Raw genomic sequence first — 144,179 nt, forward strand, 5'->3', positions numbered from 1 at the left:
AGTGTTCTGAAGTGGTATGAACCCTATGTTATTTGTTGAAAGTCCTTTTTTACCAGTGAAATATATGTGTTGCAGTTTGAGTTTGGATAGTGTATGGGAGTTGTCTTGACTGTTACGAGGGTGAATGCAAGAATTGCAGATAATTTGAAACACTAGATTGTTTGTGTTGCATGAACTTATGAAGGATTTAGTTGAATCTCACTATGGTATTATGGCAGTAATAAAGTATGGGCGTTGTGAGTTTTGTGTGTTTTGACCTATGGCTTTGAGCCAAGTGGGGGGAGTTTGCTATTGATTAGTTGATTGCACAGTTATGTGTTGTATTGGTTCAGTTTGAGGTATATTAGCGAATCAGTTGTGGCTTGCAGAGGTTGAGATCGAGGATGACTTGAGTAAAGGAAAATTTATGCTTTGTAGTCATATCAGAAATGTTGGACGAATTAGTTGTTATTGTAAGGGATGTAATGGGTATGGAGTAAGATATCACTCGATTGCTTAGAAGGATGGGTTACTTCTTTAGGTGTTGCTGATGGGGCACATGTCGTTCGGTTTATTTGATCAGTGTAATTGAAACCTAAGTAGAGTGGATAACTCCCAAGAATGATTTTAATGGATTCGAGACTTATATGTAATAATTGGAGATCTTCAGGGGTTGCATTTGACCAGAAACTGAGGTTTACATTGGAGAGTATTAAGACTTGAGGCATTTCTATATCATTATGGATTCTACACACCAGTATCAGGAAGGTGAAGGTAATGGCATTAGATTTACAGGAAGTCTCTTTAAGGTAAGTATTTTGAATATGGTACTTTTAGGAATATTTAAGAGAGTATTCAACGGCTTTAAGAGCTTTAGACGGTGTAGTTTCATGCTTGAGTCTCGTATGGTGAGTCTGAGTTGAGGATTGCGGTATTATGGCAAGGGAAAATATCAATTTGAAAGAAATTTAGGAGTAACTTGGATAAATAGGACATCTTGGTAGTAGGCCGGATCGACATAGTAAGGGATATGATTAGTTCTTTGGGTACTTATGAGGTAATGAGTTTCTACAGGTGTATCGTGGCAATGCTGTTGGGTTTTCGATGGCTTGCGTGGCTTGGTTGAGTTAGTAGGATTCAATTCTGACGGTTTGGTTTTGTGAAAATGGGATTCGGGGAATTCTTGATGGTTTCTACCACAGTTAGAGATGTATAATTTCTAATGGCTTGAGGAGCATGTGATGTATAGCAATTTTCTTCTAGATTTGATCAAATGTAAAGTTCTTGGCTAGTGGACTACGTAGTTGCTTGTGGCTCGGAAGGGATATGAAGTTCTTATGGTTACCCTAGGATAGTATGGTATATGCGGTATGTTGTGTAGGATTGAGATTTGCATGTGTAAGGTCACGGTTCAGATTTGAAAGGAAGGTCATAAATTCTTAGGTAGCACGGGGCAGTTTCAGATGATTAGGCAAATGATATTACAAATTGTGCGGCTTGATGAGGGTATACATTTTAGGAAGGGAAGTGTGTTTGAATTAAAAGTATTTCATTGGTATTGCGGCACTCTCTTGTTGGATAGACTGTTGATATTCAAGTTGTTTGGTGGCACAGAAGAGTTATAAAAGTATCCCTTATGGAATGATTGAGTATTAGAGGTATGTTATATATTCGAGCGGTGGAGTTGGGATCAGATATAGTGATTCATATGCTTTATGGATTTGGGGATTGGGAGTTCTCATAAACAGGTTATGTTGTGGTTGTGGACCGCGTATATCGATCTTGTGTGGCGACTATCGGGGGTTCGGAGATCCGGGTGGATCCTTTGTTGCTTAGTATGTTAGATTTTGATGTGATATTGGATATAGACTGGTTGTCTCCGCGTCGTGTTATTCTGGACTGTTGCGCTAACACGACGACATTGGCTATGCCGGGACTACCACGGATTGAGTGGCGAGGTTCGACGGATTATGTTCCCAGTAGGGTGATTTTTCATTTTTGAAGACCCAGCGGATGGTTAGGAAGGATTGTCTTCTTATTTGATCTTCGTGAGGGATATCGGTGCAGAGACTCCTACCATTGATTCAGTTCCAGCGGTGAGGGATTATTTCGGATGTGTTTCCTACTGCTGGGCATGTCACCGGACATGATTGTTGATTTCGATATTGATTTGGTGGTCGGGCGCCGTATCATATGGCACTGGCGGGGTTAAAGAAGCTGAAAGAGCAACTTCAGGAACTCCTTGATAAAGGGTTCATTGGTAGGTCAATATGGATGTGCGTTCTGCATCGAGTCGGCCTTGTTGACTCCGAGTTGCTATTATTGAGGGATGTGTTGATTCGATTGTTATTGAGCTTATTAGTGTTCTGGGGAGATCTATGAGTTACCTTTCCATGTTGCAGGGCATTATGATTTGTTGGTTATAGGCACATATGGTGCGGTTCTATTGGGGTCTCATAGTGGAATTCGATAGTAATTGATGTTAAAATACATATATCAATCAGGGAAAATGTGCTTTTAGTCCTTAGATATTGACAAATTGTGGCTAATTATCACATTAACCTTTAATTATTTAAAACATTTTTTTTATTTCTCTATTTGTGTATCCTTACAAATTTAACAAACTACTCCCCCCATTACATCATTTAATTACCTATAGTGAGAACCTTGAAAATATATAAAATAATTAAAACCTTGAAAATATATAAAATAATTAAAACCTTGAAAATATACCAAGTAATAAAAACCCTAGTCCGTGCTTGTTTTGTTAATTTCGATACATATGCAAATTCTGTTAAACCTAAAATCGTAGTAGTTGTCCTCGAGATTTTTGGACTGATCTGTTGACGTAAAACCCGTATAATCGTTTGTTCTCTATCACTTTTCTTTTCCTTTATTGCCTTTTCATTTTTTTGGAGAGAACAAAATTACCTCAATTTTTTTACCAAATATATTAACTTATAACTTTTACAAGTTTACTCGTCCACTACACTAAAAAAATACATTTTTACTTTTACTTATCCAATTTTAGCAAATTAAGAGAAAGACAATTTTTTCTTCTTATTTTACCCTTAATATTAATTACTCATTTCCTAAATTTATTTCCCAATACTCTTTGAAATGTTATCATTATAAGGAGTTAAGATAAAATATATACTATAATTATTATTATTTAATGGGCGTGAAAAGTCGAAAGGGGACGACTAAAAGTGAACTGAGGTGTTACTTATTAAGTGATAAGTGATGTTAAAATCATATCTATCTATCTCTCTATATATAAAAGAGAACATTTGAAAAGTGAGGTGACACATTTTTTTGGCCAAGAAACCTATTTATCTTTTTCTTCATTTTTTGCTTTTTCCCTTCATTCTTTGTATTTATGTTAAAAAGCCTAAAAATCTCTATTAAAGTCACTAAGCAAAGTCATAACGGCCAATAGATCCTTAATTTACTTTAGATATTCATTTCTCAGTCCATTATAAAATAATGCTTCTTTTGTATAATCATGTGGCATTCGGCATACACAATATTTTGTATTGTTAACAACTTGAATATCATGATTGCGTGAACATATAAATTCTTGCAGAGTAAAGTAATGGGACTTACAATTCCTTATGTTGTTGTTCACCCAGACACAAATTAATTACCTTTTCCTTTCATTTCAAATACCCAATGATAGTATTAGAATAATATTGCTAAGTGGCATGCTGAAAGTGAACGGTGGCATCTCTCATATGTCAAGAAATATATTTATCTCTTCTCTTATTTTTTTTTACCCCTTATCTTTCTATTTGTTTTCTGATTAGATAATTAATCACGTTCCACCTTACATATTGAATTTAAAACATTTCTAAGTTTTAACATGAATAAGAGGAATAAATAATAATAAGATATTAGATAAAGACTAATTGAGTGAAAGGGGGTTACACTAATTTGGAATATTAAAAGGTACATTAAGGAGAAATTTTATAAAGTATAACAACAAATTCGCATAAGTGTACACTAATGTAGATTTAATTAGTGTAACTCTTCCAATCATTGTTAAGAAATTAGTTTTCCATCCCGCCAGTCTAGATTTAAAATTATCAAGTAAGAACTGAAAGTCACTCTTTTTTGTCTTGCCTGAAATATTGGAAAATTCAAATATTTACCAAAATTAATACCTTCTTTGAGTTGAAAGAATGCCATAGCCAGATTCTTATCATTAGTTGTAGAGTTTTTTTAGAAGAATAATCTTCCAAATCATGTCATGCAATATATTCAAATCCCTTCGAACATAGTTACTAAAATGGATCAATATCAACGTAACTTTTTTGTGGGGAACAACTGCCACCAAAAAGAAAATGCACCTTATAAAATGGAAGCAAATTACTACACCACGAGAAATAGGGGGTACTCTAGGAATCCAAAATTTACGACAAAAGAATAATGCTTTACTAGCCAGTCTTATATGGAGAGTATTCCATTCTCCTCAACAACTCTGGGCTAATCTATTAATTAATAAATTCATTCATCGGACACCATCTTCGTATTACTCAACAACTTGGCGTAGTATATTACGAGGTTGGACAAGTTGCCAGATTGGACTACAATGGAAAATTGAAACTGGTGGAAATATTAATTTCTGGCACGACTACTTGATTAAAAATGGATTAACTCTTTGTTCGATAATTAGTGGAACATTACCTTACCAACATCAACTAATGAACATTGACGCTATTTATGATGATGGTTGGAAATGAGACCTTTTACCATTTGAAATCCCCCAGGACATCCAAAACCTTACAAGAAATCAATGCATTTCTAAGTATAGTAAAAAGAGTGATAGCATCTACTGGGCACTAACTCCCAATGGTAAATTTACAGTACATTCTATGTATAAAGCCCTAGAAGATAGTTCCAACAATAATTACAGTATAATACAAACATTTCATTGGATCTGGAAACTACTAATACATCCAAAAATTAGATATTTCATTTGGCTTCTTAATCATAATAGACTGCCCACTTTTCAATTTCTTCATTATCTCAACATTATCTCAAATGCAGAATGCCATTATTGTCACAAGGATGAGGAATCATCAACTCATATTTTCATAAAGTGTGAAAATGCTATAACATATTGGAATGAACTAGGAATGGGAGGATATGTCAACACACTTACTAGCTTGAATATGCCACATGAATGGCTTACTCAATTGATGAACTACAAACAGAAAAAATTTCCTCATAACATCAATCCACATTTATGCACCTTTACGCCTTTGAAATATTTGGACAACTAGAAATAAAAATATTTATGAGCACTTGCATAAATCTGTTAGTGTCCACTTCACTACTCAGCATGCCACTGAATTTTGCTATCTCACTGCTTCTAATCATAAAATACAATGGCACGAAAGAACTCCTTTAAAATGGATACCTCCAAACCCTAACATTTACAAAATAAACACGGATGGAGCACATTCATCATCTCATCATAAAAATGGTATTGGCGGAGTAGTTCGAAATCATAATGGAGACTGGATTCTAGAGTTTTCAGGCAATATTCCATCACAATCTATTATTACAACTGAGCTATATGCATTGTTACAGGGACTTACTTTAGCTAAGCTTCATAATATTATACCAATTCAAGTGGAAATTGATGCCAAAGAGGTAATTGCAATACTATGTACTAATAATTTAACATTTGCTAATCTATCACATGACTGCAGGCACCTCCTAGGGATGCTCCATGATCCGCAACTTACACATGCGTACAGGGAACAAACTAGATTAGCAGATAAATTAGCAAGTTTGGGAAGTCTTTTGGAAGGAACTTATGAAATAGAAGTCTTGCACCGGCCACCACTTTTTACTGAACAAATTTTGGAAGATGACAAGCTAGGACTGCAAAGGATCCGCTCAATACCACAAAATTTAGATGTTGTTCAAGATCAACCACCTACAGTGCAAGGAACCCTTATAGTCTTAGTCCAAGCTATACTGGCGGCTTAAATAGAGATAGATCTACTACTGATATTTATAATATAAGATCTGCTACTACTACTAACTTAATTGGCTCTACGCCTAGTGCTACTACAAGTAACTTGGTTTATAATATGGTGCAATATAAGCACCAACCACTCTGTACGCATGTTTAGTTATATGTAATATTTACCTTTAGTACCAAAAAAAAATTCGCATAAGTGAGGCTATTATCTGGACAATGAAAGAGTGAAATATTTATTCAATTGTGAAAAAGGGAGACAAAGACTGTGGTAGGATAGATGAATTCGAGCTCTTTAAAAGAGAAATTATTGGTAGAAAGATTCTATCCCATATGAAAGAGTACATTTAAAATATTTTTCTTTTTTCATTTCTATTTTTTGTTTCCCGTCTTTTTACCATTTTCTTAATAAAAAAATAGAGAAAAAAAATCAATCTTATGAAATATAAGTGTCAATAATTTATATTAAGAAAATTCTAAGAGGAACTCCCTGAGAGGAAGAATAAAAAAGCGGGTGGCATATATCAGATCTATATCTCCAAAATTACAGCATTAGCATTTTTCTCATTATAGTTTTATTTTTATGTTTTTCTCATATTTAACCTAAAATGTATCTCATGTATTCTTTCTATCAAAGCAACTTTATATAATATTTAAATAATCATGAAATTATGATAGAATAATAAAAGATGACTCAGTTGTAAAAATTAATTTTTTTATTAAAATTATTTTAGTATTGTTAAACTATATTTAATGGCAATTACACTAGTACAATTATCAATCAGGGAAAATGTGCTTTTAGTGCTTAAATATTGACAAAATTATGATTTTAGGCTTTGTGATATGTGACTAATCACATTTAACCTTTAATTTAAAATGTGTTATTTTATTCCTCTTTTTGTGTATCTTCACAAATTTAACGAACTACACCCCATTACATCATTTAGTTACCCATATTTTATGTATCCTCCTTGTATTCCCCCACTGGGGATTGTATTTATGATTCTACCTTATTCTAAAACTTTTGCTCATGTTCCGATCCATTGCTCAACTTATCTCAATCTTTGCATCAATCACTCCTATGTCCTAATGTCTTCAATAGTTCTTATTTTTCGACCTAACACTTTCAATAATTCACAATCTACACAAAATATATTCAATTTATATTAATATTTGTCCATTTAAGCTCAATAAAGACTTAACCATTGACTTGTTGCCGGACTACGTTCAACCTACCAAACACTAACGCCAATTACATCATTATCTGCGCTAACTTGTTCCACCTCAAATCTTCTAAGCTCAAGGTTTCTTGTTATTAATGCCAACAAAACAGGTTGGCCCGGAGAAAAGATCACCCAAAGGTAAAATACATAAGTTAGTCACCTGACCTATTGCCCAAATCCTCTTTACACACTTTCTATGGACGATAATACTATTACACACACAACCTTTTTAAACTGTATCTAGTACACATCTCTTTTGACCAGGTCCCGTAAAAAGTTCATTCGTGTATTTCACGTGTTTGACTTTTGTTTATAAACTTAAAAATAAAAATATAAAATATAAAATTACAAATATGCCCTCATCTTCTTCAACTCATACTTGCAACACCATTATAGAGCAAGTTTTAAAATGGAGACAACCAAGAACATTCTGCCAAAATATTCCTTCCCATCAAATATGGTCATTAAGCTATAAGACAACTTTTTGAAATCATTACCCATTTGATTTAAAATTACAGATGCAAAACCAAATCGAGGAGGAAATTCAATCAAAAGTTGACGGAATTGCGTTACTAGTTAGGTTTCTTCAATGAAGTCAACACGGCCAGCTCAACCTGACCCACCAACTCTTTAGGTTCGCTTTCTTCAAAGAACATCATCGGTTCACCTCGCCGGTCACTCGAAACGCCGACACTAGTGTAATTTCCTCGCTCGATATCCCTTTTCCCTCGCATCCAGTTCCTTCCTCCCTGTTGTTGAGCTAGAACTCGAACTACCTGTTCTCTTGTGTGACTACCAGAATTTATCCGACGATGTCGAGTCCAATGTATCATTTTGGCTTCCGTTATTCCATAGAGTCGTCGGCGGCAGAGTTGAACATGGAGTACATTGCTTATATGCTCTTGATGCTTTCAATGCCACGTCCTTTATCTACACCACAAATTGGGGGAGTGAGTTCAGAGGATGAAGATGGAGAAGAAGGGGTTGTGACCCAATTAAATAAAATTTGAACACGTGGCACTTTAATAAATAATATAATAGCAAAAAATTAAATTTCACTCGCTTCTTTTGTGTGTAAACACGCGAGTCAAAAATGGTATGTACTAGATACACTTTAGAAAGGTTGCGTGTGTAATATTATTATCGTCCACAGAAAGTGTGTAAAAGGGATTTGGATCATTGGTCAGGTGGGTACTTATGTATTTAACCATCACCCAAAAAAAAACTGCTGGAAGTCTAATTTTCTAAGTTCTAATGCTGATCTTTTTTTTTTTTGGATGATCATGATGTCCGTGTTAACTTGCGTACAACTCAACTAATTATACAGGATATCTGTCACCTCTCGATCACCAACAACAAGTATTACCAAGTAACCTGTCCACCATGCCGGAAGTCTAATTTTCTAAGTTCCCAAGCTGATCTTCTTTAAAAAAAAAATAATTGTGGTGTCCGGGCTAGCTTGCGTGCAGCTCCGATTCGACTAATTCATGTACCTTTCCATCACCAACAACAGGTACCAAGTGTCTCTGTCCACCATGGTGATCCTTTTTTAACCAAAAAAATATATCGATAGAGAGAGAAAAGGGACAGAGAGAGTGGATAAAAAAAATGTTGAATTTATTAAGCACGCCAAATGAAAAACAAGATGAAGAGATAGTAGGCACGAGCATGATTTTAAGTGAAAACGTAAATCCTCGAAATTACTAAAACAAAGAACCTTTACCCTGGAACCTCTTTAAATTTGTTTGAATCATTTGATTCACTCAAAGGATTGAGTACAGCACCAACGAAAAGCACCAATCTTGAAACCTCTTTCCCTTATCATGAACAAGAAAGGGTGATCTGCTACAAACGTTGGACGAGGTGGTGGTGTTAAATCATACAATGAACATCCCAACTCATCATCTGACTCCTCAGTAACAGCTGCTGCCTCACTACCCTTCTCATGTCCTAAAGCTAGACTGCTGAAGCAAGGCCTTTATTACCTCATAGGCCATGCTTTTCAAGCGTGCCTCCTAAAGCTACACTTCTGAAGCGTGGTCTTTATTACTAAAAAGGGCAGTCCGGTGTACACGTGTTCATGCAGGGTCGGGAGAAGGACCGCACCCCAAGGGGCAGCCCGGTCTTTGATACTATGCTTCAAAAAAATTATATTTTTTTTGTATACACCCTATCGTATATTTGAGGATATTACTTAAGTATAAAGATCTGAAGCACTTCATTAATTAATAAACAAGAGAGATTGTTTCAAACACATACATGCAATAAACTTTGAAAATCATGTACTACATCAACTAAACTAATAAAGCAAATTGCTTCAAATTGTGCACTAAATATGAACTTTACAAAATCAAATGTATTGTCCAAAAGTCTTTATCATTAACTTCAAATGGATCAAACTGACTTTGGCCACCACTTTCAATTGCATCACAAGAATTTTCCTTGATCTAGAACTGATATTCAATACAACAAAGGCCTGCAAAACAACATGTGCGCGTTATTTACTTAACTATAGTTCACACACCAGGTGCACTTGCCAAAAATGCTGCATTGGTGGTAACATAACATCATAAAAATACAATAAGATGAAAACATACAATCAGATCAAAAGCTATGCTACGTTTCTATTTTTTATGGACTATGGTGACTCAAAAACAGAACCCTTTGGCCAGAAAGTGAACCAGTCTAAGGAAAGGCTATATCAGGGTGGTCAACAAAGAAAAAAGTTGTGATCATCCGAAATATCAATGACTTGCATTCTTAAAGCAAGTCTACGTACTCACCCAACTGAGAGAACATAATTATTTGGGGAAGCAAGTTAAGGGAAGAAGAGCAAGCAGCGATGCTTTTGATGGCTCTTTCTTGTGGATATGTCTACGTTTAGGACATTATTACTCCTCTTCCCAATAAAACAAACCATCTCTAGCTCTATGTCCTAGCAGTAGCACCGAGTGGAAACCCCTTATAGTCATTAAAAAGAGATCCAAAAGGTGATAATAATGCATAAAAGAGAAGTCCGCATCCCAAGAATAGTACTAACATCTTGCTTTAGCAGGTATAAACAATATAAAAAAGTACCTTTTCAAGAATTATTCTATGAGTTTGATCCAGATAAATCTGAAAGATTTTTGGTCTCTCGCAACCTATGCATTACTTGAATCAACCTAGAAGGATAAGGTATCTAACACGCATCTAAATGACATATGATGAAGTTATAAATTATAAGTACCTTGACTGATTCTATTATTCCTTCAGCTTGAGTAATACTAGCGAAAAGTAAACCCCTTTGCTGTCGCGGTCACCATTCTTCATTTTCATTGGCACAACATACCTATAAAAGAAAAGAATAATGTCAAATCTTTAGTTAGAAACGTTATTGGAAGCATGTTTGTGCAGAAACGGGGAAAAGAAAACATTTCAGCACATGTAATTTTTCATTCTCTCTCACATGATATGAGAATTTTTTAACAAACACTAATGAACAATTACATTAGCACAAGCCTGGCTTTAGATTTCAATCAATACATACTTTCATAAAGGAGACTTGCAAGTTGAATCACATCTTCTTGTTGGTAACCACTGCAAAGTTTGATAGAAGACAAGAAATTCTTGGATCATCCATTCTCAAAAGAAGTTGCGATAGACACAAGATAACAGTGTCTAGTAATGGCTCCCCTAAGCTCGATACTACAAAAAGCAAGAGTAACGGTTAGGCACGAAAGAGTTAGTCTACAATTGTATCAAACCAGTGAGGTCAGTAATTACGTAGATGTCTTATCATTTACAAAAAGTAGCAGCACCAGAGAAACAGGGACAATATCCATGTGCAGTGAAACATTTTCTTTGAGAGGCAAAATCACTTAAGACGCATATAGAATAATTTATACTTAAAGAGAGGCAAATCATAGAGTTCCAACAGTGAAGGTTTTTGTTTTTCAGGGGAGGGGGAGGCCAATAATTTCTTCACTCTGTCCGATAATTTCTTCACTCTGTTAACGAGACATGAGAGCAAGAGCCACTATGCTACAATAGAAACTAATAATTGTATATAGTTTCTTTTCTTACTAAAAAAAAGGGTAGCCCCGTGTCGGATCCTTCAAAAATGCACTACTTTTGGAGGATCCGACACGTATCCTCCCACATTTTCGGAGAGTCTACGCAACACAACATAGGGTCAATCAAGTTGAGTTCCATAAAAGAACTGTGGTGCAGCTAAATTCCTGAGTTTTGTAGCATTTTATCATTCAAGAGGAAAGTTCAAATACCTTTGGCAATTCCCTACTTCTTTCGTTTCCCAGAACAAACAAAACAAAATTTTAAAAAAAGAATTGAAAGAAATAAAAGTATTTATATGTAGGTGAAACATTTTAGACGATAAAGCCAGTATTAAAAAAATTTAGTATAATGATTTCAAACCTCTCATGCTACATTATGGACTAGATAGGAACACAATTAGAAGGGTGAAGAAGGGGCATAACAAACAACGATCAATCAAAAAGTGGCTGACTCTGTAGCAAATGGTAGGTGGGACACAGAGGCTTTGCTGCAAATGGTAGGGTGATGAAGTGTGGTAAGACATGTACTCATAATTAGGTACCTGGATATCCAATTAACCCAGGTATTTGGATGCTAATGGAATCTGCTATGGTTCTCAACTCACCAGCATGGGATCTGGTTAGGAGATGTAAAGAGGAAAATTACACATATAAGATGAGCTTTTTTGCTATGGAGGATATGGAATAGGAGCTAACTCTAGATGACATTTTGCAGCAAAGAGGAGTCTTCGAGATGTTGGTGCTGCACGACGCCTCAAAGGGAGACAATACAACATTTATGCCTTCACGCTCCAGCAGCTTTTGAGGTATGGCACTATTTCACAACAGCTTGTGGTTCCAACAAGAGAGGAAATACATCACAACAAGCTTGTTTACTTTGGTGGAAAAAAGAGGACATCACCTCTCATGCTGCTGTGGAGCTACCACCTCATGCGAGAAATTTATAAGATAGTAATGTTATGAACATCACCCAGATAAGAACTAAGGAAACTACTTGTAATTACAAGAGCTTGTTTTCCCTGGAGTGAAGGGAATGGTGCATGCAACAACACTCTGATCATGAAAGAACATTGCAGTTTTTTCTATGGGAGTGAAGCGCAATAATAGCATACTAACATGAAGTAGTGCAGTTTAAGTTTTAGATAAATCTTGTAATGGAATAAACTGTGATTTCCTTGGAAACTAAAGTTATAGCAGTTTGGTATGACAGATCATAAGCAGACTGATCCTATACACAACAACACAAGATAGTGAACAAGAATATTCTTTAAACAAGAAAAGGCCAAAACAGAACATCAAGAGAAAATGAAGAACCTAATTTAACACAGAAACACTATAGGAAGCAACAACAGAAGCAGCAAAATACTTTGGATAAAAGAGAATAGAAGTGCTGCAGATATTAATAATTGGAATTTTTTTCCATTTTGAGCTAAAAATAATTTCCCAAAGGATTGTTCAAAACTGTTCATTGGTATTGCGATTTTCTCTATAACGCTTTGCCCTCATACCTTGGTATAGTTGGGTTTATTGACTTCTGACTAAAGGCACAATCAGTCAAACTAATACTACTGCATAAATTCTCAGTCATCTACTTAAAAAAATTTATACAGCTTTCTGAAGAATGTCTACAAATACAGGTTAACATTAATATTAGCTGTCTCTGGCTCCAACATTTGGTGGACAACCAAAAATAGCTGGTCATCCTTTGCAGCACAACCTTATCGTCAGGTACATGTTGTTGTTGGTAAAATGTGTACTCATAATTAGGTATCATTTTTTTTTTTTGATAAGATAAAAGTTTATTAATAAAGGTACCAAGAAGGTACTCAAATTACAACCAAACAAGACAGACCCTATAACAATCTCTAGTTACATATTTCCAAGTGAGTCTAAAAATTACATATACTGATCAATACTCTCTAGAATACTCCTTTTACACCAAAAAAGCGGATTTTGCATACAAAGGTTCCTGACTCTAGAGATGTGGTTCCTTTTATTCTCGAAACAAGCATTATTCTTCTCTGTCCAAATAGTCCAGAAGACGCATAAAGGGATTGTTCTCCAGATCTGCTTTTGTATCCTTCCAATCCTCTGCCCGTTCCAGCTCTCCAACAAGCTCTTAACATCTGACGGCATAACCCAAGCTACACCACACGTATTTAGGACAAGCTCCCAGCATTGCTTAGCAAACTTACAATGAATAAAAAGATGATTGACTGATTCCAAATCCTCTTCACATAGATAACATCTGTTGCTTAAAGAAAAACCTCCCCTTTGCAAATTGTCTTGGGTTAAGCATGCTTTCCTATAGACAATCCACCCAAAACAGGCTACCTTAACAGGTGCTTTGGTCTTCCATAGTATTTTCCAAGGCCAATTTGACTCAAAGTGTTCAGATTGTTTCTGAAGAAGGTTATAGCAGCTTTTAACAGAGAACTTCAATTCATTGTTCGCTGTCCAGATCATAGAATCCTCTTTATCCTCTTCTACCATTGCTGTACCCAGTAGATGTAAAAATTGCCCCACCTCCTCCATCTCCCAATCATTAAAGTCTCTTCTGAATCTTAATTGCCACCCATTAGAGGAGTAGAAATCAGAAACACTACCATCTCTATTAAAAGAAATATTGAATAGAGTTGGGAATCTGTTTTTCAAGCTTACCTCCCCCAGCCAAACTTCAGACCAAAATTTTATTTTGGCACCATTTCCCAGTTTCAATTTTGTGTGCTGCTGAAACTCAGTCCACAATCTGCTTATGTTACTCCAAATACTACCTCTTGAAGCACTTTGGGCAATAGGAGGGCACCATATATCCTTCTTCACATACTTTGCATTTTTCAAATTCTTCCAAGTTTTTTTCCTTACCATCATTATACCTCCACAACCATTTAAATAATAAACTCTTATTATGTATTCTCAGATTTCTAACCCCCAAGCCTCCCCCTTTCTTATCAATCATTACCCTCTGCCATTTGACCAAATGAAACTTCTTTTTATCTGCCATGCCTTCCCATAGGAAATTACTTCTTAGGACATTTAATTTCTTCTCAACATACGCAGGCAATTGAAACATAGACATTAAGTATGTTGGAATTCCATCCAATACACTGCTTCCTAAAGTAAGTCTACCCCCAAAAGATAGATATTGCTTTTTCCATGGAGTCACCTTACTGTTACATCTATCCAGTACCCCTTGCCATATTCTTTGATTATTCTTCTTAGCACCCAACGGTAGCCCCAAATAAGTTGTAGACAATTGCTCCACCTTACATCCCAACACCTCCGCTAAATCTTCTATACAATTGTCTGCATTAATACTAAACAAGCTACTTTTTGACAGATTCACCCTCAATCCTGTCACTGCTTCAAAAATCAATAGAATCCCTCTCAGATAGAAGAATTGTTCTCTATTTGCTTCACAAATAATCAGTGTGTCATCTGCATACAATATATGAGAAATGTTACATTTTACCCCTCCTCTTCTTCCAACCTGCAACCCCCTGATTCACCCTAATTGCTCAGCTTTTTTTAGCATTCTGCTAAGTATTTCCATGATCAAAACAAATAGATACGGGGATAGAGGGCCCCCCTGCCTTAGCCCTTTGGAAGAACTAAAGAAAACTTGAGGACTTCCATTGATGAGCACTGAAAATCTTATAGTGGATATACAATATTCAATCCATTTCAACCATTTTTCACCAAAATTCATCTGTCTCATGATACATATTAAACAAGCCCAATTGACATGATCGTATGCCTTCTGAAGGTCCAATTTACAAAGTACCCCTTGCCTTTTATTTCTCACCAAGTATTCCACACATTCATTTGCAACCATAGAAGCATCAACTATTTGCCTCCCCCTAATAAATGCATTTTGATTATCGGAGATTAGCCTTCCTATCACCAATTTAAGTCTTTCTGCCATCAATTTAGCAATAATTTTATAGACACTCCCCAAAAGACTAATTGGCCTGTAATCTTTAATTTCCACTGCATCCTTTTTTTTTTTTTTTTGGAATTAAAGCTATAAAAGTGGCATTGAAACTTTTAGCAAAGTTTCCTTCTTGGAAAAATAGTTTCACCGTTTCCCAGACATCTCTCTTGACTGTATTCCAGCATTTCTGAAAAAAATGAAGATTGAATCTATCTGGACCTGGTGCCTTGTCTCCTTTAAAGAGTTTTATCACCCAGATTAGAACTAGGGAAACTACTTGTTTTCGCTGCTATCTACCTTTATGATCATTCACTATAAACCAAATACATAAGTACCAGGCTTGATGACTTGGTTTTTTTTCTTTAAAAAATGTTATAGAAATTAATGCTGCAAAGGAAGGAGTAAAAAAAGCAAATTAACTTGAGTGAAGAGAATGGTGCATCTGCAACAACACTCCAATCTTGCAAGTAAGTTGCAGTTATTTCAATGGGAGTGAAGCGCAATAGTAGCATACTAACACTGAAACAAAGCAAAGCTATAGTTTCAGTTTTAGATAAATCTTGTAATATAATAGTGTGTGATTTCCTAGGAAACTAAAGTTTTAGCAGTTTGATATGACAGATCATAAGCCGGCTGATCTTATACACAACAAGAAAACATAGTGAACAAGAATATTCTTTAAACAAGAAAAGGCCAAAACAGAACATCAAGAGAAAATGTCAAACAGATAAAAGAAACAGGACATCAACAAATGGGCAAAAGCAAAGTAGGGCATCTTTCATAATTGAACTCTTCATTATAAACAATAAGAATGAACTCTAAGAGTCACAGGGACCTTGAGAAAAAGACACCACCTACACTGAATATGTGCAGACCTTTGACTATTCCACTAGTATATGTTCTTGATAACCTGCCCATCAAAGTCAGGCAGATGAGATTTCTTCCCTTAATTCCCACCTTTTTGCTTACTTGCCTAACCACCAAATCAACCCCACCCCCCCAAAAAAAAGAGAAATAGATAAACGCAATCAAAAGTTGGAACTAACCCTGCCTCCAGGGATTTGATTCAGCGGTAAGGACGCAGAACTTAAAATGAAGGTCAGACATATGTCACGAGTTAAAACCCGGTAAATGATTGAAACTTGGTATGTAAGTGGGAGCAAGGTAGAGAGACGAGCCCATAGCCCTCAGAGTTCCGGACCTGTAAGCACATTAGAGTTAGGCCAGCTAACACACAGGGTATTCTCGGTTTTGAAAGAAAAAAGAAAAATTGGATTCTATCGCTCCTCTAAAGAAACAAGGCTTGTAACCTCCTAGTGTAACTCCTCGATGCAGTGCACTGCACTAAACAATCACTATGCCGACTACAAGAAACACGACCAAGCCAGTACAACATTTTCATCTTAATTCTCCACGAACAAAGTTATCCCACAGTACATCTTTCATATTGCACCTCCAATTTTGTAGATATAAGACCTTGCAAAGTACAAGAATAAAGTGAATGATAAAACACTCAAAAAAGAAGCAAATAAAAGTAATCAAGATATGCTCGGTTCAAGTTATCTGAAAACCAACTATCATGACCGTATTTGGCAGTGGCTTTCACAATAAAAGAGATGAGGAAACTGCTCAAGAAGTTACCTACACCAATTAAGCTGAGATACAGAGCAATACCTACACTTTTCAGCTCCTCGGGCACCTGATCATAGAAGAACTCCTGCAGACAAATCAAGGTGAATACATCAGATATGCCATAGAGTATATACTGAGGTACTAACCACCAGATGCTCATGGGAACAGTTACCATCGGATTGTTGAAAAGCCCATTCTCTAGAGCAGTTTGTATACGATACTCTCAACTATGGCTGCAGTTATAATGACAACTATAGACACGAAAATTCTCGTTCGAATTCTTTGAAGCATTGTGATGCCCGAAGGTTTCCTAGTCACAGCGAGGAGCCAAAATACAGTCATATATAGGAATAGGGAGCACTATAGAGATGGCAATGAAACATTGCAAAGAAGCTTGTAACACCTTGCTTGGTGAACAAAGTGGATGTCTGTAAAGACACTATGGCATATACTTCAGGTGCAAGCAATGCTGTAGAAAGACAACTAAAAGAGAATGTGTTAGTTCTGTCTTTGCTGTGTGAATCTTTGGTTGAAAGAATAGCATAACCCTATAGAAAAGACAGCTGATGAAAAGATCTCAATGTACTGAAATTAATACAACAAAAAGAAATTACCTGAAGTGAAGGCAATAGTGCCTTGGCAATAACTCTCCAAATAATCAAAGTAAACTGCAGTTGGTTCTATATGAGTGAAGAACAATATTAACATGAAATAATGCAAACTATAGTTTAAGTTTTAGATAAATCTTGTAACGTAATAAACTGTGATTTCTTGGAAACCTAAGCTTTTAGCAGTTTGATAGAAAGATCATTTGCAGACTAGTCCTATAAACAACAATAAAAAAAGTGAACAAAACTATTTAAAACAAGAAAAGGCCAAAACAGAACATGAACAACTGGGCAAAAGCAGAGTACAACTTTCATAATGAAGCTTTTCATTATAAACAACAAGAACTCTAAGAGTTAGAGAGACCTTGAGAAAATGACAACATCATCTACATTGCATAAACCGATGATGAAAAAATTTGTAGGTGTTCCTTGACCAACATACAGATACCTATTTTTTAACTCTTTCATTCCACTTCACCCAGATCACATACTGTATCTATTTTCTCCTCCACTTTAAACTGCTAAGATTTCCTCATCCTGTTTCTGAATTTGAATGTTCCATGTCGCTTTTCTGAATCTGTCTTTAAGTTTAATGCTAGAAGTTGGAGAAAGATTTAGAGAGTCCATCGAATAGAAGCTACTCCGGAGAGAATATGACTTTATAAAATTGTTGGTAAGAAGAGTATTAGGGAAGAGTAAAAGATGCTGAAAGAGCAAATACAGTGACAGCGAAGCAACTTAAGGTAAAATAGAGTGCACAAATGAAGTTTACAAGAGAACATTCCATAAGTTAGCCATTTAGCCAACAAGACATGCAAAAATGACAACTGTCGAAATCGATGTTGTTAATGGAGAGTGAACAATATTACTTTCAGATGCCAAAAATTGTATAGCTCAACATCAGCAGTCAATGCATTCTGTTTTCCTTACTTAAGAGTCATCTTCAAGCCTCCTCCACTCGTTGCTACAAATGGAACTTTTTGTTCAGGTACTAAATTAATTTGACTTCTCTTATTTGCTGCTGTTGTCTTACTTTTAGCAGCTTGATATTACAGATTATAAGAAGAGTGATCCTATACCAACAACGCAAAAATAGTGAAACAACAAAATTCTATAAACAGGAAAACACAAACAGAATATCAAGAGAAAAATGTCGTACAGATCAAAGAAACTGGACATCAACAAATGAGCAAAAGCAAAATAAAAAAGAGCATCTTTCATAATTGAACTTTTCATTATAAACAATAAGAATTGAACTCTAAGAGTCAGTGAGACCTTGAGAAAATGAAAACATCATCTACATTGCACAAAATCGATGATGAAAAAATGTGTCGGTTGTTATTTTAACACCAACATATCTAAATATCCCTAAGATTTCAGAGATATCCCAACTAAAAGTACCCTAATCTAAAAAAAGTTATCTTGGATTTCAAAGAAACTCGAGAATAAAACATACCCTTTCCAAATATTTACCAAGCTTCAATTTTCCAGAATTAGTAAAGCAAGTCACTTTGCACTAAACCATGACCCCCAAAATCCAATAGAGAATCCCAATCAACTTCCACCTCATCACCTTCCTGATAAGAGCATTCTTGATTTTCCATGTTCAGCATTCCAAAGAATCCATCAGAATCAGTTTGAACCAACATTCCATCCTTTGGTTCTAATTGTTCCACAGAAAAAGCATCAGACGAGGTACTCTCCAACATCATAGGATTGTTCTTAGAGAAAATCATAGTACTCTGTTGTGAGGGTTCTTGCAAGACACGGTCAATGAACCTCTTATATTCTACAACAGTAGCAATACTGTTTCCTCGGATTTCTGATCTGGGGTTCTTCTTAATTGCACAGATTACAAATTCTTTTGCTTCGTTAGATTTCAACTGCTGAAGAAGAGAGTCAGCCAAAAAATACTCCATCATCAACCAACGGCCATTCAAAGAAGAGTCTTTCTTGTTCTTGTAACTCAAGCTTCTTTTATACCCAATAATGAGACTCTCGTCCTCATCAAGAATCTCCTTGCCTTTATTCTGCTGTGTCCAAGTCCCATTAGAGGTAGTTCTGTTGAATCTGGCATCAGTGGGCTTCTTCTTCTTCAATTGAGTGAGGAAATAATGGGTTTTCTTGGTGTCTCCAATTAATTGCCATGGCTCTTTGCGGTAAACATCTGCAAAGTAAATTAATCCTTCAGTTGGCAAGCATTTTCCAGCCAAAAACTTCAGCAATTGCATTATCAATTCAGTATCACAGGGACGAAATTGACCATTCTTCTCCATGGATTCTTTCTTATGGATTCCCTTCTTTGTTGAAGACTGAAGAAAAATGGCACAAAACACTTTTTAGAATGCGAATGAACAAACACGAATAAGAAATAGCGTATCTTAAGTTTGAGGAGTTCAAGGTGGGTTTAGGAACATATAAAGACACATTCTTATTCCACTTTTGGAAACTAATTTTACAGCTGTGAGCGTGTGACTCAAGGGCGGCTCTAGGGTAAGGCAAGTGAACCCTTGCCTTCGGCCCAAAATAATTAAGGCCCCAAAAATAGAAAGTATTACTATATTATTATATAATATATACTTCATAATTTATATTCATATAATTATTAATAAAAGATTTTAAATTTTAATAATTTTTAATATTTGGTAGACGTAAAGATTGAGTGAGTTAATTGGAAAAAAAATTTCTCACTAAATTAAATAATATATTTATCTTCTCATCAATTTTATTTTTCTTTATGTATAATCTTTTTTCATGGTTCTTACGATTTTACTTTCTAATTTCAACTCCGATTCTCTAAATTAACTATTTCTTTTGGTCACATTTGATTGAATCACATATCAGAAAGCAAGTTCTTTTGTGTCTCATCATTTTTAACTAAGAATTCCCCGAGGCAAATGTCGCAAGGTTCAAAACATAATGAATAATGGGCTCACCCTTTACCATTTTCACTTAAGGAAAGAATTCAATTCCATATGACGCGCGCCTAACTTATACATCATGAATTGTGCTCTCACCACTGTATCAAAATCATGTAGGTTTTTTTTGTGTCTCAATATTATACAAATTTTATAAAGACGTTTCAGGGTCTTTTTAATATATTTTGATTTAGGCCACCAGTTTTGTTGAGCCGCCCCTCATTGACAATCAACAATTATTTACAGACTACTGCCCTACTATAAACGTACTGTTCAACCAGCTTCATTCACATTTGGTAACTGAATGACAAACTCGTTGTGTTTAATGCTCTTGTCATTGTTGCCTTATTTTAAGTGAGACTCTATAAATTTTATTGAGAATGTCATGGGCGGATAAGTGGCTTTAGTAGGAGACTAGTAAAGCCTTGATTTAGGTCCCCAAAATTTTTAATAATGGATTTTATAACTTTATTTCAAATTAGACAATATTAATGTTTGTAGAAAAAATAATAAAGTACATGTGATGACCCGGCCGGTCATCTTAAGAATTAAAGCCCCGATCCCCTATTAACTGCTTTCCCTAAGTTTATTTCTATTATTTTGATTTGCCGGGATGTTCGGTTTTGAGTTTCGGAGAGTTTTGGGACACTTAGTCCCTAAATGAGAGCTTAAATGTTGGAAAATTGACCGTAGTCGGAACAGTGTGAAGACGACCTCGGAATGGAAAACCGATGGTTATGTTAGCTTCGTTGGGTGATTTCGGGGTTAGGAGCGTGTTCAGATTGTGTTTTGGAGGTCCGTAGCTAATTTAGGCTTGAAATGCCGAAAGTTGAATTTTTGAAGTTTCCAGTCCGATAGTGAGATTTTGATCCAAGGGTCGGAATGGAATTCCGGAAGTTGGAGTAGCTCCATAGTGTTGAATGTGATGTGTGTGCAAAATTTCAGGTCATTCAGACGAGGTTGATAGACTTTTTGATCGAAAGCGTATTTTGAGGATTTTGGAGTTCTTAGGCTTAAATCCATGGTTAATTCGAGGTTTTGATGTTGTTTTAGGTGTTTTAAGGATTGAGACAAGCTTGAATAAGGTATTAGATGATATTTGTGCTTTTGGTTGAGGTCCCGAGGGCCTCAGGGTGATTTCGGATAGTTAACGAGAAGTTTGAGGAAATATTGCAGCTGCTATATTTTTTGCTGCTTCTGGTATTTTCGCATCTGCGGTTTGGGGACCGCAAGTGCGGCGCCGCAGAAGCAGATTTTGGTATTTTCTTTAGGAACCGCAGAAGCGGTGGAATTACCATAGAAGCGGTACCGCATCTGCGGATTGGGAGTCGCAGATGCGGAAGCTGGCTCTTTAAGTGAAAGTCGTAGATGCGACATTTGTTCCGCAGAAGCGGGACCGCAAATGCGGAAACTGCTGGGCATTATTTTAAAAGGGGTTCCGCGACTTGGGGGTTTATTTCCACCATTTCTAATCGTTTTTGGAGCTCTTTGAAGGGGATAGAAGAAGGATTCGAGGGGAATCGCTTGAAGGTAACATCTTCATAACTCGTTTTTATGTGATTAAAGACCTAATTAGTGATGAAAATTTTGGGGAAAATGGTTAATTAGGGCTTGAGTTTAAGAGACCTTTAAATGAGGATTTGAGGGGTCATTTGGACTCCGAATTTAGTGTTCTTGTTATGTACACACTCGTGAGAGTACGAGGTTTCTGAAAATATAAATTTCACCCGATTTCGAGACGTGATCCTGAGGGGCGTTTTGGTCATTTTGCGTATTAGCTTATAGTTTAATTGTAGAATCAGTTACTTGAAGTGTTATTTACATTATGCAATTAAATTGGATAGATTTGAGCTATTTGGAGTCAAGTACTCGTGGCAAGAACGTGGTCTCAGGTTGATTTTGAGCCGGTCCGAGGTAAGTGGCTTGTCTAACCTTGTGTGGGGGACCTTCCCCTTAGGATATGATATATTTGATAATTTAAATGCCTTGTATGTGAGGTGACGAGTGCGTACTTGAGCTAATTGTTGAAAATCTGGTTTTACTTTAAGTACTTCAATTGAGTTCCTTTTTTCTGTTTTATTCTACTTGCGAATTTAGCTTGTTGTTAGTTTAGAAAAGCATGTTTAGTTGACTTAATTGCCTATTTGCTTAAACTGCCTTAATTGCATTATGTGAAGCATGTTAGGCTAGAATTAACTGTTTGCCTTAGTACGAAATTAACATTTAATTGAATATTCGTGTGGTTGCTGCTGTGTGTTTTTAATTTGGGACTACGGGACGGAATCCCGGGAGATCCCCTGTGCGTATTTATGATTTGGACTGAGGTGCGGGATACCAAGAGATCCCTGGCACGTGTATTGAGGATACCAAGAGATCCCTAGCATATATTGAGGATACCAAAAGATCCTCGGGATACCAAGAGATCCCTTGTTTACAAGGAGGATACCAAGAGATCCTCGGGATACCAAGAGATCCCCCGGTTATCATCCCTGCTATGAGTGTTTTCTCCTTGTGGTTTGCCTTTATCTCTGTTTCCGTTATTGTACTCTTATCATCCTGTATAGATTTTTACTATAGATTCTCAATTTTACTACTTATCTTATCCGGTCATCTTATTATTTATTTAATCTTAGTAGGGCCCTGACCTTCCTCATCACTACTCGACCGAGGTTAGGCTTGACACTTACTGAGTACTGTTGTGGTGTACTCATGCCCCTTCTGTGCATGTTATTCATATGCAGATCTAACTGCCACTACTCAGGCCTACCATCCTTGAGGGAGGCAACTGCTTTAGAGACTCCGAGGTACATCTGCCACGTTCGCAGACCAAGGAGTCCCTTTCTATTCCTGCCTTTAGTATTTAGTCCTTCTGTATTTTTCTATTCTTATTAGACATTCCGGAGTTAGAGCTATGTAGTATTTATCTTAGCTTGTGATTCGTGGGTTTCCGGGTCTTGGATTAGATATTGGTTTTTGAGATTTATAAATGGTGTATGCCGAGCGGCACATTTAAACACTATTATTGCTTTATTTCTATTTTAAGTTATTTTACTTTCGCAAGTTTTGTTATCTTCCGCAATTTAGGCTTACCTAGTCGTAGAGACTAGGTGCCGTCACAATGGTTCACGGAAGGGCGAACCGGGATCGTGACAAGTTGGTATCAGAGCTCTAGGTTCATAGGAGTCATGGATCACAAGCCGATTTATTAGAGTCTCGCTAATCAGTACGGAGACGTCTGTACTAATCTACGAGAGGTTATGTAACTGTTAGGAAATTTTCTATTTCATTTGATTTCCTTGTCATGCGATATTTTGACATCATAATTCTAAACTCATGTTTTCTATTCTCTCACAGATGGTGAGGATACGTGCTACCTGAGATGATAAAGCATTCGCGCCCCCTACTACAGCCGTTAGAGGCCGGGGCCGGGGTAGAGGTCGGGAATGCGTATGTGAAGCAGCCAAAGCACCTATGCGAGCTGTCGCTGAGGTACCACCAGCGGATCTAGCGGGAGTCCAGGCACCTAACACGCCTACTGCTACTACTACTCCAGCCCTTTAGGAGACTTTGGCACAGTTCATGAGCATGTACACCACTTTGGCTCAGGCAGGGTTGCTTCCCCTTGCTGCAGCTACGTCCCAGGCTGGGGGAGGAGCACAGACTCCCGCCGCCCGCACTCTTGAGCAGTGATTGCATGTTGAGCAGGTCCTTGAGATTATTCTTGTGCCGCCTGCAGTGTCAGTTCAGCCCGAGGACAGGGCATCGGCTTCCGAGGATGAGCAGCTGAGGCTTGAGAGGTTCAAGAAGTACAAGCCTCCAGTATTTAGTGGTCTAGCATTAGAGGATGCTCTGGGATTTCTTGATGAGTGTTACCGCATTCTCCGTACCATGGGTATCTCAGGATCGAGCGGGGTCTCTTTCACTACCTTCCAGCTTCGAGGAGCCGCCTATAAGTGGCGATGCACCTATGAGTTAGACAGTCCAGATGAGGCTGCTTCACTGACTTGGGCTCAGTTTTCAGATCTGTTCCTGAGGGAGTATGTTCCTCAAAGCCTCAGGGACGCATGGCGCGCAAAGCATTTGCGCCAGGGTGCTATAACTATTTTAGAGTATGTTGTCCATTACACTAGCTTGGCTAGACATGCCCAAGCCTTGGTTTCTACTATCCGCGAGAGGGTTCATCGGTTTATTAAGGGGCTTATTCCCAGCATCAGATCTAGCATGATTCGTGAGTTAGAGATGGATATTTTTTATCAGCAGGTGGTGAGCATTGCTAGGAGGATTGAGGGTATTCATGCTAGGGAGAGAGAGGAGAGGGAGGCCAAGAGGTCTCGAGAGTCGGGTCATTTCTCTAGTGCTTGTGCCCCAGCTGCAGGTCGTCATGGTAGGGGTTATATGAGTCGCCCTATTCATTTAGCTCTTTCAGCAGCTAGTAGTGCTCCAGCTCCTCCTAGGCCTCATGAGCCTTATTATGCACCTCCGGTTTCTAGCGCGCAACCTGCACCGGGTGCTTTTAGAGGTCAGTCCAGCAAACCTGGCCCTAGCCAGTCACAGCCACCGCATTCTCCCAGAGCTTGTTTTGATTGTGGTGACACACACCACGTGGTGAGGGATTGCCCTAGACTTGGGAGGAGTGTACCTCCACATACCTTTCAGCCACAGCATGCCCCGCAGAGTTCCCAGGCTATAATTACAGCTCTAGTTGTTGCCCCACCTACTCAACCAGCTAGAGGTGGAGGTCGGGGAGGTAGGGGTCATCCTAGAGGGGGAGGCTAGGCCAGATATTATGCCCTTCCTGCCCGTACGGAGGCTGTTGCCTCCGATTATGTCATCATAGGTATTATACTGGTTTGTCACATAGATGCATCAGTTCTATTCGCTTCAGGCTCCACTTACTCTTATGTGTCTTCTTATTTTTCTCCACATTTGGGTGTATCTCGGGATTCTTTGAGTTCCCCTATTTATGTTTCTACTCCTATGGGAGATTCTCTTATTGTGGACCGCGTTTATTAATCGTGTTTGGTTGCTCTTAGTGGTTTTGAGACTAGAGTCGATCTATTGTTACTCAACATGGTTGATTTTAATATTATCTTGGACTGGTTGTTGCCCCATTATGTTATTCTTGATTGTCACGCCAAAACTGTGACGCTGGCTATGCCAGGTGTACCGCGTGTTGAGTGGAGGGGTACTTTAGATCACACTCCCATTAGAGTTATTTCTTTCCTTAAGGCTCAACGTATGGTTGAGAAGGGGTGTGACAAGTATTTAGCTTATGCGAGAGATGTCAGTATTGATACCCCTTCAGTTGATTCAGTCCCAGTAGTACGGGATTATCCCGATGTGTTCCCAACTGATCTTTTGGGCATGCTGCCTGATAGAGATATTGATTTTGGCATTGATCTATTTCCAGGCACTCAACCTATTTATATTCCTCCGTATTGTATGGCTCTTCCTGAGTTGAAGGAGTTGAAGGATCAGTTTCAAGAATTGCTTGATAAGGTTTTTATTCGGCCCAGTGTATCGCCTTGGGGTGCTCCTATCTTGTTTGTGAAGAAAAAGGATGGTTCTATGCGTATGTGTATTGATTATCGCAAGTTGAACAAGGTCACAGTGAAGAACCGCATTTCTTTTTGCCTCGTATTGATAATATGTTTGACCAGCTTCACGGCACACGGGTGTTTTCTAAGATTGATTTGCGCTCAGGTTACCATCAATTGAAAGATTCGGGAGCCAGATATCCCGAAGACTGCTTTCAGGACTTGGTATGGTCATTACGAGTTCCTTGTCATGTCATTTAGGCTGACCAATGCCCTAGCAGCCTTTATGCATTTGATGCACAGTGTGTTCCGGCCATATCTTGACTCATTCCTCATTATCTTTATTGATAATATTCTAGTGTATTCCCGGAATCAGGAAGATCATGAGTAGAACCTGAGGACTGTGCTTCAGACTTTGAGAGAGAAGAAGTTATATGCTAAGTTCTCAAAATGTGAGTTTTGGTTGGATTTAGTGGCATTCTTAGGTCACGTGGTATCGAGTGAGGGTATTTAGGTGGATCCGAAGAAGATAGAGGCTGTGCAGACTTGGCCCAGACCATCCTCAACTATAGAGATCCGCAGTTTCCTTGGTTTGGCGGGTTACTACCACCGTTTTGTGGAGGGGTTTTCATCGATTGCAGCCTCTATGACCAGCCTCAAGACAACTTTGACCACAACCCCAATTTTGATACTGCCTACAGGTTCGGGGTCTTATACGGTCTATTGTGATGCCTCGAGGATTGGCCTCGGAGCGGCGTTGATACAGGACAGTAGGGTGATTGCCTACGCGTCCAGAGAGTTGAAGATACATGAGAAGAATTACCCTGTTCACGACCTTGAGTTAGCTGCCATTGATCACCTCTTGAAGATTTGGCGCCATTATTTATACGGGGTTCCTTGTGAGATTTATATTGACCATAGGAGCTTGCAGCACTTGTTCAAGCAAAAGGATCTAAATTTGCGCCAGAGGAGGTGGTTAGAGTTGCTGAAGGACTATGATATCACTATTCTGTATCACTCGAGCAAGGCCAATGTAGTGGTTGATGCCTTGAGTCGTCGGACGGAGAGTTTGGGGAGTTTGGCTTATTTACCAGCATCAGAGAGGCCTATGGTGATGGATGATCAGGCCTTAGCCAGCCAGTTTGTGAGATTGGATATGTCGAAGCCCAGTCGGGTTCTTGCTTGTGTGGTTTCTCGGTCTTCCTTATTTGATCGTATCAGGGAATGGCAGTATGATGACCCTCATTTGTTTGTCCTTAAGGACAAGGTTCAGCACGATGATGCCAAAGATGTAACTACTGGTGATGATGGGGTATTGAAGATGTAGGGTCGGATTTGTGTATCCGGTGTTGATGTGCTTCGAGAGTTGATTCTGGAGGAGGCCCATAGTTCGCGGTATTCCATCCATCCAGGTGTCGTGAAGATGTATCATGATTTGAGGCAGCACTATTGGTGGAGGCGGATGAAGAAAGATATAGTTGGATTTGTAACTCGGTGCCTCAACTGTCAGTAGGTGAAGTATGAGTACCAGAGGCCGGGTGGGTTGCTTCAGCAGATAGAGATTCCAGAGTGGAAGTGGGAGCGGATCATCATGGACTTTTTAGTTGGACTCCCACGGACTTTGAAGAAGTTTGATGCTATTTGGGTGATTGTGGATCGGCTGACCAAGTCCGCTCATTCATTCCTATGTGTACTACTTATTCTTCGGAGCGGTTGGCGGAGATTTACATCTGGGAGATTGTTCGTCTGCATGGTATTCCAGTTTTGATTATTTTAGATAGAGGTACTAAGTTCACATCACGGTTCTGGAGGGTTGTCCAGCATGAGTTGGGAACTCGGGTAGAGTTGAGTACAACATTTCACTCTCAGATGGACGGACAATCTAAACACACTATTTATATCCTTGAGGATATTCTCAGTACGTGTATGATTGAGTTTGGATGGTCTTGGGATCAGTTCTTGCCATTAGCGGAGTTTGCTTACAACAACAGTTATCAGTAGTGTAGATCTCTGGTGGGTTGGTTTGAGCCGGGTGAGGCTAGACTATTGGGCACAGATTTGGTTCAGGATGCTTTGGAAAAGGTTAAGGTGATTCAGGATAGACTCCGTACAGCCTAGTCTAGACAGAAGAGTTACGCGAACCAGAAGGTTCATGATATTTCCTATATGGTTGGATAGCGGGTTCTGCTTTGGGTTTCGCTTATGAAGGGCGTCATGAGATTTAGGAAGAAAGGGAAGTTGAGTCCGAGGTTTATTGGACCTTTTGAGATATTGAGGCATGTTAGGGAGGTTGCTTATGAGCTTGCCTTACCTCCCAGCCTGGCCGGGGTTCATCCGGTATTTTATGTTTCGATGCTCAGAAGGTATCACGGTGATTCATTACACGTGTTGGATTTTAGTTCAGTCTAGTTGGATAAGGATCTATCCTATGTTGAGGAGCCGGTGACGATATTGGACAGGCAGGTTAGAAAGCTGAGGTCAAAGAACATTGCATTATTAAAGGTTCAGTGGTGGAGTCAGTCAGTCGAGGAGGCAACCTGGGAGACCGAGCAGGATATGTGCAGCCGTTACCCTCATTTTTTCACTACTTCAAGTATGTCTCTATGCTCGTTCGAGGACGAACGAATGTTTAAATATAGGAGGATGTGACAACTCGGCCAGTCGTCTTAAGAATTAACGCCCCGATCCCCTATTAACTACTTTCCCCAAGTGTATTTCTGCTATTTTAATTTGCCGGGATGTTCGGTTTTGAGTTACGGAGAGTTTTGGGACACTTAGTCCCTAAATAAGAGCTTAAGTGTTGGAAAGTTGATCGTAGTTGGAACGGTGTGAAGACGGCCTTAGAATGGAAAATGGATGGTTCCATTATCTTTGTTGGGTGATTTCGGGGTTAGGAGCGTGTTCGGATTGTGTTTTGGAGGTCTGTAGCTAATTAGGGCTTGAAATACCGAAAGTTGAATTTTTGAAGTTTCCGGTCCGATAGTGAGATTTTGATCCGAGGGTCGGAATGGAAGAAGTTGGAGTAGCTCTGTAATGTTGAATGTGACGTGTGTGCAAAATTTCAGGTCATTCAGACGAGGTTTGATAGTATTTTTGATCGAAAGCGCAATTTGAGGATTTTGGAGTTCTTAGGGTTAAATCCATGGTTAATTCGAGGTTTCGATGTTGTTTTAGGTGTTTTAAAGATTGGGACAATTTTGAATAAGGTATTAGGTGATGTTTGTGCTTTTGGTTTAGGTCCCGGGGTCCTCGGGGTGATTTCGAATGGTTAACGAGAAATTTGAGGAAATGTTGCAGCTGCTGTATTTTTTGCTGCTTCTAGTATTTTCGCATCTGCAGTTTGGGGACCGCATGTGCGGCGCCACAGAAGCGGCTAAGGGGCCGCAGAAGTGGATTTTGGTCTTTTCTTTAGGAACCGCAGAAGCGGTACTGCATCTGCGGATTGGGAGTCGCTGATGCGGAAGCTGGCTCTTTAAGTGAAAGTCGCAGATGCGACACTTGTTCTGCAAAAGCGGGATCGCAGATGCAGAAATTGCTGGGCATTATTTTAAAAGGGGTTCTGTGACTTGGGGTCTTATTTCTACCATTTCTAATCGTTTTTGGAGATTTTTGAAGGGGATAGAAGAATGATTCGAGGGGAAACCCTTGTAGGTAACATCCTTGACTTCATAACTAGTTTTTATGTGATTAAAGACCTAATTAGTGATGAAATTTTTTGAAAAAATGGGTAATTAGGGCTTGAGTTTAAGAGAACTTTAAATGAGGATTTGAGGGGTCATTTGGACTCCGAATTCAGTGCTCTTATTATGTACAGACTCGTGAGAGTACGAGGTTTCTTAAAATATAAATTTCACCCGATTCCGAGACGTGATCTTGAGGGGCGTTTTGGTCATTTTTCATAATTTTGCATATTAGCTTATAGTTTAATTGTAGAATCAGTTACTTGAAGTGTTATTTACATTATGCAATTGAATTGGATAGATTTGGGCCATCTGCAGTCGGGTACTCGTGGCAAGAACGTGGTCTTGGGTTAATTTTGAGCCGGTTCGAGGTAAGTGGCTTATCTTACCTTGTGGGGAGGGGACCTTCCCCTTAGGATATGATATATTTAATAATTGAAATGCCTTGTACGTGAGGTGACGAGTGCGTACTTGAGCTAATTGTGGAAAATATGATTTTACTTTAAGTACTTAAATTAAGTTCCTTTTTCCTGTTTTATTCTACTTGCTAATTTAGCCTGTTGTTAGTTTAGAAAAACATGTTTAATTGACTTAATTGCCTCTTTGCTTAAACTGCCTTAATTGAATTACGTGAAGCATGTTAGGCTAGAATTAACTATTTTACTTAGTATGAAATTAACATTTAATTGAATATTCTTGTGATTGCTGCTGTGTGTCTTTAATTTGGGACTACGGGACGGCATCCTGGGAGATCCCCTGTGCGTATTTATGATCTGGACTGAGGTGCGGGATACCAAGAGATCCCTGGCACGTGTATTGAGGATACCAAGAGATCCTCGGGATACCAAGAGATCCCTAGCATATATTGAGGATACCAAGAGATCCTCGGGATACCAAGAGATCCCCCGGTTATCATCCCTGCTATGAGTGATTTTTCCTTGTCGTTTGCCTTTATCTATGTTTCCGTTATTGTACTCTTATCATCCTGTATAGATTTTTACTGTAGATTCTCAATTGTACTGCTTATCCTTTCCGGTCATCGTATAATTTATTTAATCTCAGTAGGGCCCTGACCTCCCTCGTCACTACCCGACCGAGGTTAGGCTTGGCACTTACTGAGTACCGCTGTGGTGTACTCATGCCCCTTCTGTGCATGTTTTTCATGTGCAGATCTAGGTACTGCGACTTAGTCCTATCACCCTTAAGGCGAGGCTACTGCTTTAGAGAGTCCGAGGTACATCTGTCGCGTCCGCAGACCAAGCAGTCTCTTTCTATTCTTGCCTTTAGTATTTAGCCCTTCTGTATTTTTTTGTTCTTATTAGACATTCCGGAGTTAGAGCTATGTAGTATCTTAGCTTGTGATTCGTGGGTTTTCGGGTCTTGGATTAGATATTGGTTTTTGAGATTTATAAATGGTATATGTCGGGCGGCACATTTAAACACTATTATTGCTTTATTTCTGTTTTAAATTATTTTACTTCCGCAAGTTTGGTTATCTTCCACAATTTAGGCTTACCTAGTCGTAGAGACTAGGTGCCGTCATGATGGTTCGCGGAAGGGCGAACCGGGATCGTGACAGTACAAAAAAAATTGTAAAAAAGGAAAGAAAGGTGTCTACTCTTAAACAGTAAAAATATTTTTAAAACTTTGAATTAAACTACTTAAATCTTCATATTAGTAAATATATTTTCTACAACAATATCAAAGGTAACATATTGCAAATACATGTCTAATATCTCATTCATTTAAATTTTCCTTTTCTAATATAAATAATAATATTACTATGTGAAGTTAAAGACTATGTCATTTAAGAATATATGCTATAAACAACAAGTATGAAAAAATGGATTAGTTACCTCCTATAGCAAAGGTTGATACCTTATTTATTTTAAATAAATGCTCTTTTAAAAAAATTATATTCTATAGCTATCTTTTGATTTTTATAGCCAAATATCTATTTATGGTTACCTCCTACCCTTAAGCCATAAAATATTCTTTGTATTATTTCTCTCATTCTTTCAGATTTTTGCCGCTTTCTTCTTCGCTTTTTCTTCCTTGTTATTTCCTTGTACGCCACCAAAATTCCGATTCCAATCACAAACACCAGATTCAAAAAAATGGCTGAAGATTTAGTATTGGATACAACAATTAGAGACTGGGTATTAATCCCGCTCTCAGTTGTTATGGTCCTAATTGGAATCCTCCGTTACTTTGTCTCAAAGCTTATGCGTTCTTCTACTCAAGTACCTGATCCTAAAATCATCAAAGAAGGGTTCATTTCTAACACTATTTTTATTAGGTTATACTTTCTGAAAATCAGAAAAAGCCCCAAATTCAAAAAATGGCATCTTTCGCAGAGGCACTGGGGAACGAAGCAGTAGGGGCAAAGATCTTCAAGACCAAGTGTGCCCCAAATTTTGAGGGTTTCGAGTCAGAATCGCGGCTCTCTTGACGAGACGACATTTTCTGTTAATATATTTCAATGTATTTTCAATGTATCACGCTGTATTTTCACGTATTTCATTGTATTTTTTTTCATTGTAATTCAATGTATCTTGCTGTATTCTATGTATTTCATCGTATGCACTATCTTTTTTTCAATGTATCCCGTTGTATTCTATGTATTTCATTGTATTTCACTGTCTCGCTATATGCCATGAATGTATTCGTATATTTTTTTTAATTAATATAATTTATGTATTCAGATGTATTATATAATTTTCCGAAGATTGCTATATTTTTGGGGTATTTTTCGGTTGAGAATCTTTTTATAATTGGAAATACAAAATTTGTGTGTTATAATTGAGTTTGTTGAGTTATATTAGGAGTCTATTATGTTAATTGATTCACTTTCCATTTAAAGACAATGTAATCCCCTGTTTCACGCCGTGAATACAGTCGAATACAATAATTTGTCCAGCTGTAATACCATGTTTCACGCCATGAATACAGTCGAATACATTCGAATACAACAACTGATTAGCTGGACTTCCCTGATTTACGCCTATTTTTGCTACTGTTTTCATGAATACAGATACTTAAATACCTCTAATACATCTTATAACAACAGAAAACATATCTACAATTCGTAATATAACAAATAGTATCTATAAATAGCTAATTACCACTAAAATATAGTGCTTTATGAAAATTTCTCTTAATTTTTTTGCATATATGTGTGTATACGTACTAATAAAAAAAGTATAAGGCCTCTTATTAAAGTTTGGCTTTAGGCCACCAATTTTACGGAGCCGCCCTTAGTGTGACTCCGATCCGTTTAAGAAATTAAAAATCCTATTAACCAACATATACTCCGTCTCTTAGTTTCATTCCTTTTAATTACTATCCGTTTAAGAATTTTTGAAGTAATCTTTTTTCCAAATCGCTGGAATCTCCTGATTTTTATTTCATTCAAGAACTTAGTTGATTTTATTAAAGAAGTTATAATTACTATTATTAGGCCAATTCTAAATGAATTATTAGAAAGCTGTATAAATTTGTAGGGGAAGCTATATAAGTTAATATTTTTTCATTAATGAAAATTAAATCATCTTGCTGTTTTCAAAAGCAAACAATTTACACTTGGTACATGCAAAAAATTCGTGTTAACTTACCATGGTTTAGTGATGAATTGTGTTAAGAATACATATCAATTAACCATGTAAAAATAATAAAACTTATGTAAACAAAATATATGGCATACACTTATTGATTTAATAAATGCAACAGTGCGAGTAATTAAGTCTTTTTATTAATAAAAATTAATAAAAGAAAAAGATATTGATATAATGGTTTGATTTTATTTTTTACAATTATTAAAAATTAACTCAAACCGAACTACGAATACGAGCATAGAGAGAACTTGTAACGACCCGACTGGTCGTTTTGCCTTTTAGAACTCTGTTCCCTTAAATAAAACTCCACGTGCTTGCTTTAGCTAATTTACGACTTGCGAGGACGATTGGTTTGGGGATTTGGAAGAGTTTGGAGTGAAATATGCTCATTTGATTCCTTAGGATTTTCTTAAAAAGTTAAGTTTGACCTTGGTCAACATTTTGAGCAAACAGACCCGGAATCGTAATTTGACGGTCTCGAAGGGTCCGTAGGAAAATATGGGACCTGGGCGTATGCCCAAAATCGAATTCCTAGATTACTAGCCCCAGTAATAAATTTTTATTAAAAATTGTTAATCTGAAGTTTTAAGGATTTAAAGAAACTAATTAATGATTGATTTCATGGGTATCGGGCTCGTATGTTGGTTCCGAAGCCCGACACCGGTCCCATATGTCATTTAAGACTTGCCCGCAAAATTTGGTGTCAATCCGAGTAGTATAAGAGCGTTTTGGCCCATTAGAGGGAAATCAAGAACTTGAAGTTCATAAGTTTGATTCATTTGGTTTTAGGGAGTGATTCTTAGATTTAGCATTGTTTCGGGTGTTCCGAAGGTTCGAGTAGGTCCGTTTAGTGATTTCAGACTTGCCGGTATGTTCGGGCGGGGCCCGGGAGCCCCGAGCGTCAATCGGATGATGCTCGAGTGAAGTTGAAATTTTTGAGAAGAGCTGAAGCTGCTGCTTCTGTCATAACCGCACCTGCGGTTGGTGGACCGCAGGTGCGAGACCGCAGAAGCGGTTCTTTCATCGCAGGTGTGGTCCAGGGCAGGCCATGCCAGGAACCGTAGAAGCGGCTCCGCAGATGCGGCCTCAAGTCCGCAGTAGCCGTCCCAGCTCTTTTAGCCCATTTCACAGATGCGGTCCATTTTTCGCAGATGCGGGACCACAGATGCGCCCCCCTGACCGCAGATGCGGAAATCGCTGAAGCAGTGAGGTTCATTTAATACGGGTTCTAAGTCATTTTTATCATTTTTTCACTCTTCCATTGGCGATTTTAGAGCTTTTGAGAGAAGATCTTCACCTAACATCTTGAGGTAAGTGTGTTCTACCTATTTCTAGTTTAATAATTTTGTCTTGGGTAGATTAAACACTAGTATTAAGGTGAAATCATGGGGTTAGAGCAAAAACCTAGGGTTTTAGTAAAAGTTAGATTTAACCACGAAATTTGCTATGGAATAAATTAGAAATCATATATTATCGATCCTTAGGTTATAGAGAACAACTTCCTTAAAAAAAATTCGGAATCCGGGCACGTGGGCCCGAGGTCGGATTTTAGGAAACTTGTGTTAATCTCCGATGGTCAAGCCTACCAAGGACACGGAACCCAACATCACCTACCCGAGCCAAGGTACTCAACCTTTGGAAAGGGTCTTTAAGGTTGGGAAATTGCTTAAATATCTAGAATTCGATCTTGTGAACCTATATTGACTAGTTCTTACCTCATTTAGCTTGTTTGGGATCGTTCGGCTCCGAATTGAGGGCTTGGACTCGTTCTTGGTATTGGAAGTGCACTTTGGAGCGAGGTGAGTCTCCTTTCTAACCTTGTAAGAGGTAATTGTCCCGATAGGTGTAATAATTGAGTAATTTGCTACTAAATGCGGGGGTTACGTATGCACCAGATGACGAGAGTCCGTGCGTAACTACTATTATATTAATTGTCCGGGTAGTCTAGGACCCACATCATGCTATATTTGTGAATATCTCTATGCTTTCCTCCTAATGCGATCACTTAGGATATGCTAGAGGCTTGGAAAGGAATAAAAGTGAGTATATATACTTGTTGAACCCTTGCATGAATTTATTGAATATAAATGCGCCTTCGTGTGTTTTCTTGATATAAATAGATAATTGTGGATCGGGCCGGTCGCCTCGGTATAAATAGATGTATCTATGGTTCGCGCCATCCGACCCTCTGGCAGTGCATAGTTTATTTTTTGTTGGATCGGGCCGTCAACCTCGGTATAACTTACGCATGATATCTATGTGGAATTGTATCCATGACTTATCCTGTTAGATAGTTGAAATGTGATTTGGTTGACTGCTAAATTGTTCCGAACATGATCTATTACCTCTTGCTACAAACTGTTGACTAACATTGCTTTTTTCCCAAGTCCACTCCTCCGGTTTAAAGAAATCTTCTACATGTAACTTCAATGAGTTTAATAACTTTCTTAGGTGGCACAAAAATTTGAGACCAAGAGATTCGGATGAAAAATAGCACCGATTTGATCAATTGAACTCCCCCAGCATCTGATAAGACTTTTGTTGTCTATGAGTTGATTCTTCACAGCATCTTCTTCCCCTTTGATTTGGAATGCTACTTTTGTTGCTTATTTATGATTCTATTTTTCGAGCGAGGTCGAATAATTTATTCGAGCGAGGTTGAATGTTGGTTAATTCGAGCGAGGTCGAATGTTAGTAAATTCGAGCGGGATCGAATGTTGATTCGAGCGAGGTCGAATGTTTAACTCGAGCGAGGTTGAATGTGAATTCGAGCGAGGTCGAATGTAGATTCGAGCGAGTTCGAATGTAAATTCGAGCGAGGTCGAATGTTTATTCGAGCGAGTTCGAATGTTTAATTCGAGCAAGGTCGAATGTGAATTCGAGCAAGGTCGTATATAAATTCAAGCAAGGTCAAATGTAAATTCGAGCAAGGTCGAATGTAAATCTGATTGTATTTTTTGAGCAAGGTCGAATGTTTATTCGAGCGAGATCGAATGTTAATTCGAGTGAGGTCCAATATAAATTTGAGCGAGGTCGAATGTTGCTTAATTCGAGCGAGGTCGAATGTAAATTCGAGGGAGGTCGAATATAAATTCAAGTGCGGTCGAATATAAATTCGGTGAGGTCTAATGTTTAATTCGAGTGAGGTCGAATGTGAATTAGTGCGAGGTCGAATTCTTAACTCGAGCGAGGTTGAATGTGTATTCGAGCGAGGTCGAATGTGAATTTGAGCGAGGTTAATGTGAATTCGAGCGAGGTCGTATGTACATTCGAGCAAGGTCAAATGTGAATTTGAGCGAGGTCGAATGTCGATTCGAGCGAGTCAAATGTTTAATTCGAGCGAGGTCGAACGTTGATTCGAGGGAGGTCGAATGTTGATTCGAGCGAGGCCGAATGTGTATTCGAGCGAGACCGAATGTTGATTCGAGCGGGGTCGAATGTAAATTCGAGCGGAGTTGAATATAAATTTGAGCAAGGTTGAATTTAACTTCGAGCGAGGTCGAATGTTGATTCGAGTGAGGTCTAATGTTTAATTCGAGTGAGGTCGAATGTCGATTCAAGAAAGGTTGAATGTGAATTCAAGCGAGGTCGAATGTTGATTCGAGCGGGGTCGAATATGAATTCGAGCGAGATCGAATGTAAATTCGAGTGAGGTCGAATGTAAATTTCAGCGAGGTCGAATATAACTTGTTTAATTGATGCAGCGTCACTTTGGCGAAAATGCGGGTAAGCTTCATGCACTCATGCTTTGCCTACATATATCGGAGAGATGTACATGTTTTCTGGCTAGCAGTCCAGTCCCAGTCTATATGGTCTCTTGGCATCTTCGGATTTGCTTTGACGACGATCGTTCCTTATTCGCGCATCTGGGAGAATGCTCATGTTTCTATTCTACTTAGAAAAACAGTCAGTTAAAACCAAATGAAATCGTTCGTTACCTCGATTTGATCGATCAACGAGTGGAGAGGAGTGACCACGTTCCCTTCTCCGGTTATGCTTTTAGTGGCCGTTACCAATTTGGCAAGGCCGTCCGTTTTGATATTATGTGCTCGAGGGATTTGGTCGAGCTGGCATTTGTCAAGCTCGGGTTACATCTTGCACATCTCGGCATGGTATTTTTACAGTATTTTTCCATTGATTATGAAAGTCCACGTGACTTGATTGACAACGAGCTGGGAGTCACACCGTAGGACGACTCATTCTGCTCCGTACTCGAGTGCTAGCTTTAGACCTCCAATCATGGCCTCATGCTCGGCTTTGTTATTAGTCATATCTGGGCATCTTATGGACTGGAAAATTTCTTCGCTTGTTGGGACCTCGAGTTCGAGTCCCAGTCCCAATCCCGACGCATTTGTAACCCAATCCAATCTTGGGTGCACAAAACCAATCTTGAGTTTAGGAACTTGGTATAGTGCTGCATGACACTAACAGTATACCACAAACATCCTTATGAGATGAGTTACTTTTAATAAATTGTTTTTAACCTTTGCTTCCTTAATGACACTTATTGTAGGTAAAAAATGTGCCTATCAAAAAGGCCGAAACACCACAAGGACCAAAGGAGAGTGAGAAAGTTAAGCCACATATATCACAAAGGCACGCTTTAAAGCTTTTGCCTACAGATTTTCAAGTTTGCATTTGTGGCGATAGGGTGACGCTACAATGAACAGAAAGTGGAACTAGAATTGAATTTTAGATCTAGAAAGAAACAAAAATTTTAACTAAAAAATCTCCATAGACGGCGCCAAATTATTTTACCAAAAAAAATGTTACACCTTTTCTTAAAACGAATTAAATAAGAAGATAGAGGGTAAATCCTAGTTAAGGATAATTAATTCTAGATCTGAGATGGATAACATGAATAGAAAAATATAGTTGAGTATAAATGTTGGCAGTAGTTACGGCCGGATTTAATAGTATGAAAAAGACCATACATTAAATAACATTAAATGTCGATAAAACGTAAATAAAGGAGAAGATTTACCCAATCTTGAGTGAGACGGATCGTCTTTCATTTGATAAAGATGAATCATAGACAAACACAAGAATCTTAGTTCCCTTTTCGGATCTGATGGGGAGTGTGGCATAACAGATGATCTAATCTCTTTAGAGAGATGTGTTTTTATTTTTTCTAGAGACAGAGCCTTTTAGAAAATTTCTCTATTCCTATTTGTAAGGGATATCCCTATAAAACCGTAAAAAAGTACAATTAGAGGGAATATCCAGTAGAATATTTCCTTTGAAGATTCCAAAGCAAAACTAGTTGTTACATTTATCTATACTGCTCGACCTCGGCCTTATTGATGATCACTGCTCGACCTCGGGCTTATTGATCATTGCTCGACCTCAGCCTTATTGATCAATGCTCGACCTCGGCCTTATTGATCACTGCTTGACCTCAGCCAGATAGCTCAATTCGATTCGTATGTTGCTCATGACAATTGTCTCTACATGTCAAATTTCTCTAATTTGATTTTGACCCCTACATTTAGTCCCTCCCTTTATCGAGGTCGTCTTTTGGCTGATCTCGATGAGCGGACTTTATTAATCGTAGTTCAAGAAATTCGGATGGGGAGGTCAAATAGTGAGGATCACGGTTGAGGGTGTCGATCTTCAGGTCAAAGTGGTATCCCTGCGGGCTAAATTTGAGCAAGTTCAACTAGGGCCAATGACTCGAGTGATGAGTTGATCGAGAAGATGGTAGAGTTGGAGAAGGCCAATGAGGCTAGGACGGTAGCTTTGGCAAGTAGGGCAATATCAGAGAAGGTCATCCATGTCCTTAGATCTGGATAGGCGATTCGGCCCTTGTAAGATGCCTTATCAGGTACCGCCTTTGATTTGGAATGCTACTTTTGCTGCTTATTTTTTATTCTATTTTTCAAGAGATGTCGAATGTATATTCCAGCGAGGTCGAATAATGATTCGAGTGGGGTCGAATGTTTAATTCGAGCGAGGTCGAATGTTGATTCGAGCGAGGTCGAATGTGAATCAGAGTGAGGTCGTATGTGAATTCGAGCGAGATCTAATGTAAATTCCAGCGAGGTCGAATGTTAATTTAAGCGAGGTCGAATATAAATTCGAGCGATGTCGAATATAAATTCGAGCGAGGTCGAACGTGAATTCGGGTGAGGTCAAACGTGAATTCGGGCAAGGTCAAACGTAAATTCGAGCGATGTCGAATGTTTTATTCGAACGAGGTCGAATGTGAAATCGAGAAAGGTCGTATGTGAATTCGAGCAAGGTTGAATGTTGATTCGAGCAAGGTCAAATGTTTAATTCGAGCGAGGTTGAATGTTGATTCGAGCGAGGTCGAATGTTTAATTCGAGAAAGATTGAATGTTTAATTCAAGAGAAGTCGAGTGCTGATTCGAGCGAGGTCGAATGTTGATTCGAGCGGGGTCGAATGTTGTTTCGAGCGGGGTCGAATGTTGATTCCAGCGGGGTCGAACATAAATTCTAGTGAGGTCGAATGTTTAATTCGAGCGAGGTTGAATGTTTAATTCGAGTGAGGTCGAATGCAAATTCAAGCCAGGTCAAATATAAATTCGAGCGAGATCGAATGTGAATTCGAATGAGGTTGAATGGAATTCGAGCGAGGTCGAATGTTGATTCGAGCGAGGTCGAATGTTTAATTTGAGCGAGGTTGTATGTTGATTCAAGCGAGGTCGAATGTTTTATTTGAGCGAGGTCGAATGTGAATTCGAGCGAGGCGGATGCTTAATTTGAGTGAGGTCGAATTATAATTCGAGCAAGTCAAATGTAAATTCGAGCAAGGTCGAATATAACTTGTTTAATTGATGCAGCGTCGCTTTGGCAAAAATGCGGGTCATCTCCATGCACTAATTCTTTGCCTACTTATATAAGAGAGATTTACATGTTTTCTGGGCTGGCAGTCCAGTCCCAGTCTATATGGTCTCTTGGCATCTTCGGATTTTCTTTGACAATGATTGTTCTCTTTTCGCGTATTTGGGAGAATGCTCCTACTTCTGTTCCACTTAGAAAAACAGTCAGTTAAAACCAAATGAAATCATTCGTTACCTCAATTTGATTGGTCGACGAGTGGAGGGGAGTGACCACGTTCCCTTCTCCGGTTCGCTACTAATTTGGCAAGACCGTCCGCTTTGATATTCTATGCTCGAGGGACTTGGTCGAGCGGTCATTCGTCGAGCTAGTGTAACAGCTTGCAGATCTTGGCATGGTATTTTTACTGTCTTTGTTCCTTGATTTGGAAAGTCCAAGTGACTTTAATGACAATGAGCTCAGAGTCGCACTGTAGGACGACTCATTCTGCTCTGTACTCGAGTGCTAGCTTTAGACCTGCAATCATGGCCTCGTGCTCGGCTTCATTGTTAGTCATATCTGGACATCTTATGGAATGGAAAATTACTTCGCCTGTTGGAACCTCAAGTTCGAGCACCAGTCCCGATCCCGACGCGTTTGTAACCCAATCCAATCTTGGGTGCACAAAACCAATCTTGAGTTTAGGAACTTGGTATAGTGATGCCTGACACTGATAGTATACCACAAATATCCTTATGATATGAGTTACTTTTAATAAAATTGTTTTTAACCTTTGCTTCTTTAATGACACTTATTGTAGGTAAAAAATGTGCCTATTAGAAAGGACAAAACACCACAAGGACCAAAGGAGATTGAGAAAGTTAAGCCACAGATATCACAAAGGCATGCTTTAAAGCTTTTGCCTACATTTTTTCAAGTTTGCATTTGTAACGAAAGGGTGACGCTACAATGAACATAAAGTGGAACTAGAATTGAATTTTAGATTTAGAGAAAACTAAAATTTTAACAAAAAAATCCCACAGTCGGTGCTAAATTGTTTGACCAAAAAGTATGAGACCTTTTGTTAAACTAATTAAATAAGAAGATAGAAGGTAAATCCTAATTAAGGATAATCAATTCTAGATTTGAGATGGATACATGAATAGAAAAATATAGTTGAGTACAAATGTTGGCAGTAGTTATGGCAAGATCTAATAGTATGAAAAAACATACATTAAATAACATTAAATAGCAATAAAACATAAATAAAGGAGAAGATTCACCCAATCTCGAGGGAGGTGGATCCTCTTTCATTTGATAAAGATGAATGATAGACAAATACAAGAATCTTAGGAACCTTTTCGGATCTGATGGGGAGTGTGGGATAACAGATCATCTAATCTCTCTGTTTTTATTTTTTCTAGAGATATAGAGTCTCCCCCCCCGGATTAGAGAAGTCCTATCTTCCTATTTATAAGGGATATCCCTAAAAACCCTAAAAAAGTATAATTAGAGGGAATATCCAGTAGAAAATCCCCTTGAAGATTCCAAAGCAAAACTGGTTGTTACATCTATCTATACTGCTCGACCTCAGCCTTGTTGATGATCACTGCTCGACCTCGGCCTTATTAATCAATGCTCGACTTCGGTCTGATTGATCACTGCTCGACCTCGGCCTTATTGATCAATGCTCGACCTCGACCTTATTGATCAATGCTCGACCTCGGCCAGACAACTCAATTCGATTTGCATGTTACTCATGACAATTTTCTCTACATGTCGAATTTCTCTGATTTGATTTTGACCCATACAAGCAGTACATTTCTTTCCATTGACATGATTCTTAGCTACACTCTTTTATCAACAAATACTATTCTGTTCCTCAACTTTTCCTTCTCTTTTTGTCCATTTTTATTTTTGACAAAGGATGTGGGTGAATCTTATTCCTTCTCTTCGGTTACTGTCACTCATCAATTGTTGGCAGGGGACTGGTCTAAGAGTGTGTTTGGCTAAGCTTATAAGCTGGTCAAACTGGCTTATAAGCACTTTTTGGCTTATCTACGCATTTGGTAAAATTAAAAGTGCTTATAAGTTAAGTGCAAATAAGCCAAAAACCATAAGTTAGTCTCCCCCAACTTATCAAATTTCAGCTTATAAGCACTTTAAGTTTGACCAAAATATTTACTATTCTATCCCTAAAATACTTCTTTTTAAAACAAAACTCTTCATATACCCCGTTCTTCAGCTACATATTATTAATTTTAGCACATTTATCCAAACACGTAATTGCTTATTTTTTAAATTAGTTTCAGCACTTAAAAGTGCTTTTCAGCACCTAATGCTTATCAGCTACTCTAAATCAGCTAAGCCAAACAGGCTCTAAGTATGAAAAATTGAATCAACTACTACTATTTAGAAGAAAAAGAAAAGACTTTTGAACTGTTTTGTGCCTATAAGCTCCTCATTAAGTTATTATTTGTAATTTATGGATAAGAGCAGAAGTTGCCAATGTTCTGTAGCTTGCTTTACTGGAAAATTAAGCTGTAAAGGAGTTTTGAAAGATGTCAAACAGAACGTCTCCTATTTTTTCTTTCTTGTGAGAATATTTTGTTAAAGAATGCATAACCTGTAGATAGATAGCTAACATATCTTAATGGTACTGCTCCTCAACTATTTTTAGCTGTCGTACTTAAGCACAAACACAAGACAAATAGTGATTCTAATGGGTGAAACTTTATCATCAGGTAGCAATTGCTTCTTGTTTTGAACAGGTGAGAAAGTAGATTTTCATGTCAGAATGAAGTGAACAGAAGTGTACTGAGAACCTTATCAAAAGTTTTCACAGAGTACATACATAAACCCTAAATAATTATCATCTTTTACTCAACTAGCAGATGCAGGGGGGATACATTCTCCGAGATTCACCAAGCCTAATGTAAACAAGCAGTTTTCTTTGGTTAATAGTACACATAAACAGGTAGTTTAGAAATGCAATAAGAATGAAATTAGATATAAGTTCTAACCAATATTCAGTTCAAAACATCCAAGCACATAACCGTGGTATCCCGGCCGTCTTGCAAGCAGCTCGACTAATTTCACAAAATACCTGTATTGGGAAAAATTAAGTTCGTATATAGAACTGATTGTAAGGTGACACGTCATGACACATGGACTAGTTAAGGATGACAATTGGCAGAGAATAATTAAAGAGGCACGAGCTTCAACAGGCACAAGCAGATGTTCAAGAAAAAGGAGAAAGGATAGATGCTCGAACCTCTTGATGATCGAGGGTCGTATTAAGAGAATGAATTTGATAGCAAAAAAGGGTATAGATACATATAATTAATAGGCATTAATTACGGAAAATGTTAGGGAATCTATATTGAATCAAATATGATTACCAATTATAACGTTACATTAAATGCCATTAATTATCAATAATGGTTCTATTATGAGAGAAACAAAATGTATTACCTAGAGATAGCTATAAAAGGAGAAGACTGATCATTTGTAAAAGACACGAAATACTATTGGAATATATTGATTTACTTTGCTTTATACTCTGCTGTTATTTATCAATTATTCTAATTTCTATTTGATTATCAGTAACCCGAGTTCTTCTAAAATAAGCTTTGGCCGAAATCCCCATTTTTGGTTAAACAAATTGGTTCCGTTAATGGGAATATGATAATCGTTTGCTTTCTTAAATCAATTCTTTCATCAAAAACTTACCATGTCGAACCAACACAATTTACTACTCCAAGATCCACAACATCAAGTGAATGATGCGGATGACATAACCCTACCTCCCTCGCCACATGATTCACCGCGACAGTCTCAAGAGGGGACTCCAGATAGCTCTGAAGCAAATAATGGAGTTGCGAACCAAAACGGATCTAGGGCAAATCAAAATGACAGAGTTGCGAACGAACAAGCACTCGATGATGCTCTGACGAAACTAATTGCTCAACAAGTCAATAATGCTCACTGGGCTTTTACCAGCCAGTTGCCAGTTGCGCCACCAACACCAACTCCGAATCACAATACTTTGGAAAACCCGCATTTTGGGCTCATTAATTCAGGCATTGGTGGAACTCCCAGCGAGTCTCGTGATGGCAAACCAGATAACATAGTTAATTCTGATTTACAAAACTTAGTTTTAACCTTGCAGAAACAGCTCAAGGAGCAAAGCGATCGCATAGAGAAAATACTTGGAGAACCACCTATAATCAAAGGAATTGACATGGATAAATATTCACAACAACCATGGAAGCCCAGTGCTGCTCTTGTGTCGATTTCGAAGAAGTTCAAGATGCCTAATATTCCAAAATATGATGGCACAACTGATCCACGAGACCATGTGACTGCGTTCACAACTGGTGTGAAAGGCAACGATTTAACCAAACAAGAAATTGAATCAGTATTGGTCAAGAAATTCGGTCAAACACTCACTAAGGGAGCATTGACATGGTATTCTCTCTTACTCGAAAATTCTATAAATTCTTTTGCTGAGCTTGCAGATTGATTTATCAAAGTGCATTCAGGAGCTCAAAAAGTCGAAAAAAGAATGGAAGATATTTTCAAAATAAAGTAAGGAGATTCTGAGCTGCTTAGAAAATTCGTGGATAGATTCCAGCGTAAAAGGATGACGTTACCACGCGTACCTGATAACTGGGCAGCTATGGCTTTTGCAAGTATTTGAATGAGAAAAGCTCAGAAGCCACGAGACGACTCAAAGAAAGTATTCATGAATTTGCAACAACAACTTGGAATGATGTTTACAATAGATACAACACAAAACTAAGGATAGAAGAAGATACCATCTCCCGGTCCCAAAAAGAGGAGAAGGTGAGTTCGAGACGTGCAAAAATTGAAAAAAGGTCCGGAAAAAATAGATATGAACCCTACATAGGCCCAGCAGGAAAAGACTCACGTTCAAAGCAGGACAATTCAAAGTATGATCATAGATCGAGAAATAGAGAGTCGGGTTCATCATCGAGGTTTGGAAACAATCGAAACGTGCGAGAGACGCGAGATGATGATAGAAGCTTGAAGGCAAGATTTGGCGGTTACAATTTTAATGTCAGCACTTCAAAGTTAGTAGCAATATTAAGAAGCATGGGTGATAAGGTGAGGTGGCTAAAGAAAATGAGATCAAATACAAATAGGCATAATCCTGATCACTGGTGCGTGTTTCACAACGATCATGGTCATAAAATGACAGATTGTAGATTCCTACAAGGTGAAGTAGAGCATTTATTAAAGCAAGGGTATCTTACCGAACTATTTAGTGAAAAAGGTAAGCAAGCATACATGAAGAACAGGCAGGAGCCCCCTAAACCTCCTTCTCCGAAAAGTGTCGTTAACATTATAGGCGGGGGCGAAGAAATCAACGACGTGACATATACAGCGGCCAAGAAAATTTCTAAAGTTACAGTCACACACGGGAAGCGATTTCGACATGTTTTAGAGAAAGAAAGTATTACATTTGATGATGAAGATGCGGACGACGTGTTAACTCCACACAATGATGCTCTGGTAATATCTTTACTTGTACATGATACTAATGTTAAATGAGTTTTGATTGATCCAGGTAGTTCCGTGAACATCATTTTGCTAAGAGTATTAAACAAGATGCAAGCTAAAGATAAGCTAGTACCCAAGGCACACACTTTATATAGTTTTGACAATAAGCGTTGTAACAAGAGGGAAGTAATACTTACAACATTCGCAGAAGGGGTTATCAAAGATACGAAATTTCAGGTGGTTGAGATGGAAATGGCTTACAATATAATTTTCGAGAGACCATGGATTCATGTCACGACCCGGATTCCCAACCCTCGGGAGTCGTGATGGCACCTACTAATGGGAGCTAGGCAAGCCAATTATCAAACAATTACCTTTTTACCAATTTTATTTCTCTTTAACAAACATAAAGCAATAATGCATAAATAATGGAAGTTTAAATTTAAGCGGAAGAAAACAATGAAATATCTGAAATTTGCATTTATTACAACTACTTAAGCCTTAATCACCAAAAACATGGTGTCACAGTATCACAGACGGTCTAAGATTTGCTACATACAAAGTTTGAAGAAATAACAGTACATTGTTTCTGAAGTAAGGAGAATGAAACAGGGAATAAAGGATAGAGGGAGATGCCAGGGCCTGCGGACGCCTGCAGGTCTACCTTGGATCTCTGCGTGGACTAAAGGTAGCCTCCAAACTACGGTCCAAGAGCTGCTCCGGGGTCTGCACATAGTGCAGAGTGTAGTATCAGCACAACCAACCCCATGTGCTGGTAAGTGCCTAGCCTAACATCGGCAAAGTACTGGCGAGGCTAGGACCAAACTACCAAATAACTTGTGCAATTCAATATATACAATGGAAAAGAAGTACAGAAATAAATAGTCAAGTATGCGAGGGGGAGCATGCTGCGGGGAAGATTTCAATTCCGAATAGAAAGACATCAAGTAAACGAAAGAAACAATATAACTCAGGTATCAACAAAGAATCAAAAATCAATAAATGCACGGCATCACCCTTCGTGCTTTTACTCTCGTCCTCACTAAAGAAATCATATAATAAAAATGTGCACGACATCACTCTTCGTGCTTTTACTCTCTTTCCTCACCATATAATCAATATAATCGGCACGGAATGGTACATCGTGCGGCGCGACATCACACTTCGTGCTTTACACTCTTTCCTTACAATCATACACGGCATCACCCTTCGTGTTTTACACTCTTTCGTCACAAAAATAATGCACGGCATCACCCTTCGTGCTTTAACTCTCTTCCTCACCCAAACAACAATCACAACCAATAAGGCAAGGGAGATAAATGAAATTATAATAAGAATCCCGGCAAGGGAACAACAATCCAACAATTAAGTCCCGACAAGGGAACAACATCAATAATATCAACATCTCGGCAAGGGAGATAACACATAAAGAACCAAATTTCCTGGCAAGGGAGGCAATATAATGATCTCTTCTCTTTCTCACTTTTACTTCACAATTCAGTTCACAACTCGAGCCAATGATCTAAAGGTTCAATTATCACTTATACTTCCACAATTCGTATTACAACTTGAACCAACGCTCCTCAATGTTCATAAGTCACAATTCTTTCCACAAACTTTACACAACAAATAGAAACCACCACCAAGGCATGAAAGATACAACAAAGTCATGATAATCACATTATAAAGACTCACGGGCATGCTAAACACCAACGTATAGATACTCGTCACCATGCCTATATGTCGTACTGAACAATTACCACATAGCAAATAGGACTCGACTCCTAATCCCTCAAGTTAAGGTTAGACCAAACACTTACCTCGATGCCACGAACATAATTCATGTTTCAATTATAGCTTTACCCCTTGATTCCACCACCAATCCGCTCGTATCTAGTCATAAGTTACTTAGTTACATCAATAAACGCTAAATGAATCAACCCCAAAGCATGAAACTGAGTTTTTCAAATTTTACCTCAAAAGGTCAAAAATAACCCCCGGGCCCATATGGTCAAAACCCAAGGTTCGAACCAAAAACCGATTACCCATTCCAGCCACGAACCCAAATACATAATTTGTTTTGAAATCGGACCTCAAATCGAGGTCCAAATCCCCAATTTTTTGAAAACCTAGGTTCTACCCAAAATACCCAATTTTCCCTATGAAAATAATTGATTTTGAGTTGAAATCATGTTAAAAGATGTTAATGATTGAAGAAAATGAGTTAAAATTAACTTACAATCGATTTGGAAGAAGAGTTGTTCTTAAAATATTGCCCTAGGGAGTTTGTGTTTTGAAAAGATGTGAAAATGGGTTTAAAATTCGTCTAAGTATAAAAGTTGCAGGTCTCAGATGTGGGAATTGTGAACCCCAAACTCTACTAGCTTGGGAATTACGAAAAAGGGCTCGCATTTGCAAACCCTTCAGGAAAATTGGACTTTCGCATTTGCGAACAACATTTCGCATTTGCGACTTCAAGCATTACTAGTAGACATCGGATTTGCGATGGATTTCCTCGCATTTGCGAGAAGGATCTGGCCTGGGCTTCCTTCGCAATTGCGACAAGCCACTCTCATTTGCGATATCGCATTTGCGCCTGCAGGTCTGCTATGCACAACTGAAATTCTCCAATTTTTCTAAGTCCGAAATGCACTCCGTGGCCTATCTAAAACTCACTCAAGCCCTCGGGGCTCCAAACCCAAACATGCACACTACCTCAAATATCCTACGGACTTATTCGTATACTTAAATCACCAAAATAACATCATGAACATCGAATTAAACCTCCAGATCAATGAAATTTCTCAAAACTTCTTTAAACATCAAATTTTGCATTTAAGATCTGAATCACGTCAAATAGATTCCATTGCTTACCAAACTTCACCAACAACACATATAAATCATATTGAACCTGTACCAAGCTCCAGAACCATAATACGGGCCCGATACCACAGGTTTCAAATAACATTTCACTTTCAAAAACCTTTATATTTTTCAGAAAATAATTTCTTTCAAAAATTCATTTCTCTGGCTTGGGACCTCGGAATTCGATTCCAGGCATACGCCCAAGTCCCATATTTTCCTACGGACCCTCTGGGACTATCAAATCACAGGTCCGGGTCTGTTTACCCAAAACATTGACCAAAGTCAAATTAATTCATTTTATAGTCCAAATTTATCATTTTTCACAGATTTTCACATATCGGCTTTCCGGATACGCGTCCAGACTGCGCACATAAATCAAGGTGATGCTAAAATAGGTATTAAGGCCTCAAAATGCAGAATTTTCTTTTAAAACAAGTGATGACCTAAAGGTCATCACAATTCATGAGATGTATGTTGTGCCGTCTACCTTACATCAAGTTATTAAATTTCCATCACCATGGGGAATATGTCAAATACGTGGGGATCAACATACATCTAGGAGCATCAACTCTATAGCAGATTCAAGTCAAAAAATGAAAAAAAGTAGCAATTACAGAATCCAGTTGAGGATATTACGACATAAGCCTCAACTGAACATGGGCGAACAGATGTGGACTCAAGGCTCGATTCCATTCAAGAACCAGAAGAAAATGAAAATATCAAAACAACGATGGAAAAGTTGGAGGTTATAGAACTATTCACACGATGGCCTGAAAAGAAAGTCTACATTGGGGCCAACTTAAGCCACGAAATGAAAGGTAAATTGATTGAATTTTTGAAAACTAATATGGATAGCTTTCCTTGGTCTCATTCTAATATGACAGGAATACCCCCGGAAGTAATGACTCATAAGTTAAATAAAGATCTATCGTATCCACCTATCAAACAAAAGAAGAGAAATAAGAGGTCTTTCAAAAATCAGGTGATTCAAGATGAGTCCAAAAACTTTTAAAAATTGGGTCTATCCGCGAGGTAAAGTATCCTAATTGGTTAGCCAATACTATAGTAGTACCAAAAAAGAATGGCAAATGGCGAGTTTGTGTAGACTACACCGACCTTAACAAAGCTTATCCTAAAGATTCTTTTCCGTTACCACATATAGATCAATTGATTGATGCTACTGCAGGACATGAATTGTTAAGCTTTTTAGATGCATATTCAGGGTATAATCAGATCAAAATGGATCCCTAGATGAGAAAAAAACTTCATTTATAACAGACAGGGGGACTTACTGTTACAAAGTAATGCCCTTTGGCCTAAAAAACGATGGTGCCACGTATCAAAGGTTGGTGACAAAAATGTTCCAGGAACATTTAGGAATACTATGGAAGTCTACATAGATGATATGCTTGTCAAATCTCAACAATCAGGGGATCATATACCGCACTTGTCTGATACATTTCAGATCTTACGAAAATTTAATATGAAGCTAAATCCCGAGAAATGTGCATTTGGCATTTCACCAGGTAAGTTTTTGGGTTTTCTTATTTCTAACCGTGGTATTGAAGTAAATCGCACGCAGATTAAAGCTATTTAAGAAATTCCTGATATGCTTACAAGTAAAAAAGAGGTGCAGAGGCTAACGGGAAGAATCGCAGCCCTGTGAAGATTTATTTCCAAGTCATCAAAAAAATGCTTTAAATTCTTCTCATCTCTTAAAAAGCAAGATTAGTTCGGATGGTCTGGGGAGTGTCAACAAGCACTCAAAAACTTGAAGGCATACCTGTCAAATCCACTATTGCTCGCAAAACCAAAAGATGAGGAAATGTTGCTTATCTATCTAGCTGTTTCAGAAGTAGCGGTGAGTGCTATTTTGGTTCATGAAGACCAAGGTAAACAAACTCCAATTTATTATGTTAGCAAATTATTATTAGATGCAGAGACACGGTATCCTCAGCTAAAAGAACTTGCACTTGCATTAATCATGGCATCTAGAAAGCTAAGGCCTAATTTTCAATGCCACCCTATTTCCGTAGTAACTGCTTATCCACTCGTAATATGTTACACAAACATGAGTTATCGAGTAGGTTAGCCAAGTGGGCCATAGAATTGAGTGAATACAACATCACATATCAGCCTAGAACCGCAATAAAATCTCAGGTGTTAGCAGATTTTTTGGCTGATTTTAGCTAAGGGATGCAATTAGAAGCAAAAAAAGAACTACAGGTGTTCAACGGGTCTAATCAACTTGGACCTTATTTACTGATGGCTCATCAAATGTAAAGGGGGAGGGTATAGGAATTGTTTTGAGACCACCTACGGGTGAAAACATACGACAAGCCATAAAATGTCATCTTATAACTAACAATGATGCAGAGTATGAAGCTGTGATTGCAAGTTTAGAACTGGCACACGAACTTGGCATCGATCAGATCGTAATCAAAAGCAATTCCAGCTCATCGTTAATCAAATGCTGGGGACCTATACAGCCAGGGAAGCACGAATGAAACAATACTTAGAGAAAGCACATGATCTGGTTAGGCAATTCCAAACCTAGAAAGTTGTGCAGATACCAAGAGAGAAAAATGTCGAGGCAGACGCCCTAGCCAATCTTGCATCTGCGGCAGACGTGACTAGTAACAAAAATGCTTCTGTAATTCATTTGTTTCATTCAGCACTCGATCATGACAAAAATGAGGTAAATTTCAATAACTTAACCTGAGATTGGAGGAACAAGATTGTCACTTTTTTGCAGTATGGAACTGTCCATGAAGATAAGAAAGAGGCTCACGCGCTTCGTAAAAAAAGGCTGCTTGGTACTGTTTAAAGCAAAGCAATCTTTATCGTAAAATGTTCGTTGATCCCTTAGCAAGATGCCTCGGGCCTTCTCAAATAGAGTATGTAATGGGAGAAATACACAAGGGGCATTGTGGAAATCACGGAGGAGGAAGATCATTAGTAAAAACCATGATTAGAGCAGGCTATTATTGGCCCAAAATGGAAGAAGAAGCAGAAAATTTCTTGGCTAAATGTGATAAGTGCCAAAGATAGGTAACAATATGCATAGACCTGCAGAGTTGTTACATCCGATCGTTGCATCGTGGCCTTTTATAAAGTGGTGATGGATATTGCGGGTCCACTACCACAAACAAAAGGCAAGGTAAAATTTTTACTAGTACTCACTGATTACTTTACTAAATGGGTAGAAACAAGTGTTTTTAAATAGGTACGAGAAAAGGAGGTCAGAGATTTCATTTGGCGAAATATTATATGTCGATTCGGTATACCAAAGGAAATCGTATGTGATAATGGCCCGCAATTTATAGGTGCACAAATCACAGAATTTTTTCAAAGTTGGCAGATCAAAAGGATTACCTCAACGCCTCCGATGGGTAATGGACAAGCTGAATCAACAAATAAAGTCATTATCAACAATTTGAAGAAATGATTGGAAGAACCCAAAGGCAATTGGCTCAAGTTGTAACCCAATTACTCATCCCCCCACGAACCTAAATATATAATTTGTTTTGAAATCGGACCTCAAATCGAGGTCCAAATCCCCAATTTTTGAAAACCTAGGTTCTACCCAAAATACCCAATTTCCCCCATGAAAATCATTGATTTTGAGTTGAAATCATGTTAAAAGATGTTAATGATTGAAGGAAATGAGTTAAAATTAACTTACAATCAATTTGGAAGAAAAGGTATTCTTGAAAAATCGCCCTAGGGAGTTTGTGTTTTGAAAAGACGTGAAAATGGATTTAAAATTCATCTAAGTATAAAAGTTGCAGGTCTCAGATGTGGGAATTGTGAACCCCAACCTCTGCTAGCTTGGGAATTGCGAAACAGTGCTCGCATTTGCGAACCCTTCAGGAAAACTGGACTTTTGTATTTGCGAACAACATGTCGCATTTGCGACTTAAAGCATTACCAGCGGACATCGCATTTGCGATGGATTTCCTCGCATTTGCAAGAAGGAGTTGGTCTGGGCTTCCTTCGCAATTGCGACAAGCCACTCGCATTTGCGATATCACATTTGCGAGCCATGCGAAGCCTGCAGGCCTGCTATGCACAACTGAAATTTTGCAATTTTTCAAAGTCCGAAATGCACTTCATGGCCTATCCAGAACTCACCCGAGCCCTCGGGGCTCCAAACCCAAACATGCACACTACCTCAAAACATCCTATGAACTTATTTATGTACTTAAATCACCAAAATAACATCATGAACATCGAATTAAACCTCAAGATCAATGCAATTTCTCAAAACTTCTTTAAACATCAAATTTTGCATTTAAGGTCCAAATCACGTCAAATGGATTTTGTTTCTTACCAAACTTCACCAACAACACATATAAATCATATTGAACCTGTACTGCGCTTTGGAACCATAATACGGGCCCGATACCACAGGTTTCACATAACATTTCACTTTCAAAAACCTTTATATTTTTCAGAAAATAATTTCTTTCAAAAATTCATTTCTCAGGCTTGGGACCTCGGAATTCGATTCCTGGCATATGCCTAGGTCCCATATTTTCCTACGGACCTTCCGGGATCGTCAAATTACGGGTTTCTGTCCATTTACCCAAAATGTTGACCGAAATTAAATTAATTCATTTTATAGTCCAAATTTAGAATTTTTCACAGATTTTCACATTTAGGCTTTCTCCACCTCTAAAACAACCGTTCGTCCTCGAACGGACAGAAGATGGACGTACTTGAGTCGGGGAAAAGATGGGGATAATGGCTCCGCATATCGGACTCGGACTCCTAGGTCGATGCCTCAGCAGGCTGACCTATCCACTAAACACGAACAAAAGAAAAACTCTTTGATCTCAACTGACGAACTTGCCAATCTAAAATAGCTATCGTCTCCTCCTCATAAGACAAGTCCTTGTCCAACTGGACAATGGTGAAATCTAACACGTGGGATGGATCGCCGTGATACTTCCGAAGCATGGACACATGAAACACTGGATGCACAGCTGATAAGCTTGGCGGCAATGCAAGTCTATAAGCCACCTCTCCCACTCGATCAAGAATCTCAAATGGGCCAATGAACCTAGGTCTAAGCTTGCCCTTCTTCCCAAATCTCATCACGCCCTTCATAGGCGATACTCGAAGCAATAACCGCTCACCGACCATGAATGCCAAATCATGAACCTTGCGGTTAGCATAACTCTTTTTCCTGGACTGAGCTATACGTAGCCTATCCTGAATAATCCTAACCTTGTCCAAGGCATCTTGAACCAGATTTGTGCCCAACAACCGAGCCTCTCCCGGCTCAAACCATCCAACCGGCAACCGACACTGCCTACCATACAAAGCCTTATACGGAGCCATCTGAATACTCCACTGGTAGATGTTGTTGTAGGCAAACTCTGCTAAAGGCAAAACCTGATCCCACGAGCCTCCAAAGTCAATGACACAAGCTTAGAGCATATCCTCCAAAATCTGAATAGTTCGCTCGGACTGCCTGTCCGTCTGGGGATGAAATGTTGTGCTCAACTCAACTCGCGTGCCCAACTCTCGCTGAACTGCTCTCCAGAAACGTGATATAAATTGCGTACCTCGGTCCAAAATAATAGACTCGGGCGAAGACGAATAATCTCCCGGATATAGATCTCAGCTAACCTCTCAGAAGAATAGGAGACTGCCACAGGAATGAAATACGCTGACTTGGTCAGCCTAACAACAATAAACCACACTACATCGAACTTCCTCCGAGTCTGTGGGAGACCAACAACGAAATCCATAGTGATCCGCTCCCACTTCCACTCAGGAATCTCAATATTCTTGAACAAGTCACCAAGTCTCTAATGCTCATACTTAACTTGCTGACAATTCAAATACCGAGCCACATATGCAACGATGTCCTTCTTCATTCTTCTCCACCAATAATGCTGCCGCAAATCCTGATATATCTTCCCGGCGCCCGAATGAATAGAGTACCAGGAGCTATGGTCTTCCTTTAAAATCAACTCTCGAAGCCCATCCACATTAGGCACACAAACTCGACCCTGCAATCTCAAAACTCCATCATCACCCAAGGTAAACTGCTTGGCACCTCCGTGTTGCACCGTGTCTCTAAGGACATACAAATGGGGATCATCATACTGCTGACCACGGATACGCTCCAATAAAAAAGAACGAGCGATCGTGCAGGCCAATACACGACTAGGCTCAGAAATATCCAACCTCATGAACTGATTGGCCAAAGCCTGAATGTCCAAAGCAAGCGGTCTTTCACTGACCGGAATATAAGCAAGACTGCCCATACTGGCTGACTTCCTACTCAACGCATCAGCCACCACATTGGCCTTGCTCGGATGATACAAGATAGTGATATCATAATCCTTCAACAACTCCAACCACCTTCTCTACCTCAAATTCAACTCTTTTTGCTTGAACAAATACTGTATACTCTTATGATCCGTGAACACCTCACATGATACGCCATACAGATAATGCCTCCAAATCTTCAATGCGTGAACAATGGCTGCCAACTTCAAATCATGAACCAGATAGTTCTTCTCATAAATCTTCAAATACCGCGAAGCATAGGCAATGACCTTGCCATCCTGCATCAACACTGCACCAAGCCCAATACGAGATGCATCACAATAAACTGTATAAGGCCCTGAACCTGTGGGCAAAACCAACACCGGTGCCGTAGTCAGAGCTGTCTTGGAGCTTCTGAAAACTCGCCTCACACTCGTCCGACCATCTAAACTGGGCACCCTTCTGGGTCAACCTGGTCATCGGGGCTGCGATGGATGAAAACCCCTCCACGAACCGACGATAGTAGCCTGCCAACCCTAAGAAACTCCGAATCTCTGTAGCTGATGCTGGTCTAGGCCAGTTTTTGACTGCCTCAATCTTCTTCGGATCAACCTGAATGCCCTCTGCTGACACAATATGACCCAGAAACGCAACTGAACTCAACCAGAACTTACACTTCGAGATCTTAGCATATAACTGACTATCCCTCAAGGTCTGAAGAACCACTCTAAGATGTTGCTCGTGCTCCTCCCAACTGCGGGAATATATCAAAATATCATCAATGAAGACTATCACGAACGAATCCAAATAAGGCCTGAACATTCGGTTCATCAAATCCATAAAAGTTGCTGGGGCATTTGTCAACCCGAATGACATCACCAAGAACTCATAATACCCGTACTGAGTGCGAAAAGATATCTTAGGGACATCGGATGCCCTAATCCTCAACTGATGGTAACCAGATCTCAAGTCAATCTTCGAAAATACCTTGGCATCCTGAAGCTGATCAAACAAATCATCAATCCTCGGCAATGGATACTTATTCTTGATTGTAACCTTGTTCAACTGTCGATAATCAATACACATTCTCATCGATCCATTCTTCTTCTTAACAAACAACACCAGCGCACCTCAAGGCGAAACATTCGGCCTAATGAAACCCTTCTCAAGTAAGTCTTGCAACTACTCCTTCAACTCTTTCAACTCTGGCGGGGCCATAGGATATGGCGGGATAGAAATGGGCTGAGTGCCCGGAGTCAAATCAATGCAAAAGTCAATATCCCTGTCGGGTGGCATACCCGGCATGTCTGAAGGAAATACCTCAGGGAACTCACGAACAACAGGTGTAGACATGTGATTTTTGACCCTCCCCAAGATTTTTTATATTTTAGCATGTAAATATTTAATTTAGGCCTAATATAGCTATTTCAACTATTTTGACTTCTTTACTTTATTTTCGTCATAAAAATAAAAAATTACAAAAAAATATTTTAGTTTACATATCTTTCATAAATTTAAATAAAAACAAATATACAAAATAGTACCTTATCTTTATCTTTATATAATCTTGAAAACACAAAAGTAGTTTTATGTTTTATAGTTTAGTTCAATTAATTAAAATTAGTTTTATATTTTTATATTCTAATTGTATATAATTTTAGAAGGATGAATTAGTTTTAGGTTGGTTTATCTCGTCTTTATAAATCTTATAGTCCATTTTTCTAGTCATGGCCCAATTCCCTAGCCCATAATTCCTAGACCCATACCCCTAACCTAATCCCCACCCCTATATAATAGTACCTACACCTAAAATACACATAGAATCCACCGCAGAAGAGACAATGACCCCCTTCATCGTCTTCTTCAATGGAGACGGGTCTGTTCTCCTTCATCTCCTAAAGGCCCCAGCTCCTTTATCTTCTTTCTGATTCCACAGGAGAAGTTTCAGCCATTGATCCAAAACCAACAATCCTAACTTCATCTCCAAAAGCCATAAAAATAAACCATGAAACCCAGCAAAACCACGCCCCAAAACTGTCCAAACACAGCAGAAGCGCAGCAAAAGATCTAGCAAACTGCAGCAGCTGCGGCTTCCCCATTCCACTTGTGAAATTAGTTCTGAAGCCACGTAAATTTATCTCCACTAGGTCATTGCTTTTTCCGGCGTTTTGCCAGAGTTTCACCATCTCCGACCAGTTTGTTCTTACTATAAAACGTAGCAGCTTCAGCTTCTTTAACTGCTGCTGGTCTCTTAAGTCGAGCTCAGGTCGTTGAAGTTTCCGGCGAGGTTCCGGCTCTGCTACATTTTTGTTCGAGTCTGTGTCTATTATTCGAGCGTCAAAACAGTGTTGTGAATGAAGCTGTGTTTCATCGAAAGTTCAGGTTCATATTCTTAAATTCGTTTCTTCTCTCAACCTTGATTAATTTTGATTTAGTGTTCAGATGATATGGATTTGGTGTTTAAATGAAACACAAGCTATGCCCAAATTCTTATTTATGGTTTTTGAACAGCATCCAGTTGTGGCCTGGCTAGGTTATAACTTGATTACAATCATTTTGAAGTTGCACTGTATTTGCAACTATGATGTTAGTACTCATCACATATTATCATTTGGACGTTTGGATTATTTTGAAACTCTACTCTTTTGAGTCTAGTTACATGTTTGTTTGAAAATTTTCTATTATGAGGCCCATCGATATTGCTGCCATTGAGACGTGAAACCATAGCAGTCACTACATTTCTTTTTCTAATATTAATGTTTAAGTGCACAGTGATTAAAATTTGTTTATTTTACGAATCGTTAAGAATGATCCAAATATTGGAAAGTCAGTGAACTTACTAATTTAGTGCATGCACACCTAGTATTCAGTGCCTTCGGGGAATCTTTTGACTACATATGCTTATAGGTACATTCTTAATCAAATTAATCTACTATCGTGATTGTGGTTACTGTTACCGCGGCATGGTTACGATATGTGAATCTCAATTCGGGGGTGCATTTCATGTAACCCGATTATAACAACTTCGAATAATTAAGTCCTTTGAAATTAGAAATCGAGGCGTGCCATTTAGCGAATTTCTATGGCCCTCGCGAAGTTGCAGGTGCGTAGTTGCTTTAGGTGCGCTATTTAAATTAATTTCCTTAAACTCGGGTGTGTATTTCATGTGACCCAACTCCAATTCTCAACAACGTTAAATAAAATGTATCGTGGATCGCGGGTGCATTTTATGTGGCGTGGTTCAAGGCGTGTTTTAAATAACGTTGAATCTTCCTAAAAAATAATTAAAAGCAGTCTATACGTTAAAATGTACCATAGGCTAAAACATGTATTAAAATCAGATAATAAGGCAATTATAATAGTTTAAGCGACCGTGCTAGAACCACGGAACCCGGGAATGCCTAACACCTTCTCCCGGGTTAACAGAATTCCTTACTCAGAATTTCTGGTTCGCAGGTTTCAAAAGGAAAGTCGACATTTCCTCAATTTGGGATTTAAAATAAACCGGTGACTTGGAACACCAATTGAAATATTCCAAGTGGCGACTCTGATAATTAATTAATCCCTTTTCGAATACTATCACTTAAAGTGGAAAATCTCCCTTGTACCCTTCCGGGGGTTAAGGTAAAAAGGAGGTGTGACAGCTCTGGCAACTCTGCTGGGGATCGAACCTTGAATCTCTGGTTTCAGGGTTCAAGAATTCGAGCTTAGAATAATTGTTATAGTTGGCTTTATCCATTATCTGAATTTGTTACATGATTTGGGCCTAATATGCTAATTGATTGCTTTTACCGCTTTGATATTCCGTGAACTGTATATAAACTGTTGCGAAATCCCTCTTCTCTCCAAGTCTTCTAAATCATGAAGAAGTGTGCACTTCGTGTGACTTCTTTTCTGTTATAGTCATATCCCAAATTTAGAACGAAGTTCGGACAAGTTGCAAAGCCGGTGAAGCTTCTGTATTCCCGGCACGCTGCCCCCCCCTCCCCCCCCGCGGCTCGAGTTGTCCGCTCGGGTAAGCCAGCTCTAGAACAATAAACCCAGGTTTTGAACCTAGAATAACTCAGCCTCATACCGGATCCCTAAATAGGAACGTTTGTTTTCATCATGTGCATTTAACTTTGGAGACTTAACACAGGGGTTGGGTCCGTCTAGGACAGGTGTACCCAAAATAACCAACCATCTTGATGCATCCTATGTGCTACATATTGCATTTCTTCAAGGGTAAAAGGGTCATTTGGCGGACCAATGATAATTGAGGGCGAATGAAAAAAAAGAGAAAAAAAAAAGAGAGACTGAAGTGTGAGGATGAAGCGAGTAGGGCCCAATTATATTTTTGTTACATTTTATTAAGGAAAAAAAAGAGCATGGAAACTTCAAAAAGATTTTGCACTTTTTATCATTTTTCAAAAATCAAAAAAATTGAAAAAAAGAAAAGAAAATCCAAAAATATTTTATATGTTTCATCATTTTTCGAAAAAAAATAAAAAAAATGTGTTTTCTATATGTCAATTGTTTTTTTTATTATTCTCGCCCGTATCCAATCTGCCCGAACTACACATACCTGATTCTCGTCTTTCGGGGCGTGATACGTAGGCAACTCACATAGGGTCTGGTCTTCCTAGTAAATCTTAGGTTCTTGGCTTTGCAGGGTCATAGCCAAAATTTGCACTTATAGCCACCTTTTGGCCAAATAAGCCAGTTTGCAAAAATAGCCTCAACCATGTCTTCCATGTGTCAAGTAGGGAGTGTTATTGTCTCACATACTGTTGATTTATAGTTTTCTCATATAGGTGTGGATTTATTTACCGAAGTTTGAGCATGACAGACACCCCGTGACCATCCGGTCAGGATCGCTCAATCAGGAGTTGCTTGAGGAGATTTGTTTTACTTTTAAGTTTTGAGTCTGTTCTTCATTTTATGTCGTCTTTTACTTTCTAGTTTTGTACAGTAATGTCAAGCCTTTTGTTATTATATTTTCTGCTTTATATTTGGAAAATATGCTGTAACTCAAAAATCCAAAAAAAAAGATGTTGCATTTTATATTTCGTTATAAATTTTCTTTAGAATACTAATTCTAGAAATGAAAAGAATTTGAGGTTGTTTTTCCTTTAGGCAATTAATATCTAGGACTTAAAATGAATTGTTTTATGTTTCTTTTTGTATATTAGGACCAAAATTTTAAAAAAAAAAAGAATTTTCTTTTAGTACTTCTTTAAAAGCTTTCTTTAGGGTGTTAATTCCAAAATCCAAAAAGATTTTCTTTTGAGGTGTCTTTTTAGGAAATTAGTGAAAAATTAGAAAATAATTCTTTTATTTTCATTAGAACTTTAGGATATTGTACATAGAAAAAAATAGTTTATCTTTTGTTTATCATTAGAATTTCTTTTTTAGGTAATCAAATTGAAATCCAAAAGCATTTTGTTTTATCTTTTCCATTGCTCGTTTCGAAATATTGCGTCAGGTTATCAAATGAAAAATTCAAAATATGTTTCTGTGGTTTACTGTTTAGATTTCCTCCTTAAAAAAAATGAATCAAAAAATATTTTTTTCCCTTCTAGGGTTTTCTTTAATAATTTCCCACGTAGTATTTGTCTTGAAAAATATATATGAACGTTAAGCTTGAGTTTAGTATAGGTTATAGAACATTAAGTTTAGAAAATTCAAAAAGAGATTTGCTTCTTTTATTTCCATTTTCTCGTCAGAGTAGTCATTAAGGTAAAAAGAAAAAGAATGTTAGTTTGTTTTCTTTATTCCCGATAGTCCAAAACTACGCAAAGGTCTGATTCATGCGGCGTCATGATACGTAGGAAACCTACATAGGGTTCGATCGAATCCTTTTTATTATTAAAAGAAAAAAAAGAAATAAAAGGAAAAAAAAGAAGATAAAAAAAGGGTGAAATTATGGGACGTGAGAAATGAGAGGAAAGAAAAGAGTGATAATTAGAAAAAAAAGGAAGGAAAATGATCAAGAAGTGCTAGAAAGGAAAGAAAAGAGAAGATTGAAATGAACAAATTGGGATGATGCCAGCTGACCGTTGTACCCTCGAAGTCATTCTTGAACCGTTAATTGTTGCTAGGTGCATTGCACGAAATGTGATATTTTTAGCTGTTAAATGCCCTAACGCTAACATGATGACTTCATTTTGTTCCTCTTTGTTCTCCTCATTATAGCAGAAGGGTGGTTGGTTTGTGGTTCTTAAGGTAACTCGTCTATACAACACAAGGTCAAAGGGCAAGGTAGCCATGGCTAGCAAAAACTTGGGCACAAGAGTTGTTGACCCATCAAGGGAGTTTGTGGAGTCAGAGTCTGAATTAAAAGAAGAGGTCCAAAGGGTGAAACAACAGATGGCAGAAATGTATCAGTCTTGGATCAGGGGGCATCCTCCACCTTCATCCCCCACTAACTATACTGAAAACCCTGCAACTGTCCCATCACTATCACAAATCTAGATTCCCACTTCTGTGATATCACCCCACAACCTTTTCACACTCTACCCGCCAAAACCACCTCGTATCCCGCTCCTTTAGCCACTCATGCTCTTGTAGCTCCTCTCCCAGCTACTTTTCCTCGATCCTCTAACGAGGCTGTGTTCAAAGTCCCTAATGCCCAACACTATGCTCCAGAACTAACTTTTAAAGTCTCAGGTTTATACTCTCCCATTCCTCATTCTGAGCCTCCCGGTGAAACTGAAAAGCCTGCTAAGACAGTGGAGCAAGATGAGATATCCAGGAAGGTGAAAATCTTAGAGCAGTCTTTAAGAAACATGCAAGGGATAGGGAGCCAGATGAGTGTGGCTTACAAAAACTTGTGCTTGTTTCCTGACGTCAAACTGCCTGATGGGTTTAAGATGCCAAAGTTCAATTTATATGACGGACATGGAGATCCCGTGGCCCATTTGAGAGGCTACTGCAGTAAGATGAGAGGCGTTAGTGGGAAAGACAAATTATTGATGACGTATTTCAGTCAAAGTTTTAGTGGGGCAGCTCTGGAGTGGTACACCCGCCAAGATGTTAGCAAGTGGTACACGTGGGATGATATGGCTCAAGCCTTTGCCAGACACTTTCAGTACAATATAGAAATTGTCCCAGATCGCATGTCCCTCTACAAGATGGAAAAGAAGCCTAATGAAAGCTTTAGGGAATACAGCCTCAGATGGAGAGAGCAAGCTGCCAGAGTCCATCCTTTCATGGAAGAAAAAAGATGGTCGAGTACTTTCTTCAAGCTCAACAACCAACTTACTTTGGGCATTTGATCAAGGTTGTAGGTAGGTCTTTTAATGATGTGGTAAAAATGGGAGAAATGGTAGAAGATGGGTTGAATTCCAGCAAGATCATGAGTTATTCTGCTTTAAAAGCCACAACACAAGCAATTCAGAACGACACAAGAAGCTTGCTGGGTCAGAAGGAACATGATGATTTTGCCATGGTTGTTTCAGAGTCACGACGTGGACCAAAAGGTCCGCCTCACCAATATACTCAGCCTCAAGTCCAACCCTAAACTTGTCCCCGAGCTCCACATAATCCACCTCAGTATTATCCTCCGTACAATGTCCGGTCATATGTCCAACCACCAGGTCACCCCTTATGGCGAGCGCCAGCACCGCATAATGCATTCTTGACTTCACAACATTTTCAAGCACCCAACAACCCTAGAAAACAGGGGCAGAGAAGGGAACAAAGGCAAAGAAATAGTTTCACGCCGATTGAGGAGTCCTACACAAGCTTGTTTGAAAAGTTAAAGCATTATGGCCTGATTGAGACACTCCTCGGCTATACTCCAGACCCATATGCAAAAGGCTTTGATCCTATAGTACGATGCATGTACCACTCTATTGTCCAAGGGCATAGCATTGAAGATTGTCGTTCTTTGAAAAGGGAAATAGAAAGAATGATTCAAGAAGGGGTAATTGTGATCAATGACAGTGACAAGGAGCATGCGAACCCTCTTGGGAACTTGCTGACTGAAGTTAATGATATTGAAGTTGATAATGGTTTTGGCAATATTGATGTGGAACCCAGTGGCTAAGATGCCGTACTTGATAATTGGAAAGACGTTCCATCTCTTGGCTAGCTGGAGAGGAGTCTTAGTGGTTTATTTTGTTGTCATTTCTTTTATTCGGGTTATTTTTAGGGTTGTAATCCGGATATTATCTTGTGATTCAAACCGTTCTATCCTTTTATTTTGCCTAGTTTATTTTTTGTAGTAAATCGTTTAGTGTTGTCTAGGTTTGTTCCAGGGTTGTAGCCCAGTTTAGTTTGCTTGTTTTGTTGTTCAAACCCTTTCACCATCTGTCTAATGCAATTTTCTGTTTTCTATTATTTTTAGTCATTTTTTTTGTTCTCTTTTCCTTTTATAGTCCTTTTCATGTTGACTCTAGTGACATGACATGCACTCGTGATTCTCAGCCTGGTCTTAAAAAGTTAGTTTAGTCATGAAGCAATGAAATAATTTTGAAGATGATAGGGACATTTGAGGGAAAAAAGTAAAGGCATTTTGAGATCACTTCAAGCTCGAATCGTGAAACTGGGGCAGATAGAACAAAAAGAAATACTTTTGAAATGCATCCTGCCGTATCAGGTTGAAGCTAAAGGCAAGTTTGCCCCAAATTGGCAGGAGTCGTTCATCGTAATGAGAGTGTCGTCCAATGGTACTTCGTATTTAACAGATATAGAAGGCAAATGTGTAGATATGACTATCAATTCTGATGAGGTCAAAAGATATTATGTATGATTTTTTTGGTTTGTTTAATTGTGTTGTTTGTGTTTGTCATGCTTTGAAGATTGGAATGACGAAGGCATTTTATTCTGTTATCTAAATACTTTATCCTTTGTCCCCCCTTTGAGCCTTATTTATTTTCTTTCATATCCCTCTTTTGGAATCAGAAGCAGAGTTTAGAAATGTGATATAGAAAAAGGGAGAAAAAAGAGAAAAAAAAGAGAAAAAGAGAAGGAAAAATGGAAAAAGTGTAAAGAAAAGAAAAGAAAATGAAGAAAAGAGAGGAAAAAGAAAAGGAAAAAGGAAGATAAAACAAAACAAAAAGGAAAAACAAAAACAAAAGTTTCCATGAACTACATTCGACCTGATTCCTTTTAAGGATATGTTGGCAGCCTCACGGTTCGGTACCATCAAAATAAAAATTCAAAAGTCCCCAAGCAAAGAAACTGGGGCAGAAGTTGTGGTTGTTGTAAGAGATCTGATTCCAAAAGTTGTAAATTTGAGCCCTCTTAAGCTATTTTTGAGCCTTTATGATACCCTTCCTTTCTAACCCCATCCAAAAGCCCATATTACGTCCAAAGAAAAATCTTCCGATCAATCTTTGTGTAGTGCCAAGGCAAGCGCGTTAGAGGGATGATTCACATCAGGGGTAGCAATCTGTTCTACACAAGGAAAACAAAAATGAGAGAGTCTTATCGGTGAAAACCTCCACAGGTACCATAAGGCGACAGTAAGTTAAGAGAAAGAACAAAATGAGAGAGGTTTGATGGTGAAAACCCTTCGGGCACTACAAGTCGAGTAAGGATCGTGAATCAGATTGGAAAATCGGAGCATTGAAGCCTAGTTTCACGGCGAAGAGGTACAATAAGAGTTGAGCATCGGACTTGCTTGGCAAATTAGGCCATTTAATCCAAAGGTGCATGTCACGGTCATTAGAGTTGGTATCTACATCTGATAAGTGTTTAGTTTTCTTGTTAGGAATCATCTCTTTCCATTGTCCTTACTCTGTTCCTTTTGTTTTGTTTACTTCCCCTTCTTGAGTCTATTTGGTTAGAACAAGTGAGAAATGACTTCAAAATTTGCTACCAACTTTCCAATTGTACAAAACGAAATTTGGCTAGCACATCAAAGTGGCATAAGTGAAGAAAGAACAATGTGCGCACTGAGTTGTTAACAATCAACATGCTTTAGGATTCATGTGAAATACAAAGGTTTGGTATATATCAATTCATGAACAATGCAACAGATAGAGGATGTTGGGTGAACTAATCAAAGGTATTCTCTGTGATGAGGTTGACAGAGAAAGTGGTTAACCAACGACAAGCAAGGTCTTCCAAGCGGAAATCAAAGTTATCATGGCAAGTGAAGGAGCAATAGGCCTCAAGGCCAAGGCCAGTAGTTTAAGTCAAGAAAGAACAACATACGCTCTGAGTGGGTGGCAATTGACATGCGTTGGGATTCATGCGAGACACAAAGGTTTGGTAAATATCAGTTCATGAGCAATGCAACATATAGAGGGTATTGGGTCTGAACGGAGAAGAGGTATTCTCTGTGATGAGGTTGACAGAAAAAGTGGTTAACCAACGACAAGCAAGGTCTTCGAGTGGAAGTCAAAGTTATCATGGGAAGTGGAGGAGCAATCGCCCTCAAAGTCAAGGCCACAAACTAACCACCGCATTTTAAACTGACAAGATTTTTCTTTGATTGAAACAGGGGCAGAAAGTTTCAATTGTTTCGGAGAAACCCTCCGTAGGGGAAAAGCAAGCACCAGACAGGTTTGACTTTTGATTCTCAGTACCCTCCTGGATAATGGGACATAGTTTAAAATTCAAAACAATCATGAGTAGCATAATCTTGCATAAATTTAACCTCAAGGAATATAAGTTGGCTTCAAAGGCTGCATGTTTGAGATAGTATTCAATTAAGAGTTGTCAGGACCCTCCTGAATAATGGGACCTAGCTTTAAAATTTCCATTGGATAACAAAATTTAGCGTAAGTTCTGGTGTAAGGTAATATAATTTAGCCATAAAATAGTCACTCTTAAGATAAAACTTGACTTTTAGATTTTCAGGACCCTCCTGGATAATGGGATGTAGCTTTAATACTTTCTTAGATAACAAGATGTAGCATAAGTAATACCTTCAGAAGATATAACTTAGATTTAAAATTGTCGTTTAATTAAGAGTTGTCAGGACCCTCCTGGATAATGGGGTGTAGTTTAAAGATCGACTTAGATAACAAGATATAGCGAAAGTAATACCCTTAGGAGACGCACTTTCTAGTTTGGATCATATGAGTTTTAGTCACTGAAGTCTCACCCTTAGGAGACACACTTCCTAGTCTCGGTCATTTAAATTCATTCCTAGGAGACACACTTCCTAATTTAAGTCATTGATGCTCTACTCCTAGGAGACGCACTTCCTAGTCTTGGTATTTCAAGTTATATTTCGTAGTAGGAGACGCACTTCCTAAATTGAGATTTTACCACTAGGAGACGCACTTCCCATTTGGTTCATTTAAGTTCATTCCTAAGAGACACACTTCCTAGGTGGAGTCATTGATATTTCACCCCTAGGAGACGTACTTCCTAGTCCGGGTCTTTCGGGTTATATTTTTGCGTTAGGAGACGCACTTCCTAAATTGAGATTTCCCCCTAGGAGACGCACTTCCTAGTCTGGTTCATTTAAGTTCATTCATAGGAAATACACTTCCTAGTTTGAGTCATCGAAGTTTCGCCCATAGGAGACGCAATTCCTAAAATTAAGAGTTCATTCATAGGAGACACACTTCCTAGTTCGAGTCATTGAAGTTACACCTTTAGGAGACGCACTTCCTAAATTGAGAGTTCATTCATAGGAGACGCACTTCCTAGTTTGAATCATCAAAGTTTCACCCCTAGGAGACGCACTTCTTAGTCTGGGTCTTTCAGGATACACCTGTAGGAGACACACTTCCTAAATTGAGATTTCACCCCTAGGAGACGCACTTCCTGGTTTTGGTTCATACAAGTTTTACCCGTAGGAGACGCACTTCCTAGTTTGGTTCATTTAGGTTTTATTTTTAGTAGACGCATTTGGTAGTCAAAGTTTTGGTTTTACTCATAGGAGACGCACATCCTGGTCTAGTCATTAGTTTACTCTCATCATTGCGTCAATAGTATAAGTGGTTTATAATATTTCTAACAACTCACAAATCTTTCTAGTGCAAACTGGGGGAGAAAATTTCGTTTGTTTTGTTTGTTTTAATGACATCAGGCGCCCACCTGGAGAGAACAAGGGAATACAGTTCAAGTTGGCAATCAGGCGCCCACCTGGAGAACAATGGAATACAGTTCGAGTTTTGGCAATCAGGCGCCCACCTGGAGAACAAGGGAATGTAGTTCAAGTTTCGGCAATCAGGTGCCTACATGGAGAACAAGGGAATGCAATTCGAGTTTTGGCAATCAGGCGCCCACCTGGAGAACAAGGGAATGCAGTTCAAGTTTCGGCAATCAGGCACCTACATGGAGAACAAGGGAATACATTTCAAGTTCAGCAATCAGGCGCCCACCTGGAGAATAAGGGAATACATTTTAAGTTCAGCAATCAGGTGCCCACCTGGAGAACAAGGGAACACACTCAAGTTTTAGTAATCAGGCACCCACCTGAAGAACAAGGGAATACATTTTCAAGTTCAGTAATCAGGAACCCACCTGGAGAACAAGGGAGTACAATTCAAGTCTTAGCTTTCAAATTCTTATTGATATGTAGAAACATGATTTAGTTTACAATCACATATGTGCTCAGCCACCAAACTGGGGCAGAAAATTTGCTTTGTTTTCGTCTATTTTTGTTGAAATCAGGCGCCCACCTGAAGAACAAGGGAATACATTTCAAGTTCAGCAATCAGGCGCCTACCTGAAGAACAGGAAATACATTTCAAGTTTTGGTAATCAGGCTCCCACCTGGAGAACAAGGGAATACATTTCAAGTTCAGCAATCAGGCGCCCACCTGAAGAACAATGGCATACATTTCAAGTTCAGTAATCAGGCGCCCACCTGGAGAACAAGAGAATACATTTCAAGTTCAGCAATCAGGCACCCACCTGGAGAACAAGGGAATACATTTCAAGTTCAGCAATCAGGAGCCCACCTGGAGAACAAGGGAATACATTTCAATTTCAGCAATCAGACGCCCACCTGGAGAATAAGGGAGTATAGTTCAAGTTTCAGCTTTCAAGTTCTTACTAATATTTTGTAACATGATTCAGTTAACACTCACGTATGTACCCTGCTACCAAACTTGGGCAGAAGTTTTTCTTTGTTTTTGTCTATTTTGTTAAAATCAAGAACCCACCTGGAGAACAAGGGAATACATTTCAAGTTCAGCAATCAGGCGCCCACCTGGAGAACAAGGGAATACATTTCAAGTTCAGCAATCAGGAGCCCACCTGGAGAACAAGGGAATACATTCAAGTTCAGCAATCAGGTGCTCACCTGGAGAACAAGGGAATACATTTTCAAGTTCAGCAATCAGGCGCCCACCTGGAAAACAAGGGAATACATTTCAAGTTTCAGTAATCAGGCACCCACTTGGAGAACAAGAGAAGACAGTTCAAGTTTCAAGGGAAAGTAGTTCCGAAGGAAGACAGTTCAAGATTTGGCAATCAGGCACCCACCTGGAAAACAAGGGAATTCACTTTAGAATGCAATTCAAGTCAGCAACAAAAAAAGCTCGCGGCAGGAATGCGAGTCAACAGTCCGAAATGATCAACAGAAGTTAGTCACAATCCAGAATAATAAAAAAAAAAGAGAAAGGCAAGAAGTGAATCCAAATGCAGAAGTTGATGAAGGATGTGAGCTGCTCAAGACATGACCGAGGTCACAAGCACTGCATGTCCGACTTTGATCCGAAAAGTTGAAGAAGAATGAACTAGCAACTGCAACTAGTAAGCGTCAAGATTCAAATCCAAAGTCTGCATGAAGAACCATTCAAGACTCAATATCAAGCTTCAGAAGACTTATAGATAGGAATCTTGTAACTCGTAGTTGATAGGCTTAGCTAGTCTTTTTCATGTTTTGATTTTTGATGTAACATCAGGACCGGAACATCGGCGGAACGGCACCTCGATCGGCTCTCCACCTCGGCATACTCCATCATCTCACTCACCTTTGAACTACACATGGCCTGATTCCTTTATAGTCAAGGATATGTAGGCAGCTCAGATACCAGGGCTCGGTTACATTCCCCTTTTCTCAATTTTAGTCCCTCCCAAATACGGGTCGGGTCAAAAAACCTGTCTAGTCATTCTTTGTCCGAAAACTCTTCGTGTTTCTAGTCAAAGAGGGGCAGCTGTAGACATGTGATTTTTGACCCTCCCCAAGATTTTTTATATTTTAGCATGTAAATATTTAATTTAGGCCTAATATAGCTATTTCAACTATTTTTGACTTCTTTACTTTATTTTCGTCATAAAAATAAAAAATTACAAAAAATTATTTTAGTTTACATATCTTTCATAAATATAAATAAAAAAATATACAAAATAGTACCTTATCTTTATTTTTATATAATCTTGAAAACACAAAAATAGTTTTATGTTTTATAGTTTAGTTCAATTAATTAAAATTAGTTTTATATTTTTATATTATAATTGTACATAATTTTAGAAGTATGAACTATTTTAGGTTGGTTTATCCCGTCTTTATAAATCTTATAGTCCATTTTTCTAGTATTTGGCCCAATTCCCTAGCCCATAATTCCTAGGCCCATACCCCTAACCTAGTCCCTACCCCTATATAATAGTACCTACACCTAAAATACACATAGAATCCGCCGCAGAAGATACAACGACCCCCTTCATCGTCTTCTTCAATGAAGACGGGTATGTTCCCCTTCATCTCCTAAAGGCCCTAGCTCCTTTATCTCCTTTCCGATTCCACAGGAGAAGTTTCAGCCTTTGATCCAAAACCAACGACCCCAACTTCATCTCCAAAAGCCACAAAAATCAACCATGAAACCCAGCAAAACCACGCCCCAAAACTGTCCAAACACAGCAGAAGCGCAGCAAAAGATCTAGCAAATTGCAGCAGCTCCGGCTTCCCCATTCCAATTGTGAAATCGGTTTTGAAGCCACGTAAATTTATCTCTGCTAGGTCATTGCTTTTTCCAGCGTTTTGCCGGAGTTTCACCATCTCCGACCAGTTTGTTCTTACTATAAAACGTAGCAGCTTTAGCTTCTTTAACTGCTGCTGGTCTCTTAAGTCGAGCTCAGGTCGTCAAGGTCGTCGAAACAGTGTTGTGAATGAAGCTGTGTTTCATCGAAAGTTCAGGTTCATATTCTTAAATTTGTTTCTTCTCTCAACCTTGATTAATTTTAATTTGCTGTTCAGATGATATGGATTTAGTGTTTGAATGAAACACGAGCTATGTCCAGATTCTTATATATGGTTTTTGAACAACATTCAGTTGTGGCCTGGCTAGGTCATAACTTGATTACTATCATTTTGAAGTTGCACTGTATTTGCAACTATGGTGTTAGTACTCATCACATATTATTATTTGGACGTTTGGATTATTTTGAAACTCTACTCTTTTGAGTCTAGTTACATGTTTGTTTGAAAATTTTCTATTATGAGGCCTATCGATATTGCTGCTATTGAGACGTGAAACCATAGCAGTCACTACATTTCTTTTTCTAATACTAATGTCTAAGTGCATGGTGATTAAAATTTGTTTATTTTATGAATCGTTAAGAATGATCCAAATATTGGAAAGTTAGTGAACTTATTAATTTAGTGCATGCATACCTAGTATTCAGTGCCCTCGGGGTATCTTTTGACTACAGATGCTTATAGGTACACTCTTAATCAAATTAATCTACCATCGTAATTGTGGGTGTTGTTCCCGCGGCATGGTTACAATATGTGAATCTCAATTCGGGGGTGCATTTCATGTAACCCGATTATAACAACTTCGAATAATGAAATCCTTTGAAATTAGAAATTGAGGCGTTCCATTTAGCGAATTTTCATGGCCCTCGCGAAGTTGCAAGTGCGTAGTTTCTTTAGGCGCGCTATTTAAATTAATTTCCTTAAACTCGGGTGTGCCTTTCATGTGACCCAACTCCAATTCTCAACAACGTTAAATAAAATTTGTCGTGGATCGCGGGTGCATTTCATGTGGCGTGGTTCAAGGCGTGTTTTAAATAACGTTGAATCTTCCTAAAAAATAATTAAAGGTGGTTTAATAAGTTAAAATGTACCATAGGCTAAAACATGTATTAAAATCAGATAATAAGCCAATTATAATAGTTTAAGCGACCATGCTAGAACCACGGAACCCGGGAATGCCTAACACCTTCTACCAGGTTAACAAAATTCCTTACTCAAAATTTCTGGTTCGCAGATTTCAAAAGGAAAGTCGAAATTTCCTCAATTTGGGATTTAAAATAAACCGATGACTTGGAACACCAATTGAAATATTCCAAGTGGCGACTCTGATAAATAATTAATCCCATTTCGAATAATGTCACTTAAAGTGGAAAAACTCCCTTGTACCCTTCCGAGGGTATAGGAAAAAGGAGGTGTGACAACAGGCACATAATCAATAGAAGGAACCTCGGCACTAGAATCACGAACATATGCCAAATAGGCCAAACACCCCTTCTCGACCATACGCTAAGCCTTCACATACGAGATAACACTACGGGTAGAATGAGCAGGAGTCCCTCTCCACTCTAAACGAGGCAAACCTGGCAAGGCTAAGGTCACAGTCTTGGCATGACAGTCCAAGATTGAGTGGTAAGGTGATAACCAGTCCATCCCTAATATGACATCGAAATCGACCATGTCCAGAAGAAGTAAATCTACGCGAGTCTCAAGACCTCCAATCACAACTATACATGAATGATGGACTTGATCTACCACAATAGAATCACCCACCGGTGTAGACATATAAACAGGAGCACTCAAAGAATTACTAGGCATGACCAGATACGGTGCAAAATAAGATGACACATACGAAAATGTACCCCTAGATCAAATAACATTGAAGCATCTCTATCACAAACCAGAACTCTACATGTGATAACTACACAGCCTAGGGCCTGGCTGGAAGAGCATAACATCGAGGTTGGGCCCCACCACCCTGAACTACATCTCTGGGACGGCCTGCTGCTGGCTGGCCTCCACCTCTAGCGGCCTGAGCACCACCTCTAATACCTCTTCCTCCACCTCTAGCGCCTCTATCCCCACCTCTAGCTGGCTGGGCGGGCTGTGGAACACCTGGTGCCTGAACTATGGCACGAGAACCCTAATGCTGAGAGCTACTCGATGCTCGAGGGCAAAACCTAGCAATGTGATCCATATCATCACCAGTGTAACAAGCCCTTGGTTGCTGAGACTGCTGACCCTGACGACATGAATGACCACCCCGAAAACTTTGAAGCTACGGTGCACTAATAGGAGTAGGTGGGGCACTTTAGGACTGCTGATCAGAATACTGCTTCTGAGGACCATGGCCACCTGAAGCACCGTGAGAAACCTGAAGTGCTGACTGAAAAGCCCTAGGAGGATGGACTTTACCATATGAATCCTTACCTCCAAACGAGATACCACTGAATTGGCCTGAATAACGGGGCCTCTTGTCCGACCCATGACCACTTCCCTGCGACATAACCATCTCCACTCTTCGGGCCACATTGGCCGCCTCCTGGAAAGATATCTCACTCCTAGTCTCACTAGCCATATGAAGACGAATCGGCTAAATAAGTCCATCAATGAACCTCCTCACCCTCTCTCTCTCTCTCGATGGGAAGTATGATAAGAGCATGACAAGACAAGTCGATGAATCTAGTCTCATATTGGGTAACAGTCATAGAATCCTGCTGGAGACGCTCAAACTGCCTCCGATAGGCTTCTCTTTGAGTGATGGGGAGAAACTTCTCTAGAAATAGCTGAGTAAACTGCTCCCAAGTCAAAGCTAGTGATCCGGCTGGTCTAGCCAAATAGTAATCCCTCCACCAAGTCTTGGCGAATCCAGACAAGCGAAAAGTAGCAAAATCGACCCCATTGGTCTCAACTATCCCCATGTTCCTGAGAACCTCATGACAATTGTCTAGATAATCCTGGGGATCCTCAGTAGATGCACCGCTGAAAGTAGTAGTGAAGAGCTTGGTGAACCTATCCAACCTCCATAAAGCATTGGCAGACATAGCTACTCCATCACTAGTCTGAGCTACCACACCCAGCTGAACTGCTCCAACTAGCTAAACTGCTGGAGTCTGAAATTGGGGAGCTACCTACTCTGGAGTGCGAGTAGCAGGAGTCTGGGCTCCTCCTCCAGCCTGAGAGACGGCTGGTTCTACAGGAAGCAAGCCTGCCCGGGTGACACAGGCCCACTAGGCGGACTAGAGCATCCTGAAGAATTGGGGTAGCAATAAACCCTTTTGGGACCTAAGCTGGGCCCACCAGAAATACTGGGGCCGAAACCTCATCATCAAAATCAACCTAAGGCTTCGTTGCTGGTGCTGCTGCTCGGGGCTGAGCTCTTCCCCTCGTGGGAGCTACTGCTGGGGGCTCGGGCTCCTGGTAGGTGGATGAGGAAGCGCGTGTTCTCGCCATCTGCGAAAGAATTGAATAGAAATTCAATTAGCATTGAGAAACCAAACCGCACGACAGGAGAGAATAAATGTGAAGTTTTTCCTAACTCTGTAGCCTCTGGGGGATAAATACAGACGTCTCCATACCGATCATTCAGACTCTACTAAGCTTGTCTGTGAACTGCGAGACCCATGTAACCTAGAGCTCTGATACCAACTTATCACGACCTGAATTCCCCAGCCTCGGGAGTCGTGATGGCGCCTACTAATGGGAGCTAGGCAAGCCTATTATCAAACAATTACCTTTTACCAATTTTATTTCTCTTTAACAAACATAAAGCGATAATGCATAAATAACGGAAGTTTAAATTTAAGCGGAAGAAAACAATGAAATATCTAAAATCTGCATTTATTACAACTACTTAAGCCTTAATCACCCAAACCTGGTGTCACAGTATCACAGACGGTGTAAGATTTGCTACATACAAAGTCTAAAGAAATAACAGTACACTGTTTCTGAAGTAAGGAAAATGAAATAGGGAATAAGGGATAGAGGGAGACGCCAGGGCCTGTGGACGCCTGCATGTCTACCTTGGATCTCCGCGTAGACAGAAGGTAGCCTCCAAACTACGGTCCAAGAGCTACTCCGGGGTCTGCACATAGTGTAGAGTGTAGTATCAGCACAACCGACTCTATGTGCTGGTAAGTGCCTAGCCTAACCTCGGCAAAGTAGTGACGAGGCTAGGGCCAGACTACCAAATAACCTATGCAATTCAATATATACAGCGGAAAAGAAGTACAGAAATAAACAGTCAAGTATGGGAGGGGGAGCATGTTGTGGGGGAGATATCAATTCAGAATAAAAACACATCAAGTAAACGAAAGAAACAATATAACTTGGGTATTAACAAAGAATCGGAAATCAATAAATGCACGGCATCACCCTTCGTGCTTTTACTCTTGTCCTCACCAAAGCAATCATATAATAAAAATGTGCACAACATCACCCTTTGTGCTTTTACTCTCTTTTCTCACCATATAATCAATATAATCGGCATGGAATGGTACATCGTGTGGCACGACATCACCCTTCGTACTTTAACTCTCTTCCTCACCCAAACAACAATCACAAATAATATGGCAAGGGAAATAAATGAAATTATAATAAGAATCCCGGCAAGGGAACAACAATCCAACAATTAAGTCCCGGCAAGGGAACAACATCAATAATATCAACATCCCGACAAGGGAGATAACAAATAAAACAACAAATTTCCTGGCAAGGGAGGCAACATAATGATCTCTTCTCTTTCTCACTTTTACTTCACAATTCACTTCACAACTCGAGCCAATGCTCTAAAGGTTCAATTATCACTTATACTTCCACAATTCGTATTACAACTTGAACCAACGCTCCTCAATGTTCATAGGTCACAATTCCTTCCACAAACTTTATCAACAAATAGAAACCACCACCAAGGCATGAAAGATACAACAAAGTCATGATAATCACATTATAAAGACTCACGGGCATGCTAAACACCAATGAATAGATACTCGTCACCATGCCTATATGTCGTACTCAACAATTACCACATAGCAAATAGGACTCGACTCCTAATCCCTCAAGTGAAGGTTAGACCAAATACTTACCTCGATGCCACGAACACAATTCACGTTTCAATTATAGCTTTACCCCTTGATTCCACCACCAATCCTCTCGTATCTAGTCACAAGTTACTTAATTACATCAATAAACGCTAAATGAATCAACCCCAAAGCAAGAAACTGAGTTTTCGAAAGTTTTACCCAAAAGGTCAAAACTAACCCCCGGGCCCACATGGTCAAAACCCGAGGTTCGAACCAAAAACCGATTACCCATTCCACCCACGAACCCAAATACATAATTGGTTTTGAAATCGGATCTCAAATCGAGGTCCAAAATAACAATTTTTGAAAAACCTAGGTTCTACCCAAAACACCCAATTTTCCCCATGAAAATAATTGATTTTGAGTTGAAATCATGTTAAAAGATGTTAATGATTGAATAAAATGAGTTAAAATTAACTTACAATCGATTTGGATGAAGAGTTGTTCTTGAAAAATTGCCCTAGGGAGTTTGTGTTTTGAAAAGATGTGAAAATGGGTTTAAAATTCGTCTAAGTATAAAAGTTGCAGGTCTCAGATGTGGGAATTGTGAACCCCAACCTCTGCTAGCTTGGGAATTGTGAAAAAGGACTCGCATTTGCGAACCCTTTAGGAAAATTGGACTTTCGCATTTGCGAACAACATTTCGCATTTGCGACTTCAAGCATTACTAGTGGACATCGGATTTGCGATTGATTTCCTCGCATTTGCGAGAAGGAGCTGGCCTGGGCTTCCTTCGCAATTGTGACAAGCCACTCTCATTTGCGATATCGCATTTGCGATCCAGGATTCGCAAATGCGAAGCCTACAAGCCTGCTATGCACAGCTGAAATTCTCCAATTTTTCTAAGTCCGAAATGCACTCCGTGGCCTATCTAAAATTCACTCAAGCCCTCGGGGCTCCAAACCCAAACATGCACACTACCTCAAAATATCCTACGGACTTATTCGTATACTTAAATCACCAAAATAACATCATGACCATCGAATTAAACCTCAAGATCAATGAAATTTCTCAAAACTTCTTTAAACATCAAATTTTGCATTTAAGATCTGAATCACGTCAAATAGATTCCGTTTCTTACCAAACTTCACCAACAACACATATAAATCATATTGAACCTGTACCAAGCTCCAGAACCATAATACGGGCCCGATACCACAGGTTTCACATAACATTTCACTTTAAAAAACTTTTATATTTTTCAGAAAATAATTTCTTTCAAAAATTCATTTCTCGGGCTTAGGACCTCGAAATTCGATTCCAGGCATACGCCCAAGTCCCATATTTTCCTACGGAACCTTTGGGACTATCAAATCACGGGTCCGGGTCTGTTTACCCAAAACATTGACCAAAATCAAATTAATTCATTTTATAGTCCAAATTTATCATTTTTCACAGATTTTCACATATCGTCTTTCCGGATACGCGTCCAGACTGCGCACACAAATCAAGGTGATGCTAAAAGAGGTATTAAGGCCTCAAAATGCAGAATTTTCTTTTAAAACAAGTGATGACCTAAAGGTCATCACAATTCATGAGATGGATGTTGTGTCGTCTACCTTACATCAAGTTATTAAATTTCCATCACCATGGGGAATATGTCAAATACGTGGGGATCAACATACATCTAGGAGCATCAACTCTATAGCAGATTTAAGTCAAAAAATGAAGAAAAGTAGCAATTACAGAATCCAGTTGAGGATATTACGACACAAGCCTCAACTGAACATGGGCGAACAGATATGGACTCAAGGCTCGATTCCATTCAAGAACCAGAAGAAAATGAAAATATTAAAACAACGGAGGTTATAGAACTATTCACACGATGGCCTGAAAAGAAAGTCTACATTGGGGCCAACTTAAGCCACGAAATGAAAGGTAAATTGATTGAATTATGGAAAACTAACGTGGATTGCTTTGCTTGGTCTCATTCTGATATGACAGGAATACCCCCGGAAGTAATGACTCATAAGTTAAATGAATATCTATCGTATCCACCTATCAAACAAAGGAAGAGAAATCAGAGGTCTTTCAAAAATCAGGTGATTCAAGATGAGTCCAAAAACTTTTAAAAATTGGGTCTATCCGCGAGGTAAAGTATCCTAATTGGTTAGCCAATACTATAGTAGTACCAAAAAAGAATGGCAAATGGCGAGTTTGTGTAGACTACACCGACCTTAACAAAGCTTGTCCTAAAGATTCTTTTCCGTTACCACATATAGATCAATTGATTGATGCTACTGCAGGACATGAATTGTTAAGCTTTTTAGATGCATATTCAGGGTATAATCAGATCAAAATGGATCCCTAGATGAGAAAAAAACTTCATTTATAACAGACAGGGGGACTTACTGTTACAAAGTAATGCCCTTTGGCCTAAAAACGCTGGTGCCACGTATCAAAGGTTGGTGACCAAAATGTTCCAGGAACATTTAGGAAAACTATGGAAGTCTACATAGATGATATGCTTGTCAAATCTCAACAATCAGGGGATCATATACTGCACTTGTCTGATACATTTCAGATCTTACAAAAATTCAATATGAAGCTAAATCCCGAGAAATGTGCATTTGGCATTTCATCAGGTAACTTTTTGGGTTTTATTATTTCTAACTGTGGTATTGAAGTAAATCCCGCGCAGATTAAAGCCATTGAAGAAATTCCTGATATGCTTACAAGTAAAAAAGAGGTGCAGAGGCTAACGGGAAGAATCGCAGCCCTGGGAAGATTTATTTCCAAGTCATCAAAAAAATGCTTTAAATTCTTCTCATCTCTTAAAAAGCAAGATCAGTTCGAATGGTCTGGGGAGTGTCAACAAGCACTCAAAAACTTGAAGGCATACCTGTCAAATCCACTATTGCTCGCAAAACCAAAAGATGAGGAAAGGTTGCTTATCTATCTAGCTGTTTCAGAAGTAGCGGTGAGTGTTATTTTGGTTCGTGAAGACCAAGGTAAACAGACTCCAATTTATTATGTTAGCAAATTATTATTAGATGCAGAGACACGGTATCCTCAGCTAAAAAAACTTGCACTTGCATTAATCATGGCATCTAGAAAGCTAAGGCCTTATTTTCAATGCCACCCTATTTCCGTAGTAACTGCTTATCCACTCGTAACGCAAACATGAGTTATCGGGTAGGTTAGCCAAGTGGGCCATAGAATTGAGTGAATACGACATCACATATCAGCCTAGAACCGCAATAAAATCTCAGGTGTTAGCAGATTTTTTGGCTGATTTTAGCCAAGGGATGCAATTAGAAGCAAAAAAAGAACTACAGGTGTTCAACGGGTCTAATCAACTTGGACCTTATTTATTGATGGCTCATCAAATGTAAAAGGGGAAGGTCTAGGAATTGTTTTGAGACCACCTATGGGTGAAACCATACGAGAAGCCATAAAATGTCATCTTATAACTAACAATGAGGCAGAGTATGAAGTTGTGATTGCAGGTTTAGAACTGGCACGCGAACTTGGCATCGATCAGATCGTAATCAAAAGCGATTTCAGCTCATCGTTAATCAAATGTTGGGGACCTATACAGCCAGGGAAGCACGAATGCAGCAATACTTAAAGAAGGCACATGATCTGGTTAGGCAATTCCAAACCTGGAAAGTTGTGTAGATACCAAGAGAGGAAAATGTCGAGGCAGACGCCCTAGCCAATCTCGCATCTGCGGCAGACGTGACTAGTAACAAAAATGCTTCTGTAATTCATTTGTTTCATTCAGTACTCGATCATGACAAAAATGAGGTAAATTTCAATAACTTAACCTGAGATTGGAGGAACAAGATTGTCACTTTTTTGCAGTATGGAACTGTCCATGAAGATAAGGAAAAGGCTCACGCGCTTCGTAAAAAAAGGCTACTCGGTACTGTTTAAAGCAAAGCAATCTTTATCGTAAAATGTTTGGTGGTCCCTTAGGAAGATGCCTCGGGCCTTCTCAAATAGAGTATGTAATGGGAGAAATACACAAGGGGCATTGTGGAAATCACGCAGGAGGAAGATCATTAGTAAAAACCATGATTAGAGCAGGCTATTATTGGCCCAAAATGGAAGAAGAAACGGAAAATTTCGTGGCTAAATGTGATAAGTGCCAAAGATAGGTAACAATATGCATAGACCTGCAGAGTTGTTACATCCTATCGTTGTACCGTGGCCTTTTATAAAGTGGTGATGGATATTGTGGGTCCACTACCACAAACAAAAGGCAAGGTAAAATTTTTACTAGTACTCACTGATTACTTTACTAAATGGGTAGAAGCAGGTGTTTTTAAATAGGTACGAGAAAAGGAGGTCAGAGATTTCATTTGGCGAAATATTATATGTCGATTCGGTATACCAAAGGAAATCGTATGTGATAATGGCCCGCAATTTATAGGTGCACAAATCACATAATTTTTTCAAAGTTGGCAGATCAAAAGGATTACATCAACGCCTCCGGTGGGTAATGGACAAGCTGAATCAACAAATAAAGTCATTATCAATAATTTGAAAAAACGATTGGAAGAATGCAAAGGCAATTGGCCAGAGTTGCTATCTGGTGTTTTATGGGCGTACCGCACAACAGGAAAACCAAGTATGGGTAAGACACCGTTCTCACTGGTATACAGAGCTAAAGCCTTAATTCCAGTTGAGATAGGGGAGACAAGCACGAGGTATACACAAGCGACTGAGGAATCCAATGAAGAAGAAATGCGAATAAACCTTGATCTACTTGAACGAAAAAGGGAAGCTGCATTAATAAGAATGACAACACAAAAACAAGTCATGGAACAATATTATAATCAGAAAGCTCGCCTAAGATACTTCAAGATTGGGGACTTCGTACTCAAGAAGGTTTTTCAATCCACGAGAGCCGCTAATGCGGGAAAATTAAGTCCAACTTGGGAAGAACCTTACAAGATTCACGATATCGTAGGAAAAGGAGCATACGAGCTGGAAATAATGGATGACAAAATATTACCTTCACATTGGAATGTCGTTCACCTGAAGAGATACTATTTCTAAGGAGTACCTACGGTCAGGTATCCTCGTTTTAAAATTCGATTCTTGAATTGTTAAAATTTTACTAGCGATTTTAGATGATAGGAAAAAAGCTAACACGTACTAAATGATGAATCACGACTTGCAAGGCACGTGGAAGAATATAAATTCCATCTAGGGTTACAACTATTCTGATAGAAATTCAAACGGGTTAAGTAGTTTTCATCTATAATTGCACCTCCGAGTCCCGTATGTTTTTTTCTTTTCAGGAAAAGGACCAAATGAGAGGAGTAATCAAGTGCTCGAGACTTCATACTTCAAAGCTCAAACACTTGGGGGACTATATAATATACATTAGGACATATGTGTAAAGAAGGCAAAAGAAGACTGAGAAATAATCAAAGTTCAAGTCAAAGCCCGAAAAGTCTACTCATTGAATGAATCAAGTGCAGATCAAAGTTACGAGCCAATAACATAAATCCAAAGAAAACCTTATCATATGTAGGTTAAAGGCAATGTATAGAAACATGTTATAAATAAAAGAACCTTGTGTTTTATTTCCTTTTTTGAAATCTGTTGTAAAGAAAACAGTTACGAAAAAGTAATAGAAGTTATTTAAATGCATGTAAGATGTTATTTAAACTTGACAAAGTTCAAATAAAAACTTTATCAAAGTTATTTCAAGAAACATGTGTGTTCCTATTTCTTTTGACGTACATTTACACCATTATGAAGTTGAGACGTCTTCTTCATGAAGTGTCGAATATAAAAGGGCCCTCTTTTATAAAATTCATGTTTGATTTAAACATTCATGAAGTTAAGAAAGTATTTTATGAAATAAAAGTGCAAATTATTTAACAAGTCCTTGAATATAAAGGCAAGAATGAGCAAAACAGAAACTCGGAATAACTAAGCCAAAATGGAAAACTTCTTAATGTTGAAAAGTTTAGACTAAGTATGAACATAGTCATAAACTATTGGTCATTTATACAAAATGCCCCAAAAAGGTTTGGGGACTTGTTGTTTTCAAAAAAACTAAACCCCCAAATGGGACCGAGTTTTATAACCACATTCCACCAAAAAAAAGAAAAATAAATGTCACATTCCTTAAAACTTGTCACTGAGGAGTTGAAGAAGGAGCCAAAGCAGGGTCACTAGCAGCAGTAGATTCAAGTTGGCTTGAAGGAGTTGAAACATTCACCGTACCCATATCATCTTCAATATGTTCAGAAGTATCAGCCATGGGAGAGGGAAAGTCTTGGCCTTGCTGAGTCTTTTCAATAGTTTCTTTTATCTAAGCTAATTCAACCTCCAAGTTAAAGCCCTCCTTGCTAGCTTCCACAAGGATATCATGGCGAGTATTTAAAAATGCCCAACTCACATCAATTGTGGTCTTATCATCAAGAATCTCGTAATCTTTCTCCCATTGATCAATTTCACTTTTAAGCTTTTCATTCTCAGCCAAGGCAGAATCGTGAGAAGTTTGAAGAGAAGCATGTGAACTTTTTAAGGAACGGACCTTATCAGAAGACTCACGGAGGTCTTCTTGAGTCTGAGTCAAAATTTGCACAAGTTCACCAGCATGCGTTTCTTTCTCACTTAACAAAGCCTTCAACCCTCTGATCTCTTCACTAGCCTTGGAGAGTTGCTCGGAAAAAGATGTTTCAAGGAGATTCTTGTCTTTGCAAGCTTGGTTTGAGGAAGCTTTTTCAACCGCCAACTCTAAAGTTAAAACCTTCAACTGCTGCTCTAAGGTGCACTTGCTCTCTTCTAACTTCCATATCAATTTGAAGGCTTTCATATTGTTCTCTCCAGTTGTCCGCTTCAATTTGGTAATCGTGCATTAATTGCTCCATGTGGGAAATCCTCTTTATCATTTCTGTACCAACAAGGTTGATCTAAAAAAAGAGAGGAAGGGTAAGAATATTAATAAAAGAAATGAATAATAAAGCATTAGAAGGAATATCTTTAATGATGACTGCACTATGTCATTCATCCAAGTTAAAGAGTTGTGACTCTCAAGCTTGGATCTCTCGATTGGACCAATCAGGGGTTTCAACCACACATCAGTCCGACCTGATTTTCTCAAAAGATTACCATCGGCAAGAACCTCGATGATAACTTGTTTCATAGCTCCACTTCCACTTGAGGAACCGACCTCAGTGTGATAACAGTTGTAGAAGAAGCTGTGGAAGGAGTCAAAACAGCCTGGGGCGGAGCAGTAATGGCAACTAGGGGTGTACATAGGTCGGGTTGGTTCGAATTTTACCAAACCAAACTAATTGTGTCAGATTATTAAATCTAAAGACCAAACCAAACCAATAAAACTCGGGTTTTTCACTCGCAGGTTTTCTCGGGTTATTCGGGTTTTCTCGGGTTTGTTTTCGGTAAAATCTTCGTAGAATAAAACATATAAATTATGCTCAAAATATTTCTTTAGTCCTAGTAAGATACAACTATATAAAGTATTTTCCAAGAAAATAATACAAAATATGAGATATGTCATGGCATTATCCTAAATATTCAACAATAAAATTATGTAATATAAATATTGCTAATTAAAAAGCCAAAATAAAAATAAACATAATCTAAGAGTACTAAGTCATGCTAAAATAAGTAGACTAATAAGGGAGTATTAAATACATGACTAAACGCTAAAGAAAAAATAAAAATAGATTATGCATTTTATCTAAATTATTGCAAAACAAAAAATAGATATTCAATACATTCCCGTTCGTAGTATTGAATTAAATTTCTTTTGTTAGCATTAGTATTGATTTGATTTTGGTTTGGGCTTTTGTTAGCACTATTTAATTTACTAATGTTAATAGCTATAAAACTTATTGGAACATTCAAAAGTTCTGATCACTTGAAATAATACCTCAAAAAATAAAATTATGAAATATTTTAAGAAATATTTATAAATTACATCACAATAAGTATATTTATATATTAAATATATCTAAAATTTCTCTAAAATTTCTATATATGTAATGTCAGGTTAGTTTGGTTTCGGTTTGACTTTCTTTAGTTAAAACCAAACCAACTAATTATGGTCGGGTTTTTTTTCCAACACCAAACCAAATCAAACCAACCCATAGTCGGATTTTTTTTCTCGGTTTGACTCGGATTATCGGGTTGGTGCGGTTTATCGATTTTCTTTGTACACCCTTAATGGCAACAGTCACAACTGGAAGAGAAGATGTCACAGGAGTAGACATGAAAAATGAGGCAAGGGGTACTTCATCACAAATTGGACCCAAACTTTCATGACCAAACCCACGAGCAAAAAGTTGATCAACAGAATCACGAGCAACCGCGGGAGTATAGTTATCGGAAATCACCAAGGTGGCTTCAACAGGCTCGGTTAGAGGAACAGAACGAGGGGGAGATGCTTCATCATCTGAAATAATGTGTCTTCTAGCTCGTGGCCTTTTTATCAAAGAACCCCCGTCTTGTTCTTCCTCTTCTTCAGAGTCTTGGTCAGCAGAAGCTTTCCTTTCGATGAAGAAACCAAAATTATTTCTTGGGCTCTTTCCAAAGAAATTCTGGAAGCTACGACGGCCTCATCTCTTATGCCTCGAATGGGAAATCCTGACAAAAAGAAGGATCAAAATAATTTCTAAGGAAAGAAATGAACGGAAATACAAAGGATATAAAGAAAAAAGCACTTACCGTGAGTTTTCACTTTCCAGCCAAACTGATAAGAGAGGTTTTTCCAGAATCTACCTTCCATCAGAGCAATACTTAACAACTTTCCTACCCAACCACGGAAATTGGGAATCTCATCAACAGTTCTCATGGTTGCTGAAAAAGAAGAAGAAGTTGACAACCATCAAAATTGAGAAAAAGGTATAGGAAAGTTATAAAAAAGAAAACTCATGTGCAAAGTTCCACTTCTCAGGAAATGGAACATTCTCTTCACCCACTAAAACAACAATGGAAGCAGCAACAAACCTGGCATACCAACCACTGTCTTTATCGTCCTTTGGGCTGACCAAAACTCTTTTACTTCTCGCTATTAAAGTAAAAATTCCTTGACGGAAGAGTTTGGGTGAATAAAGATGGATTAAATGGAAGAAAGTAAAAGGCATGCCAGCCATATTGGCCAAATGCCTCAAACAAGCAACAACCCTCCACACGATGGGGCCAATTTTCCTAAGCAAACATCGAAAAAGCGACAGAATTTGATGATAACAAGGTCAATAGGAGGCTTGAAATTCAACGTGAAAGGATATGTATATACGAAAGAAAACCCAGTCAAATAAGAAGTGATTCTTTGGTTTGCATTGGGGATTATAATGGGAAAATCATGACTCCACTGGCAATCTCTACGAACTACAGAAATCAAACCTTCAGTGATCTGAGTCGGGTAAATGTCAACACGATCTAATGAAGACATAGAAGAAACTTGGTTTCTATTGGACTCCCTATCATTGTAAAAAGATAGTTCAACAGGAAAAATTTCATCTACTAAAGGTTCACGAAGAGGTTCAGTGGGCTCTTTATTTCTAGATGAAGATCTTTGAGAAAGAGAACCTCTGGTTTTAGAAGGTGGAGTAGAACTCGTTGAAGGAATAGAAGGGCCTCGTGAAGATGAAGATACTAAACTACGAAGTCTTCCTCATCTCCTACTTCTAACAGGAGCAAGAGGAAGGTTATCAATTAAGGGGACTCTCCGAGGGTTAGGGTTTGAAGAAGACATAGTAGTACGGGGAAGAAGAAAACAAAAATTGAATACTCTAAACCTTTTGTGAAAAAGACAAAGGTGAAAAGTTATATTTATAGTCAGAAGCAACCGTCAAAAGAAAAGGTGCAATGATGGAAATGTCATAATGAGAACTGTCGTTTCATAATTGGTGAAGCCGTAAAAAGTCTTAAAAGACGCTGAAAAATTGCAGAACCAACCAGGAGATGCCACGTGTCACGGACATTGAATGGAAGTGACAGATGAAGCGTTAGTTCCAGAAACAAATTAATGGCGGCAAATATTCCCACTTTAATGAAATCCACTTCCCAAATATTCTATTGATGAATAAATGGTAAGTGGGGGGACTATCTGTATTGGGAAAAATTAAGTTCGTATATATAACTGATTGTAAGGTGACACGTCATGACACGTGGACTGGTCAAAGGATGACAATTGGCAGAGAATAATTAAAGAGGCACGAGCTTCAACAGGCACGGGCAGAAGTTCAAGAAAAAGCAGAAAGGATAGATGCTCGAACCTCTTGACGATTGAGGGTCGTATTAAGAGAATGAATCTGATAGCAAAAAATAGTATAGATACATATAATTAATAGGCATTAAATACAGAAAAATTAGGGAATGTGTATTGAATCAAATATGATTACCAATTATAACGTTACATTAAATGCCATTAATTATCAATAATGGCTCTATTATGATAGAAACAAAACGTATTACCTAGAGATAGCTATAAAAGGAGAAGACTGATCATTTGTAAAGGACACGAAATACTATTGGAATATATTGATTTACTTTACTTTATACTCAGTTGTTATTTATCAATTATTCTAATTTCTATTTGATTATCAGTAACCCGAATTCTTCTAAAATAAGTTTTGGCCGAAATCCCGATTTTTGGTTAAACAATACCTGCTTCCTCTCACAAGCAACAGGTACCAGATAATTCTGTCCACTATGATGATCTTTTTTTAACCAAAAAAAAAATATCGATAGAGAGAGAAAAGGGACAGAGAGTTGATAAAAAAATGTTGAATTTATTAAGCACGCCAAATGAAAAACAAGACGAAGAGATACTAGTCACGTGCATGTTTTTAAGTGAAAACACAAATCCATCTTGAAACCTCTTCCCTTATCATGAACAAGAGATCACCACAAACGTTGGACGAGGTAGTGGTGTTAAATCATACAATGAACATCCCAACTCATCATCTGACTCCTCAGTAACAGCTGCTGCCTCACTACCCTTCTCATTTACTTCAATAAATGCTTTTTGTAATATCCTATTGATAAAGAATGGCCCTTTAGGTTTCACAATCCCAGTTATCTCTTCGCATTCGTCGTCAAGAGGGAGAGTCAATCCCATTTCCTTCATTGTTTTTATCACTTCATCCATTGCAGTGTATGAGAATTTGAACTTTGGAATGAAGAATGCATCAGGTTCTTCCTTCTGAAGCCTGTACTTTTGGGTAAAAAATGTTGGATCAGAATTCACTTTTGTTAATAAGCTAAGCAATCCATCTTTTTCATTTGGAAGGAAAACAAACATAGAGAACTCTTTATTGTCTTTTCCAATTAAGTACTATGGAATTTTGGCAACTTGATAACCTTCATATGATCCGTAAAGAAAATCGTAGCAGCCAGTCATGAATGGAACTGAAACTTCGTCTCCGTTGAGTAGGTAAAAGTCTTTGTTTATGGTTCGATCTGCATCAAAGTTACATGTACCCTTATAATACAAGGCATTTGCAAAAATGATTGTTGTATATATGCTGAGGTGCTTGGTCTTGAGAATTTCAGTGATGAGGCCTTTTGTTGCAGAGTTAGCCCACAAGTTAGCTTCTTGCACTACTTCTTCCTGCATTAATCCATTTGTGTTTAAATTCGTATGCACAAGTTCTTGCATAAACTAAACTCATGTTATATTAGATTTAAGTTATATATACAAGTGGCAGCCTATAATAGGCAGTTACTCTACTTTCTACTTAATGTGAAGCTTATTCGGAAGAGTTACATGTTATTATGTGTCAACTTAACTTAACAGTGTGAGAAATTTATACGCTAATAATACTAAACAAAACTTAAACAATATTTATATGGCGTTCAACATTGTACATGAAATAGCTTATAGCCAAGACACCGGTGAGATGGAGGAGGTGAGTGCACTTGAGAAATAAGATAGGGGAGATTGTTGATTTACTTCCCGGAAAGAAGACTGTGGGATCTAAATGTAAAGGATATACACAAGTGAAATTCCATCCAAGTGGGGAGATCGAGAGATATAAAGCAAAGTTAGTAGTAAGAGGATTCACAATGTGGCCTCGCGATCAATGAAATTGGTGCGAAGACCGTGGAAATTTCATATGTAGTTCAATTTTAGCAAAACTAGTTCTTGGACACGTGCTTTGCACGTGTATCCCATGCTAATTATTATAAATATTTTAAACCAATGTAAATATTTTTAAAATAAGTGTGCAATGAGTAACACAACTTTTTAAGAGGATAAATATAAGCTCAAAACTAATGAATGTTGAACCAATTATGCTTAAATAACACATACTTTATTTTATACATGAATATGAGCACGTCTTAAAGTTTGTGCCTCTTGTTAAAGAAATTGTAGCCTTTTTTTTTTTACAGTTACGTACATGTCAAGGAGTTGTTGTCGAATGAAAATAGGATTTTGTAGAAGCTGTAGAGAAATTCGCTCAACATATATCTTCCTTATGATGGCTAGAAAATCAATATCAACTTTATGGTGTACACTGTACACGCATAGAAATAGTAGTTAATTGTGATAGAGATAGATAATAATAATTATTGAAATCAATAAATTTGATTCATATTTATAAATCATAATTGCACATACCAGTACCCTTTGTCTGATAAAATTATGAGTACTTTCATCTGAGAATTTGACAGAAGAATATTAGTTGAATTGCGTAAATATAATAGGATCACTAATTTTAACACGCCAATCGCATGTCAAATGCTGATAGTTTGATGATTTAATTAGTAAATATTTAACAGTTCTGTAAGATCAGAGAATGATTCACACAAATTAATTTTTCGATGAGAACTTAAATATTATCTCATAAGTTTTCAAGTAAAAATTTTCGTATTGAAGAAAATATAAAAAATGCTAAAACTTTATGAATAAAATATATAACAACAACACAAAAGTAGGAACCGCAAATATTTTGTAGGTGCTCAAATTTTTCACCATAGATACGACCATTGATACTTTGTTGTGCACCTTTATAGTGTGTAGTGAAGAATGTCAAAAAAACTATAATGTGAAAATATTATAACCATTAAAGATGAAACAAACAAACAATCAAAGTTAAATTATTAAGAAAATTAAGCTTACAAAATCATAATCAAACAAACAAATATTAACGACACTACAACAAAAACGAAAAAAAGGATTGTATTATCTATTGTCTTACAAAAAGGATGTAGGTACGAAGAATATTTGAACAGTATATACACAATCATAGCTCCTATAAGAATTATTCTATATTGACAAATGAAACAAAATTGAGGTAAGTGAACAGAAAATTGCCAACTAAAATGGAATAATCAATTACCTAACAGAGAGCAATGAATACGAGAAAAAATCTCAAATATCATTATGCAAATAATTTTGTTTAGGAAGATGAGTATATTGAGTAATTATAACATTACACAAATGTCAAAGTGATCATATGCCGAAAATCTTCCGGTTGTGCAGCTGCTTCCTTTATCCTCTTCTTCATAATGATTATAGAGAAAATATTAGAAGTCTTTCCAATGAGTACTTGCCATTTATCTGAAAATATTGTGTTGGAGAATAATACTTAAGTCAATTGATATGGCCATAAAGGTTGGCATTTTTCATTTTAGTTAAATATACTTTCTCCATCCTTTGGTTTTTGTCATAAATGACAGCTTTTAGGATGTTATGACCCGGATTTCCCACCCTCGGGAGTCGTGACAGTTGGAATGAGAGCCCTAGGTTGCTTAGGTCTCACAATTCACGAACAAGCTTGGTAGAGTCTAAGGGATCGGTACAAAGACGTTTGTGCTTATCCCCTAGAGGCTACAGAGTTAGAATCAGTTTCACTTATATTCATCTCTGTCGTGCGATTTGGTTTCTCAATGATAATTGAACTTCTACTCTATTTTTTCGCAGATGGCGAGAACACGTGCTTCTTTATCCGCTGATCAGCAGCCCGATCCCCCAGCAGCAGCTCCCACGAAGGGCAGAGGATGAGGCCGAGGCCGTGCTAGGGGCCGAGGCAGGGGCAGAGCTCAGCCCAGAGCAGCAGCACCAGCGGCGGAGCCTCGGGTAGAGTTTGATGATGAGGTTCCGGCCCAGACAGTTCTGGTGGGCCCAACTCAGGTCCTAGAAGAGTTCATTGCTACCCCAGTACTCCAGGATGCTCTGGTCCGTCTAGTGGGCCTTATGGAGAGTGTCACCCAGGCAGGCTTACTTCCTGTAGCACCAGCCGTCTCTTAGGTTGGGGGAGGAGCATAGACTCCCACTACCTGCACTCTGAAGCAGATGGCTCCCCAGTTTCAGACTCCAGCAGCTCAGCCAGTTGGAGTAGTTCAGCTGGGTGTAGTAGCTCAGACCGGTGATGGAGTAGCTATGTCTGCCGATACTTTGTGGAGGTTGGACAGGTTCACCAAGCTGTTCACTACTACTTATGGTGGTACATCTTCAGAGGATCCCCATGATTATTTAGACAACTGTCATGAGGTTCTTAGAAATATGGGGATAGTGGAGACCAATGGGGTCGACTTTGCTGCTTTCCGTCTGTCAGGTTCCGCCAAGAAATGGTAGAGAGATTATTGTTTGGCCAGACCAGCTGGATCACCAGCTCTCACTTGAGACCAATTCTCGCAGCTATTTCTCGAGACGTTTCTTCCCGTCACTTAGAGAGAGGAGTACCGCATGCGGTTCGAGCGTCTCTAGTAGGGTTCTATAATTGTCACCTAGTATGAGACGAGGTTTATTGATTTGTCTCGTCATGCTCTATTGATACTCCCCACCGAGAGAGATAGGGTGAGGAGGTTTATTGAGGGACTCGCTCAACCTATTAGATTGTAGATGGCTAAGGAGACAGGTAGCGAGATTTCTTTCTAGGATGTGGCCAATGTGGCCAGGCGGGTTGAGATGGTTTTAGCTCAGGGGAGCGGTCAGGGGTCTGATAAGAGGCCTCATCATTCTGATAGATTCAGTGGTGCCTCTTCTGGAGGAAGTGATTCTTTTGGTAGAGGCCATCCTCCTAGGCTTTTTCAGTCAGCACTTCAGGCTTCTCACGGTGCTCCAAGTGGTCGTGGTTCTCATATGCAGTATTCTGATCAGTTTCCCTACAGTCCACCACTAGCTCTTATCAGTGCACCTCCGCTCCAAAGTTTTCAGGTGGTTATCCAGGCCGTCAGGGTCAGTTTTCGGGTCAGCAATCTCAGCAGCCGAAGTCTTGCTATACTTGCAGCGATACGAGGCACATTTCTAGGTTTTTCCCTCGAGCCTCGAGCAGTTCTCAGCACCAGGGTTCTCGTGCTATGGTTCCAGCACCGGGTGTTCCACCGCCCGCTCAGCCAACTAGAGGTAGGGGTAGAGGTGTTAGAGGTGGAGGTCAGGCCGCTAGAGGTGGAAGCCAGGCAGCTAGAGGTGGAGGCTAGCCAGCAGGAGGCCATCCTAGGGATGCAGTTCAGAGTGGTGGGGCCCAACCCCGATGTTATGCTATTTCAGCCAAACCTCAGGCTGAGGCCTTCGATACAGTTAGCACAGGTACGGTTTTAGTGTGCAGTAGAGATGCCTCAGTTCTATTTGATCCAGAGTCCACATATTCTTATGTATCATCTTATTTTGACCCTTATCTAGTTGTACCTCGTGATTCTTTGAGTGCTCATGTGTATGTGCCTACAGTGGTGGGTGATTCTATTGTAGTAGATCATGTTTATTGTGCTTGCGTGGTCGTTATTGGGGCTCTTGAAACCCATATAGATCTCCTACTTCTCGATATGATGGATTTCGATGTCATCCTGGGGATGGATTGGTTATCCCCTTATCATGTTATATTGGATTATCATGCCAAGACCGTGACCTTAGCACTACCGGGGTTGCCTCGTTTGGAGTCGAGAGGGACTCCTAGTCATTCTACCACCAGGGTTATCTCATATATGAAGGCTCGGCGTATGGTTGATAAGGGATGTTTGGCCTATTTGGTATATGTTCGTGATTCTAGTTCTGAGGTTCCTTCTATGGATTATGTGCCCATTGTTTGTGAGTTTCCAGAGGAATTTCCTTCAGACCTGCCGGGGATGTCTCCCGACAGGGATATTGATTTGGCTTCGGGCACTCAGCCCATTTCCATTCCGCCATATCGTATGGCCCCGCCAGAGTTGAAAGAATTAAAAGAACAGTTGCAAGACTTGCTGGATAAAGGCTTTATTAGACTGAGTGTCTCACCTTGGGGTGCACCGGTGTTTTTTGTCAAGAAGAAGGATGGGTCGATGATGATATGTATAGATTATCGACAGTTGAACAAAGTCACCATCAAGAACAGGTATCCATTGCCAAGGATTGAAGATTTGTTTGATCAGCTTCAGGGTGCTAAGGTGTTTTCGAAGATTGATTTGAGATATGGCTACCATCAGTTGAGGATTAGGGCATCCGATGTCCCTAAGACAGCTTTTCACACTCGGTATGGGCATTTTGGGTTCTTAGTGATGTCATTCGGGTTGACAAATGCCCCAGCAGCTTTCATGGATTTGATGAACTAAGTTCAAGCCTTATTTGGATTCCTTCGTGATTTTCTTCATTGATGATATTTTGATTTATTCCCGCAGCCGAGAGGAGCACAAGCAGCATCTTCAAGTCGTTCTTTAGACTCTGAGGCATAGTCAGTTGTATGCTAAGTTTTCGAAGTGTGAATTTTGGTTGAGTTTAGTTGCATTCTTGGGTCATATTGTATTAGCAGAGGGTATTCAGATGGATCCTAAGAAGATTGTGGCAGTCAAGGACTAGCCTAGACCCACATCATCCATAGAGATCCAGAGTTTCTTAGGTTTGGTGGGCTATTACCGTCGGTTTGTAGATGGATTTTCATCCATTGCAGCCTCGATGACCAGGTTGACCCAGAAGGGTGCCTAGTTCAAGTGGTCGGACGAGTGTGAGGCGAGCTTTCAGAAGCTCAACACAGCTTTAACTACGGCGCCAATGTTGGTTTTGCCCACAGGTTCAGGGCCATATGTCGACGCCCCCTTTTTCTCTAACTGTGGGGTCAGAAATCGGGTATACGACATTGGGGGGACAACTCTATTCCCTTTTGAGAATTGGATTTAGAAGTTGAAGAGTCGTCACCTAATGATTATAGTGCATTAGGACACTTTAAGAAGGGTTTGAGATGAAGAGACCAGAGATTAGGGTAAGGGCTAGAAATTATCCCAAGGGGAAGGTGTTAGGCACCCCTCAAGATCCACTAGTGTGGTTCCCGACCATGTTATAATTGTGACTTTACAAGTAAATAATCAAGGATCAAATAAGGATTCGCACATAACATTGCGACCAAGTTGAAAATTTTCGAAGGTAAGTAGAGAGGGCAGAAATTCATGAAAAAGAGATTTGAACAGTTTTACAAGAAGCGATGAAAGCAAATAAAGGGAGGGGAGTCCTAAGTTTATAATTAATATGGATCACTTCAATGCAATACCCAGCGATCACTCCTCAGAAGAGGGGTCGCACGTGATATTAGCGCATCGGTCATCATATCCATATCTACCCTTCCCACCCCGTTAAGGTATTTAAACGCGATCAGTCTCGTTTACTTATTGCATGCTAGTACCCGCGCCAACCTATCAGTCCCGGGGTATCAGGACTTCTAATCCTAAAGGGGAAGGAAAGGGATATAGGCATATATGGAGCTCAAAGGTTAAAATTCTAATTGCGACATACAAAACAAGTAACAAATATAAGGATGAATAAGACAAATAGGTAAGGCTCAAGTAAACCCCCTAATCAAATAAACACTTAGTTTAGCATGTCTTGCCACATACTGGTTTGGTCTTTAAATTAAACTTAAACAACGAACGAACTAGTTCAACCCATATGTTTAGATAGAAAGTCTGCATTAGGAAACTTGGATCCAATTGTCAGAAATTAAGGTATTTCAAGCGAGTGATTTAAAGGGTACTGGTTTCAGGAAAAAGTAGTCTAATGCAGAGGAGTTTTGAAAAGAAAGTATAGACTGCAGTAAAAACAAAACACAGAAATGGTTGTGAAAGAGTTTCAGAGATAGAAATATCTAAAGAAAGGGTAAGTCGCAACTGTTTTAAAAGACAATTTAGGGTCTGAGTAAAACGTTTAGGTAGAATGTTTAGAAAGAAACTATTTCAGAAAAAGATGCCGATTTGAGGGATTTAAAAGCATACTGAGTCAAGAGAGTTTTTGTCAAAGAATTAAGACTTCTGAAATCGTTGTTGTATTAAGACGTTAAGGACCAGTTAATAGATCATTATTACTTTAAGCGAATCAGACGAATTTGACGCTAATCCTATAGGCATGATATCTATCTTGATTTTTAAAACCTGTTATTGAACTTGTAAAAGATGATTGTGTTAATTAACACTACAGTTTGTCTAATGCATATGCATTCCTTATATGCATGATCTCTATATGCATTGATTACATGAACGTTAAGTCTTATAGGCGTGATTTCTATGTGATTTGTAGCACAATGAAGCGTTGACCCTATAGGCATGGTCTCTAAATGATGTGGAACCAGAAACATTGAACAATCCTATAGGCAGGATTTCTAAAAAAAATTAAAATCCTAAAGCATGGTTTCTACCCTTACTGATGCAAGAATGTAAAACCCCTCCCACACCCTTTTACTATATTCCCCAAATTCTTTATACAAATTATTACAGACCAAAAGAAAGAAAATAAATACATTAAAAACTTACAGCTAGATCCGAACAACCTAATTCAATCTTAATGTCCAATAACATGTGATTAACCAATTCCGGATTTCCAAAGCCTTCTCTTTATCCAAAATGTTTCAAAGTTCCAAGGAATCTCAAGGATTCCCGGCATTGCTTATACTCAGGATACCATTTAGAATTAGAATAGTGCATTGCGGAATAGCCAGCCCTCAGGCATCCAAGTTCAGTGGGAGCTCAAGAGTCCCAAAGCATGGCTTGCAAGAGAGGGGCAAAACTTAGAGCTAGGAGTAAGTGCAAAGTGAAAAGGAATTGGGGAGCCATAACAAATGGTGGTCATACCCAACCATAGGTGCAGACTGGCACACCCCTGACCATTTGTTTGGTCAAACAAGTTAGGAGCAGACCCTTGAGGGTCAAACCTAGGTCTGGATGGTGATTAGGACACCACCAAACTCAGGTCCAGGCTCAAGCACATAAAGGGAAGAAGGGAGTGGGAATTGATTGAGTTAGGAGGTTCAAAGAACCCAGTTCAGAGTCATAGACAGCAATATCAAAGTGCTGTTATGGCTGGAACTATACTCACATACAAAGGGGAAAAGGGAAAGGGAGTTCACATAAGAAAAGCACAACAGGGTTGCAGAAACATAGTAAAGAAGAACATAACAGACTAGGAAGTAAACATATAATGAAGAAGCATTATTCAACTAAGAATAACGTACCAGTTGCAAAGTAAGAACAAGCAGAACAATAGAGCAATCCGGCAAGTAAACACAGCAGGGGCAGACTTAAGTTCAGCAGAACACTTGAGAGTTTTAGAGAGAGAGCTCAAAATTGTTTCAGAAAGCACAAAGTAGAAGAAGAGAGTAGAATTTCTTTGTGAAAGAACTCAGTATTCGAATGTGTAAAAGACTGTGTTTTTGTGCAGAAAAGTCTGTGAAAGCCTCTGAAAAACCCCCTTTTTAGTGCAAAAAAGCAGTCCCTTTTATAGTGCAGAAAGTGAGTAAAAAAAGGTAAGAGAATAGTTTTGAAATCAATCACAAGTTGTTTCCCTTTGGTTAAGGGATTTGATTCAAACGGGCAAAATAAATAAGGAAAGGATTTGTTTTAAACAATCTTTTCTGAGGCAGCATAACATGGGAAAATACACAGAAACTTATTTAAGGAAATAGTTTAGTAATACACGGTTTAGGTCAAACAAGGAAAGACAATCAATCAACCAGCCAGTAAAATCAGGATTCAAATCTTACTGTGAATGAATCCAACCAGAAAAAGGTGAGAGGGGTTTAATTTAAAGAAAATCAACAACACACAATCAAACCTTTTAAAAAAGGAACTCGGAATTAATCACAAGCTGGCCAAAGGCCTTTTGAAAGAAGAGAATTTGTCATATAAAAAGCATACAGACATGTGAGACAAGAGAGAGTTGTTGTAAAACTAGCAAGAAATCAGAGTACCCAAGAAGGTTAGGTTCACAGACTCAGAATGAGTCTGAAAGAGAGTCAGGGTTCTAAATGGAACCGTAGTCCAAACACAAAGTCAAGCTTGCCAAAAAAAACCCCAAATACTAGGGTTTCTGACTTGAATCAGATGCATAGATGAGAAAACAACAAATAGAACAGGCTCAGTAGACTCTTTCAGAGACTTATGAGAAACAAACAGAGAGAACAACAAGTTTGAAACACAGGGAATACATTTAGGCAAAGCTTGTCACTCAAACAAGTTCAGAAAAGAAAAAGCGATACAGGTTTAGGAAAATAGTAGAAGAATCATGCTTAGGGCTTTAAACAAAAAATCCAGTGAAGGCAGGCAAGGAGCAAAAGTTCAGTAAAAAATATAGTAGAGGGATATGCGAGGGAGACACATAAAGCATGCTTATAGAACCCAGTAGGAGAAAGAACAAAACACAAAACAGAAGAACATGCGTAATAATGGCAAAATACAAGAACATAGGAGAAGACATGCGAGGAAAGAACATAATACATAAGCGAAAAACTCGTAAGAAACATGGCATATACGGATTCACACAAAGAAAAGAAGAAGGAGAAGAGACAGAAGTCGTTTTAAGATTTTTGAAAACCCTAAATCGAAACAGCCTAGTTTTTAAAAAATAAAAATTGGGGAAAAGATTTAAAAACTTCGAGTATAACATAGATTTACCAAAGATCTAAGAAAATAAAATAAAAAAGGAACCTCGAACAGCTTTAGGGTTTCTCAGAAACCCTAGAAACGAGAAGGCTTGGAAAGGGTCTGGTCTCGAACAGGTCTGAGCCATAGCTATACTTTTTAAGGCTCGAACACGTCGGAATGGAGCCGGAGAGGCCATAGGACCTCAGATCTGTGGAGGATCTGAATGGGCATTGCTGAGGTCGAACCTCGAAATCTCGAACAACTATAATTTGGGGGTGAAGGGAGGTGAGCATAGGCCGTTCATGGCCTGAGAAGCCATGGACTCCGGTGAGATTTGGTCGGAGAAGACGAGGAAGACGGTTAGGGTTTTTGAGTGTTAGAGAGCGTTTGAGAGAAAGGGGGGTTTGAGGGTGGCGGTCGAAGAGAAATGAGAGATAGGGTTAGGTCGTTCGAAATTAAAAAGGAAAGGAGGGATGAGGGCCATTGATCAAAATGATCAACGGCCAGGATCTGAAGATACAAATGGACGGGTTTAGTTAATGGGTCAGGGGTCGGGTTTGAATGAATTGGGCTGGTCCAATTGAGTTCGAAATTGGGCTGATTTCAGGCTGAAATTGAAATGGAATTTGGGTTATAATTGAAATGAATTGAGGCTACAATTGAAATAGCCAATTTTTCCTTTTATTATTTTATAAAAATAGTAAAAATGTTTTAAAAGAAAATTAAAGGCACTAAGTCAACTAATAATATATAAATATTAATTCAAAAATATTGGGATCAATTTTGTAATTATAAAATGCTATGCAATTTGGCTTTAAAAATACCAAACGAATTTGTAAAAAATGTGCAAAAAATCATGCTGGATATATTTTGGTGTAAATATGAGAATAAAATAAATTATTCTCCAAAATGGCAAGCTTTGGGAATAATTATTGGATTTTATGGTGTAAAAATAGGCCATAAATTGGTTTAAAAAATCATTAAAATGCCAAAACCCTTTGGTGTGCTTATATATGCACATTTATGTTATTTTGGAAGTGTTTTGGGTATAAAAATACATAGGAAAAAATTGTATATCAACACCATATACAGTATATTGTGATGCATCTGGTATTGGACTTGGTGCGGTGTTGATGGAGAATGGCAAGGTTATTGCATATGCTTCGCGATAGTTGAAGATCTACGAGAAGAATTATCTAGTTCATAATTTGGAGTTAGCATCCATTTTTCACGCGCTGAAGATTTGGAGGCATTATTTATATGGCGTGTTGTGTGAGGTGTTCACGGACCACAAGAGTTTGCAATACTTATTCAAGCATAAGGAACTAAATTTGAGGCAGAGGAGGTGGTTGGAGCTGTTGAAAGACTATGATATCACCATCTTGTATCATCTGGGGAAGGCCAATGTAGTGGCTGATGCTTTGAGTAGGAAGTCAGCTAGTATGGGCAGCCTTACATATATTCCGGTCGGGGAGAGTCCGCTTTCTTTGGATGTTTAGGCTTTAGCCAATCAGTTCGTGAGGTTGGATGTTTCTGAGCCCAACCGTATTTTAGCTTCCACAGTCACTCGTTCTTCATTATTTGAGCGTATCCGAGATCAGCAGTATGATGATCCTCATTTGCTTGTCCTTAGAGACACAGTACGGCATGAGGGTGCCAAGCAGGTTACAATTGGAGATGATGGAGTTTTGAGGATGCATGGTCGTATTTGTGTGCCTAATATGGATGGACTTCTTAAGTTGATTCTAGAGGAGGCCCATAGTTCCTGGTACTGTATTCATCCGGGCGCCACTAAGATGTATCAGGACTTGCAGTAGCATTATTGGTGGAGGAGAATGAAGAAGGACATTGTTGTCTATGTAGCTCGGTGTTTGAATTGTCAGCAGGTAAAGTACGAGCATCAGAGACCTGGTGATTTGTTTCAGAAGATTGAGATTCCTGAGTGGAAGTGGGAGAGTATCACTATAGACTTTGTTGTTGGACCTCCACGGACTCAGAGGAAGTTCGATATAGTATGGGTTAATGTTGATAGGCTGACCAAGTCAGCGCATTTCATTCCTGTGGCAGTTTCCTATTCCTTAGAGCGGTTGACTGAGATCTATATCTGGGAGATCGTTCGCCTTCATGATGTGCCCGTGTCTATCATATTTGATCGGAGTACGTAGTTTACCTCGCATTTCTAGGGGCAGTACAACATGAGTTGGGTACATGGGTTGAGTTGAGCACAACATTTCATCCTCAGACGGACGGACAGTCCAAGTACTATTCAGATTTTGGAGTATATGCTCCGAGCATGTGTTATTGACTTTGGAGGTTCTTGGGATCAGTTATTGCCATTAGTAGAGTTTGCCTACAATAACAGCTACCAGTCGAGCATTCAAATGGCTCCCTAGAGGCATTATATGGTAGGCGATGTCGGTTGGGTGGTTTGAGCTAGGAGAGGCTCAGTTGTTGGGTACAGATTTAGTTCAGGATGCCTTGAAGATCATTCAGGATAGGCTTCGTACAGCTCAGTCTAGGCAGAAGAGTTATACCGACCGCAAGGTTCGTGATGTGGCATTCATGGTCAGAGAGCGAGTGTTGCTTCGGGTGTCGCCTATGAAGGGCGTAATGAGATTTAGGAAGAAGGGAAAGCTAAGCCCTAGGTTCTTTGGTCCTTTTGAGATTCTGGATCGAGCGCGAAAGATGGCTTAAAGACTTGCATTACCGCCGAGTTTATCAGCTATGCACCCAGTGTTCTATGTGTCTATGCTTCGGAAGTATCACGGCGATCCATCCCACGTGTTAGATTTTAGCGTTGTCCATTTGGATAAGGATCTGACCTATGAGGAGGAGCCGGTGGCCATTCTGGACTAGCGGGTTTGTCAGTTGAGATAGAAGAGTTACCTTTCTGTTCGTGTTCAATGGAGAGGTCAGCCTGCCGAGGCAACTACCTGGGAGTCTGAGTCCAATATGCGGAGCCGATATCCCCATCTTTTCCCCGACTCGGGTACTTCTTTTCTATGTCCGTTCGAGGACGAACGGTTGTTTTAGAGGTGGAGGATGTGATGGTCCAAAAGGTCATCACTTGATTTACAAGTCAATTTTGTATTCTGAGGTTGTAAAACCCTCCTTTTATCTCGCCTCAATTTGCGTGGGCAGTCCGGGCGTATATCCGGAATGATTTTATGTGAAAATTTGATAAAAATGCTAATTTTGCCTTTGAAATTGAAATTAAGTTGAATTTGGTAAATATTTTAGGTAAACGGATTCGGACCCGTAATTTGACAATCCAGGAGGGTTCATAGGAAAATATGGGACTTGGGCGTATGCCCAGAATTGAATTCCGAGGTCCTAAGCCCGAGAAATAAATTTTTGAAGAAAATTGTTTAACTGAAATTATAAGAGTTTTTGGAAATTTAAATGTGTTTGAATTTGATGGTATCGGGCCCGTATTTTGGTTCTGGAGCCCAGTACAAGTCTTATATGGTATTTAAGTTGTGCTTGTAAAATTTGGTAAGAAACGGAATTCATATGACGTGAATCGGACCCTCGGTTGTGAAATTTGAAACTTAAGAGTTCTTGAGATTTTTCTTTGATTTTGATGTTAAACTTGAAGTTCTAGGTGTTATTTTGGCGATTTGATTGCACGAGTAAGTCTGTATGATATTTTTAGGTTAGTGTGCATGTTTGGTTTGTAGTCCCGAGGGCTCGGGTGAGTTTCGGATGGAGTTCAGGATGTTTTGGACTTAGAATTTCTACTGTCATAGCTGTTGCTAGTGCACATTGAATTTGTTCTTCCCGTTTGCGTGGCTTCACTCGCGAACGCGTAAGGCAAATTTCCTCAAGGGTCATTTTGTTCATCGCGAATGCAGAGCTCAGAGCGCGAATGCGAAGCTCTGGTGGGTTACCCTTCGCGAACGCGTTCTAGCCCACGAGAACGCATAGAGTTAGTGGGCCTGGGGGAGGGAGCTCGATTTGTTATATGCGAACGCGGACATTTGACCGCGAACGCAAAGGCCTGAGGAGATAAAGCTCCGCGAACGCGGGCCATCCAATGCGAACGCGGTAGGCCCATCGCGAGCGCGATGAAGTCATGCCAGTCTTTTTAAAAACAGATTTAAAAATAGGCAGAACCCATTTTCTTCATATTTTCGAACTACCAAGACCTAGAGGCAATTTTCTTCACACAAATTCATCCCCAAAGTGTTGGTAATCAATTCTAAACTCTACTCTTTCAATTACCCAAAGTTTTTCATCACTTTTTAATCAAAAATCAAGAATTTTCATGGTAGAAATTGGGAATTTGGGTAGAGTTAGGGATTTTTGAATAATTGAAATTTAGACCTCATTTTGGGGTCGGATTTTGAAACTAATTGCATATTCGGGCTCGTGGGTGAATGGGTAATCGGATTTTGATCCGAACCTCGAGTTTTGACCAAGCGGGCCCGGGGACGATTTTTAACTTTTTGGGAAAAATGATAGAAAACCTATAATTTAGCATTGGGTTGAATTCTTTAGGATTTATTGATGTTGTTAAATTAATTTGGGTTATATACGAGTAAATTGGAGGCGAATTGTGAAGAAAAAGCGGTGTTTGAGGCTTGAGTTGGCCGTGGAAGTTCGAGGTAAGTGTTTGGTCTAACCTTAGCTTGAGGGAATAGGTATTGTGCTTTATTTAATATGTGCTAGTGTAGTGTACGACGTATAGGTTTGGTGACGAGTATCTATACGTTGGTGTCAAGCATGCCCATGAGTCTTAAATTGTGATCGTTGTTATTCTTAATAAGTACTACAATTGCCTAGATTGTTGATTATCCATGTTGAGCAAGACTTATGATTATCTTCTTGGTATTGGTTTATTATTGAGCATTGGCTCCAGTTGAGGTTCATTTGTGAAGTTAATTGTTGGTACAAGTTTGATTATAGCCGATTCCCTTGCGGGGACGTATTTAATTCTTATGGTTGGTTCCCTTGTCGGGATGTGTTTATTCTGGTTGTTGATTCCCTTGCCGAGATGTTGTTATTGCTATTGTTTGGGTGAGGAAAGAGAGATAAAGCACGAAGGGTGATGTCGTGTACATTCATACTTATGCATATGGTGAGGAAAGAGTGATAAAGCACGAAGGGTGATGCCGTGTACATTTACATTGATATTGATGCATATGTCGAAGAAGAGAGATAAAGCATGAAGGACGATGCCGTGCACATTTCTAATATTTATATGGTGAGGAAGAGAGATAAAGCACGAAAGGTGATGCCGTGCACATTTTCATTATTTGATTGCATTGGTGAGGATTGAGAGTAAAAGCACAAAGGGTGATACCTTGCACCTATTGCTTGTTTGTTATGATTTCTTGTTGTTATCGGTTCAAGCGCCTTAATTGTCTTATTCTACTATTATTATGATCCTTATGTTGGTATTTGCCCCATAGCATGTTACCCCCCCCCCCAATTACTCTTGAATTACTCCTATTATTGTTATTCTGCTAGATACTGTATAACTGCAGGTTATTTGTTTCTTGTGTCCTAGCCTCGTCACTATTTTGCCGAGGTTAGGCTCGACACTTACTCAGTACATGAGGTCAGTTGTACCGATACTTCACTCTGCACTCTTTTGTGCGGATCCCGATACAGGAGCATACAGACCTTAGCTAGAGGTTGCTTCCTTCAGTTCATCGGAGATCCGAGGTAGTCCTGTAGGCGTCCGCGGGCCTTGACGTCCCCTTCCTATCTAGTTTCTTTCTGTTCTTTTCTATTTTAGGGACAGACATGTACTTTTTCTTAGATAGTCCGTGAGATTGTGATACCAGTTCTGAGTGGTTTATATTTATGGATTCGTATTGGTATTAGCTTAATTGTTAAATTTCGTTCTTCCGCATTATTATTTCCGTTGTTTATAATATGTTAACTTGCAATTGTTAAGAGATTAAAAATGTAAAGGGTAAATTAATTGGAATAGTTGGCTTGCCTAGCTTTTACTAGTAGGCACCATCACGACTCCCGAGGGTGGAAAATTCAGGTCGTGACATAGAAACCATTAGTAGGGAATACTAATTGCAACGGATTTGAATTGCAATGAGGAATATGAAAGATTAGATAACTCTAAATTGCAGTAACAATTATTATTTAAAGTCTATTTTAAAGAGAAAAGCAAATGCATCTGAAAAGAAAAAAATAAAAGTTGTCATTTATTGGAAGGTCATTGTTTGGCTCAAGGCTAAAACGGTTACCTAATTTTTAAAGGATATTATTGTAATTCAAGCAGTAATAATTATTATTTAAAGTCTATTTTAAAGAGAAAAGCAAATGCATCTGAAAAGAAAAAAATAAAAGTTGTCATTTATTGGAAGGCCATTTTTTGGCTCAAGGCTAAAATGGTTTCCTAATTTTTAAAGGATATTATCGTAATTCCACTTTGAAGGTAGGAGCTTCCTACTTTTAGTATAACTAATTCTAGATACGCGCAATATTTTAATACCAATTAGTATTGACTTTTTAAAAAATTATATAAATATACAACCTTGACGTAAAATTCTATATTTGTTGACAACAACAACAATAAGTAAACAGATGGAGAAATTAGAGAGCAAAAGGGTGGAGGTTGGGGGGGGGGGGGTAAATGTGAAGTGCTCATAAGGTTTTTGAGAAATTAGAGAGCAAAATGAACTGGTGGGTGGGAGGTGGGGGTGGGGGGGGGGGGTAAATGTGAAGTGCTCATAAGGTTTTCGAGAGCAATGACTTAATATGTTTTTTTTTCTCCATATATGTCACCAATATAATATATTCCATCGAACTAAACTGTTATATAACAAATTTTCTCCCTGTGGCTATTGGAACTACTTCACTGGACAGGTAACGATCTGAATTATGTCTGATATAGAATATATATCATAGGCATTGCGTTGTTGCACATTATTACAAAGAAAATATAATTATTAGACTTCACTAAAATAAAATTCTATAATTCAGACTTGGATTTAAAAATTCAAGTATATACAACTGCTCCTATTAACATTCAAAGCAAGTTCCACGTGCATTATGCATTGATTTTTTTTAAAAAAAAAAAAAAAAATTAAAAAGCTAAGAAGTGACAAATACACAATCCTCTATTTACAAAAACACGTATTTTCATATTCAACCCATTCCACTGATTCACTATCCTCCCCGATTCCACCCCCTCCTATTTCTTGCTTACTATTATTTTAGTTTTATTTACCATAGCTACAACGGAGTTTAAAGAAAAGTGGAAATGTAGGAGATTTATTGACATTTTTAATTTCTAATTAACTAATAAATTCACATATAAGTTGTAATCCCTCCGTTTTATATTAGATGAGGTAGTTTGATTTGGCACGGAGTTTAAGAAAAAAGAAGAAGACTTGTGAAATTTGTGGTCTTAAAAGTTTAAGGGGTAAAAGTTTGTGGGTCATGACATTTGTGTGGCTATAAAAACATCTCATTAAGAGTAAATGAGTAAAATGAAAGAGTTTAAAGTTGAATTATTTCCAAATTTAGAAATGTGTAATTTGTTTTGGAACAGACTAAAAAGCAAAGTATCTCATCTAATATGAAACGGAGGGAATATATGATTTTCTCCTCTTTTTGCCTTTTAGCATTGCGTCTGCAAAATTTATCTTTAGTTTTCGAGCAGTCCCGCAAGAATTTACGATGCTTCAAGCTTTTCACCCTTACAAAATGATTGGTTTTATCTTATCTTGATAACAAAAATGATTTATAGTGATTTTAGAAAAAAGAGAAACAAAACGACATATATGAACGACCAATCAATTATGTATAATTTGCATTAAGAAGATGAATTTGATGTTATATTAAATTATTTGAATGAATTTTGTCTATAATTGATGAATCTCATGAGTACTCCATAGAGGCTTCAAGTATATTTCTCATTCCACAATCTAACTAAGTTTGCTTTTTAAATAACATTGCACGGAGTACATCTACAATTTTCTATAAAATTGTCTTCAATCCAAGATGAAAGCACATAGAATACAATAAATTAATTAAAATTTGCAGCGTCTCTAAAGTGTATATAATAACGGCTGAATGTACGGCAACCTGTTATTGGAACTATTTTTTTCATGAATGTTGTGAATTATTTATTACCACAATATTAAGTATGAAACATCATTTAATGTGAGGTCATTTTAATTTTAGGTAGAAGGTAATTTGGTCATTCAATTTTTGAAGGACATTTTAGTAATTTCACTTCACCTACAAGTGTTCATACTTACAATATAGTATGATATGATGATATGATGATTAAAAAAGTGAGATCTATTCTCATCTGGCTAAATTAATTTGGTTGGCAAATACCGTGAACTAGCCAGTGTGGTGTTAAAATAATTATCTATGCTAATTCAGAGACTTAAGAACAAGCCCTTGTGGCATTAGTGATATAAATCTATTGTGATCATTAAGAAATTAACCATACTTGCATGTGGCTTAAACCTATTATTCCCTTAAGCAAAAAGTAGAGTACTAATTACTCGAAATGTTGTGTTGTATAATTACTCAAAATTCTACTTATCCATGATTTCAAGATGATGGGGCACTATTATGAACAGTTGAATCTACAATTTACATTTAACATATTTAACTTCAGTATTCTACCACGAATCTACTACACTTTTAAAATTATAGTTCCAAATTTATATTCTTTTTGATATTTTAGTGATTTTCATATATATCTATATTCCGTGCCAAAAACAAGATCGTCCAATTTCACTTGTAGAGGTACACCCAATAATTATGTACATTATAAGAGTCTTCAAGCATGGGTGTGCACACATATACATGTTTAAGTGATTTTAAAAAAATATTATAATATTATACATGATTTAAGGAAATAAGTATAGGTTCACGTGAACTCATACTCCTTAGCCTAGCTAGATGCGCCTCTGGTTTTACGTGTTTGAAGATTGTATCATTTGGCATGCAATAACATCAATGCCTACATATTTGAAGATTTTTTAGTGACGATGATGTTTGTACCAGATTGTACACACCTCAATTCACCAAAAAAGGGATAAAAGATTAAAAAGAAACTCAATAGATTAAAGGAAACACGCACCTTGCGTCTAAAATTAACAACTTTAGCGTCAGTTTTATAGACAGAGTTGACTAATTCTTTGTAAGAGTCTCTCAGTTCATGTGTATGAGCCACCCACATTCCGCTAAGAAAACGCAAATCAGGGCCACCATTAATATTACCATTGCTCTCAAAAACAGTAGCCATATTTAAGAAGTTAGAATTTAGATCGTCATCATCGCTAACACCAAGAAATTGAAGCATCTGATTTAACGTATATCCCGTTGCTCCGGCGGCCGTCATGCTCAGTACGACGTGGAATGATAGTGGAGACAACAATATGTTATTATAATTAGATTTATCACTTTCTTTAACCTCCTTAAAAAGAAGCCGAGCAGCAACCTGTGGACAAGAATCAATCTTCTCTTCGTTATTGCATTGGCCATGTTTTTTTGAAACTTGAAAGCTATAATACAAACCCTAGTCCCTTCTCGTTTGAGTCTAAATGCTAGCCCTACCTCTTTCAGTTATGAGTACTCGAGATTTTAGTACTCTGCTGAAGTAAAAATTATAGTACTAATTATAATGAATTGATATAGTATGTATAGAAGAAACATGTTATATATGTGTCAAATGATTTGGTGTAACATGATATATAAATATGTACTTAGGTTTTTCCGTGTCTCGTTATCTGGTAACTAGTTAATGTAAAATGTTACAATATTAAACTTTTCACTCCATTAATTAGCCTGAATGGTTTTGTATAGGGTAAAATATGCTATGCCACGTGGCCGTCCAAAAAAGGGACACGTGGAACCTAAGACGAGGGGGATGTCCAAAACTGAAGGCAACTGTTCTGTCTGTCACCGGGAAGAATAACGCTCATAAATACTCCTCGCCCGGTAGCATTTAATAGGAAATATTCTATGGTATTAAATATGATTGGCCATTAAAAGAAATTTGGCATTTATGATTACATCTTCATCAATGCCTCTCATAATTGACATTAAAGAAGGGCATGATCCTAGGACCTCCTTTCCTAGACATAGCTATAAATAATAAGCTCAACTGTCATTGTAAAACACACGAATTTTCTGGCAAACTCACACTACATTCTATTCAAAGCTTAATACAATTTCACTTTCTTGCTTTTTGATTTCATTATTGTGGTGCCCGGAAACCATGTTCCCGGAACTGTTGCTTCTGCCGTTTCGTCTACATTTTAAGGCTAAGTATTGCATAATTCTTCATTTATTTTATTATTTCAGGATCAAATTAGTTCACTTGTCTAGAAACCACGTACAAATTTAATAGTATCGTTTTACGGGTAAATAGTTTAGCGCCTGTCGTGGGGCCTAGACAGCCGTGCAATTAAATATTACATTAATCCTTGCCTTTTTTTACTACCGTGTTTGGATTATTTTGTCTTAGAGAAAAAATCATAAGAAATGACAAATAACACTGTTAACAACACACACACAACGCCGAGATTCGAGGAGATCAGCCTCATTTCGAGGACTCAATCAGTGACACCCACAACGAGGGAATTGGCGCCACTGGTGCATGATAGGCAATATCCTCGACAGGTTCGGGAGATAACTCCTAATGATAATGATGAGGAACATGGCGTTGTTGCGGTGAGGGTCTTGCAAAAGCAACATGCGATCATTCTAGGCCACCTTACACGACAAGATAAGGTTATGACGGAGTTGAAGCAGGCGCTGTCAGGGGCTTCGAATAATGCAAACAGACAAAATCCAATTCCTTCTAGTGTTCCCGCAAACCAAACAGCGCAAAGGGTCGACAACAACACTCCCAAGGGTGAAGTTGACTCCGATGGGGCTGAAGGAAGCCAATCCGACCTCAATAGCGAGAACAGTCCTTTCATTATATTGGTGCGTATGTCTCACATTATATTGGCGCGTGTGTCTCACCTTAAAGCTAATCCTTTCGACAACCCTGTACCCGGAACTGTTGCTTCTCACCTTATATTGACGCGTGTATCTTATTCTTTTAATCATTAAACACCATACAGATCTTGGTCTAGACACCTGCAAATGTCTAACCCGAATTTCTTACTTCAATAACCTTCAAACCATCTTCTTAGAGAAACTTGCATCTGACTTACAAAATAAGTCATAATCTAATAGTGAAATTCGTAAGTCTGACTAGTTGTCAAGATTGACCTTTACAAGTGATGTATGACCTCACACTATTCAAGGTTTTGTAAGGTCTCATCTCTTCACGATTCTCAACATAAGAGGCGATTACTCGTGTGAGAGAGTTAATCTTACGACTTGTTCGACACACTTTGTCAATAAAATATCATCAATGCATACTAGATATGAACATAAATTCAATAGTCAAATATTGATGAGCATATTATAATAATCAATTCATTTTACAATACATAAAAAGGATTATATCCTTCGTAAACCTAGAGCCATAACATATTTCTCACACAGGTCTCTAGATATCGCCTTTGTAAAAGGATCGGCTATCATGCTTCGCGTAGGAATGTACTGTAAATTTAACTCTCCACTTGCTACCATGTCCCTCAAAAAGTTATACTTGATGTGATACTTAGGATCTTTTGTGTATGCAATAGACAGTTGACTATTACAATAAAGAGTCATGGGACCTTGAGAGTTCTTTGTAATATCCAAATGCTCAAAGAATTTCTTCAACCAAAACAGCTTCTTGTACTGCAGACGCACAAGCCACAAACTTAGCTTCCATCGTTGAAAGGGTTGTACAGGTTTTTTTCTTATTTTTTCATGATATAACACCACCATTAAGTAAGAAGGTATAACCGGATGTTGATTTTCTATCATTCCGGTTACCAGCCCAATCAGCATTTGTATCTTCTCTCAATTATAAATCATTTCCACTATAACATAGTGAATAATCTGTAGTTCCCTTCAAGTATCTAAAAATTCTCTTCACAACTTTCCAATAATTTCTCCCATGACTGGATTGATACCTGCTAACCAGACCTACATTATAACAAATATCTGGGCGAGTATACATTATAGTGTACATCAAGCTCTTGACAACACTTGAATATGGAACTTGAGACATGTCTCCCTTTTCAGTCTTGGGATACATTTCAAGGCTTAAAGTTTCACCTCTCACTATAGGAGTATCCATGGATTTGCAACTACTTATGCGAAAAAGCTCCAAAATTTTCTTTATATAAGTTACTTGAGATAGACTCAATAACTTTTGGGAACGGTCTCTTTGGATCTTAACTCCAAGGATATAGTCTACCTCACCCATATCTTTCATGTCAAATGACTTTGAAAGCCAGGACATGATAGTTTTCAAATACTCTAAATTGTTTCCGACCAATAAAATATCATCCACATAAAGAGAAAGAATTACAAATATTCCATTGGACTTCTTCACATAAATGTAATGGTCTTCACTGATCATGCTGAAATCATACGAGGTCACCTCCTTGTGAAATCTCAAATATCATTGCCTTGGAGATTTCTTTAGGCCATAAATAGATCTTTTCAATTTACAAACCTTCTTTTCTTGGCCTTTGACGATGAAGCCTACATGTTGTTCCATGTAGATTCTTAGTTTAGTTCTCCATTGAGAAAAATTATCTTCGCGTCCATTTGATGTAATTCTAAATCTAAACGTGCAACAATAGCCAAAAGTAAGCGAATTGAGGTAAATTTTACAACTGGTAAAAATGTTTCCTCATAATCTATTCCAGATTCTTGAGTAAAGCCTTTTGCCACCAATCGTCTCTTGTATCTTTCTATTGACCCATCCGCTTTGCGTTTAACTTTGAGAACCTATTTGTTCCCAATGGCTCTACGCCTAGGTGGAAGGTTAACTAGAACCAGTACTTTGTTGGTTTTCATGGATTTTAATTGTTCTTTTATTGATTTCATCCACTCATCTTTTCTAGGACTCGATAAAGCCTCTGTCATAGACTTTGGCTCATCCATTTTTGTGGAAGATACCAAGAAAACCTAATCTTTAATCTCATAAGTATGTTTCGGTATATTTTTCCCAGTACTCTTTCGTAGTTAAAATTTGGATTCGTCGGAAGGATTTTGGGATTGAGAACTCCCACTCCCACTCGGATCAAGAACAAGATCTTGATTGATTTGATTATCAATTGTGTCAGAAGACACTTGCTGACTATTTGAGTTCAACAGTTCATAAAACGGCTCTCCATTCTTTACCTCGCCCTTCTTTGGAAAATTATTTTCCAGAAATATGACATCTCGTGATTCAATATGAGTAACACTTCCATCCTCTAATTAACTAATGAACACATATCTTTTGGAGTGTTTTGAATATCTTCTAAAGATACATTTCTTATCTTTTGGACCTAATTTACCAAACTTGCTAAAAGAACTTTTACATATGCAGCATAACTCCAAGGTCGTAAATCTTTTAAGTTTAGTTTATGACCAGTCCATAGCTCATAAGGAGTGGAAGAAACTAATTTAAAAGGTACTTTGTTCAATATGTAGGTTGCAGTCAATAACGCATCTTCCCAAAAGGAGATAGTAAATTTGCTTGCTCCATCATGGATCTTATCATGTCCAATAGTGTTCTATTTCTCCGTTCTGCAACATCATTTTGTCAAGGTATGTAAGGAATAGTTAACTGTCTGGTGATGCCCTTTTCATTACACAATTTTTTAAATTCTTTTGAAAGATATTCACGTCCTCTGTCGGTTCTTAAGGTCTTAATCCTTTTGTCTAATTGATTCTCAACTTCATTCAAATATTTCTTAAAGCATTCAAGTGCTTCATATTTATGAGAAATCAAATAAACATAACCAAGGAAACAATAAAAATGACTACAACCAGTCAGTGTGACAACATATTTCACAATAACTCGTAAAAGTATATCAATTTAAAGGATCGGGGCAAAAATAATTAATTTCAACGATAAGAAAGACTTAACTTAGTTTCTTTTCTTATGTTACAACGTGTTGATTGAAAACCAATTCTCTGAAAGAAAATCCAGCACACATATGTAAATTTTCAGACAAAGCATTTGTGCATTACAGCCTTAAATTCAAAATTGGAATAAATATAGACGCAATCTCATGAAGAAAGTCACAAACAAATAGATAGTTCCAATTTAATACATAGTTACGCATAAAAGTGTTTCACAATTTCACAAAATGACAACAAAAAAAATTATACATAAATACATATACTCCAGCAATGAACTTTTGCTCATAAGATTTTGAAGATAGGTTATATACTCTATAGTAGGCATCTAAAAATCCCTCTCCAAACAATATCAAAAAAAATTGTCAAATAATGGACTAATCTTGGTTTCTTTAATTACATATATCTAGTATCTAGTAATTAAGTAATGTCATTAAAGAGATAAGAATCTGGAGCCAACGTGAGTTAATTAGAAGTCAATTTCTCTAGGAACTATATTAGATATTTGTCCAATATCTATCTCAAAGACTTTATTCCAATTAAGAATTTGACGGAGCAATTAATTTTGGGAAAACCATGATTTCAGAGAGCAACAAAAAAGGAAACTTTAAGTTGCTCTATTTCATTTCAGTTTCAGACTGGCTTTCACGCCAAAAAAAGGAATTCTATCAAAGAAAAACACTTTCAACGATAGTGTCTTTTTAACCAGTGGAATCAGAATAACATACATTCTATTTCAACTGTGCATTCAAACAACCGAACACGCAATCGACTCTGATGCCATTGATAATTTAATAATCGCGGGGCGAGAACAATATTAGCATACCTGCCAACAACACAATGGAAGAATTATTGAACTCACCATCAAAATAATAGTCGCACGTCATATTCTGAATCTCTAGAAAACAAAGTTTTTGTTCACAAACTAGATGCCTAAAGTTTAATGTGTTCTTTCTTTTTCTTGCATGGGAGAATCTCTGTACTGAAGAGAAATATATAGAGACGAGGAGATGAGGAGAACTGCCAATCACTTTTTTTGGTTCCACGCTCCCACTTCTTTTTAACGTGCGGCACTTCTCCTATTCTTATGGGAATTGATAAACTTTCCTAATAATTAACTTCCATCAGCCTTATTGCTTATAAGTGGACCGGGTCAGTCCACATGGATGACCCGTAACTTAAACCCAACATCCTACAACCAAAAAAAAGACAAGGACAAGAAAATGGAGGCAGAGGTGATTTAGGCTAGAGGAGGGTGTCGAATGGTGGAGGAGAAACTCAGAGGAAAAGGATGTTTGAAAATTAGGTGGGGTCCACATTATTTTAGGAAAAGAAAAGGTAAAAGCTAATTTTAGGTAGGCAACTGTGTCTCGCATTTCACGCAATGGGGGCTAATATGATTGGATGTTTAGTTGATCTTCTTTCTTGAATAAATAAAGTGTATAGCTGAAAATGACCTCAATTGTGATGTTCATTTGATCGTTAAAAATAACTTAAAAGGACCGTTTATGCATTTCGGCAATCCTTATTTTATATAGACTCTAAGCTGTCGCTTGCATTGGTCTCCCAGAGAAACAGAGCAGAGCCCACACGCCCTGCCTAAAAACTTTGTAAAGCTAAAAAGAAATCGCGTTCACATGGACTGAGGACTCGAGCACGTTCAAAATATGGATATCGTGCTTTTGCCTTTAACCAAAAAATTTCTATATTAGTAAAGCGGCAAGTAGGAACATTCCTTCTAATACCACTTTATTTCAAACCTTATAAAAAGACAAAACATGAAATATATTTTGTATTTTCGTTTCTTTTTCCTTGTCCCACCACCTTTCTTTGCCCCCATAACTAGATATATTGATAAAAAAAGGGAGGACATGTGCTCTAGAAAAAAAAACTTTTACATTTTTGTTGTAATAAATCACAAGATGAAATGTTCCGTCCATGTTTATGTTGTTTTTCCTCAATTAACTCACATTTTTCACTGAGTTGAATCAATAGAATACTTGGATTATGAATCTTACCAATATCAGCCAATTAGTCGTGAATGCCATCGAAATGCACAATTGAAAAAGGTAAAGCCTCTATAAAAAATATATAGTCAAATCTTCGAGATCTACATGTTAATTTTGGGTGCTCAACACCCATTATCTTTGACAAGATTTAATAAATTTGTATAAGTAATTATAAAAATATTTAGATAAACATTGTGTTTAACCAAAAATCTGAGTCTTTGGTCAAAGCTGAAAAGAAATTCGGGTTACTGATAATCAGGAGACGAAAATAAAATACTTTTGAGAATGATGGTAAAGCAGTAAATAGTTCTGTATTTCAGTAAGATCTCAATAGTATTTCGTATCCTTACAGATGGTGAGTTCTTCTCCTTTTATAGCTAATTCTAGGAGAAGATGTAATGCATTTGTCTTAATGAGACAATTATGAGCAATAAATGACATTAAAAGAAACGTTACACAATCATTTCTTTTAAAATCAAATATTCTAACGTATTTGATATTTAATGTTGTATTTAGACTCTTTTATGTCATCAGATTCGTATCTTCAACTTCTTCCGATCTTCGGTCTTTAAATGACTTGGATAGGTACGAGACTCGTACCTATTTTAGTAACGGTCCGCACCTATGTTGCTTTCTTTTTCCCTTATTTGTTGTTGCCCGTGCCTCTTGGCTATTTATTGTGTTTTGACCATTTGACCAGTCCACGTGTCATACCACGTCACCTACAATGTAAATTCAGTTTTTTTCCCAATACAGATAGTCCCCCCACTTTCCATTTATTTATCAAGTAAACAATTGGGAAGTGGATCTTCATAAAAAGGGAATTTTTGCCGTAATTAATATTATGACAAATACTGACGCTTCAATTGTCCCTTCCATTTAATGCCTTACATACGTGTCACCTTCTGATTGATTCTGCAATTCTACCCCCTTTTTTCGAGACTTCTTCATTCACACTATTCACGAAATGATAGTTGCCTTTATTATAGGCTTTCCTTCATTGCACTTCTAAGTTTGACGGTTGTCATTATAAGCATTTTTAACCCTCTTTCGTTTACCTTCTTCTTCATAGATCTTCAACAAGCAATTTCTTACTTACTTGTATTTTCTCTCCCTTTTAGTACATCCTTCTTCAACAATGTCATCTTCAAACCCTAACCCTAGAAAAGTTCCAATTCTCGATCACTTCCCAATGCCCCCACAAGACATAGGAGAGGCAGAGGAGGTAGGCTTCGGAGCTTGGGCCTAGGGTCCGCTCGTGATGGTTTATCTGGTCCTGCTTCTTCTTCTCCTAGTATCGGGAGTTCTATTCCGAAGACCCCTTCTTCTAAAGGTAAAGAAATCCTTGATTCTTCTCAAGAACCTTTAGTCGATGAAATTGTTCCCAGTGATTTGTCTTTTGGGAGTGATAGAACGTCTCTTCAAAGGCAAATTATAAATTTAGAAAAAGCTGACACTTATCCTTCGTTAGTAACCGAGCTTACAATTCCTACCATCAGAAGGGATTGTAACTAGTGCAATAGTCTTCGAATGTCAATTCCTTCCCCAAATCAAAGAATTTCTTCCTTTAGAAATGGTTACTCTTTTGTTTATACTTACCCATTTACTTTGGGTTTTAATCCTTCGGTTGACCCAGTCATTATTAACTTTTGCCGTTTCTTTAAAATCTGTTTGGCCCAAGTCGGTCCCCTAGTATGGAGAGCAGTGGCTTGTCTGAGATACTTATCTGCCAAAGCCAATGTCGATTTCACCCTTTCTCACCTTATTCACTTATACCATCCCAATTTAATGCGTTATGGGGTTTTTACCTTAACTGCAAGAAGCAAAAAGGTTTTGGTAAGCCCCGAAGATGACAGGGATCGTGGATGGTACACCCGTTACGTTGTTGTACGTACTGTGGACTTGCTTGGTGAAACAAATATTCCCTTCCCTGAGAAGTGGAATTTTGCACGTAAGTTTCCTTTTATTTACCGCACCTATTTTTGAGAATTCTGATTCTTTTTCTCACTTCGTCTCTTTTTGGTTTTTTGTAGCAACCATGGGAGATATGGAACTTATTCCTGACTTCCGTGGTTGGGTAGATTCGATTTTGAAGATTGCTCCTAAGGATCAAAGAACTTGGAAATCAATTTCTTCTTTACATGGCTGGAAGGTGAAAACACATGGTATGTCCCTTTTTACACGTTTTTTTTACACATTAAGCACCTTTTTCTCAATGTTGATTATGTATCCTTCTTTTGATCAGGATTTGGTGTTAGAGGAATGACAGCTGAAGTAGCTATGGCCATTCGCATGTCTGCTAATGCTGCACTTGATTTGAACAAGGCTCGAGCTTCGCTTCCCAAAAGGAAAGCTATAGGAGAAAGTTCTGAGAATGAGGAAGAGGAAGATACCTCTTTAATTGCCAGGCCAAGAGTTAGGAGACGAGTCATTGATAGTGATGAAATTGAGGATACCCCTGCTCAAACTTCATCCACCGAGCCTGTTTTGATTCATTCTGACGAGGACACCGTGCCAAAAGATACTAATGAATTAACTCGGCATCTTTTTGATAGTTGTTTTGAGAGTGGAGAGCTCGGCCCTGTTTTTGATGAAGCTTCTCTCTCCTCATTCGTTCCTATTTCCTCCATTCCTTTGCCAGTTTCAACTGCACCTGTTTTCGTTCCTGTGTTGGTTTCTTCATCTTCTCCTTCCATCCCTTCTTTGACTCCTATGACTCCTGCTGCTGTGTTTACCTTTTCTACTACTACTCCTTCCATGGCTCCTCCTCCCTTCGTTCAGCATACAGAGGCGGGTTCTAGCAGTAGAACCATGGCTATGAGAAGTGTTACTCTTGAAGTTCCTGCCAACCATAGCCTTTTGAGAAAAACTAGTAGAGTTGATGTTTGGCTCAAGCCTCTAATCGGTGATATTGAGAAGAAGAAGATGGAGAGCCACAGCTGCCTGACTCTGATGAATGACATAAATCATTCTACTTTGAAGGTATTTTTCCTTTACCAACAAGTTTTTTGTTTTTAATCTACAAATCCTCATTTCTATGAGTTGTCTTTGTAGGCTAACCTCATTGGTACTGAATTGATGGGAAGAATTTCCCTTCTGGAAAGAAAAACCCGTGAGTCTGAAGAATCTATCCATGAGGCCGAGCAAATAGCCAGGGGAGCCCAGCTTGAAGCAGGTAACTGGAAAGAACAGTTTGAGAATGCTCAGGGGACCATAGAGGAGTTGAAAGAAAGTAGAAATCTCCTGGAGCAGCAAAAGCGTGGTTTGACTTCTGAACTAGCAACTGCCAAGGCTTCTTCAAGCCAATTTAAAAGAGATAAAGAGCTTTTGGAGTGCTCATTGTCAGAACAATTATCAAAGGCTAGTGAAGAAGTCAGGGAGCTTAAGGCACTTTTAGCCAAGAAAGAAGAGTATGCAGGAGAATTAGTGCAAAGCTTGACTCAAGCTCAAGCTGACTTACTGACCTCCTCTGACGAGATTCGAGCTTTGAAGAGTTCTCATGCCTCCCTTGAAGCTTCCCTTGATTCCCATTTAGCTGAACATCAAATATTGAAGAATGATCTTGCTATGTGGGAAAGGGAGTATCGACTTCTGGAGGAGAACTTCAACATAGAGGTAAGTTGGGCTTTCCTGAAATCTCGCCGTGATGCTTTGATAGAAGCTGATCAGGAAAGCTTCGATTTGCAATCTGAATTAGCCAAAGTCTTAGACACTATCGAGAAAAGTCAACAACTTGTTGATACTCCTTCTCCTGCACTTGAAGCTCCTGGAACGGAAGAGCTTTTAAATGAAGAAGTGGCTAATGCAGTAATTGGGGTTGCAATTCCGGCTCCCGAGGGTGAAACTTCTATGACACAGTTCATGGAAGCTGAAGCTCCTGTGACTCTTGCTTCCCTCGGTGATTTCAACATTCCAAGCCCAATAAAAATTGCTCCTGAAAATGAAATTGCAACTTCTGATGTTCCAACCCCTTCAGTGACTAGTTGAATGTATTTCAAACTTTACTGCTGTTTTTGTTTTTATTAATTGGTGGTGTTATCCCTTGCCAACTTTAAGGGATCTTTTGATGAAGTCCCCAGTTATCTTAATAGGGCATTTGTAAAAAACAAATATTTTACTGACTAAGTTTGTACTTAGTCTTTTATATTAAGAAGTTTTTATTGGTACTTCTGTATATTTTATTCTTGCCCATTTATCTAGGACTTATAGAATATCTTAGCATTTTTATCCTTTTAAAATGCTTTATGATTCTTCTCATGGATTATCAACATGAGGCTTATAAAAGAGGGCCCTTTTATGTTATCGACACTTAATGAAGAAGACGTCTCAACTTCATAATGGTGTTACAATACGATGAAAGAAATAGGAATACACATGTTTTGTATGAAACAACTTTGGCAAGTTTTTATTCATGAACTTTAACAAGTGTTTGACTATTACATGTATTACAATACATCTACAACTTTCTCGTAACTGTTTTTCTTGTAACAGATTTGTACATAACATAGAATAAACAAGGTTTTTCTTCATAACCTGTTTCAGTACATAGTCATGACCCTATCTTTATATATTAAGAAGGGTTTGAGAGGTGACTTTGTTTATGAGTTTGAGAGATGACTCTGTTGTTCTCATGAATGCTGAAGACTTCGTAACTTTTTCTCAACACTTGTCTCTTTGTGGCCGACTTTTGTTCGATATTCGTATCTGTTTTTCTACACATATCTGTGTATAATACGTAGTCCCCCAAGTGTTTGACAGGTGAAATATGAAACCTCGAGCACTTGGTTATTTCTTTTACTTTGGCCCTTTTCCTGAAACAGAAAGATATACGGGACTCGGAGGTGCGATTATAGATGAAGACTGCCTAACTCGTGTGTATTTCCATCAGATTAATTGTAACCCTGGGCTGAGAAATTAAGAATACTCCATTTTTCCTTGCAGGTTGTGACTCATCATTTGGCACGAGTTAGGGTTTTTTGCCTAGCATCTAAAATCATTAGTAAAACATTAATAATTCAAGAGAGAAATTTTAACATGGTGATACCTGACCGTGGGTACTTTCTCAGAAGTAATATCTTTTTAAATGGACGGCATTCCAATGTGATGGTAAAACTTTGCCGTCCATTGTCTCCAACTCGTATGCTTCTTTTCCCGCAATGCCACGGACTTTGTACGGTCCTTCCCACGTTGGACTTAGCTTTCCTGAATTAGCAGCCTTTGCAGATTGGAACACCTTTTTAAGCACGAAGTCCCCAATTTTGAAAAATCTGAGGCGTGCTTTCCTATTGTAATATTGTTCAATTACTTGCTTTTGTGATGTCATTCTTATCAATGCAGCTTCTCTTCTTCCTTCAAGCAAATCAAGGTTGACCCGCATCTCTTCATCATTATATTCCTTCGTTGCCCAATCGTACCGTGTGCTTGGCTCACCTATTTCAACTGGAATTAAGGCTTCCGCACCATAAACCATTGAAAATGGTGTTTCTCTAGTGCTTGTTTTTGTCGTTGTACGATAAGCCCATAATACTCCAGGTAACACCTCAGGCCAATTACCTTTTGAATCCTGTAATCTCTTCTTCAAGTTGTTGATAATGACTTTGTTAGTGGATTCCGCTTATCCATTACCCACTGGATGGTATGGCGTAGACGTTATCCTTTTAATCTGCCAACTTCGAAGAAATTTTGTGATTTGAGCTCCAATGAATTGTGGTCCATTGTCACACACGATCTCCTTTGGTGCTCCAAAGCGGCATATTATATTTCGCCATATGAAGTCTTTAACTTCCTTCTCTCGTACCTGTTTAAATGCCCCTGCTTCTACCCATTTAGTGAAATAATCTGTAAGTACAAGTAGAAACTTTACCTGACCTTTTGCTTGTGGAAGTGGACCTACGATATCCATTCCCCATTTCATAAAGGGCCACGGGGCTATAACAGGATGTAGTAACTCAGCTGGTATGTGCATATTATTGCCGTATCTTTGACATTTATCACATTTGGACACGAAACTGTTTGCCTCTTCTTCCATCTTAGGCCAATAATATCCTGCGCGAATTAATGTTCTTACCAGTGACCTCCCCCCTGCGTGATTTCCACAATGTCCTTCGTGCACTTCTCTCATCACATATTCTGTTTGAGAGGGTCCGAGACACCTTGCTAGTGGTCCACCGAACATCTTTCGATAAAGATTTCCTTGATATAAACAATATCGAGCAGCTTTTTTGCGAAGCGCGTGAGCCTTTCCTTTGTCATTAGGCACGGTACTGTGCTGTAAAAAGGCAACAATTTCGTTTCTCCAATCCCATGTCAAATGGTTAAAATTTACCTCGTTTTTATTAGGTTCGAGAACGGAATGAAATAAATGTATGACTGAAGCATTTGTATCATTTGCTACGTCTATTGCAGATGCGAGATTAGCTAAAGCATCTGCCTCTACATTCTCATCTCTTGGGATCTGCACTACATTCCAAGTTTGGAATTGCTTTATTAACTCCCGCACCTTTGCGAGGTATTCTTGCATTCGCGTCTCCTTGGCTGTATAAGTCCCCAGCATTTGATTGACCACGAGGTTAGAATCACTCTTGATTATAATCTGTGTTATGCCGAGTTCTCGTGCCAATTCTAGACCTGCAATTACAGCCTTATACTCTGCTTCATTGTTAGTTATAGAGTGACATTTTATAGCATGTCTAATAGTCTCACCCGTAGTTGGTACGAGAACTATCCCTAGGCCTGCCCCTTTTACATTAGATGAACCATCAGTGAATAAAACCCACGTCCCCGGGTTTGCACCATTAAAAACTAGTAATTCTTTTTCTGCTTCTAAATGCATCCCCTGACTAAAATCAGCCACGAAATCAGCTAGTACTTGAGATTTTATAGAGGTCCTGGGTTGATAAATGATTTCGTATTCACTTAGTTCTATAGCCCATTTTGATAATCTTCCTGAAAGTTCGTGTTTATGCAAAATATTTCGAAGCGGAAAAGCAGTAACTACAATAATGGGATGACATTGAAAATAAGGTCTTAATTTTCTAGATGCCATGATCAAAGCTAATGCTAACTTTTCTAGCTGTGGGTATCGTGTTTCAGCATCCAATAAGGACTTACTTACATAATAAATAGGAGATTGTTTACCTTGGTCCTCACGGACTAAAACAGCACTCATCGCGACTTCAGATACAACCAGATAGATGAGAAGCTTTTCCCCCACCTTTGGTTTTGCCAATAACGGTAGTTTTGACAAATAAGCTTTCAAATTTCTAAGGGCTTGTTGACAATCTTCATTCCATTCAAAATGATCTTGCTTTTTGAGTGCAGAGAAAAACTTAAAACATTTTTCTGAGGATTTGGAAATAAATCTCCCCAAAGCTGCAATTCTTCCCGTTAATCTTTGGACTTCCTTTTTATTAGTAAGGATATCAGGGATTTCATCTACTGCTTTGATCTGAGAAGGATTTACTTCAATACCACGGTTAGAAACACGAAAACCCAAAAACTTACCTGATGCAACTCCAAATGCACATTTTTCTGGGTTGTGTTTCATATTAAATTTTTGCAAAATTTCAAATGTAACAGATAGATGAGAAATATGATCATGAGACTGTTGGGTTTTGACGAGCATATCGTCTATATATACCTCCATTGTTTTCCCTAAATATTCTTGGAACATTTTGGTGACCAACCTTTGATAGGTTGCCCCAACATTTTTGAGACCAAAGGGCATTACTTTATAACAGTAAGTTCCCCTGTCTGTGATGAAAGAAGTTTTTTCTTCATCACCAGGATCCATTTTAATTTGATTATATCCCGAATATGCATCTAAAAAGCTTAAAAGTTCATGACCTGCGGTTGTATCAATTAGTTGGTCTATATGCGGTAAAGGAAAAGAATCTTTTGGACAGGCTTTGTTTAGATCGGTATAATCCACACAAACGCGCCACTTACCATTTTTCTTGGGTACGACCACCGTGTTAGCTAGCCAATTAGGATACTTTACCTCGCGGATCGATCCGATTTTTAATAATTTTTGGACCTCATCCTGAATCACCTGGTTCTTGAAAGCACCTTGCTTTCTTTTCTTTTGCTTTATTGGTGTGAAAGAAGGGTCCTCATTAAGTTTGTGAGTCATCACATCCGGTGGTATCCCTGTCATATCAGCGTGGGACCAAGCAAAGCAGTCTATGTTAGCTTTTAAAAATTCAATTATCATACCTCGCATGTCTGAGCTTAAATTGGCTCCGATATAAACCTTCCGTTCAGGCCATTGCTCAAATAGTATCACTGCCTCGAGCTCTTCAATTGTTGTTTTGATGCTTTCATTTTCTTCAGGTTCCTGAATTGTATCAGGCCTCGAGTCCAAATCTGTCTTTTCTTGTTCAGCTGAAGTTTGATCTTTTACACCTTCAACTGTTTCCTGTAATTGCTATTTTTCTTTATTTACGGTGCTCGTACCTGTTACAGCGTTGACACTTCTAGCCGTCTACTGATCCCCACGAATTTGGCAAATTCCCCATGGTGATGGGAATTTAATAACTTGATGTAGAGTTGATGGGACAACATCCATATCATGTATCCATGGTCTCCCCATGATCATATTGTAGGCCATTTCCATATCAACTACCTAAAATTTAGTTTCTTTAAGAACACCCGTAGCAAAAGTTGTTAGAATTACCTCTCCTTTTGTTACCACACTTGAATTATCGAAGCCTGACAAGGTGTGCGCCTTGGGTATCATTTTGTCTTCAGCTTGCATTTTACATAATACTCTTAGTAGTATAATATTTACGGAACTCCCTGGATCAATCAAAACTCGTTTTACATTAGTATCATGTACAAGTAAAGATATTACCAGAGCGTCCTTATGTGGAGTTATCACTCCTTCGGTATCTGCGTCATCGAACGAAATACTTTCATTTTCTAAGACCTGCCGCACCCGTTTTCCGTGTGTAATTGTTACCTTAGAAACCTTGTTGGAGGCTGTGCAGGTTATGCCGTGAATATCTTCTCCCCCACTTATCACATTCACTGTTCTCTTGGGTGAAGGAGGCTTTGGTGGCTCTTGCCTATTTTTCATATAGGCTTGTTTTCCTTTTTCACTAAATAACTCAGTGAGGTACCCTTGCTTCAATAGATGATCCACTTCACTCTGCAAGAATCTACATTCTGAAGTTTTGTGCCCGTGATCATTGTGGAATTCGCACCAATGATCTGGATTGCGTCTATTTGGATTTGACCGCATCTCTTTTGGCCACCGTACCTTATCTCCCATGCTTCTTAAAATAGCCACGAGCTCGGAGGTAGAGGCATTAAAATTATATCCGCCGAATCGTGCCTTTAAACTTTTGTCATCATCTCGTGACTCTTGTCTGCTCCGATCATTCCTGAATTTCGAAGAAGAACCAGAGTCCCTGTTCTTCGATTTTTGATCATATTGCTGGCTATCTTGTTTTGACCGTGGGTCTTTTCCTGCAGGTCCCATATATGGATCGTACCTGTTTTTACCTAATCTTTTTTCGGTTTCTGATCTTCGGGGACCACCCCTTTCTTCATGATGAAACTTAGGTACGGTATCTTCTTCAATTCGCAGCTTCGTACTATACCTGTTGTAAACATCATTCCACGTGGTTGCAGAAAATTCTCGAAGGCTTTCTTTGAGTCATCTCGTGGCTTCAGAACTTTTGTCATTTAAATTACTTGCAAAGGCTATTGAAGCCCTGTTGTCAGGCACTCAGGGTAGAGTCATTCTTTCACGCTGGAATCTATCAACAAAATCTCTAAGCAACTCCGAATCCCCTTGTTTGATTTTGAAAATATCTTCCATTCTTTTCTCAACCTTTTGTGCTCCCGAATGTGCTTTAATAAAAGAATCTGCAAGCTCAGCAAAAGAATTTATAGAATTTTCAGATAAAAGAGAATACCAGGTTAATGCACCCTTGGTGAGTGTTTCTCCAAATTTCTTGACCAGTACTGATTCAATTTCTTGTTTGGTCAAGTCGTTGCCTTTCACGCCTGTTGTAAATGCAGTCACGTGGTCACGTGGGTCTGTAGTACCATCATATTTCGGGATGTCAGGCATTTTGAACTTTTTCGAAATTGGAAGGGGAGCAGCACTTGGCTTCCAAGGTTGTTGTGAGTATTTGTCCATGTCTACTCCTTTTATTACAGGCGAAACTCCAGGGATTTGCTCAATACGCTCATTTTGTTCCTTAATCTATTTCTGCAAGGTTAGTACTAAATTTTGCAAATATGAATTATTTGAATTACCTGGTCCTCCTTCCTGTGGTTCACTGTTGGTTGCTCCATTTCCAGAATTAACAAGACCAGAACGGGAATTCTCCAATGTATTATTATTAGGAGTTGGTGTGGGTGGTGCAGCAGGCAATCGACTAACTAGAGCCTGAAGAGCTTTGCCGACCTGTGCATCAATTAGCTTTTGTAAAGCTTCATTTGTACCTCCTTCAAAGTGTTCAGATTGTTCTTGTTGATCAGCACGGGATTCAGTAACAGGAGTGCCTTCACAAGATTGACGTGGTGAATCTGGAGGGGAGGGAACCACGTCACCTTGATTTTAGTGGATTTGATTTTCATGGTTTCCCAATGTGTTATTACTGTTATTGTCGGTGTTGTTGTTTGACATGGTGATAACAATGGACAAGATATAGCTTAAAAGAAAAGATTATCGGATTTCCGGTAACGGAACCAATTTGTTTAACCAAAAATCTGAGTCTTTGGTCAAAGCTGAAAAGAAATTCGGGTTACTGATAATCAGGAGACGAAAATAAAATACTTTTGAGTATGATGGTAAAGCAGTAAATAATTTTGTATTTCAGTAAGATCCCAATAGTATTTCGTATCCTTATAGATGGTGAGTTCTTCTCCTTTTATAGCTAATTCTAGGAGAAGATGTAATGTCTTTGTCTTAATGAGGCAATTATGAGCAATAAATGACATTAAAAGAAACGTTACACAATCATTTCTTTTTAAATCAAATATTCTAACGTATTTGATATTTAATGCTGTATTTAGACTCTTTTACGTCATCAGATTCGTATCTTCAACTTCTTCCGATCTTCGGTCTTTAAATGACTTGGATAGGTACGAGACTCGTACCTATTTTAGTAACGGTCTGCACCTATGTTGCTTTCTTTTTCCCTTATCTGTTGTCGCCCGTGCCTCTTGGCTATTTATTGTGTTTTGACCGTTTGACCAGTCCACGTGTCATGCCACATCACCTACAATGTAAATTCAGTTTTTTCCCAATACACATTGATTGAGCACCCATAACTAAACTCTTTTTTCCTTTTCTTTCAAAATTTTTATCAGTGAGCACCCACGACTTTAAAATTCTGGATCCGTCACTGCTTTAATACATAATGTGTATATCTATACTATATTAAAAGATATATATATATATATATGAGAAATAAATACCAAAAAAATATTATTATAATAAAGTATTATTATAAAGAACTGTTCTAGTCGTGGCAAAAGAGCTAGTTTGAGGCGTCCACAATTATAGTGTCTAAAAGCTGATTTATTGGATCTTGTTTTTAGATATTTTGTAAGACCTATAGACCATTTAAATCCTCCAATCAAAACAGGTGAAATGTGGATTAATGACAACTAAATGTACATTCGGTAAGTGGGGCAATGTTCTACCAAATATAGAATGCTTAGAAGTTCGACTTTATTGAAATTTCAAGACTTGCAACTTGTATTATCACCCTATCAATTAGTAGCTGGATAATAAGTATCGCATGTATAAGTTTATGTGGGTTCTATTAAAAAAAAAAGTTAAAATAATTAAGTTAAAAATGTCTTTGAACAAACACTCTTAACTTAATATTCACATCGTCCAAATTTTGAATTTACTACGGTAAATAATATACCACCTATTTTGATGAATAAAGTAACTTATAAGATAATTATTGACGATTTATTCCTATATGATAGAAATTGATTAATTAAACGACCAAATTCCTCATCATTTTCTCTCTTGTATTTAACGTTTTAATGAAAAGTTAGTTATCCCAAAATTTTGGTAAATTAAAATGGAATATTCTCTCCTTGACATCTATGCACAGACTATTAGAATTTGGTCGTTTGGTACTACCATAGGTTAGACAAAATTTTAGTCAACAAAAGATAATTAAGTAGTTATAAATGGTTGATAGGGATGGAATTCCAGCTTAATTAAACTAGCAGAACATTTTTTACATGTAATTATCAATTTATAAGCAAACTTATAAACAATCAAATTGATTATCAAAGCTCAAAGCCGACATTAGAATTGACAAATAATAAAAAGAAACAATTTGTAATTCTTTTTTTTTTCTTTTAAATGCTAATTAAGGAAACCCCGTAGAAGCGCCAGAAAATGACGAAGCAACATATTCCCTCACTTCTTTAGCAATCACATCTCTCATGACATCCCAAAACCCCGCCGGAAAACTCTCCGTTTTCTTCTCCGGCAACTCATTGCCGCCCATTCCCGGCGGCGCTAAGGACAAAGTCGTCATTGGGTCATCAAATTCCCTGCTACAATTAGTCGTAACAACATTATTAATAGGAAAATTCCCTCTAACTGGACTGTCATTAGCATTCATATAATCCATGCACGGCCCAGATTCCGATGTTGACCCGTTAATTTTCACATCAGAAAAAACAACTGAGCTCTGATTTTGCTGCTGAAGTAACTGTTGGTAACGTCTCTTTAGTGTCGAATTCCAGTGATTCTTAACAGCATTATCAGTCCGACCCGGAAGTAATCTTGCAATAGTAGCCCAACGATTTCCATATTTTGCATGAGCAGCCAAAATGGTGTCATCCTCAGTTTGCGAAAATGGCCGGTGTTGCACATTTGGACTTAATTGATTACACCATCTGAGCCGGCAAGATTTACCGGACCTACCCTTTATATATTTACTAATTAAAGACCAATTTCTAGCGCCATATCGCTCAACAAGTTTTGTTAAAATCTTGTCCTCTTCAGCACTCCACGGTCCCTTAATTCTCTCGGATTTTTTCCCATCTCTTGGTGTTTTACCAGAAAGTGAAGATTCAGATGAAGATGATTCACATGAAGATGAAGTAGTAGATGTCGAACACCTGTTTAAAAATTCCATTTTGCAAAAATAACCACAACAAGAAAGATAGTTAAGGGGAATTTTGAAAATGGACTTGTTGTGTTTGGGTTGAATACCAATGGTTAGTTTAGTGAATAAGTGGGGTTAGAGTGATGTAAAGGGGGTATATATAGAGGCAGAAATGATAAGAGTTTTTTATTATTATTTTTTTTATTTTAAAGAAATGATAAAGAGATAGTTTGTATAATTGAGGGTGCATGAATATAAGCCAATGGCTTTTTTCAGACTATTTAGGTGGAATTAGAGATTTTGGACTGTGGTGAAGGGGTTGGTTCTTGGAAACTGCCTTATGTAAAGTTGGTAGGGGTTATAACTTGTAACTAAAAAGGGTGCGTGGATCTGCAACCAGTTGTTAAGCACATACTCAAAAAACATAGGGTATTATTATATTATAGTTTTATGTGATATGAACAGATTTGTCGCGGCTGGTGGTGTTTTGTCGTTATTAGTACGTAGATTGACAAATTTGGATATCCAATTATCTAGGGGGAGGGAAATAATTACTACTATTCTTATTATTAATATTAGGTCAAGAAAATGAGAGACCTAGTTAGATACATTGAATAGAGTGTTACTATTGAAGGTTTAATTTTTAAGTATTATTATTGCGTCAATTTCACTGCATTTTCTTTTGTCATATAGTCCAGATTCATAAATGAATCCTTGGGATCTTTAATTAGCGATCTTTTTGTGTACAACTTCCGTACAACAACAATGGTACATGGTTCCTACAAGAATCACAAAATGGATCAATATTATGTCAGTCACAATTAATCTTATTTATGTCACAGAGATAGTATAGCCACATGGTTCTTTGTATAATTTACTTGATAAAATTGCTTGTTACTTCAAAGCAAGAACTTCTCTTTCACCTGAAAATAAGTTTGTTTCTTAAATAGTGTTACTGAAGAAACAAAAGAGATGTCACATTGTAATTTGCAAAAGGCAGTACATTGGTTCTTAAATATTGAGATAAACAGAAAAAAATTATTTCTATGATTTTTCAAATTGCTCCTCTAATTTTAACTTGTTAGTAGTCAGCATAATCAATTGTAGCTTTAGAGTGTCTTTAAGTAAGTTTACATGCTTAGTTTTGAGACAGAACCACTAGTTGTTCGAATAAGCACATCATTCTTAACCAGAACTTATTCGACCCAAAAGTCTATCAGAAACACCATCTCTATCTTCATAGGTTAGCAGTAAGGATTGAATACACACTTTTCTCCCATGATCCCACTTATGAGATTACACTATATATTTCTTTTTTGTTGTTGTTGTATTTAATTTTAATCAGAACTTACTTTCTACCCTTTGCCATCGAATTAACTTGCTCATAACTAGATAAAACAATCGCTAGAAGTAGAACAACACTACACAAAGCAACGCAAACCGAGGATTAATATTTAGTACTAGCTAGTTTTGCTAACAAAACGTGGATTATCTTTAATTTTTACTTAGCTTTTTCTTTGTACCTCATTTATTTCCCGCTGCAACAAGGCAATACTCCCTCCGGTTCACAATAAGTGACCAGTTTCTTTTTAGCACGCCTATTAAGAAAATGATAAATCCTATACAAAAATATCTAGTATGACTAAACTACCCTTATTAAATATTGGTCACATAGTTATAGTGAGGAGTGAGAAAACTTTTTAGGGATATGCACATAAGAGTAAAAGAGTAAAACAAATTGAATTTTTCTTGATTACCTAACTGGACACTTATTTTGAACCAAAATTAAAAAACAAACTAATCACTTATTATGAACCGGAGGGAAGAACAACTAGTAGTAGTATACAACTATTTGAAGAAGGGGCAAAAATAAGGTTTTGTTGCAATGAGTAAGGGCAGATTTGGAAATAAAAGTAGAAAACAAGGAGCTGGTCCATAAAATTGTAAGTACCAATCATTCTCGTACTAGCTAGCTAGGTAGGTTTTTAACATAAAACAAGGGGGAGCGTTTAAAACATGAGAGACAGTAAAGCCAGAATTAGCTGTTTAATCATAATTAACAACATCATCATGCTATATTATTATCACTCTAACGCCGTATTCATGTTAATATTCCTATTATTAGCATATTTTTAAAAACTTCAAAATACAAAGAATTGTCAAGTGGGGTTACAACTTTTGACTAACTTTACAGACTTACAGCTGGGAATCCAAATCCAGATCTCTCTTGCCCTATAACCAACGGCTGTGATCAATCGACGAGTGAAAAAGGTTAGATATGCACTAATTAATTTAAGCAGCTTGAGGATGACTTCAAGTAGCTCCACGTAAGAATGGACCCCACTAACAGCCTGGACGAATCTCACGTGATTCGAGTCTGCATTCCTTTGACTTTTCAGCTTCGTTTATCTGGGGAAATATTGGCCTAGGTCCACTCGCTTTATCGGTGCGTGTTAGATCCAAGTCTCAAGCACATTCTCTTGGCCGTTTGAACTTTGAAGTACAAATGAGTAGGAAAAATTCGAAAAAGTTTTTTTTTTTTGTGGAAATTGAAATACTTCTATATTAATACTAAAATTGATTACTAGCGTTATATCCCACACAAAAAGCCTCTTAGGGCATTTTATTTGATTAGTAGCGTTAATACAAATATTCTCTATAGTAAATCTAATGAAATGTGTTCCTTTTCTATATGCCAAATATTGGGGCTTCAACAAATGGAGTTGAAGCTGCAAAATACATAAGTTGATATAGGTTGGACCGCTTAGAAGCTTCCATAACCAAAAAGTGTGTCACTTGATTTTCTTCCCTGAAATTATGTCCGACCACCACCTTCTCTAACAGGAGCATTAAAAATTCAAAAATGTTATATAAAAGTCGCAGGGGAAAATGTATTCTGTCTTTCTAAAGGCTTTACATATTAGAATTCATAAGGGCATCTTCAACCTTTACCCCCATTTTGGGATAACTTACTCCAACCATTCCCCTATTTTTTCTTCAAAAAAAATATTCTTTTTTTATATTTTCTTCTGTATTATATTATTATCTTTCATTTTAATTTTATTTTTTAATTTCTATTAAACAAATTCCATCTTTTATTTTCATTAATTTATAATTTTCATTAAAACAATTCCATAAAATTTTAAATAATATAATTTGTAAGCAATTATTATAGATTAACTAATAATTCAAATAAAAGTGAAATCATTGTGATACAAGATTAATTAAATACATATTCCATAACGATAAAATTCATTCGAAATACTACATAAATATTCAACTTCAACCTCTAGTATTCTCTGATAAATGATCTATTAATGCGTTACGAAATGCAAAATTAACATCTTTGTCCTTAATTTAATGTATTTTCAATTTTTATGTATTTCCAATTTTAATGTATTTTCATTTAATGTATTTTCAATTTTCAATTTTTAATTTTAGCAACATTTAATATTTTATATTTGCACCATTCATTTTGTGAGATGATTATATATTTTTTGTACAATTATAACTTATAATAAAATAACTTACAATTTTACATAAAAATAATAAATGCACGAAAATTAATTTATCAAAATTATACGCCAAAAATAAGATGTAAAACTAATATTATAAAGATATTACATAAACATAATTAGGTATATATAAATAGCTAAATTAAAAGAGTTAATAATAAAATAATAATAAAATATGCATGAATAGTGTACCCAAATTGGGGGAACACTATTCATCCCCCATTTTGGGAGCGAAAATAGGGAAAGGTTGGAGCTTCATCAAGACAAAAGTTGCCCTCATTAAGGGAAAATGGGGAGGGTTGGAGATGGCCTAAAAAATATTCACCAAAAACTAACAAAAATATACTCTCTAGCAATGTTTTGTTACAAAGACAAATTCTCTAAAATTGTCCCAAAAACTTGTCTAGAAACTGAACCAAATAAAAAGCCTACTTTATCGCATTATTTTTTCAAGTTTAAATTTCTTAATATCACATTTAACTTCACCTTACTAGATTCATAACTGTTCAGATTGGCAGACACTCCTTTGTAACATTTTGAAGATTAATGATGTGTATGCAGGGAGGAGCTTGAATACAAGTTACGGTTTCGTCGAACCCTATATTTTTAATCAAAATTATGTATTTTTCATTTGTCTTCAAAAATTTATTAAATATGTACAAATTATTAATTTAAAATTTAGTAACTTAAACGGAATAACATCGTAATACATAAACTTCAAACCATGATTTCACCTCCATGTACAAATTCTCACGATATGAACGAAGAATCAATAATTTATATAGTGTTTAAAAGTATTAGGAAAGGGTAGAAAAAAATATTACTCCATAGGATTTAAATTACAGGTATAAAAATTTTGTTACACTATCATTGATGTTTAATATAAGAAAGTAAATCAATTGCAAAGAACTTAAATCAGAATATTATTTTTAGAGCCGTTGTATTGCACGCTCTAGGAGATTGATGGAATGGGAGATACACGCTTGCATATCTGAATAACCGAAAGAAGTGAGTGGGTAGAGCCGCCCACGTGTCAGAAAAATAAGCGGGGGACTCGATAATAGCGCGGCATTTTGGTTGATTGATTTGTATTGTGGAAAAGGAAAGAAGCAGTTGGGCAGTTGATATATAAAGTAATACTATTGCTACAGCTGGCCCTCACCGTCCTGTTGTTTACTTCTCCTACATCACGAAACTGCCTTCCCCTTTCACTCATAAATCCTCCTCCTTTTGTCGTCTCATTTTAGCAATTTTTATTAGTCACTTCAAGTTTTAATATTGTATTTCCTTGCTTGACGAGAGAGCCTCTAAGTAACAGGTAAGTTGTCTGAGTATGATCTATAAGTCGCGAATTTGAGATGTGTACACGTTAAAACTATTTGATCGAGATCAGAAAATTGCATCGAAAATAGGCCCCGTAGTGGATCAGACCAGAGCACGAGGATAAGGTATCAAGTTTGAGAACCGAGGTGCATGTCGAGATCGAGGCTAGTGGCGATCGAGACCAAACAGAGCAGACTTCGAGCGAAGCGCAATAACAGAAAAGTGAGATATCCGTGACCGGTTGAAGATCATGGCGGAAATTTCAGAACGGATCAAATCAAGGGCGGTTGTTTAGGCTAATCATGGAATTTACTTCCCTAATTAAAAATGTACCATAGATAGGATTCCTCTACTATATAAAGAGAGTTTTAATCATTTTATAGACATCTTATATTCATGCATATCAAAGCCATATAATACTCTTTAATTTTTAGCTTATACTCTCTTGTTCCTCAGGTTGCTCTATTTTTACTTATTCTGGTATTAATTAATTTGGGGGTGTGCTAACTCGAGAGTTGGATTCCGCCTCAATACTGGTTTGCTTTGCTTTATTGTTAATTTCCATTATTAATTCTCATATTCATCAATTGGTATTAGGTGAAATCATGTGCCCTTAAAACCACATTATAAGTTTAATTATTATCCAGTTTTTAGGGTAAACTAGCCGTGAAATAATAAGCTTCCTACATCGCACTCCCTTGGGGTACGGTCCTTCCCTGAACCCTGCATGAACATAAAATACTTTGTCAAATCATACGACCCTTTTTATTTTCTTGCTTGATTACCTTGGTTTTTTTATAACTGTGGACCTTAGTGATGTTGTTTTAATTATTGTGGGGCATGATATCGGGCTACTTTGTTAGGATCGAAAAAAGCAGGTGTCATGCGGAGCTAGTAAAGCAAACCTTGAACGACGATAAATCAGACAACAAAAGCGAAATATATCAAAACGAGACACAATATTTAACGTGGTTCAGTCAACTAACCTATGTCAACGGCGGAGATGAGCAATCCACTATATTAAAAAAAGTACAACATATCGAGAGCACAACCTCACGAAGAGGCAAACACAAGTGACACACTAACACTTGTCCCGTAAAGTTCTCCCCCTAAACACGACTCTCAAACCCCATATGGCTACATTGTGGATGCTACAGAATGAGAAGGACGGATCTTCAATTTATAGAACTCTAAACCTTTTCCTACAAGAAAAAAGACTAGCTAAATATGGAAGAATTATATTTTCCTTCTAGGAAAAGAAAAGCCCAATTATGGTAAATATGTTGTCCCTTCCTTCATGAGATAGGAAAATTAATTATGGTAAGAAAATCTGGACAAACATCTAACAATTCTCCCCCTTGTCCTAAATTTTCTGACAAAATAAACTTGAACCACCTTCTTCACATAGCCTTCAACAAGTCGCATCTCCAAATCTCTACCACAAAGTTTGTCTCAACGTGCGTAGCACACCGGTCAAATTTCTTAGACAAAAATCACGATTATCATAAATATGTTGCGCTTAGAACTGAACCCGCCAAGATAAACCTGTCTTGAACCTCGCTCTGATACCACTTGTTAGGACCGAAAAAAGTAGGTGTCATGCGGAAGCTAGTAAAGCAAACCTTGAACGACGATAAATCAGACAACAAAAGTGAAATATACCAAAACAAAACATAACATTTAACGTGGTTCGGTCAACTGACCTACGTCCACGACGGAGATGAGCAATCCACTATATTAAAAGAGTATAACATATCGAGAGAACAACCCCACGAAGAGGCAAACACAAGCGACACACTAACACTTGTCCCGTAAAGTTCTCCCCCTAAACACGACTCTCAAGCCCCATATGGCTACATTGTGGATGTTATAGAATAAGAAGGACGGATCTTCAATTTATAAAACTCCAAACCTTTTCCTACAAGAAAAATGACTAGCCAAATATGAAAGAATTATATTTTTCTTCTAGGAAAAGAAAAACTCAATAATGGTAAATATGTTATCCTTTCCTTCATGAGATAGGAAAATCAATTATGATAAAAGAATCTGGACAAACATCTAATACATTTTACATGCATTTGAACTTATACAAGGCATTTGTTACTTCTCAGTTCTCATCACTATAGGTACCAAATAATTCTATTCACAAAGGTTAAAACCATTTAGTATTTTTTACCTCAGTTGGAATTGTTTGATTTCCTTGTAAGAAGGAATTATAAATAAGTAACACCACGACGATTTTGTAAATGAAATTTATGTTGTTCAAGGAATATCCCTCTAGGTTTTTCGTTTTTATAATTTATGAAGTTGACATGTCAGCAGCTCAAGGAAGAATTAATACTAGAACATCAATGACTTGCATGATTATTTGTCTAATTTTTTTCCCCAACTGTTGGGATAGTGAAATGGACATAATCATATACTAACCCAATTTTAATGATCATCCATAGAATTACACTTTGGTGAAAATCTAATAGTAAGAAGCATAAGATTAACTGAATAGATAATGCATGAAGAATTAGTTGAGCAGTAAAGATTTGGTGGTGTGTCAAGAAAATTATTTTAAGCAGGCGTTTGGACATAAGAATTGTAAAATTTGAAAAAATGGTGAATTTTTTTTTCAAATGAAAATGGTATTTGAAATTTAGAGTTGTGTTTAGATATAAATTTCGATTTTGGTTGTTTTTTGAAGTTTTGCGAGTGATTTGAGTGAAAACTTTGAAAAACGGCTTTTTGCAGTTTAGTTTTTCAAATTTTAGAAAATTTCCTAAGTGAAAATCGAAAATCTTATGAACAAATGTTGATTTCAAAAAAAAGTAAAATTTTTTTTGAAAAAATATTCCATCAAATTTTATGTCCAAACGAGCACTAAGAAATTCACCATTAATGCAACTACTAATAACTAGTAAGTGTTATTGACAACTATACAAACAAAAGATAACTTCAAATATGTAAGAACCTTGATTAGAAATCAACTACTATTACAATACTCCCTCCGGTCCATAAATAAGTAATCTTTTGCTCTTTTTATTTTGGTCCAAAATAAATGTCCTTTTACGTAATCAATAAGAAATTAATTTTATTTTTTCAAAATTTGTCTTTATTTAAAATTGCAGAGAGTTTTGAGTTCGCCCGATTCTAGTTCGAATCTGTTCGTGACAAAAGATTAGATTCGAGGTCGACGTCCCCAGTTTCACTGCCCAACAACAGAGTTTAAATCGATTAAAGAATATCATTTCCTGTAAGAACTTTGGAAATTTTGATTAAGCTTATTTACCTTTCACCGGCATTCTATTCTTGCAACTTTCTTCCTCACAAGCACGAGCTATCGCTTTCGGATCGGCGAAATTCACTCTTAAGAATTTCTGGAATTTGGCGGATTGAATTGCGGTCCATTGCTATCGAGTTGCTCTCGTTTGGTCACCAGTTTGTTACTGTTATGTTGCCGGATCTCCTCGTCTATTTCAGAAGCTTGCTTGTTGTTTTTCTTCAGTTAATTTCGGCTGCTAGTTACTTTCGGTGCTACACCAGTGGTAGCGATGATAGCCTTTGTTGGTCTTTGGGTCGTGGTATTTTCTGTGTTTTCAGAGAAATTCTCAAAGTGGTTGGAGACAAGTTGGGCGCACGAGCACTAGCAAAGGAGAGCAACCTGGACGAGCGTCAGCAAAGGGCGGTGGGAAGCAGTGCGTGAGCTTGCAAGTATATCGAGGGCTGCAAATCAACACAGGTTTAGTTCTCGGGAATTGGTACCTCCCGTTCTACTGTTTTCCTTTTGGTGTTAGCTAAATTGATGTTACTTTAGTTCACAATAGTTAAATCATTCAATAGGTGTACAGGTAATCACTTGTTTCCTTCTAGTTTGATTCGTTGTCCGTGGTGCACTAGCGAGTCTTTTGTAGATCTGTCGTAGGTGTAGTGGCGGCAGTCTAGGATGATAGATTAAAGGCATGTCCTCAGGTGGGGCAGAATGTGGGGCAAAGAGTGGGCTCGGGGTCAGGGGGTGGGTCGGGAGGCAGGGGAGGTAGAGGGGGCAAGGGAGCCTATAGGTTGAGAATCGGGTCATGGAACATAGGTTCGCTAACGAGTAGGTCCATAGAGTTGGCGAATATCCTTCAGAAGAGGAAGATTAATATAGCGTGTGTCCAGGAGACTAGGTGGGTCGGATCGAGGGCGAGAAACGCGGATGGGTATAAGTTGTGGTACTCTGGAGTCGTGAGGGGTAAGAATGGAGTGAGTATCCTAGTAGATAGCCATCTTAGGGAGTCGGTGGTAGAGGTCAGGCGTGTGAATAATAGACTAATGACTATTAAATTGGTGGTGGGTGAGTGTACTTTAAACGTCGTTAGCGCGTACGCACCGCAAGTAGGTTGTGATGAGGAGATTAAAAGGCGTTTTTGGGAAGGGTTGGATGACATTGTTCGTAGTATTCCGCCTTCCGAGAGGTTATTCATAGGAGGGGATTTCAATGGTCATATTGGGTCGTCTGCAGGTGGTTATACTGAGGTGCATGGCGGCTTTGGTTTCGGGGAACGGAACGGAGGGGGCATCTCACTGCTGGATTTTGCCAAGGCATTCGATCTAGTGATTGCAAACTCGAGTTTTCCGAAGCGAGAAGAGCATTTGGTTACTTACAAAAGTTCGGTGGCGAAGACTCAAATTGACTATCTCCTCCTTAGGAGATGCGACAGAAGGTTGTGCGAGGATTGCAAAGTTATCCTAGGTGAGACCCTTGCAATGCAACATAGGCTCTTGGTGATGGACGTTAGTATTATGATAAGAAGGAAACAGAGGTCAGTACGAGGCCGCCCGAGGATTAGGTGGGGCGCCTTGACTAAGGTTAAAGCCCAGGAGTTGGAAGGAAGGTTGTCTGCAATGGGAGCTTGGAGAAGTAGTGGGGATGCAAACACTATGTGGTCGACGACGGCGGACTATATAAGGAAGGCGGCGAGAGAGGTGTTAGGGGTATCTTCAGGCCGCACCTGTGGCCACAAAGGAGATTGGTGGTGGAATGCAGTTGTACAAGGTAAAGTGGAAGCGAAGAAGGTGGCTTACATGCGGTTAGTGGGGAGCACTGGAGAGGAGGAGAAGAGAGCGAACATTGCGAGATATAAGGTAGCTAGGAAGGAGGCAAAGATGGCAGTGACGGAGGCAAAAAGGCAGCTTTTGCTCGTTTGTATGAGGAACTAGGGAACAAAGGCAGGGAGAAGAAGTTACTCTGACTCGCTAAGGTGAGAGAGAGGACGGCTCGGGATTTGGACCAAGTGAGGTGCATAAAAGATGAGGACGACAAAGTTTTGTTGGGGGATGACCAGATAAAAAGGAGATGGCAGACCTACTTTCATAAACTTCTCAATGAGGAAGGGGATCAGGATATTGTACTAGGTGAATTGAGGAACGCCGACAACCCCCATGAACTAAGTGATTGTCGGGACATTGAGGTCGATGAGGTCATGGAGGCAATGCGTAAGATGAGAAGGGGCAGAGCTACCGGACCAGATGAAATTCCGGTTGAGCTTTGGAGGTGTGTGGGTAGAGCAGGCTTGGAATGGCTTACTAAGTTGCTTAATGTTATATCCAAGACTAATAGGATGCCCGAAGAGTGGAGGTGGAGTACAATGGTCCCGTTGTATAAGAACAAAGGCGATATCCAGATCTGTAACAACTATAGGGGTATTAAATTACTAAGTCATACCATGAAAGTCTGGGAGAGAGTGGTAGAAATGAGAGTGCGAAGGACGGTGTCTATTTCAGACAACCAGTTCGGGTTCATGCCGGGGCGATCTACCACAGAAGCTATCCACCTTATTAGGAGGACGGTGGAACAATACAGGGATAAGAAGAAGGATCTCCACATGGTATTTATCGATCTAGAGAAAGCGTACGACAGGGTTCCTAGGGAGGTCTTATGGAGATGCTTAGAGGCTAAAGGGGTCCCGGTTGCCTACATTAGGGCAATTAAGGACATGTATGATGGAGCTAAGACTCGGGTTAGGACAGCAGGAGGCGATTCAGATTATTTTCCGGTTATTACGGGGTTGCATCAAGGGTCTGCGTTCAGCCCTTTCCTATTTGCCCTGGTGATGGATGCTATAACGCATCATATTCAAGGGGAGGTGCCATGGTGCATGCTATTTGCTGATGACATAGTCCTAATCGACGAGACACGACGCGGCGTCAGCGAGAGGTTAGAGGTTTGGAGACATATTCTTGAGTCCAAAGGTTTCAGGTTGAGCAAGACGAAGACGGAATACCTTGAGTGCAAATTTGGGGCAGAGCCGACGGAAGCGAGAGTGGAAGTGAGGCTTGATTCTTAAGTCATCCCTAAGAGGGGTAGTTTCAAGTACCTGGGGTCGTTTATTCAGGGGTCCGGGGAGATCGACGAGGATGTCACACACTGTATAGGGGTGGGGTGGATGAAATGGAGGTTATCGACGGGAGTCCTGTGTGACAAGAAAGTGCCACTGTTACTGAAAGGTAAATTTTATAGGGCAGTGGTTACGCCTGCTATGTTGTGTGAGACCGAGTGTTGGCCGGTGAAGATCTCACACATTCAGAGGATGAAAGTTGCAGAGATGAGGATGTTGAGGTGGATGTGCGGGCATACAAGGAAGGATAAGATTAGAAATGAAGATATTCGGGAGAAGGTGGGTGTGGCCCCCATGGAGGACAAGATGCGGGAAGCAAGACTCAGATGGTTCGGGCACATTCAGAGGAGGAACACTGATGCACCGGTGAGAAGGTGTGAACGACTGGCGGTGGTGAGGAGAGGTAGAGGGAGACCTAAGAAGTATTGGGGAGAGGTGATCAGGCAGGATATGGCGCGACTTAGGGTTACTGAGGACATGGCCCTAAACAGGGAATTGTGGAGATCGAGCATTAAGGTTGTAGGTTAGGGAAATTGTGATGTCTTTTTTACAGCGCACTAGAGTGAGACTAGCCAGTTAGGAATTAGTCTTAGGATGCTATTGATCAACTACTGATGATGGGCTTTATCTTCTGTGTATTAATGCCTTACATCTTTCTCGTATTTCCTATATCTCTTATATTGCTGTTACTTTGTTTTTATGGTATTTATGTTATGTTATGGATTTTATGGTACTTTATGTTGTTCTATTATGAGTCTATTGATAGTACTAATATAGTGTCTCTTGTTGCCTCTTTGAGCCGAGGGTCTCCTGGAAACAGCCTCTCTGCCCCTCGGGGTAGAGGTAAGGTCTGCGTACATATTACCCTCCCCAGACTCCACTTGTGGGATTACACTGGGTTGTTGTTGTTGTTGTTGTCTTTATTTATATATCTCAATGTGCCAAGGTAACAATTAGTTAATGATAATTTAATGAATACATTTTTTTTCCGGAGTTTGTACTTTATTAAGGGTTTTCCAAAGATTAAAAAATTATTTATTATGGACCGAATGGAATACCATTTTTCTAGATTCACGCTAAACTCTGATTTCGAAGTTTATATCTGATCAAAGTTTAAATTTTGTTGACTATGAAACAGTTTTCATTATAAACAAATCTTGACTATGACAGAATAGTACGCTGTGCCGTCTCGTGACACCCACACTAATCAAAATCAAAAGATTTTGGAATAGTAATCTTTTATTTTGCTTACTTGAAATGGTTCTATAAATACAGTAAGCAAAAGATGTCATTCTTTTAGGCTTTAGCCTGCTTTTATTTATGCAAACAAATTTCTTGTTACACTTTTAAAGTCCGTTTGGATTGACTTGTTTTAAGTGTTTTTAAGCTAAAATGGCTTTTAAGTCATTTTGTAGTGTTTGAATAAAGTAAAAAAATGCTTTTAAGCACTTGTTTTAAGCTAAAATGATAAAAACAAGCCAAAAACAAAAGGTTAGAATTCCTAACTTATGGCTTAAAAACTATTTTGACTTAAAAGTCACTTAAACCAAGCCCATCCAAACGGGCTCTTAGCCTATAAATACAGGTCTTTAAACTTTTGTACGCACACAAAAACTTGTTTGGTTGCTTCTAAGATCAGTTTTAAATTGCTGATTTCTATTACTAATTTATAACTTGAAGAGGTTGATGAAATTATGGTGATACGCCACTATTTGTGAAATATTATTGGACGAAAAGATACATGACACAACAGTATTTTCTACATTATGTAGTCTCTTATCAGAAAATCTTTTAATAGGATTGTGGAGGTGAATAGAGATAAAGAGGAGAAAAATAACTTGACCCAAAGTGTTACTGTCACTCACTTATTTCGGCCGTATCCGACCATTATTTGTTGCTCTAATTTACACTGATAGCATTATTACAACTGCACACTTTCCGCGTGAGAAATGGGAAGAGTACACTCTCTTGTCCTTTCACTTCTTTCTTTCTTTATAGTCAACACAATTGGTTATGGTGGTTACCTTTCTTTTTCTACTTCTGCATCATTAGAAAATTTTATTTCCACTCTATATATTAGGTTCTCTTTTAGACATAGATTTTGGTTATTTTTGTCAAAAAAAATCTTGAAAACATTGTTTGTTCCTAGAATTTGATCAGTTTCTAATTTGATATTAATTTTTCATCATTACAAAATTTTATTTCCACTCTAAATAATAAGCTCCTGTCTAGACATAGATTATGGTTATTTTTTTCAAAAAACTAGTTTAATTTTGACCAGTTTTTGTGTGAAATTTTTCTCCAAGCACAAAAATTTAATATTTTTAAAAGTAAAGTGTACGTTGAAATACAACTTCAACAAACTATTTTTCAATACAATTTTAATTTTTTTTTAAAAAGTTTTAACTAAATTTATATCCTAATGCTAGATGGACCATTTTACAGTGAGGTTCTGGCTTTTGTGGCCTACTAAATTATTGGAGTTGGTGCTTTCGTTTGGTCTCTATCGATTGTGAGCTGTTAGGAGAAAAATACACCAGACAATAAGTCATTAGGGTCAATTTTGAAATTGTTTTATCACATTAAGTCTACATTGAACGACCACCGCCATGTCAGTTAAAAGAATGTTCACTTTTATGACTAGCCTCTTTCTGTCACTAAAAACAAGTTACCTAACTGAATAGTAGTAATATTGAGAAACATATTTAACTTGCAGTATGTTTTCGAAATGACAAAAAGTTATCAGACAGTGTCAGCATTAGTGGTTAGGCACTTTATTTGAAACTTCCTATGAAGGAGGTAAATTTGCTTGTGTACAAACGTTTTTGTATGATAATAAAGGGTATTTTTCATGACAAATGGATAGATAACTATAGTTTTTTTCATTCAAAGTCATATAATTATGTTTTTCACACATAAATATCATAGAACATTTACTAACTCACACAAAAATCACAATTACCGTAAAACACAACTTTTCGATAATATTTCCTTATTTCACATTTTTTTATTTTTTATTTTCTTATTATGTTTTCTAATTATTATTCTAATGCATTCTAAACTACATTTTTTGGGGAGAGTGATTCACTTTTAGTTATTATTTTAATTTTTATATATAGGTATTGGATCAGTTCGGGTTGGGTCATTTCAGAAAATTGTGTTTTTCGATTACTATAATTTTTATATGAATATAGTGAAAGTTTTATGATTTTTTTGTGAGAAAACATAGTTATACGACTATGGAGAAAAAATCATAATTATATGACCATTTCTGAAATTTTGCTCTAATAAAAAAGGAATTGACAGTAATTTGCGAATTAAAAAAAAAAAAAAGCAGTACCACGTTAATGAAGCTCAAACTGTTGTCAGCTTAGATTATTTTTTGGTAAGTGTGTTTGATTAAATTACCTTCACCGAGAAAAATACTTTTTAATAAGGTAAAAACGTATTTTTTTTTTTATGTGTGTGCGCATATAAATTATTGAATTATTTTGACATGAGAAAAATAGTTAGCTTAGAGACGAAGATGATAGCGAAATTGCTCTAAGTCACTGATTTGAACCAATATGGTTCTTACAAATACGTAGATCATTTTAATTTTATCTACTGTTACGTAAAGTTGTTTTCGTGTACGGTAGCATAACCACATTTAACCAAGGAATGTTAATTGACACTCCTTTATCGGAAAATTACACTATATTACTAGATATTTATTTTATTTTATGTATATTTACTATATGTTGAATCCCCTTGATTTTTCGATATATATATATTTTTTTAATATATTTTGATATCTCTTAATAAATATCTTGGCTCCGCTATTAATCATGTAACCTATAAATCACGAGTTCGAATAGTGAAAGCAATAAGATTAGATTGTCTATATCATATATATTTTAGGGGTGCAGCCCTTTCCCGAAATCTTCGTGAATGTGAGATACGTTATGCAGCCTTAAGATAAAACAGTAGACAATAGCAAGCTGTGGTAAAGCTATAGAATTGTTGGTGCAAATGGGGCACATACAGCTCATTAATTTTTAGAGAATCATTTTTGGATCACTGCATTCACTGAAGTATCATTATCCAATAGTAGTATATTGCTCCGTTTGATATTTTACCATTTATGGGAAATGGTTAACTTAGCTTTACTCACAAGACATTTATATATATTGTGGGGTTCCCTTAATCCTATACAATCCCACACTAGTCTTAATACAATGTACTCATTGATACTCTGGGAAATAAGATCTTTACACATTTATTCCTCCTTCAATTCCATTTTCTATCAAAATGTCACCTAAATTTGGTACAAATTTGCTACTTGTAGATACGCAAATGGATTAACTACACTTTTTTAATGAAGTGAGAATCAAACAAGATTTCATACATCTTTGGAATGCCATTGCCAAGAAGTTTCCAGCAGGTATTTTGCTTATTTAAAAATAAAAACGAGTATTTTCTTAATATTTTCTCTAATATTTATTCATATGAGATAGAGATAAGGCCTTTAGGGAGTTGTGAACTATTTCTAACGATTAAAAAATTATATTGTTTGTATGTAACATTTGCCTCCATCAACTGAATATAAGGTAGTTGATTAATTCCTGAAATTTTCAAATTCATCTACTTTGTGGATTTATTTCCCAAATGGTTTACATTTTTAAAATCACTGATAAAATTTCAAATTTCTCAGCCATTTTTTTAATTAAATAAAGTATTTCCAATTAGGATTTTCTGATTCTGTCGGACTAAAGAGGAAAATGCAAGCTAAATGTGTTTTGGGTAAGGGTGTCTAACGGGTGGGTCGGACCGGGCTGGATAGGGAAAATTTTGAATCGTATGAGTTTGGAACCGGGCCGGTTACGGGTTAGGAGTTACCGGACTTAACAGGTTCGGGTTTATCCGGGTAAAAAATAAACCGTAAGGGTTACGGGTACAAGGGGCCGGGCCGGGTTAGTGTAATTTTTAATTTTTTTTTGTATTTTGTTATTTTGTATAACTATTGTAAGTTATATTAATATAAAGTAAAAATATAAAGAATACAATGAAGATGGAAAAAAATTGCACTTATAAATTGCAAGTGCTACATTTATTTCAAAATTCAAACTTACAAATTGTAAGGTTTACATTTAACAAGTAAATTAACGAAAAAAAGAGTAAATTCAAAGGCTTTGTATTGCCTTAGACTCTAAAACCTTAAAAAAATTGAAATCTAGCCGTTAAACCGGGCTGGGTCGGGCCGGGTAATCGGTTATACAGGGATTTTGATTGACCGGGTTTGACCGGTCCGGTTAATCGGATGAATTAAAGTGAACGGACCAATCCCCTAACCCCGGTAACCCAGCCCACCCGGCCCCCTAAGTACCGGGCCGGGCCGGGCCCGGGTCAATCCGGCCCGTTTGACACCTCTAGTTTTAGGTACGGACGAACATGTTTTATATATATATATATATATATATATATATAAACAAACCATTTGCTGTATGAGATACCAAGATCATTTCCAATCCTTGCCTCTATTTTCTCCTCCAAATTGGAGTAAAGTTATTCCAACAATTACTTCATTTTTTACTCCAAAACAATATATTTTATTTTATATTCTTCTCTCTTCAAATCAAGGCCATGCTAATATATCATCAGAGTCTAAGAATTCTACCCCTAATTCACCCTATCTATCATCTACTAACTTATCATGATTTTCACTAAATTTAAATGAGAATGTTGTAGGTGATTCCATCATCACAATGGCCAAGTGGGGTGAAGAAAGCAAAAATGAAGAGAAAAATTGACGAAGGTTATATGAAGATAGTCCAATCAGAAAATAATCAGATTGTTGAGACGATGAATAATGCAACTGAGACAAAAAAGAAGTTTTGACTATTCAAAAAGAAAAACTAAAACAAAAGAATTGAAAGAAGAAAATAAAATTCTAATGATCGATGTGGATTCTATTGTCGATCCGACTCATCGTGAATTTTCGCGACAAACAACAACAAATAATGTATAAAAGAAGTCACCAATTTTTACAGTCACAACCACAATAATCCTCGGCCTCATTCACTCAATACTATAATGATTTTGGTGTATTTGGAAACGACATAGGTCCCTACTAAGTGATTATGCTATTTACCGTAGTTTCAATTTTTATGTATTTTAATTTAATGTATTTTTAATTTTTACTTTTAAATTTTAGCAACATCTAATATTTTATATTTGCACCATTCATTTTTTGAGATGATTATATATTTTTTGTACAATTATAACTTATAATAAAATTAACTTACAATTTTACATAAAAATAATAAATGCACGAAAATTAATTTTTCAAAATTATACGATAAAGTTAAGATGTAAAATTAATATTATAAAGATAGTACATAAACATAATTAAGTATATATAAAGAGATAAATTAAAAGAGTTAAATAATAAAAATAATAATAAAGTAATAGAGAACAGTAATAGAGGAGATGAATAGTATCACTCCAAATATGGAGCAACACTATTCATCCCCCATTTTGTAGCTAAAAATGGGGGAGCATTGGAGCCAAAATTCTCCAAAAACTAACAGCATTTTGAAAATGCAGCAGCCTGATGAAAAAATTTGGACTTATGCTATAGTCCAAACGGTGTGTATAAACTAAATGGGTATGCCCATTATTTATCAAGGGACAGCTTAAGCATACTATATGTATTAGTGAAAAATAGACTCGCCATGTTGGTCTATTAAATGACGACACATGTCAGCAAAATTTGGAGAAAGTGAAGAATGACATGTAAAGATGATATGTGAAACACCCCCGGAACCGAACATACTCGTACCGTGCCTGTTAGCCTTGGAACTGATCATCATAAAATAGCCCGGATCAGGTGCGGAAGAATATCTCATAATTACAAATGAAAAGGAATCAATTAATCCCGGATTATATGGGATTTACCTTCATTACACCATCAGTTACAAATCAATTATTAATAAATGCAATAAATGATTGTAACGGTCAGAACAAGGCAATCAATTACAAGATTGACTCAACATGCACGAGATTGACTCAACAAACACGAGATTGACTTATCAGTTACGAAATTAACTCATCAGTTATGTAATTAACTCATCAGTTACGGAATTAACTCATCAGTTACGGAATTCCAGCATTTACATAGTTGTAACAAGTCTTCCAAAAGTAATGGATGGATTGAGTAAATGCTCATAATGGACCCATACTTCAAGGAAAATAGTTACTTAGATTTAGCCCTATAAATAAACATACTTTTACCATCATCAGAGAAATCTAATTTTCTTCTCTACAATTCTATACATTGTAATTCATAGCATCTTGCTCCCAAGTTAGCCATAGTTCGGCCCTTCAATCTCTGTTCGGCTCATTATCCTATCAAGGATCATTCAATAAAAATTCTTTCTTCTCTGCTTTATTTTTATTATATTATTTGTCATTGAATTTATTTTTCACTTCTCTATCACGTTGTATTTACGAAATTTTATATCTTTCGGATTGAATCGGTTGTTTGTGGCCCGTCATATAAAATTATTGCTTTGACCTTGAAAACTATTTTTTGGGTTAAACAGTTTGGTTCCGTTGCCGGAAACTCAAGCAAATTTGCTATTTATCCAAAGATAGTAACAATTTTTGTTAATATTCGTTTGTTTTCAGTGTAAACCTTCATGATGACTAAAATTTGCCAATCAACACAGTTGAGGACAACCAAGTTGGAGATGGCTTTACCATGCAAAATAAAAAAAGGAAGAATAGCCATGATAATGATAAGCAAGCAACAAGCAGAGAAAAATGGAGAATGTACATCGGTATATTGGTACCGCAACTATTAGTACCAGAACTGATTATAACGGATCTGTACAAAACAGTTTCGGAACATGAGTTTCAGATACATCAGGTAATTTTAATTTGCAAAATCTAGTCTTTCCTTATAGAAACAGATCAAGGAACAGAACGAGCGGATAGAACACCTCCAACAATTCCTATCTATCCTACGAGAATGATATGCATAACCATTACAACACCATGATTTAAATAGAAGAAGACACGGTAAGTCGAATCGATACTAAGAAGATGTCCAAAAACAGGTTCGAAAACAAATCGAGGTGATTCCGGATCCGATTGAAGGAGTCAGAAGAATAACGCCGAACCTTCCCGGAACTGAGGAGTAAAATTTAAATTCGATATAATAAAAAGCTCCGAATAGAGGAAGACACGTTCATTCAATTGAAAGTCAAAAACAGGTCCGGAGATTAAACAGGTGTGATTTTGGGTGATCAGAATCTAAATGCAAAAATCTAAAAAACAGGTCTGAGCAAAGAGATACGAGATTTTCTTCACGGGCTGAAAAAGATCCGGATCTACTCGAACAGGTAAGGAATTACCTTGCTAAATTGTAAAAATCTAAAAAAACAGGAGAAGAATGAAGATTAGGAAGAGCATGGGTAAAACACCTACGAGATTGCTTACAAAGATACCACACCTAACAACTGAAAAAGAAGAGATAATTGCGGGATGGAATAAACCACGAGGAATGAATGTTCATTAATAACCTTGGACAATTA

The 144,179-nt window shown here is 37.9% G+C and overlaps 1 protein-coding gene and 1 pseudogene across 1 annotated transcript; both read right to left on the bottom strand.

The window, feature by feature from the left end:
• Window positions 1–7,986: 7,986 nt before the first annotated feature.
• Window positions 7,987–105,361, bottom strand: LOC142170148 (serpin-ZX-like; annotated as a pseudogene).
• Window positions 105,362–123,478: 18,117 nt separating this feature from the next.
• Window positions 123,479–124,619, bottom strand: LOC107816351 (uncharacterized). The gene has a single exon (XM_016642055.2). The coding sequence runs from the start codon at window positions 124,428–124,430 to the stop codon at window positions 123,654–123,656; it is 777 nt and encodes a 258-aa protein (XP_016497541.1). The 5' UTR covers window positions 124,431–124,619; the 3' UTR covers window positions 123,479–123,653.
• Between the last annotated feature and the right edge of the window lie 19,560 nt (window positions 124,620–144,179).

The sequence above is a fragment of the Nicotiana tabacum genome, chromosome 16, assembly GCF_000715075.1.
Source record: "Nicotiana tabacum cultivar K326 chromosome 16, ASM71507v2, whole genome shotgun sequence".
Lineage (NCBI taxonomy): Eukaryota > Viridiplantae > Streptophyta > Magnoliopsida > Solanales > Solanaceae > Nicotiana > Nicotiana tabacum.

What these genes read in the sequence shown, in the direction of transcription:
- LOC107816351 (XM_016642055.2), bottom strand. Translation starts at nt 124,430, where the DNA reads ATGGAATTTTTAAACAGGTGTTCGACATCTACTACTTCATCTTCATGT.